This window comes from Myxocyprinus asiaticus, chromosome 31, assembly GCF_019703515.2.
Source record: "Myxocyprinus asiaticus isolate MX2 ecotype Aquarium Trade chromosome 31, UBuf_Myxa_2, whole genome shotgun sequence".
NCBI lineage: Eukaryota > Metazoa > Chordata > Actinopteri > Cypriniformes > Catostomidae > Myxocyprinus > Myxocyprinus asiaticus.
The window spans coordinates 8,547,376-8,661,504 of record NC_059374.1 but is presented as its reverse complement, the minus strand read 5'-3'; the positions used below and the strand labels follow the sequence as shown (position 1 = coordinate 8,661,504).

The 114,129-nt window shown below is 41.4% G+C and overlaps 2 protein-coding genes across 2 annotated transcripts; one reads left to right on the top strand and one right to left on the bottom strand.

The window, feature by feature from the left end:
* Nucleotides 1-38,327: 38,327 nt before the first annotated feature.
* On the bottom strand, nt 38,328-111,888 carry LOC127421801 (uncharacterized). The gene is made up of 7 exons (XM_051664926.1): nt 111,152-111,888; nt 110,642-110,908; nt 92,585-92,660; nt 92,224-92,339; nt 63,130-63,259; nt 62,657-62,780; nt 38,328-38,427 (listed from the first exon to the last, which is right to left on the bottom strand). The coding sequence occupies exons 2-7, from the start codon at nt 110,762-110,764 to the stop codon at nt 38,328-38,330; spliced, it is 669 nt and encodes a 222-aa protein (XP_051520886.1). The 5' UTR covers nt 110,765-110,908; nt 111,152-111,888.
* Nucleotides 111,889-112,064: 176 nt separating this feature from the next.
* On the top strand, nt 112,065-113,768 carry LOC127421929 (NADH dehydrogenase [ubiquinone] 1 subunit C2-like). Its single transcript, XM_051665157.1, has 3 exons — nt 112,065-112,352; nt 113,249-113,392; nt 113,581-113,768. The coding sequence occupies exons 1-3, from the start codon at nt 112,214-112,216 to the stop codon at nt 113,628-113,630; spliced, it is 333 nt and encodes a 110-aa protein (XP_051521117.1). The 5' UTR covers nt 112,065-112,213; the 3' UTR covers nt 113,631-113,768.
* Nucleotides 113,769-114,129: the final 361 nt, after the last annotated feature.

Here is a 114,129-nt window from a genome sequence, read left to right as displayed (position 1 = left end):
AAACTAAAAGAAAATAGTCAAAATCTGACACAATAATATGTTTTAACATGTAGATGTACTTTGGACTCGAAACAAATTTAACATGAGCACTGAATTTATTGGTAATACTAGCAATTTAAAACTATCCAGAAATTTGTCACAGATCTTAGTGGGTTCTGCTTGTTTTTTTTTTTTTGGTTACATATTATAGACATATTTAGATAAGAAACAAAAAACATCCTGCAATAGTGGCTATCACGACAATCTGTCTACATTCTTCTTTTGAGAACCGTCTGTTCATCTATAGCTTAATGTTTGTTGTTTGGTGTGTACACATCTTTAATAATGACTTGCAATTCTCTTAAGTCAAAGTTTTTTAAGGAATTTACTTCACCTAAAGTTCAGTGAGGTTGAAATTTTTGGTACTCTGGAGTACTGTAAGCTATACTTTCATAAAGAATAAAGTGCCCTAAACAAAGGTTTTAAAGAATACGGATGTAAAAAAAAAAAATTAATATACAAATCTTTCATGATCATTTCCATCATAAAATGGAACAAAACATAAATGCAGCATTAGGAAGGGAATTATACAATGTTTTTGTAACACTATGGCCTTATGTTGGTTTATGGTAGAAAATTACATTAGCTATCAGACATTTCCAAATGCAATGGAAAGCAACAAACAATAAAAATAAATCACTCTAATGAATACCTTTATACTTAGCTGTAGTCTTAAATTGAATTTTATGTTGGAGGTATCCACCAAGAGTGAAACTGTGTTTGTAATTTATGTGCTAAAATTAGCTCTTACTCTTCACATTATTGGCAGTACTGAATCAAATGGTGTGAACCATACTATATATATATATATATATATATATATATATATATATATATATTTTTTTTTTTTTTTTTTTTGAGGAACTGATACTTTATATCTGTTTCTGGTAATGAATTTGATACAGATGCCCTCAATGAAAGTTCGGTTCATTCGTAAAGTAAAAAGACAAAATAAAACTGGTCTTTTTATCAATTACAGAGATGATCTTGTTTTTAAACAATGTCAGTGATATTTTACTCTGCGTGTGTTGATCAGTGGACCATTCCATGTAGAACAAAACTGAAAACCCATCGCATTAAAAAAAAGAAAAGAAAACAAAAAAAGGATACGGATGTACTGTAGGTGTATCCACTTCAAATGGTAAGGAACAATGGAAGCCAATGAGGGATAAAAGGGTGTAACCCTTTTCTTAAGTTATGGCGCCCTCTGTTCACCAATAGAGGTTTTATCAGAGCTTGTCTGGAGAGGAGCCTACAAGGTTAGCAAAGAATAGCATAATGCAGCGGTCCCATAGACTTTCTATGGGCGGTACACTGCCGAGGAGACAAGAGGCCATTCTTTTTTAATGCTATCTGATGCTGAATAAACTGCTTTTGTGAGGAAATAGTTCATAAATTAATGAATTGACTGCCTGTCCAATCTTCAACATGTTTTACACTACCCTTTTGGAGTTAACTATGTGTGGAGTGTACTACGATAAAAATTGCTGTTTTAGAAGGGAAGTCACAGACGACTTTGTGACAGGTAGGTGTCAGTTTATGGCTCTCCCCATTCATTTGTATGGCATTCACAAATGGTGGCTTACTGTTGTAACATGCTAGTTGACCTATGGTAAAAGCGCAGAGGTTGTTATTTCGGGTTTTATCCTCTGGGTTTCACATAGTATGTTAAGCTGGCAGCATATAGCTTACATGTAAAACACTCAGAGTCACTGGCGTAGCTACACCCAATCATTGTTTATGCTCCCATTTCACCAAGTTACCCTGATAGCACACATACATCACCTAGATGTCTATTTGATGTGTGTGTTTACATCTGGAAGATGTTTTTTTTTTGTTGTTGTTTTTTTAACGTTGTTTGCTCATCTGCAATACATCTAAAAGACATTTCCTCTTGGATGTCAATAAGACATTCAGTAGATGTCTTTGAGACATTTATGATTAAGAATGTTTGTAAATATGATCTTTATAAGATATTTAGCAGATGCTATTTAGAATGTGATGCTTTTCAGATGAAAAGATCTAAAACAGACATCTTGAAGATGTACGTGTGCTATCTGAGCATCAGAAAAATGAAGGTGTGCTCTTTTAATTAACACATCATTTACTGACTGTATTGTTTCCTAATCTTAATTAGTGTTATATTTTCTGCAATTTGTTGATTACATATCATCTTGTGGAACGTTTCAATTGGTTGTTTCAGTTGAGTGTTACAGAAAATTTAGTTGCAAACACATTTTGACTGCATATGTTATTCGAAGCAATTAGCCTAATATTCTGCTAAAACTGGCTATTGCCCACTTCGTATGTGTAAATTAAGCTTCCTGGTTTCCGATTAATTGTCTGCTTGATTTCAAACTGAAATGGCTGTTGTCACCGTGCCCTCCAAACGAGATAGATGCAATGCATTTCTGTCAGTCAAAGCACTTTTTCTGTATGGCGTTCCTTTAGGCTCAATAACATGACTTTGCTATGGTGGGAACTCCTAAGCATCTGACAGACCGACCTAACATCTGACTGAACGTCTTGTGCTTTGATCGTCTTACAGAGTGGGAGACCCACGTGTCGACCTCACGTGATATCAAAGTCTTGAAATTAGGCTCATCTGCGAAATCTGCAAAAGCAAAATCTGTGCAGCACCAATCACCAGTGATCACCGCGAGGTGCACACCGGTTAGAAATGTGTCCGAGTGGTCTGACTTGCTCTGATGTCATGCTGACGTATGCAAAAAAACTCTCATGATGGTGAGGCAGCCATGCCAGGCGGTGTAGTATGGCGCAGTTGCTCTCCCCCGACTGACTAAAGGCATGATGGGAAACGACTTACTGATGAAACAGCTTAATGCTCATTGGTTTAAACAATTGTGATGTTTCATTCTCTTATAAAATATTTGATTTTTATCTCTAATATCATGTTTTTATGTGTATAAATTAGCCTAAATGTGAATATTTCCAACATTCTAGCAGTGCGATCCCTGTATGGGATATGGGATTGTTATCATATTTCTGAAATATCTAAAATATTTGTCTTCATTAAACTAAAAATGGATGAAAAGATACATCTTATGGCGGAAATTAAATAACATGCACTTTTGACAGTGTTTTTTCATCATATTTATTTTCATTTTTAAGAAACAGAATTTAAACTAAATAAGTAAAGTTCATCAGGACAAACTTTAGGTTGGCTTGAAAAAGCCTAGTCTGAAAGTTGATAGACAGATAGATAGATAGATAGATTTGTTTTTCTACTTGGTTGCAGTGTGTGAGTTCATTTGGTTGCTAGGCAGTTACCAGGGTGATACTCAAAAGGCTTCTTACTAGCCGGAGTGAATGACCTAACCATGAAGTCTCTACGATATTCTGGTTCAGAGATATACGATTTTTTTACTTGGTTGCTAGGGTAACCCCATCTGGTTGCTAGTCAGTCACCAAGGTGATACTAAAAAGGCTCCTTGCTACCCTGAGTCAAATGAATGAGAACGGAAGTCTCTATGATGTTCTGCTGCAGAGGTTTGTGATTTGTTACTTGGTTGATAAGGTAACCCCATCTGGTTGCTAGTCAGTCACCAAGGTGATACTAAAAAGGCTCCTTGCTACCCTGAGTCAAATGAATGAAAACGGAAGTCTCTATGATGTTCTGCTGCAGAGAATTGTGATTTGTTACTTGGTTGATAAGGTAACCCCATCTGGTTGCTAGGCAATTACCAAGGTGATTCTGAAAAGGCTCCTTGCTACCCTGAGTCAGATGAATGAAAACGGAAGTCTCTATGATGTTCTGCTGCAGAGAATTGTGATTTGTTACTTGGTTGATAAGGTAACCCCATCTGGTTGCTAGGCAATTACCAAGGTGATTCTGAAAAGGCTCCTTGCTACCCTAAATCAAATGAACAAAACTGGAAGTCTCTATGATGTTCTGGTGCAGAGACATATGTTTTGTTACTTGGTTGCTTGGGTGACCCCATCTGATTGCTGGGCAGATACCAAGGTGACACTCAATAGACTCCTTGCTACCCTGAGACAAATGAACGAAACCGGAAGTCTCTACGATGTTCTGGTGCAGAGATATGTGATTTGTTACATGGTTGATAGGGTAACCCCATCTGGTTGCTAGGCAGTTTCAAGGTGATACTGAAAAGCTCCTTGCTACCCTAAATCAAATGAACAAAACAGGAAATCTGAGTGATGTTATGGTGAGGAGATATATGTTCTGTTACTTTGTTGCTAGGATTAAGCCATATGGTTGCTAGGCAGTTACCAAGGTGATACTCAATAGGCTCCTTGCTACCCTGAGTCAAATGAAGGAAGTCGGAAGTCTCTACGATGTTCTGGTACAGAGATATTTGATTTGTTACTTGGTTGCTAGGGTAACTGCACCTGGTTGCTAGGCAGTTACCAAGGTGATACTCAAAAGGCTCCTTGCTATCTTGAGTCAAATAAACAAAACCGGAAGTCACTACGTTATTCTGGTGCAGAGAAATGTGATCTGTTACTTGGTAGCTAGGGTAACCCCATCTGGTTGCTAGGCAGTTAGCAAGGTGATACTCAAAAAGGCTCCTTGCTACCCTGAGTCCAGTGAATGAAACCAGTAGTCTCTATGACATTATGATCCTGAGATCCCCATCTAAGCATTTTAAATAGAAGTCAATGTGGTTTGGTTACTAGGGTGCTCTAAATGGTTGCTAGGGTGTGGCTAAGTAGTTTCCATGATGATACTTGAAGAATGATTGCTCACCCAAGTAAAACAAGCAAACTGTCATTTCACTAGGACATTCTGATCCAAAGATATCACTCTCAGCCATTTTGAATGAAGTCAATGGGGTTTGGTTGCTAGGGTGCTATAAATGGTTGCTAGGGCGTGGCTACATAGTTTCTATGATGATACCTGAAGTCTGATTGCTCACCCAAGTAAAACAAGCCAATTCTCATTTCTCTAGGACATTCTGATCCAAAGATATCACACTTAGCTGTTTTAAATGGAAGTCAGTGGGGCTTGTTGCTAGGGTGCTCTAAATGGTTGCTAGGGTGTGGCTAAGTAGTTTTTCAAGTGGATACATGAAGGCTGATTGCTCACCCAAGTGAAACAAGCCAACTGTCATGTCTCTAGTACATCCTGATCCAAAGATATCCCTCTCAGCCATTTTTAATGGAAGTCAATAGGGCTGGTTGCTGGGGTGCTCTAAATGGTTGCTGGGGCATGGCTAGAGTGACCAGAGAGATTCTTATTGGCTGATTACTAACCTGATTCAAAAGATCCAGTCCCAAAGTGTCTACAACATTCTGTTCTTTAGATATCATTCTGAGCCATTTTGAGTGTAAGTCAATGAAGGCAGTTGCTAGGGTGCTGTAAATGGTTGCTAGGGCATGGCTACACCATTTCCAAGATGATATTTAAAGACTGATTGGTATTCCGAGTGAAATGAGCCTGCCCCTATGTCTCTACGACATTCTGATTGGGAGATATGATCCCACAAAATTAATTGTCTTGTCATATTAGGAAATAAACAATTGTTCTGATCGGCCTTATTTAACCCTATATAAAAGCTGCTGAAAGCTGATTGGTCGATGTCGGCCATGTTTTTAAAGATATGTGACTGTGCTCATAGACCTTGATGGCACCTTGGACAAAGACAGTGCTAACCTTGGGTTAAACGTAAGTATTGGGTTTCAACTCAAATATCTAATGATACAAATGTAAAAAAAATAAAAATAAACTTTAAAGTGGTTCAAATGTTGACTTATATCTTACTAAGATGCGATTATATATAGTTTATACTCTTTATTATATACAGAAATGGACCATGGTGAAAATATTTAGAAATTTTTTGAAACCTGTTTTGTTTTCAGACAGTTTAATATAACTTTCAAAAAAGTCAAGTACAAACGTTACTGTCACTCGGCAGCTGTCACAGTTGGCTAGACTGTCACAATTAACAATGCTCAGTCTGACCTTCGCGGCATTCAAAGGTGTGGCCTTTGAAGTCCGAGTCCTTCGAAGGATGTAGCCTTTGAATTAGGGCACAGCCATTGTGTGTATGTGTGAAACACCACGTGATTACAGAGGCGTAAATCTCGTTAGCGCCATCCATTGACCGATTTCTATCAAATTTCTCACAGACCTCTACGGCCAGGAGTCGAACAGGCCCACCGAGTTTTGTGCCGATCGGCCTCCGATAACCTTGTCTAATAGGTGCTTAAATTTCATTGGCGGATGGCGGCCATGTTTTTTGAGATACGCCAATGTCCTCATAGACATTCATGGCACCTTGGACAAAGACACTGCATGCCGATTTTCAACTTAATTAGACTAACGGTTGCATAGTTAGAGCTGTTTTCATGTTTTTTTTCCTGTTATAGAGCCACCAGGTTTTTTTACTGTGACCTCAGATTGAGCTCATACACATGTGTGCCGAGTTTGGTGAAAATATCTCATTTTGTTCGGGCATTATAGCCATTTTAGTAAAAATGAGCCACGCCCTTTTCGAACATTTTGGCACCCCTTAGCAACCCTGAGTCGAAATTTCTCTTTTTTTTTTTTGATAATTATAGATAATCAGACTCCAGATTATATCTCTGCACTGGTTTGGTTCCGATTGGGCGAAAAACCTAGGACTAGTTCGCAAAAGTATGTTTTTAACATTATCTGAAATATTTACCGAACGGTTTGACATACCAATGCTTCTTGAGGCACAGTTGTTTAGAATGAGAAGAGCTATATTACTTGTGTTTTTTCACAACACTGCATTATATACAACCATTAACACAGAAATCATGATAGCACCACCTAGTGGCCGATTTTGCACAACCCTCTCAGACCAAGAGTCAAATAGGTCCTCCAAGTTTCATTCCGATCGGTCATTGTTAACCCTGTGTAATAGCTGCTGAAATGTATTGGCCGATGGCAGCCATGTTTTTCATCATACGTGAATGTCCATATAAATAATGATGGCAGCTGAGACAAAGACAATGTATGCAAATTTTGAAGTCAATAAGATTAACGGTTTCATAGTTACAGCCAATTTCATGTTTTTTTTTTGTATTATAGCGCCACCATGTGGCAAAACCACGCCAACATTTCTGGGCCACCAAAGATTGACCTCTTACATAAGCATGCCAAGTTTGGTGAAGATATCTAATTTCCTTCAAGAGTTATAGCCATTTATATCAAATTGGCCACTCCTACTTCCGATGTTTTCGCACACCGTAGCTAGCTCGAGTAGAAAGTTCAAACATTTTTTGATAACTTTTGATATTGAGACTCCATAGAATCATTTGGCACTGATTTCATCCCGATCGGATGAAAAACCTAGGACTAGTTCACAAAAGTATATTTCATGAAAAATCCAAGATGGCGGGAAATTTTTATAGGCGGAAATAAAATCGGAGATAAACGTTTTGTTTGGTGTGAGCCAAGGATTCCAATGGTATAAAGCACTTGAGCCTACGACAAACGGTCTAGAAGTAATAAGCAGTTTCGTGTTTTTGATCGCTGTAGCGCCCCCATTGACCGATTTGGTAGCGAGCAACACTACTACCATCTGACCAAGTTTCAAGTCTCTAGGCCATACGGTTTGCTATGCCCGATCAGTTTTATGGCAGAATAATAATAATAATAATAATAAAAATCTTAAGTTACAATAGGGTTTCAGCACTAAGCGCTTGAACCCCTAATAATAATAATAATTATTATTATAATAATAATAATCTTTACAATTACAATGGGGTTTCAGCGCTAAGCGCTTGAACCTCTAATAATAATTATAATAGTAATAAAAATCTTAACAATTACAATAGGGTTTCTGCGCTAAGTGCTTGAACCCCTAAAAATCGTAACAATTACAATAGGGTTTCAGCGCTAAATGCTTGAACCCCTAATAATAATAAAAATCTTAACAATTACAATAGGGTTTCAGCGCTAAATGCTTGAACCCCTTATAATAATAATAATAATAATAATAATATTAATAATGATAATAATAAAAATCTTAACAATTACAATAGGGTTTCAGCACTAAGCGCTTGAACCCCTAATAAGAATAATAATTATTATTATAATAATAATAATCTTTACAATTACAATGGGGTTTCAGCGCTAAGCGCTTGAACCTCTAATAATAATTATAATAGTAATAAAAATCTTAACAATTACAATAGGGTTTCTGCGCTAAGTGCTTGAACCCCTAAAAATCGTAACAATTACAATAGGGTTTCAGCGCTAAATGCTTGAACCCCTAATAATAATAAAAATCTTAACAATTACAATAGGGTTTCAGCGCTAAATGCTTGAACCCCTTATAATAATAATAATAATAATAATAATATTAATAATGATAATAATAAAAATCTTAACAATTACAATAGGGTTTCAGCGCTAAGCGCTTGAACCCCTAATAATAATAATAATAATAATAATAATAAAAATGTTAACAATTACAATAGGGTTTATGCGCTAAGCGTTTGAACCCCTAAAAATAAAAATCTTAACAATTACAATATGGTTTCAGCACTAAGTGCTTGAACCCCTAATAATAATAATAATTATAATAATAATCTTAATTACAATAGGGTTTCAGCACTAAGCGTTTGAACCCCTAATAATAAAAATCTTAACAATTACAATATGGTTTCAGCAGTAAGCGCTTGAACCCCTAATAATAATAATAATAATAATTATTATAATAATAATAATCTTTACAATTACAATAGGGTTTCAGCGCTAAGCACTTGAACCTCTAATAATAATTATAATAATAATAAAAATCTTAACAATTACAATAGGGTTTCAGCGCTAAACGCTTGAACCCCTAATAATAATAATAATAATAATCTTAACAATTACAATAGGGTTTCTGTGCTAAACGCTTGAACCCCTTATAATAATAATAATAATAATAATAATAATAATATTAATAATAATAATAATAATAAAAATCTTAACAATTACAATATGGTTTCAGCACTAAATGCTTGAACCCCTAATAATAATAATAAAAATCTTAACAATTACAATAGGGTTTCAGCGCTAAATGCTTGAACCCCTTATAATAATAATAATAATAATAATAAAAATCTTAACAAATACAATAGGGTTTCAGCGCTAAGCGCTTGAACCCCTAATAATTAAAACCTTAACAATTACAATATGGTTTCAGCACTAAGCGCTTGAACCCCTAATAATAATAATAATAATAATCTTAACAATTACAATAGGGTTTCTGCGCTAAGCGCTTGAACCCCTAATAATAATAATAAAAATCTTAACAAATACAACAGGGTTTCAACGCTAAGCACTTGAACCCCTAATAATAAAAATCGTAATAATTACAATAGGGTTTCAGCGCTAAGCGCTTGAACCCCTAAAAATCAAAACAATTACAATAGGGTTTCAGCGCTAAGCGTTTGAATCCCTAATAATAAAAATCTTAACAATTACAATATGGTTTCAGCACTAAGCGCTTGAACCCCTAATAATAATAATAATAATAATAATAATAATAATAATAATCTTAACAATTACAGTAGGGTTTCAGCGCTAAGCGTTGAACCCCTAATAATAATAATAATAAAAATCTTAACAATTACAATAGGGTTTCAGCGCTAAACACTTGAACCCCTAATAATAATAATAATAATAATAATAATAATAATAATAATAATCTTAACAATTACAATAGGGTTTCAGCCCTTCGGGCTTGAACCCCAAAATATAGCAGCAAGCGGCAATCTTCAGGATCCAAATGTGAAGAAATAACCAGATAATCAGAACTGACAGAAATGATCCAGTGGATGACAAATAATACAAATTGATGGAATAGATCCTGCCAAAAACTAAATTTGTTGAAAATTGGGGAAAAATGTGATTTGTTACTTGGTTGCTATGGTAACACCATCTGGTTGTTAGGTAGTTACCAAAGTGATCATCAAAAGGCTCCTTGCTACCCTGAGACAAATGAATGAAACCGGAAGTCTCTACAATGTTCTGGTGCAGAAATATGTGATTTGTTACTTGGTTGCAAGGGTAACCACACCTGGTTGCTTGGCAGTAACCAAGGTGATACTGAAAAGGCTCCTTGCTATTCTGAGACAAATTAACAAAATCGGAAGTCTCTACGATGTTCTATTGCAGAGGTATGTTATTTGTTAATTGGTTGCTAGGGTAACCCCATCTGGTTGCTAGGCAGTTACCAAGGTGATACTCAAAAGGTCCCTTTCTACCCTTAATCAAATGAAAGGAACCGGAATTGTCTATGATGTTCTGGTGCAGATATATATGTTTTGTTACTATGTTGCTAGGGTAACCCCATCTGGTTGCTAGGCAGTTATCAAGGTAATACTCAAAAGGCTCCTTGTTACCCTGAGTCCAATGGAGGAAACCAGAAATCTCTATGATGTTGTGGTGCAGAGATATGTGATTTGTTACTTGGTTGCTAGGATAACCCCATCTGGTTGCTGGGCAGTTACCGAGCTGATACTCAAAAGGCTCCTTGCTCTCTATGACATTCTGATCCTGAGATCCCCATATAAGCATTTTGAATGGAAGTCAAGGGGGTTTGGTTACTAGGTTGCTCTAAATGGTTGCTAGGGCGTGGCTAAGCAGTTTCTATGATAATACCTGAAGTCTGATTGCTCACCCAAGTAAAACAAGCAAATTGTCAATTCTCTAAAACAATCTGATCCAAAGATATCACTCTCAGCCATTTAGAATGGAATTCAATTTGGTTTGTTTGCTAGGGCGCTCTAAATGATTTCTAGGGCGTAGCTAAGTAGTTTCCATGATGATACTTGAAGTCCACTTGCTCACCCAAGTAATAGAATCCAACTGTCATTTCTCTAGGACTTTCTGATCCAAAGATATCACTCTCAGCCATTTTGAATGAAATTCAATGGGGTTTGCTTGTTAGGGTGCTCTAAATTGTTGCTAGGGCATGGCTATGTTGTATCTATGATGATACCTTAAGTCTGATTGCTCACCCAAGTAAAAAAAGCATACTGTCATTTCTCTAGGACATTCTAATCCAAAGATATAACTCTCAGCCAGTTTGAATGAAAGTCAATGGGGTTTGGTTGCTAGGGTGCTCTATATAGTTGCTAGGGCATGCATAAGCAGTTTTTCAAATGAATACATTAAATCTGATTGCTCACCCAAGTAAAACAAGCCAATTGTTATTTCTCTAGGACATTCTGATCCAAAGATATCACTCTCAGCCAGTTTGAATGGAAGTCAATGGGGTTTGGTTGCAAGGGTGCTCTAAATGGTTTCTAGCGTGTGGCTAAGTAGTTTCTATGATAATACCTGACGTCTGATTACTCACCCAAGTAAAACAAGCCAATTGTCATTTCTCTATGACATTCTGATCCAAAGATATCACTCTCAGCCATTTTGAATGGAAGTCAAAGGGGTTTGGATGCTAGGGTGCTCTAAATGGTTGCTAGGGCGTGGCTAGTAGTTTTTTAAGTAGATACATGAAGTCTGATTGCTCAACCATGTAAAAGAAGCCAACTGTCATTTTTCTAGGGCATTCTGATACAAGAAATCACTCTCAGCCATTTTGAATGGAAGTTAATGAGTTTTGGTTGCTAGGGTGCTCTAAATGGTTGCTATGGCATGGCTAAGTAGTATCTATGATGATACCTGAAGTCTGATTGCTCACCCAAGTAAAACAAGCAAACTGTCATTTCTCTAGGACATTCTGATCCAAAGATATCACTCTCAAACAGATTGAATGGAAGTTAATGGGGTTTGCATGCTATTTTGTTCTAAATGGTTGCTAGGGCATAGATAAGTAGTTTCTATGATAATACCTGACATCTGATTGCTCACTCAAGTAAAACAAGCCAATTGTCATTTCTCTAGGACATTCTGATCCAAAGATATCACTCACAACCATTTTGAATGGAAGTCAATGGGGTTTGGTTGCTAGGGTACTCTAAATGGTTGCTAGGGAATGGCTAAGTAGTTTCCATGATGATACTTTAAGAATGATTGGCCATCCAAGTAAATCAAGCCAATTGTCATTTCTCTAGGACATTCTGATCCAAAGATATCACTCACAGCCATTTTGAATGGAAGTCAATGGGGTTTGGTTGCTAGGGTGCTCTAAATGGTTGCTAAGGCATAAGTGAAGTCTGATTGCTCACCCAAGTAAAACAAACAAACTGTAAGTTCTCTAAAACATTCTGATCCAAAGATATCACTCTCAGCAATTTTGAATGGAATTCAATTAGGTTTGGTTGATAGGGTGCTCTAAATGGTTGCTAGGGCATGGCTAGTAGTTTTTCAAGTAGATACATGAAGTCTGATTGCTCAACCAAGTAAAACAAGCAATCTGTCATTTCTCTAGGACATTCTGATCCAAAGATATCACTTTCAGCCATTTTGTATGGAAGTCAATGGGGTTTGCATGCTAGGTTGCTCTAAATGGTTGCTAGGGCATGAATAAGTGGTTTCTTTGATACCTGAAGTCTGATTGCTCACCCAAGTAAAACAAGCCAACTGTCATTTCTCTAGATATTCTGATCCAAAGATATCACTCTCAGCCTTTTTCAATGAAAGTCAATGGGATTTGGTTGCTAGGGTGCTCTAATTGGTTGCTAGGGCATGGCAAAGTAGTTTCTATGATAGTACCTGAAGTCTGATTGCTCACCCATGTAAAACAAGCAAACTGTCAATTCTCTAAAACATTCTGATCCAAAGAAATCACTCTCAGCCTTTTTGAATGGAAGTCAATGGGGTTTGGTTGCTAGTGTGCTCTCAATAGTTGCTAGGGCGTGGATAATTAGTTTTTCAAATGGATACATTAAGTCTGATTGCTCACACAAGTAAAAGAATCCAACTGTCATTTCTCTAGGACTTTCTGATCCAAAGATATCACTCTCAGCCAGTTTGAATGGAAGTCAATTGGGTTTGGTTGCTAGTGTGCTCTAAATGGTTGCTAGGGAATGGCTAAGTAGTTTCTATGATGATACTTTAAGAATGATTGCCCATCCAAGTAAATCAAGCCAACTGTTATTTCTGTAGGACATTGTGATCCAAATATATCATTCTCAGCCATTTTGAATGGAATTCAATTTCTTTTGGTTGCTAGTGTGCTCTAAATAGTTGCTAGGGCATGGATAAGTAGTTTTCCAAGTGGATACATTAAGTCTGATTTCTCACACAAGTAAAAGAATCCAACTGTCATTTCTCTAGGACTTTCTAATCCAAAGATATCACTCTCAGTCATTTTATATGGAATTCAATTTGGTTTGGTTGCTAAGGTGCTCTAAATGGTTTCTAGGGTATGACTATGTTGTATCTATGATGATACCCGAAGTCTGATTGCTCACCGAAGTAAAACAAGCCAATATTTATTTATCTAGGACATTCTGATCCAAAGATATCACTCTCAGCCATTTTGAATGGAAGTCAAATGGGTTTGGTTGCTATTGTGCTCTAAATAGTTGCTAGGGCATGGATATGTAGTTTTTCAAGTGGATAAATTAAGTCTGATTGATCACACAAGTAAAAGAATCCAACTGTCATTTCTCTAGGACATTCTGATCCAAAGATATCACTCTCATCCAGTTTGAATGGAAGTCAATTGGGTTTGCAAGCTAGGTTGCTCTAAATGGTTGCTAGGGCATGGCTAAGTAGTTTCTTTGATGATACCTGAAGTCTGATTGCTCACCCAAGTAAAACAAGCCAACTGTCATTTCTCTAGACATTCTGATCCAAAGGTATCACTCTCAGCCTTTTTCAATGAAAGTCAATGGGATTTGGTTGCTAGGGTGCTCTAAATGGTTGCTAGGGCATGACTAAGTAGTTTCTATGATAATAACTGAAGTCTGATTGCTCACCCATGTAAAACAAGCAAACTGTCAATTCTCTAAAACATTCTGATCCAAAGATAACAATCTCAGACATTTTGAATGGAATTCAAATTGGTTTGGTTGCTAGGGTGCTCTAAATGGTTGCTAAGGCATGGAAAAGTAGTTTCTGTGATAGTACGTGAAATCTGATTGCTCACCAAAGTAAAACAAGCCAATTGTCATTTCTCTAGGACATTCTGATCCAAAGATATCACTCACAGCCCTTTTGAATGGAAGTCAATGGGGTTTGGTTGCTATTGTGCTCTAAAAAGTTGCTAGGGCATGGATAAGTAGTTTTTCAAGTGGATACATTAAGTCTGATTGATCACACAAGTAAAATAATCCAACTGTCATTTCTCTAGGACATTCTGATCCAAAGATATCAATCTCAGCCATTTTGAATGGAATTCAAATTTGTTTCATTGCAAGGGTGCTCTAAATGGTTGCTAGGGCATGGCAAAATAGTTTCTATGATAGTACCTGAAGTCTGATTGCTCACCCAAGTAAAACAAGCAAACTGTCATTTTTCTAGGGCATTCTGATCCAAAGAAATCCCTCTCAGACATTTTGAATGGAAGTTAATGGGGTTTGGTTGCTAGGGTGCTCTAAATTATTGCTAGTGCATGGCTATATAGTATCTATAATGATACTTGAAGTCTGATTGCTCAAACAAGCAAACTGTCATTTCTCTAGGACATTCTGATCCAAAGATATCATTCTCAGCCTTTTTCAATGAAAGTCAATGGGATTTGGCTGCTAGGGTGCTCTAATTGGTTGCTAGGGCATGGCAAAGTAGTTTCTATTATAGTACCTGAAGTCTGATTGCTCACCCATGTAAAACAAGCCAACTGTCAATTCTCTAAAAAATTCTGATCCAAAAAAAATCACTCTCAGCCATTTTGAATGGAATTCAATTTGGTTTGGTTGTTAGGGTGCTCTAAATGGTTGCTAGGGCGTGGCGAAGTAGTTTTTCAAGTAGATACATGAAGTCTGATTGCTCACCCAAGTAAAACAAGCCAATTGTCATTTCTCTAGGACATTCTAATCCAAAGATATCACTCTCAGCCATTTTGAATGGAATTCAATTTGGTTTGGTTGCTAGGATGTTCTAAATGGTTGCTAGGGCGTGGCTAGTAGTTTTTCAAGTATATACATGAAGTCTGATTGCTCACCCAAGTAAAAGAAACCAACTGTCATTTCTCTAGGACATTCTGATCCAAAGATATTACTCTCAGCCATTTTTAATGGAAGTCAATAGGGCTGGTTGCTAGGGTGCTCTAAATGTTTGCTAGGGCGTGGCTAAGTAGTTTCCATGATGATCATTAAGGGATGTAGAAATGAGATGTGAGGAATCTATTGTCTTGGTCTTGGTGATTCTGCTGGTTTGTTTTTGTTTGTCATCACATTCTCTGTTGAGTTCATGTCTCACTTACTGGTGTAATCTGCGTTGCCATAGAAACCGTGATTGTTTCCATAGTAATGCTGATCATACCAGCTTGCTGCCAACGAGCGGCACCTGATCGCCATTAGTTCCCTGGCTATATCTACCTCCCTCATATCAACATGGAATTAGTGCAAAATACAAAACAGCACTTAAAATGGACTCCAACTAATATTAATAATCTATAGGAACATGAATAAATTCTTGCAAAATACAAGAGCACTTGAACAGGCTACAAATACTTTTAATAACAATCCATATGAACATGAGATGCATTCATACAAATAATACAAACATTCATGTATTAATATAAATAGCTAAATGGAAGTGTATGTTTTTTTTTCAAATGTTTTTAAAATGAAATAAACACGAGCATGGATTTTACGCATGTGCAGCTACAAAACAATGAACAAATCACTCTCTGAGACTACTCGTTATTCAGAGTCATATAAAAGATTAGTTCAAAATGAATGAATCGTTCATGAACGACCCATCACTAGGAACACATTATAAATTAATATCACTTAAACATGAGGTAGTAATTTGACACTGACGGTACTCCACTACTTGTTGAAAAAGCTGCACAACTTTAAGAGTATAGACGTTTCACACTACTATTGTACCCACAGTATTAACTTAACTGCTCCGTATTCTTACCTGTTCTCTCGCAAGTGATGGATGTCCCACAAAGTCACGAATTGAAGATGATCCAACTTCATGTGGCTCTTCAGTGGCCTTCCCCATACTCGACAGCCCAAAGTCTCTTTTGCATAACTTACAACGAGCTCTATGTACATTGCTCATGTCTGGCAAGAGCCAACCATAATAAAGTGTCAATGTCCAGCTATGCTGGACACTGACCAGGCATGATAGTTATCTAAACCATGACCATTACTGAGGTTCAAATTAGCCGATTAACAAAAATGAGCACACAAAATCAACTGAATCTGAGCGTGAAAATATCACTAAACTTTAATCAAATTAATCCACCGCAGTGGTAGTTGTAAAAGAGTGAGGGAGGGGGACTCCACTGTTAACACTAATTCGCTATGTGCATGGAACGTTAATTACAACTTCCGGAATTTTATAAGCCAGCTCAAAAACTTCCGGTGAAACGTCACTTGCTGTAGCGGCATATTCAATTTTCTGATAGATACAGTGTAAATAGCCTGTAAGGTGATATCAGTATTTTTTTTTTTTTTTAATAGTTTGGCCTAACAGTTATTCACTTGTTCAAATAGATTCTAAAAATAAGTGAACGAAATGAAAAAGACATTTACATTTCAGCATTGTGAGTGGACGACAGCTGAGCATTGTTGCGTCCCTCAGTGTTCATCCTCAGCTAAATTCAATTCGGTTATTAATTTTCACACTTTCCCCTCCAACGACAAGCAACGAAAGAAATGGATCTCAAATATAAGAAGAGTCAACCTAACCATCTCTCACCATACCCGTGTGAGTAGTCGACACTTTGTGTCAGAAGAGGTCACAGAGCCGGCTGATCTAGGAGGTAGGCAGAGGCTGAAGCCTGGTGCCGTACCTGTGTTGTTCCCCTGGAACAATTACTCCTTGGAGTGAGAAGGCTTGGAGTTTGGGAACAGAGAGCGAGGCCAGAAATTGTGCAGAATGGGGAAGATGTTGGCCCTATATATGCCAACGACCATGATTACAGCACAGCTCCGGACTCCGCATTTGTTGACGCTGTTCTCAGCGAAAACGAAAGAATTCGTGATGAGATTGTACAGCTGAGGCAGCAGCTGGAGCAGTTGTCACTCAAACAGCATTTTGGGCTACAGCGTTTTTCAGGCTCTGACAGGGACATCTGTTTCTTCACAAGGTATTTAAGCCTACTTTTTTAATAGCCTAAGTGACTCCTCACTAATACCATAGTCTATTTTGTTATGTCACGTTTGTTCACTTCTTAAGTGCGATTGACTAATATTTCTTGTTCTGTTATTCAGACTTGTTGTTCAGGCTTTTTCTTTGTCCTTGTCTAACATAAAAAAACATAGAGCCAAATAAATTAAAGAGTTGTCCACAAACGTTATTTATGCCACTAAATGCGACTATAAATCCTGTAAATGTAATTTCCTCATTAACAGTCAGGCTTCAAGCAAATGCCCTCCAAGGCACAAAACGTTTTAGGAAAGTTTCTAAGAATGTGAACAGACAGTCATACAGACAGACGAATGCAAGTTACTTGAGATTCACCTCTGACTAACAAAGTAGTGAACACGCTATCAAAATAAGAACCTTGAATTTACTAAAATACTTTTCACTTTTAACTAGACTCAAGAAATGAAAAGAAATGCAAGAAATATATGCATACCATGACATTTCTATTTTTTCAGGTTCTCCTCTTATGACCACCTGATGCGGTTTTGGCAGCTCATTGAACCATCACTGCAATTCATGGTTCGAGTTTCCAGAGCAAGAACTACAAATGGTGACTCTGCAAAAAGTGCTGCCATGGTATATTATTACAATTACTTTTTACGATTTTATCATGTAACCATAAACATTAATGTCATATTAACAGTAATAACCTATTCTGCATTACAGCAAATGTAAGAATATTTTTAAATATATTTCATCTGACACAGTCTTTACAGCCAATAGATGAACTGTTCCTCTTCCTGAACTACCTTGCCCTTGCACTGAAGCAGAGGGACCTGGCTGATCGGTATGGGGTCCATCAATCTACCGTCAGCAGGATCATCCTTACATGGAGCAGTTTTTTGTTCTGTATTCTTGGCTTACAGTGAATTTGGATGCCCCAACACATAATTAATGAGCACTTGCCAGTAGAGTTCAGAGATTACGCAGACACTACCGTAATCCTGGACTGCACAGAGCTCAGATGCCAAACACCTACCTCTCCTTTGCTCCAAAGTGAAGTGTATTCAAACTATAAGTCCCACTGTACCCTGAAGGGAATGATTGGCATGGCCCCCCATGGTGCTATAACCTTTGTTTCTCCCCTCTTTGCTGGCTCAGTAAGTGATAAGCAGATCTTTGCAGAGTCAGGAATACTTACATTACTTAGGCAGGATATGGCAATAATGGTGGACAGAGGCTTTCTTGTGGATGACTGTGTGCCCTGTAAAGTGTACAGGCCTGCATTTCTTTCTGGGAGACCTCAGATGCCAGCACACGAGGTCAGGGAGACCCAGGCTATTGCACATCTGAGAGTGCATGCTGAGCGCCTTATTCGCCATTTAAAGGAACACAAATTCTTTGACACGGTCATCCCCCTAAATATGTTTGGTAACATTAACCAGCTCTATGTAGTTGCATGCCTTCTGTTAAATTACCAGAGTGGCCCAATTGTAAAAGCTTGGTCTAAATAGAGGCATCAAGACCAGTGCGCAGTTCTGTTTAGTATTTAAATTATTTTACTGTTGTTAGCTACTGCTATTGTTACATGGATTCAATGATAAAGAATGGATTTACATCTCTACAACTTCATACAGGGATTTGTATTTTTCCCTCATTTTCAGTTTCATGCTTCCAATGAATAAACCTACATTTGTTTGTAACTGCCTTTTTTTAAATGGCTCCCCAAAGCATTGTGTATTTTATTGTGCTTCAATACAAACAGCATTTAAACAATACTATTTTTAGGTACTAATGAGTTATAACCTCAAACACCCACATAAATAACATTTATAAGAAAATATGTAATTTAATAAATCAATGATGACATGTTCAACTACATAACATAATTTGTATGCATTGTATACTAGAATTCTATTCTATTAGAATATATTTGTGGCAGATGACAATAGTGAGCACATGAAAACTGCTCAGAAATGTAATGAAAACCAAACTATTTGAACTTTGTAAAGTTGTAAAGATTTGTAAAAATGAACAATAGACTCTCTACATTTGTAGAGATTTGTACCAATGAACAATACATATCAGTTCAAGTTTTGTATAGATTTGTAAAAATGAACAATAAAACCTGAACCAAAACATATGAAATGATTGAAAGTTAATAATGGAAATTTTCAAGCCAAAAGCATAGGTAGGTAAAAGTAAAAGTAATCAACCTTTTGTTTGACTGTTTTTATGACTCTTCCCATCTCTGAATATTCTTTGAATAAACATGTCATTGTAACACTGTTCAGTGGAAAGGAGAACAGGAAAGCGAGGTTTCCAGGTTCAGGTAAACATTTAATTTGGCCACCTTGATGCTTACAACTTCACAAACTCATTAGCTTCACATGCACATAGTAACTTAAACACTTTAACTTCACAAAACACAACAGCTTCTGTAGCAGCGTGGCCTTCCTTGTGCCAGTCTCTCTCCCGGTTGCTGGTGGCGTGGCTGTTTATATGCCGCTCTCCCCCTGCTCACTGGAATTAGAGACAGGTGTTAAACATAATCTAGCTCAGGTGCAAGTGCCCTTACCGCTTTCTCTCTCTCTGGACGGACGCTTGAACACGCCCCTGCTACCACAGTCATCTTCAGCATAAACAACAAAATCGCACCATTCTGAACCAGTTATGAGTAGTTGGCGCTGTATCTGCCAGTAGTATGCGTGAGATTGTTTGAGCTGTAGCACTCCATCGGAGACCCTAAGGTAGGCACAGTCTACATAGCTTCTCACATTTGGGCACTTCACTTCCAGCAGTCCAAACACAGGTTCAGCTTTAGGGTCATACACCAACCCATCTGGTGATGAGCCAAGCCAAGGTGCATCAGGGTGGATGATGAAACCACAAGGGTAGTGATTTACCTCTTTAACAAAGCAGTATTCCTCTACTGCTTTGGGCTCCATCTGAAGGCCCCTCTTCATTTCTCCACTCTGATAGCCTGGCTGCAAAATTCTCAGTGCCAGGCTCTCTGCTGAGGACTGTCCTCTCACATGGCAAACCTCTCTAGAAATACATTAATATATACAAACACCATAAGTTTTTAAATAACATGAAAAACAAAATGCTGACAGTTGTGTCACAAAGTTTACAATTACCTGAATCTAGAGGAAGTCACACGCAGCTTTCTTAATTGATGCCATTCCTTCAGCGTGCTTTGCTGTCTTTTGCTTTTCTCAATTTGGTGTGCCATGACCTCTGATGTTGCTAGAGAATTCATGTACAGCTGCTGATGGTAGCTTAACAAAATAGCACTCTGAGGGACCCAGACAGTAGCCATAAAGGGGTAAGGATGGTCGTGGTGGTGTGGTGGTATGTGGGCAAGTTTTTGGTGGCTTCATGCTGGAAGGTGATAGGAGAGAACACTCCCTTCTTGAACTTTTCCAAAGGCACTGTCCACCAATGGTACATCCCCTGCTATTCCCATTGTTGTTATGGGTGGAGCAGTTTCCCTTGGCAAATCTCATTCGCATGCAGAACTGACATGTCTGGAAGGTCACAGGCCCCTTTGTACAAGTTACTCCTGAAAATATACACGACTGAACAGTTAGACAAGTGTTTATGTACTGTTTGTTATTATCATAAATGAATGCTTTTCATGTCAAATTCTACTTCAGTGTTGTGTAGCTCTATGCTACAGGGATGTTGTGTGTGTATGTGTGTGTCTGTGTATGGACATTCAGTTCAATTAGAGGTTCATCTAATAAAGTCTAATAAAGACTAGTCTAAAAATACAAAGTACAATTTTACATTTCAAGTACATATTTTAATTCATGTAGCAGACATACTGCCCATTCCTACACATTACCTGATCCCTTCAGCCAATCTTCTCTCCTTGGGCCTAGCTGACAACACCACCATCTCATTTGTTGGACCAGGCTTAAAGCCCTGTCAAGAAATGTTGTACAAGAACTTATTTACTTTGTGTACATTTTTTTAGCTCATATGATCACATATTTTCATAAGGAAGAATGCTGTATGCAGCCTTGAAAGTTGATGCGATTTACATGACATAACCAGGAAGAAGTGAGATACATAATGTAACTCAATATGTTAATTGTGCTAGTGTAGAAAACATCACCTGGGTTCTAAGTTTGTGCCACTGCTGCTCAGACCCTGTGCAGCTGTGAGTAGGGGGGACAGACGTTGCTCCCTGCTGGCTGTAATATGAGGTCTGGTAGAGCAAATCTGCAACATGATTGCATAGTGCAAGCCCTGCCACACATGAGCAATGATAGGCCAACAGCTCAACAGGTTTAGAGTCTTTGAGAACAACCTGTAAAAAAAATAAAAAATTATCAATTGATAATGTAGCCTATGTGTTTTGAGGTTCAGGTAAATAATATTATGGAGAGTGGCTGAGATTACTGAAATACATATTTATTAACAGAACTACATGGAGTCACAGCTAGTGATGTGTTTTAACCATGCTCACTGTGTACAATGTCAAATGCTCGCAACCTACCTGCCTCTACTCTCTGGGAATTTTTACCTGTGTCCCCTATGTCAACTAAACAATAAACAGAGATAGTGTACTATGTACTGTTGAGTAAAATACTTTTTTAAATACACAGTGTAGGCCCTAGTTGGTGCACGGTTCTGTTGGTGCAACAGTAGGCTGTAGGTACAAACAGTATTACAGTCACTATCTATTCTCCAGCCTATTTTATACTGGCACATGGAATTCCCAGAAAGCAGAAAGTATTAACATTATTGAACCTGCTCTCATTCCCCTACACTCAAGTTGTGTGGTTTCTCTTTTTTCCTCTTTGACCTGAAGCAGCTTGCCCTCAACAGACACCTCTCCTGCCTCATTCTTGTCAGAAACTGAGAAACAGAGGCAACGAATTAAGCAAGGACCACATAGCAAGACAAAATTTTATGCTAGTTCCAAGCCTGGTTATGTCAAGGAGAGCAGCGGGAGACAGATCTATATATTTCAGTGCTGCCAATTTAGCGGTTATATTCTGTTTACCATTGCTAACGTTAAGCTATCGATGGTCTTTCAACTTAACAGTAGCTAAGTTAGCCGTCTATAGCTAGCTTACAGAACGAAAGAATTATAGCGTACTTTTGCTAACTTACCTTCGTAGTCATGGATATAGCTGGATATGTACAGCTTAAATCCCTTTTCACGTTTGCTTGATGAAGTCTTTGAATTTGACTGAATCAGGTGGTGTACATTATTTATGTTGACTCGAGGTAGATCCTGCAAGCAGCGAGTATAGAACATCTTTGACAACTTTTTCAGGAAAGACAGTTGACCGGAAATGCTCAAGCTGGCTTAACTAAACCAGGAAGTAACCGTGCATATTGCCAATTCAAGGTAGAAGGCAGCTGTACTGTCAGTCACACAGCCCTTCCAATCATGGGCGGTTTGTGTCCTGCCTGCGGATGCTAAATTTAAGCACTTTAAGGACCTTGTGCGAACCCTGTTATTACCTTTCTTCATTAATCAGATGCTTTTATCCAAAGCAACTGACAAACAGAAGCTATTCTTCCAAAGGAGAAATTAAGAATAAAAAAGCTGTAAATTTAATAATTTATTTGTCTGATTTACAAATTTACTGATTTACTGAGTGGCTGAATGGCAAAATATTTTAGTATTAACTGTTAGTACTCTTTGAAGACATTTCTTGTCGTGGGACTCCTTCTGGTGGACAAAAAGTACAACAGCCTATTTTGAATGGAAGTCAATGGGATTTGGTTGCTAGGGTGCTCTAAATGGTTGCTAGAGCATGGCTAAGTAGTTTCCATGATGATACCTGAAGTCTGATTGCTCACCAAAGTAAAACAAGCCAATTGTCATTTCTCTAGGATATTCTGATCCAAAGATTTCACACTCAACCATTTTGAATGGAAGTCAAAGGGGCTGGTTGTTAAGGTACTCTAAATGGTTGCTAGGGTGTTGCTAATTAGTTTTTCAAGTGGATACATGAAGACTGATTGCTCACCCAAGTGAAACTAGCCAACTGTCATGTCTGTAGTCCATTCTGATCCAAATATATCCCTCTCAGCCATTTTTAATGGAAGTCAATAGGGCTGGTTGGTTGCTAGGGTGTGGCTAGCCAGTGACCAGAGAGATTTTTATTGGCTGATTACTAACCTAACTCAAAAGATCCAATCGCCAAGTTTCTACAAAATTCTGTTCTGATGATACCCTTCTGAGCCATTTTGAATGGAAGTCTATGGGCGTGGTTGCTTGGGTGTGGCTACACCATTTCCAAGATGATACTTAAAGACTGATTGGTAGCCCAAGTGAAATGAGCCCGCCCCTTTGTCTCTATGACATTCTGATTGGGAGATATGATCCCACAAAATTCGTTGTCTTGTCATAGTAGGAAACAATTGTTTTCATGGGCAAGAGCCTTGCCATAGTATGCCTATGGGGCACTTTTGGGCTGGTTTTAAGGCAGCATTTTACAGATTTCGGAAGCAGCCATAGAGAAATAATGCAAGACAGAAATGGGGATCATGGAAAAATAAACACATACTATAATTTCCGACATATGTAAACATATCCCTAAAACAATGTGATAGTTAATCATGTCTGGCAACTTGACAAATATCTTTTCAATGTTTTTAGGATATGTAAAAATTAAGGTGATATTTGATTATCTATAATCATTTTCGAAATCACTGATTTATTTGCAAACTAATATTATAAAAGTCAGAAGACATTGTCAGTGTACCAGGTTTCTTCAAATAAATGTATATGGATTCATACACTCATGAAAGCCTTAGACTTAAAAGGATTCTTCAGTGACATCCCGAAGTCCTTTTTGCATAACTTACCATGAGCTCTATGTACATTGCTCGTGTCTGGCAAGAGCCAACCATAATAAAGTGTCAATGTCTAGCTATGCTGGATTGAATTTACACTGACCAGGCATGATAGTTATCTAAACCATGACCATTACTAAAGTACAAATTAGCCGATTAACAAAAACGAGCACACAAAATCAACTGAATCTGAGCGTGAAAATGTCACTAAAGTTTATCAAATTCAGCCACCGCAGTGGTAGTTGTAAAAGGGTGGGGGTGGGGGACTCCACTGTTAACACTAATTCAAGGTAGATGGCAGCTGTACTGTCAGTCACACAGCCCTTCCAATCAAGGGCAGTTTGTGTCCTGCCTGTGGGGAATATTACAAATATCATTATAGACTTTAATTACTTTTTTTATAATTTGTACAAATTGCATACATACTCTATCAAGCACTTTTAAGCACTTTTCCACAAAACAAGCCGATTTTCCAGGTTTTTGGAAGCACTTTAAGGACCTTGTGCGAACCCTGTTATTACCTTTCTTCATTAAGCAGACGCTTTTATCCAAAGCATCTGACAAACAGAAGCTATTCTTCCAAAGGAAAAATTAATAGTAAAAAAGCTGTTAATTTAATAATTTATTTGTCTGATTGAGTGGCTGAATGGCAAAATATTTCAGTATTAACTGTTCTTTGAAGACATTTCTTGTTGTGTGGCTCCCTCTGGTGGACAAAAAGTACAAACAGCCTATTTATGTACAATTACAGCATTATTACAGTTGTAAAAAAATAGCTATTTCTTATGTTATAGCTCTGCCAAATTTATGAAAATTAGCATGTTACCTCAGAATGTTCTCAGAAAGTTTTGATAAGTTTGAATTTTTCGCTCACAAGATACAGGCCAATTAGTAATTACAGGCCACACCCAAAAACGTATTCGCTTACATCTTTAAAACGATTTGACCCATAAAAATTATTTTGATAGCTTTTTGTCAGGAGGGTTTGCAGATGATGTATACCAAGTTTTGTGCAAATAGGACAAATGGCCTAGGACAAATTAGAAAAGAAATAACCAAGACCTTCTGGTGCAGAGATATATGTTGTGTTACTTGGTTGCTAGGGTAAACCCATTTTGTTGCTAGGCATTTACTAAGGTGATACTCAAAAGGCTCCTTTCTACCTTGAGTCAAATGAATGAAAACGGAAGTCTCTGCGATGTTCTGGTGAAGAGATATGTGATTTGTTACTTGGTTGATAAGGTAACCCCATCTGGTTGCTAGGCAGTTACCAAGATGAAACTGAAAAGGCTCCTTGCTACCCTAAATCAAATGAACAAAACCGGAAGTCTCTATGATGTTCTGGTGCAGAGACATATGTTTTGTTACTTGGTTGCTTGGGTGACCCCATCTGATTGCTGGGCAGATACCAAGGTGATACTCAATAGGCTCCTTGCTACCCTGAATCAAATGAATGAAACCGGAATTCTGTACGATTTTCTGGTGCAGAGATATGTGATTTGTTACATGGTTACTAGGGTAACAAAATAACAAAAAGGCTCCTTGCCAGGCTGAGTCAAATGAGCCAACCTGGAAATGTCTACTATGCTCTGGTGCAGAGATATGTGTGTGTTTTGTTACTATAGTAGATTTTTATATATCAAATGTAGAAAAATACTAATAAAGAATAGCTTTTTGAGACCCAGGAGAGGGCATATGAGGTTACTAGAAGTGTGGACTTTGTGTGACCCAGGAGAGGGCATATGAGGACTAAAAGTGATGTTACAAGAAACGCTCAGTGCACTAAGCTGTAGCAGAAATGTTGCAAGAAATACTCTTGTGTCCACAGCTGTAAGCACAGAACAATGGTACTGAGTCATGAGAAAGCTCTGGGAAAGTACAGCAAAGTTAAAAAATTAACACAACCAATAATCAAAGTAACTGAATGTATATTTTCATGATAGATGAATTTAAAATGTTATTTTTGAATTAAAAGCCAGGTTCGGAACCAGAATCCATTGGATACAAAAGATATTAAGATGGCGTAGGCATGAAGTAATGCTAGACAACAAACTGTACAAGAACTAAGGGTTTTGACAGAGAGAGTCAGATCTCAGCTGACATCTCGGGTTTGTTGGTGTGTTCAATAAACTCTAAAATTTGACACCTGGAACTCCTGACTTTGAGATTTTTCTTACAGAGAGGGAAAGAAATGTTTTCCACGCTCCACAACATAAAATTGGCGATCCACGAAGGGACTGGCACAGGGCCAAGGGAAGCTGCTGTGGGCTTACTTGCACTGATTGCACAAACTCACCGGCACCAAAAAACCTGAGGTAAGCAAATTTAGCTTAAATGGTGTTTTTGTGTGGTCTATTGCAAGGTTTGGTCCGGGTGGTAACTCTAAACAAGGCCTTTCCGGTCTCGAACTGAATTAAATGACTAATTGGATGAAATAGAGAACTGGGTTCCAGGTTTCAAACTTATGCATGCAAATGTAAATATGTCTTGTAAATAAGTTGAAGTGCACACAAACTCTGCGGATACCGCTCTCAGGGGAGCACCAGCAAAGAGGGGGAGCCTGCATAGATAGTGGCTCCTGAGCTGGTAGACAGGCCGTGAGCCCACAATTTGATGGTTGGCACTGCTTGTCAAAATAGCACCACTGAGAGGGCTGAATGGGCGAGTTTGAAAATCCTGTGATACCGCACTCCTTGGTAGGGGTGGGCTGCTTGGGCAGGTCCTGCGATACCGCACTCCTAGGTAGGGATGGGCTGCATGGGCAGGTGTGTTTTGAATTCTGCGAATAACGCTGAATGCAGTGCCACCAGTAAATGATAAGGAGTCTACATGGATGGTTGGCCTTTGACCTGGCTGAGAAATGGGGAGCCCACAGGGATTGCATTTAGGGCTGAATTGGCAGACACACAAGAGGTGTGTTCACGCGTGAAAACCCAAGAGGGGTCTGTTAGTTTTGTGTTGTTCGTCTTGTCTGTTCTGTGTTATCTGTGGAATTAATGTATATGTGTTGGTGGTGTTAAGCTGGTTGTGGAATTGAGTGCATTGCTTTTGTGTGACGGTTGTGTTGACTGTGCTGTGTTTATATTATTTGTGATGTGCTTATGCTGGCTGCCAAGTGTTATGCTGTGTGTTTGTGTGTGTGTGATCAGGCTGTGCATGTTTGGTTGAATGTACTGATATGTGTCCATGTAATTGTTTTTCTCATGAGAAATGTGCTGTAGAGAAACAGAGATATTAGGCCTAGTATTTGATAGTCATAAAATGAATGAGAAAAATTGTGAAAAGAAGTTAGAAAAATCATTCCAAGAACTACAAACGTTCCAAGATATGGGTTTTGCCGACTATTTGGACATCATCCAAATTGTAGTTGGTGTGATCCAGATAAAGAAACACAATTATTAATAAAGAAACTAAAAAAAAGTTAAGAAAAAGCACCTGTTTCTCTCTTCCACAGTGGGAGTAAATGTGTACAGGATTGAGAGTATGTGACTGAGAGAAGGAGAGTGAAAGGAGCGGCTGAACGAAGTCATAGTTTTGTTTTAGGATTTTATTGTATTTTTGGGAGCTCTGTGTTTACATAGGCCTTATGTTTGTAAAAGTGTGAGTGAAAGCAAAAAGTTAACTCTTAGCTGGCTGGATAAGATTCAGCCTTGGGCTGTTCTTTTCATGCCATGAAGGAAGCGGAATATGAGATTAACTAAACTGAGAAAGAGCAAGTGGTATACCTGTGCTTAGAGTTAAAGATCATATCACAATATTTGGACAAACAATAAAGTTTTGAGTCCAGTGTATTACTTTAAACTAAAGTCAACTAAATAATTGGATTTTAAACAAAAGTTTAAAGTATTGAAGATAAGTGTAATCACATTTCAATAAGGAATAATTATGGCAAACACTCCAGTGGAAATACTAACATCTGGAAATCCACTGTGTAAAAATTGATTAATAAAATCTTAAAGAAAAGGGAAAGAGGAAAAAGGTGAAGCTGACTAATAGGAATATTTTCTAAAACCAAAATCTATTTTGTGATTTGAATGTCAGAGGCAAACCTTAAAGGTGAAAACTGTCTGGTCCAGTTTATGAGAGAATAACATTTTATTCTCATACCTCTCAAGCTCCATCAGGTTGGATGGGGAGTGTTGGTGCATAGCCATTTTCAGATCTCTCCAGAGATGTTCAATCGGGTTCAAGTCTGGGCTCTGGCTGGGCCACTCAAGGACATTCACAGAGTTGTCCCGGAGCCACTCCTTTGTTATCTTGGCTGTGTGCTTAGGGTCGTTGTCCTGTTGGAAGATGAACCTTTGCCCCAGTCTGAGGTCCAGAGCGCTCTGGAACAGGTTTTCATCAAAGATGTCTCTGTACATTGCTGCATTCATCTTTCCCTCGATCCTGACTAGTCTCCCAGTTCCTGCCGCTGAAAAACATCCCCACAGCATGATGATGCCACCACCATTCTTCACTGTAGGGATGGTATTGGCCAGGTGATGAGCGGTGCCTGGTTTCCTCCAGACATGACGCTTGCCATTCAGGCCAAAGAGATCAATCTTTGTTTTTCATGGTCTGAGAGTCCTTCAGGTGCCTTTTGGCAAACTCCAGGTGGGCTGTCATGTGCCTTTTACTGAGGAGTGGCTACCGTCTGGCCACTCTACCATACAGGCCTGATTGGTGGAGTGCTGCAGAGATGGTTGTTCTTCTGGAAGGTTCTCCTCTCTCCACAGAGAAACGCTGGAGCTCTGTCAGAGTGACCATCGGGTTCTTGGTCACCTCCCTGACTAAGGCCCTTCTCCCCCGATCGCTCAGTTTGGCCAGGCGGCCAGCTCTAGGAAGAGTCCTGGTGGTTCCAAACTTCTTCCATTTATGGATGATGGAGGCCACTGTGCTCATTGGGACCTTCAATGCTGCAGAAATTTTTCTGTACCCTTCCCCAGATCTGTGCCTCGATACAATCCTGTCTCGGAGGTCTACAGACAATTCCTTGGACTTCATGGCTTGGTTTGTGCTCTGACATGCACTGTTAACTGTGGGACCTTATATAGACAGGTGTGTGCCTTTCCAAATCATGTCCAATCGACTGAATTTACCACAGGTGGACTCCAATCAAGTTGTAGAAACATCTCAAGGATGATCATTCTTATGTACAAGAATGATTTTTCTTATGTACATGTGATTTTTTTTGTTTTTTATTTTTAATAAATTTGCAAAGATTTCAAACAAACTTCTTTCACGTTGTCATTATGGGGTATTGTTTGTAGAATTATGAGGAAAATAATGAATTTAATCCATTTTGGAATAAGGCTGTAACATAACAAAATGTGGAAAAAGTGAAGCGCTGTGAATACTTTCCGGATGTACTGTATTACTATTATTTTTATTTGCCATAGTTAATCCATGAAAGTATCATTTTAGAGGCATACAGTTTCTGCACTGTGAATTTTGGTTCTGCTATTTAACTGAATAATTTGTTAAGAAATGCTGATAAGTATAAGAGAATAATAACTGAAAAATCTTATTGTTAAATGATGCTGAAATATTTAAATATAAAAAAAGAGTCATGAGAAATTAAAAGGACAGTATAATGAGTAATTATTTCAAAGCACAAGAAAAGAGATTTGTTTGAATTTCCTTTGTGCCTCTTTACTACTTTATCCTGTTTAAACTTTTACTTTTCTGTTAGTTTAAACTATGATTTATGTTATTTTATGAGATAGCATGGAAGTTCCTTCTCCTGAGAGAGTAAGGAAAGGGAGAAAGTAAACATAAGAGAGTTATTATTACTATTTTTCACTGTTGAAGAATAACTTAAATATATTATTGTAAGATATTAAAATGAAAAAATAAGGAATAGCTGTAATGAGATTAGAAACAGTGTGAGGGAGTGGAATGTTCCCCCTCCTAATTTCTCCCCCGCCCATCTCTCACTCTCACTCTCACTCTCAGTCTAAGTTTGATAAGTGTCTGCTTGAAACGGAAACACAAGAGCAGAGTTTGAAGGCACTAAGCTGTTTTATTTAATTTTTTTATGGAAAATGATGTGATTTGACAATAATGTTAGATACAGTGATATGAAGGAGAGGTTCAAATAGCTTTCCTCATCATGATTAAAGATTTTATATATTCATAGGGCAATCTAAAGTTAAGAGTTTATACTATAGACAAGAGATTCAAAGTTGATCTGACACTCTTAATGTAGGTATAAAACAATCTAGAGACTATTATTAAATATACAGGGGGCAGTGGTGGCTCAGCGGCTAAGGCTCTGGGTTACTGATCAGAAGGTCAGGGGTTCAAGCCCCAGCACTGCCAAGTTGCCACTGCTGGGCCCTTGAGCAAGGCCCTTGACCCTGTCTGCTCCAGGGGTGCCGCATCATGGCTGACCCTGCACTCTGACCCCAGCTTAGCTGGGATATGTGAAAAAAAGAGAATTTCACTGTATATGTGCAAATGTATAATGTGTGATAAATAAATTTAATTAATTAAAAAAAAAAATTAATTAAATTAAGTTGATGTTTTTGAATTAAACTTTCTAGAAGTTTGTTAGAGGCTACCTTTTGTTTTGTTCTGATGTTAGTCCCCACCATGACCACCATGACCCCACCATCTTTTGTGACGTTTGCTAAAGTAGCAGAAATACAACCAGAATGGAAATTAATGACCTGTAAATGAGTTCAATTTTAGCATTATTATTTCACTTTTAATATGGACAATTTTAATAGATTGTTGAATTTTGAATAATGCTTTTTGAATTTAACCATGTTTTGAACTGTCTCCATATTTAAGCAGTTGTAGATGGTTCCATTGGCTGTGATGGTTCTCAGGTGATACTCTCTGAAAAGAAAATATCTGTTTACTGATACCAAGTTATTAAGGATTGGCTAATAGGACTGAGCGGTATCGAGACCAGTGGCAAGAGGTGATGACCCAATGACGGGTAAGACTCTCCAATGGCAAAAAAGGGGGGCAACCTAGGGCAGGGCATCACCACCCTGGAAACCTACCCAAAAAAGTTTTTATATGGGTTTAAGGAAGTGGATGAATGCTCTTAGGTCAGAAGCATCAAAAGGGAGGTCTAGAAGAGACCTGCCCAAAAAATTGTGAGTTCCACTCAGCCTGACTGCATTTTAATAAACACTTTACTAAAACAACTTATCACAGTGTTAAATACCAAGCATTCTGTCACTGTGCCATCAGGGGATCATACCCTGTGTAGAAGATTATTTATAGATTGGGTTTTTGTGGTAAAGTTGCAGACAAGGGAGTGCCTGACTTACAAAAGAAGTAGGAAACAAACCTGGGAATGTTTGTATGATAATTAATTTAGATTGGAAGATGATTTATTACTTATGCTTTTATTGAACTCATGTACATTTTAATAGTAATGAAGAATGGAAAAAAACATGGTGACTAAAGATTAAGATTGCATGTTTTGTTTGTTTATAACAATCAAAATGGAACTGTTTAAGAAATAGGGGTGCATGGTTTGCTAGAATTGATATAATGATTGAAACAACAATTCTTGTGAGAGGAATACTACTATTCTGTTTTGCGTTACCATTGATCAAATCATTCTTGATCCGAGCTATAACGAAACAAATGACACTGATCAATGTCTAATGCAATACAATGACAATTACCCTGGATGGACAGAAAGACCAAATTGGGAGGAAACTGATTCCTCCAATGAAGATATGTATGAGGAGATGAATGATGTGTTACATATTTAATCATTATTTTATTGATTTAATACTCTGATTTACTCTGATGCAGTCTGATAGGGAAAACAGCTTAGCTTGCAGTTTCTCTCTGTGTAAGGCCTTTCTGTGTCAAGGGAAAATTAGTTGATGCGAAACAGACAGTGAGAGACCTTGGGAAAGAGGAGGAGACATTATCTAGATGCAGAACAATTCACATTGGTTAGGAGCAGAGGAAGTGCCTGTAAAACCATTAAACAGAAAACAAATAAATGCTATTCTGAAATATCTGAGAAAGACCAATAAAATATTTTAGGAACTGTGACAAGTCCTCAACCCAGCAAAAGCCCAGGAGAAGTCAAGGGTCAGATACTTTTAGTGATCCTCTTCTGACCAGCCTGGTGAAGACTAGTTAAGGATAAATACGAGCTGGGGTTAGAGAGGCACATTGAAATATAATGTACACTGCTGTAGGGCTTTACTGGTTGTTTAGAGCAGTGTTACTATCAGAAATAATTGGTAATTATTTCTTTAGTTATTAATTAATATTTAAATTAAATAATAGAATCTAATTAAAACCTCATATGGGGCTCCAGTAAATGTACAAGCAATAACCTTGATACACAAGAATAACACACTATAATATTCTATCTCTGCCCAGACGTAAACCTCTTACTTGAATCGCATGAGGATGCAGCTAGAATGTGTGTTCAACCATCGTTTGACTCTGACTCATTTCCTCGAGACTCGGGTGATGACAGGAGGCCGTTTCCTCGCTCTGTCGGCGGGCGGTATGGCTGCTGATTCTCGGCGGGCTGGTGGAGAAATCAGCAACATCAACTTGATTGAAGATGGAAGAGAAATCTTTTCTCTTCACTTCTGCAGGTAAACGGATGAAGATGCGGCTTGCTCGGCGGTCTCCTTCAGATCCGTTAGTGTTCGGTGGAACACAGAGTAATCTCAACTCGTCCAGCGAGATGGAGATTGTATGGCCACAGTTTCAAGTCGGACGTTACTTCCTTGTGCCACGAGGCTACACCTGAGAGCAGCGATGAGCTGCGTCTACGCACAGCGGGCAAAGTTGCTGGAAGCAAATCCCAGAAGCATCTCAGAGTTATTTCTGCTCCCGATGACGTCATGGTTGAGGGGCTTTCTGTTGTGTGCCTCATCCAATAGGAGTTGAGAGTTCGATCCTTTAGTGAGTAAGGCTTCATGGGATTTGTAGTCTGTTTTGGACTCCCTTTGTTTGATTTTGGCGTGGTTTTTATCAGTAAGATTTATGACGGAGTGTGTGGTCAGGCTTTTACAACTGTTAGGCCTGCCTTTGTCCTCTATCTGAATACATGAGGCCCAACACTGTGATAATAAAAGTTAAGCAACAATGACATCAACACCAGCAGAGCAGATGTGCTCAATATATCCAATATGTAAAGACACAATAAGGGAGCTATCTAAAAAATGGCAAAAAAGAACAAAGGGCTTAAACACAAAATGGCCAGCAGAGGGAACAATTGTTGTGGTTATATGTAGAGAAATGGAAGCATTGATCAAAAACCACAAAGCCAAAAACAACAGCAAAAAAAGGGAAGATAAGAGAGAAAAAGAACAAGTTGTTTAAAAATCATGGAATAAAATTAATAAAAGCTGAGAGACAGGCAAAAAGACCAGTAAATGGTAAAAGTGAAAAAACAGAGAGACCACCTCCCTATAACCTTATACGTGAGTAAGTGAAGTCAGGCAAAAGATCTAGGACCAATGATGAAAAGAGCGGAAAAGAAAAGTGGGAAGCCACAGAAAATCCTTTAATCTTTGAATCAGCAGATAAAACATACCTAAAAATTATGTGTTATACTGCTATTTGAGGCATTCCAAGGGTGGTGGTGACTAATAAAGAAAAAGAAAATATAGATTCAAAAACAGTTGAACTAATGTTAGAAATGGAAAAACATGTGCCTGCTAATCTGTGGTCTCAAAATGATACAGACGTAGGCTTAGTAACATCTACTAATCAAATTAGAATTAAATTTAAACCAGGAGTAAAACTACCAAGAAAACAACAATATCCTTTAAAACAGGATGCTGTAGAAGGAATTAAAAAAACAATTGAGGGATTGAATATGGCAGGGGTGTTAATTGAAACAGCAAGTTACTGCAACACACCCATATTGCCAGTTGCTAAGGCAGATAAATCACTTAGTGCATGATTTGAGAGCAGTTAATGAGGTAACGGAAGACTGGCCCACAGAAGTTCCAAATCCACATGCGCTGTTGACTAATGTTCCTCCTGCTGCCAATTATTTTACTGTTATTGACCTGTGCTCTGCTTGTTTCAGCATCCCTTTAGCAGAGGAAAGCAGACACCTTTTTGCATTCACCTATCAAGGTAAACAATATACATACACCAGAATGCCCCAGGGATTTAAACATTCACCACATAGGTTCAATCAAGTTTTGAAAGCTGATTTGGAAGATCTTAGATTGGCTAGCACATTGATACAATATGTAGACGATCTGTTGATTTGTTCAACAACATTAGAGTAATGTCACCAAGACTCTATTAAAGTGCTCACTAAATTAGCTGAAGGAGGTCACAAGGTCTCAAAGGAGAAACTACAATACTGCCTACCACAGGTTGAATACTTAGGATGAATCATTGCGCATAAAACTAAAGCTATATCACCAAGCCAATTGGAAGGTATAAGCAAAGCACCCCAACCATAAACAGTGGGGCAAATGATGACCTTTTGGGGCATGACAGGATTTAGTGCTGATTGGATAGAAAATTATGCTATTAAAACAGTTCCCTTAAGAGCACTGATGAAACAGACAGGGCATCAAAATCCCCGAGCTCGAATAACATGGGATATGGATGCATTGATTGCCTTCGAATCATTGAAGACAGAACTTCAGACAGATCCAGTGTTAGCAACCCCAGACTATACTAAACCATTCCATTTGTATGTAGCAGATAGAAAGATGGATATGCATCAGCAGTCTTAATGCAGGAGACCTGTAGTGGAAGAAAAAAGCAACCACTAGCTTATTATAGCACCAAGTTGGGCAATGTGGCACAAGGCTACCCGCCATGCTATCAAGGACTTGCAGCAGTGTATTTTGCATATGACAAAGCTTCCACTGTGACAATGGACTATCCAGTGATAATTTATACACATCACAGAGTTATTAGAGCAAGGTAGATTTGTTTTAACACAAGCCAGGTGTTTGACATATTCAACATTGTTAACTTACCCAGACATTACCATAAAACGATGTACAACAATAAATCCAGCCAATTTCATTCCTCTAGAAGGGGAGGGAACACCTCATGAATGTGTAATAGAATCTCTAGCTTTTACTCATTTAAGACCATATCTGGAATCAACACCAATCATAGAGGCAGAAGCAGACTTACATGCCAAAAAAGCTTCAGGATGCCAAGTAGCAGTGATGGCACCTGTATCAGTTTTGCTTCAGCCTCAACCACAATTAGATGACATTGCACAAATACAACAGCAAGCTGGCCCTTATGAACATACCATATGGCAACACAGAGGTGCGGGCAGAGATTTCAATGGTATATGGCGATCTCATGAGGGTCATATGATTGCGCCAATGGCACTCCTTACTATTTTAATCTCTGATGCACATGGTTTTGACCATTGCTCGAGGGGGGAGGTAATTAGGAAAATAAAAAAACAGGGATATTGGTCCCCATATCTACAGGCCATGGTAGATGAATGTTTGGCTGAATGTGAAATTTGTGCTCAAAACAATGTCAGAAAGGGTACATCGGCACCAATAGGTCACATACCAGTCCCAGAAGGACCAATTAAACATCTGGTAATGGACTATGTGGACATGGCAAAATCAATAATAGGAAAAAGATACATGTTGGTGATAATAGACAGATTCAGCAGATGAGTAGAGGCAGTACCATCAGCAGACCAGGGAGCTCAAACTGTGATAAAATGTTTGACCAGAGAGGTCATTCCAAGATTTGGCATACCATCTCGAATAGAAGCTACAAGGTGTGTGGGCAAACTCATGGGAAATTTACTTATAAATTGTGAGAACCAAACTCTAGTCTCCCCTGTAATAAAAATATATGAGGAACAAACATCAGCCATAAAAGATTACTTTTGGATTTGTGGAGGAAGCTATATTACCTAAAAATTGGAAAAAAAATATGTACTAGTGTAAGACTAGTGCAAGAAGTAACCATGTTAACATGGGGCCCCCAAGAATCTGAAACCCAGACTGAACCAAGAAAAATTGTCCCAAACAAATACAGAGTAAAGAGAGCATACAAACTAGACCCTAATGTTTATTTAGATGCAATGGTCAACCAAGAGGAATACCACAAGAATTTAAGGCCAGAGATTAAATAAAATCAGGCTTTGAGTCTATATTTGTATGAATAACACCCAATAAAAATGCAGAATGGATCAATTACATTTATTATAATCAGCATAGATTTATTAATTACACTGATGAAGCATTAGGTGACCAATTAGCTGCAACCAGCAAAATTACATGGCAAAAAAGACAGGCCCTAGACTGGCTATTGGCAGAAAAAGGAGGGGTTTGTGTAATGTTTGGAGCTGACTGTTGTACTTATATCCCAAACAATACAGTTCCTGATGGATCCTTTACCATAGCCATGCAAAAGCTAAAAAACTTACGAAAGGAAGTGACTGCCAATGCTGGAAGAGATCAACATATTGGCAAATGGTTTGACAACCTATTTGGATCCTGGGGAGAATGGCTTACTAAAGTGGGAGTAATAATAGCTATAGCTGTTGTTATTTTTGTGTTGTTGTTTTGTTGTGTTGTGCCTCTTCTCAGATCAAGGCTGGCAGAGCTGCAGTCAAACAGATGATCAATGTGACTGTAAAGCCATCTGGAATTGATATTGGGGCCACCGTACGTACCATAGGCCCTGGTCTGAATGAGCTGGATGAATTCTAGGAAAATCCTGGAAGTATACAAGAATGGTAGGGAAGGGGAGCCTTTTGTTTTGACTCTTTATTTTCAATTTTCTCTTGTTTTTGCATAACAAGGGAGTCAGTATACTCACTGTATTTTCTTTAATAATAAAATTAGGTAGTACTTTAGAATGGATGAGTAGGCAGGAAGTTAGAGGGTATTATGTTTGTTATTTTGGCATATACCCCTTCCTGAAGTGATTATTTTCTTTTAAAAGATGTTTGTTGTTTAAACAAACCATGTGAATGAAAGGGAATGATGAAGGTCTGAAGCAGATCATTATCCATGTTATGAGGTAATCTAACTAGGTAATGTAACCACAGTTTAAAATGAAAGAAGGTTTACTGTGATTATCTGTACTATATGCACTTATAAATGTTTTGTTTAACTCATCTTTGAAGGTACTAATTACCAAGTAAATTACTATAGAATGTGTCTTTATGAACTCTAAAATCACTGAAAGTGCCACTGGAGGTGCAGAGACTTAAACATCATAAAGATAGGATCGACGAGCACCTCAGTGCTTAGCAGCAAGAGCAAAAAGACTCTACTGGTGGTTTAAAAACCCGTTGTCTACTCCAACACCACCAGATAGCACTCCAGGCTCCTCTGGCACCGTGGGACATATCAGATGCTAATCTACTACTATTGTCTAATCACTGTAAAATGTTAACCTACTGAAAAAAGTTGAATCATTGCTGTATTCTACATAACGCAAGGCTACCTTTGCATGCACATGCTTTGTACAAGAATTTGATTACTGTTACCCTCCAGAAAAGAACTTAGCTAGGGCAAAGAGATCTTTTACTTCCTTCTATTCAAATGTGGAGGGAGATGTTTGGTCTCGTTGCTTCTCCGGAGTGCAGTTCCATAAGTATAGGCATTGTTAGAGGAATGTGTGACTTATATTGGTCACTTGAAAGAAATGATGGAGCTTGTCTTGTGAGGTTGCACTCTGGGAAAAGGGCGATAGAAGGTGAGACTTTTTATAAGTCTCAAAGGAGGGAATATATAGTAGATTTTTATATATCAAATGTAGAAAAATACTAATATAGAATAGCTTTGTGTGACCTAGGAGAGGGCATATGAGGTTACTAGAAGTGTGGACTTTGTGTGACCCAGGAGAGGGCATATGAGGACTAAAAGTGCTGATGTTACAAGAAACGCTCAGTGCACTAAGCTGTATCAGAAATGTTGCAAGAAATACTCTTGTGTCCTCAGCTGTAAGCACAGAACAATGGTACTGAGTCATGAGAAAGCTCTGGGAAAGTACAGCAAAGTTAAAAAATTAACACAACCAATAATCAAAGTAACTGAAAGTATATTTTCATGATAAATGAATTTAGAATGTTATTTTTGAATTAAAAGCCAGGTTCTCACCACTGAAAAGAGGTTAGAGGCTCTGTGAAATAATGGTGGGAAACAGAATCCATTGGATACAAAAGATATTAAGATGGCGTAGGCATGAGGTAATGCTAGATAACAAATTGTACAAGAACTAAGTGTGTTGACAGAGAGAGTCAGATCTCAGCTGACATCTCAGGTTTGTTGGTATGTTCAATAAACTCTAACATTTGACACCTGGATCTCCTGACTTTGAGAGTTTTCTTACAGAGAGGGGAAGAAACGTTTTCCACACTCCACAAAATTACTCAAAAGGCTCCGTGTCAGCCTAAGTCAAATGAGCCAACGCGGAAGTATCTACGATGTTCTGGCACAGAGATAGGTGATTTGTTACTCGGTTGATAGGGTAACCCCATCTGGTTGCTAGGAATATACCAGAGATATACACAAAACACTGCTTGCCAGAGTCAAATGAGCCAACAATGAAGTCTCTACGACATTCTGATCCTGAGATCCCCATCTAAGTGATTTTGAAAGGAAGTCAATGGGGTTTGGTTGCTAGGGTGCTCTAAATGGTTGCTAGGGCGTGGCTAAGTAGTTTCCATGATGATACCTGAAGTCTGATTGCTCACCCAAGTAAAAAAAGCCACCCGTCATTTCTCTAGGACATTCTGATCCAAAGATATCTCTCTCAGCCATTTTTAATGGAAGTCAATAGGACTGGTTGCTAGGGTGCTCTAAATGGTTGCTAGGCATTGCTAACCAGTGACCAGAGAGATTCGTATTGGCTGATTACTAACCTGACTCATAAGAGCCAGTCCCCAAGTGTCTACGACATTCTGTTCTGAAGATATCCTTCTGAGACATTTTGAATGGAAGTTAATGTGGGGTGGTTGCTAGGGTCCCAAAAATGGTTGATAGGGCATGGCTATGCCATTTCCAAGGTGATTCTTAAAGTGTGATTGGTATCCCGATTGAAATGAGCCCACCCACATATCTCTATGTCATTCTGATTGGGAGATATGATCTGACAACTTTCTTGCATTGACTGCCATAGTAGAAACAAAAATATCTTCCCATAGTACCCTATCGGACTTTATGGGACATTTGTTTGCCACCCTTTTTACCCCCTGGGGTACATTTTACCCCCAAACAAAGGGTATGTTCGAAGACGACTTGCCAGCCCGAATCAAATGAGACACCCACATGTGTCTACGTCATTCTGATCAGGAGATATGATCCAACAACATTTTTTCCAATGTTAAGTCAATGGGACTTTTTGTACAGTTTTTTGCCCCCCAGGGGTGTACCATACCCCTCTCCCCTTAGAAAAGTCATAGCACAGGTGTCCTCAATAGGCCTGTCGATTTGACACCTCATTTGTGGGTCTAAACCAAACAGTGTGGGATGAATTAGATGACGAAGTTTTGTATGGAAGAAGAAGTATATGAGATTACAATAGTGAACTTTGCAAGCACCACTAACTAGATAGGTACATATTCTGGAGAAAATGTGAGTGGTGCTTGCCGTGGCAAAATTTCTCACCGTGATGTCCCACCAACTGCCCCATGTTGAAAGAGGCCACCACCATGACAGTAGGTTGTTCTGTTCAGAGATACTGGTGTAGTTCCATGGTTGCTAGGGTGTTCCGTCTGGTTGCTAGGCAGTTACCAGGGTGATACTTAACAAGGCTCCTTGCTAAGACTGAGTCAAAAAAGCCAAACAGGAAATCTCTATGATTTTCTGGTGTAGAGATATGTGATTTGTTACTTGGTTGCTAGGGTAACCCCATCTGGTTGCTAGGCATTTACCACAGTGATACTTATCAAGGCTACTTGCCATCCTGAGTGAAATAAGTCAACCCGGATATCTCTACAATGTTCTGGTGCAGAGATATGTGATTTGTTACTTGGTTGCTAGGGTAACCCCATGTGGTTTCTAGGTAATTACCAGAGTGATACTTAATGAGGCTCCTTGCTATCCTGAGTGAAATAGGTCAATCCGGAAGTCTCTACAATTTTCTGGTGTAGAGATATGTGTTTTGTTACTTGGTTGCTAGGGTAAGCCCATGTGGTTGCTAGACAGTAACCAAGGTGATACTTAACATGGCTCCTTGCTATCCTGAGTGAAATAAGTCAACCCGGAAGTCTTTACCACATTCTGATCCTGACATACCCATCTTAGTGATTTTGAATGGAAGTCAACAGTGTTTGGTTGCTAGGGTGCTCTAAATGGTTAAGTAGTTCCTATGATGATACTTGAAGACTGATTGCTCACCCAATTAAAACAAGCCAACTCTCATGTCTCTAGGCCATTCTGATCCGAAGATATCACACTCTAATTGAAAGCAACATATGAAATATATGAGAGGGAGATATGATTTGACAACTTTTTTGCATTGACTGCCATAGTAAGGGGAAAAAAATGATTTAATGGGCAAGACCCTTGCCATAGTATGCCTATGGGAAATTTTTGGGACGTTTTTTGCCCCCCAGGGGTGCACCGTACCCCCAATCCCTTAGAAAAGTCATAGCACAGGTGTCGTCAATAGGCCGGTCGATTTGACACCAGTGCGGGATAAGTTAGGTGCCGAAGATTTGTTCGGAATAAGAATAATAATAATAAGTATGTGAGATTACAATAGTGATGCTTTGCTCCGCAAGCACCACTAATAATAATAATAATAATAATAATAATAATAATAATAATAATAATAATAATAAGTATGTGAGATTACAATGGTGATGCTTTGCTCCGCAAGCACCACTAATAATAATAATAATAATAATAAGTATGTGAGATTACAATGGTGATGCTTTGCTCCGCAAGCACCACTAATAATAATAATAATTAGTATGTGAGATTACAATAGTGATGCTTTGCTCCGCAAGCACAACTAACTAGATAGGTATATTTTCTGAAGAAAATGTGAGTGGTGCTTGCCGTGGTAAAATTTGTAACCACGATGTCCCACCAAATGCCCCAAGTTGAAAGAGGTCACCCCCATGACAGTAGGATGTCATTGTGCAGAGATATTGGTGTTGTTAATTGGTTGCTAGGGTAACCCCATCTGGTTGCTAGGCAGTTACCAGGGTGATACTCATCAAGTCTACTTGCCATCCTGAGTGAAATACCAAGTCAACCCAGAAGTCTCTACAATGTTCTGGGGCAGAGATATGTGATTTGTTACTTGGTTGCTAGGGTAACCCCATCTGGTTGCTAGGCAGTTACCACAGTGATACTTATCATGGCTACTTGCCATCCGAGTGAAATAAGTCAACCCAGAAGTCTCTACGATGTTCTGGTGAAGAGATATGCGATTTGTTACTTGGTTGCTAGGCTAACCCATGTGGTCGCTAGGCAATTACCAGAGTGATACTTAATGAGGCTCCTTGCTATCCTGAGTGAAATAAGTCAACCCAGATGTCTCTATGATGTTCTGGTACAGAGATATGTGATTTGTTACTTGGTTGCTAGGCTAACACCATCTGGTTACTAAGCAGTTACCAGGGTGATACTTTACAAGGCTCCTTGCCATCCTGAGTGAAATAAGTCAACCCGGAAATCTCTACGATGTTCTGGGGCAGAGATATGTGATTTGTTACTTGGTTGCTAAGGTAACTCCATCTGGTTGCAAGGCAGTTACCAGGGTGATACTCATCATGGCTACTTGCCATCCTGAGTGAAATAAGTCAACCCAGAAGTCTCTATGATGTTCTGGTGAAGAGATATGCGATCTGTTACTTGGTTGCTAGGATAACCCCATGTTGTTACTAGGCAGTTACCAAGGTGATACTTAAAATGGTTCCTTGCCATCCTGAGTGAAATAAGTCAACCCCGAAGTCTCTACGATGTTCTGGTGTAGAGATATGTGATTTGTTACTTGGTTGCTAGGGTAACCCCATCTGGTTGCTATTTAGTTACCAGGGTGATACTTAACAAGGCTCCTTGCCATTCTGAGTGAAATATGTCAACCCAGAAGTCTCTACGATGTTCTGGTACGGAGATATGTGATTTGTTACTTGGTTGCTAGGGTAACCCCATCTGGTTGCTAGGCAGTTACCAGGGTGAAATTTATCAAGGCTACTTACCATCCTGAGTGAAATAAGTAAACCCGGAAGTGTCTACGATATTTTGGTGAAAAGATATGCGATTTGTTACTTGGTTGCTAGGGTAATCCCATCTGGTTGCTATGCAGTTACCAGGGTGATGCTTAACAAGGCTCCTTGCCATACTGAGTGAAATAAGTCAACCCGGAAGTCTCTACGATGTTCTGGTGCAGAGCTATGTGATTTGTTACTTGGTTGCTAGGGTAACCCCAACTGGTTGCTATTTAGTTACCAGGGTGATACTTAACAAGGCTCCTTGCCATTCTGAGTGAAATATGTCAACCCAGAAGTCTCTACGATGTTCTGGTACGGAGATATGTGATTTGTTACTTGGTTGCTAGGGTAACCCCATCTGGTTGCTAGGCAGTTACCAGGGTGAAATTTATCAAGGCTACTTACCATCCTGAGTGAAATAAGTAAACACGGAAGTGTCTACGATATTTTGGTGAAAAGATATGCGATTTGTTACTTGGTTGCTAGGGTAATCCCATCTGGTTGCTATGCAGTTACCAGGGTGATGCTTAACAAGGCTCCTTGTCATCCTGAGTGAAATAAGTCAACCCGGAAGTCTCTACGATGTTCTTTTGCTGAGATATTTATTTGTTACTTAGTTGCTAGGGTAAACAAGCCAACTGTCATGTCTCTAGGACATTCTGATCCAAAGATATCACACTCTAAGTGAAAGCAATAGTGTTGGTTGCTAGGGTGCTCTAAATGGTTTCCAGGTCGTGGCTAGCCAATGAACAGAGAGATTCTTATTGGCTGCTTACGAATCTGACTCATAAGAGCCAATCCCCAATTGTTTACAACATTTTGTTCTGAAGATATCCTTCTGAGACATTTTGAATGGAAGTTAATGGGGGAGGTCGCTAGGATCCCATAAATAGTTGTTAGGGTGTGGCTATGCCATTTCCAAGGTGATACTTAAAGAGTGATTGGTATCCCGATTGAAATGAGCCTGCCCCCATGTATCTATGTCATTCTGATTGGGAGATATGTTCTGTCAACTTTCTTGTATTGACTGCCATAGTAAGAACAAAATTCTCTTCCCATAGTACCTTATGGGACTTTTTGGTGTGTTTTTTTGCCCCTCTTTATACCCCCTGGGGTACATTTTACCCCCAAACACAAGGTATGTTCAAACACGGCTTGCTAGCCCGAATCAAATGAGAGCATCCACATGTGTCTAGGACATTCTGATCAGAAGATATCACACTCAGCCATTTTGAATGGAAGTCAGTGGGGATGGTTGCTAGGGTGCTTTAAATGGTTGTTAGGGTGTGGCTAAGTAGTTTTTTAAATGGATACATGAAGACTGATTGCTCACCCGCATGAAATAAGCCAACTGCCATGTCTGTAGTATGTTCTGATCCAAAGATATCCCTCTCAGCCATTTTTAATGGAAGTCAATAGGGCTGGTTGCTAGGGTGCTCTAAATTGTTGCTAGGGTGTGGCTAGCCAGTGACCAGAGAGATTCTTATTGGCTGATTACTAATCTGACTGAAAAGAGCCAATCCCCAAGTGTCTATGACATTCTGTTCTGAAGATATCCTTCTGAGCCATTTTGAATGGAAGTGGGGGCGGTTGCTAGGGTGCCGTAAATGGTTGCTAAGGCGTGGCTATACCATTTCTAAGATGATCCTTAAAGACTGATTGGTAGCCCGATTGAAATGAGCCTGCCCCCATATCTCTATGTCATTCTGTTTGGGAGATATGATTTGACAACTTTTTTGCATTGACTGCCATAGTAAGGGGAAAAAAATGATTTCATGGGCAAGACCCTTGCCATAGTATGCCTATGGGAAATTTTTGGGACGTTTTTTGCCCCCCAGGGGTGCACCGTACCCCCAATCCCTTAGAAAAGTCATAGCACAGGTGTCGTCAATAGGCCGGTCGATTTGACACCAGTGCGGGATAAGTTAGGTGCCGAAGATTTGTTCGGAATAAGAATAATAATAATAAGTATGTGAGATTACAATAGTGATGCTTTGCTCCGCAAGCACCACTAATAATAATAATAATAATAATAATAATAATAATAATAAGTATGTGAGATTACAATGGTGATGCTTTGCTCCGCAAGCACCACTAATAATAATAATAATAATAATAAGTATGTGAGATTACAATGGTGATGCTTTGCTCCGCAAGCACCACTAATAATAATAATAATTAGTATGTGAGATTACAATAGTGATGCTTTGCTCCGCAAGCACAACTAACTAGATAGGTATATTTTCTGAAGAAAATGTGAGTGGTGCTTGCCGTGGCAAAATTTGTAGCCACGATGTCCCACCAAATGCCCCAAGTTGAAAGAGGTCACCCCCATGACAGTAGGATGTCATTGTGCAGAGATATTGGTGTTGTTCCATGGTTGCTAGGGTAACCCCATTTGGTTGCTAGGCAGTTACCAGGGTGATACTTATCAAGGCTACTTGCCATCCTGAGTGAAATAAGTCAACCCTGATGTCTCTACGATGTTCTGGTGTAGAGATATGTGTTTTGTTACTTGGTTGCTAGGGTAAGCCCATGTGGTTGCTAGGCAGTTACGAATGTGATACTTAACATGGCTCCTCATTATCCTGAGTGAAATGAGTAAACTCGGAAGTCTCTACGACATTCTGATCCTAAGATACCTATCTTAGTGATTTTGAATGGAAGTCAATGGTGTTTGGTTTCTAGGGTGCTCTAAATGGTTGCTAGGACATGGCTAAGTAGTTCCTATGATGATACTTGACTGATTGAGACTGAGACTGATTGCTCACCCAACTAAAACAAACCAACTCTCATGTCTCTAGGACATTCTGATCCAAAGATATTATACTCTGATTGAAAGCAATAGAGTTGGTTGCTAGGGTGCTCTAAATGGTTGCCAGGGCATGGCTAGCCAGTGAACAGAGCGATTCGTATTGGCTGCTTACTAACCTGACTCAAAGGAGCCAATCCGCAAGTCTCTAAGACATTCTGTTCTGAAGATATCCTTCTGAGCCATTTTGAATGGAAGTTAATGGGGGTGGTTGCTAGGGTCCCATAAATGGCTGTTAGGGCATGGCTATGCCATTTCCAAGGTTATACTTAAAGAGTGATAGGAAGCCCGATTAAAATGACCCCACCCCCATGTCTCTATGTCATTCTGATTGGGAGATATGATCTGACAACTTTCTTGCATTGACTGCCATAGTAGGAATAAAAATCCCTTAACATTACATAGCAAGTTAGCCGAGCACTACCGTGGATTGCAGATGTAAAATTACCATTTGTAAAAAAAATAAATCCATCTCCACACTTGATCACTATTCATGATAGTAAGAATGACAATCTGCATAATTCTACACAATTGTAGGTAAAAGTGGGCATGCAGCTGATTAGCAAAACTATTTCAACACAATAACATTAGCTAGCAGATTAGCAGAGGCCAACAGCAGGGCACCGGGTGTACACCATAGCCACAACACAAAACTCAGCTTTTGAACTCTCGGTAGCAGGTAAATCCACGAATAATCAAGCATACTTACAGGTTGTGATCCTGAAGTGCCAGATTGTCCCAACAAAGTGGGAACTGCACCATCTTTCAGGAGTAACCATCTTGAAAATCTGGCATTGGATGTGGTTGTACTGCAAAAAAATTTAAATAAATTGTAACCACTGATTCTTCAATTCATCTGCCTTTGGAAATCCAAACAGAGGTTTTACTTTTGCAGTGAAGAAAACAGCATCTTCTCAACATCGCGCCAACACTAACCCAGCTCATCCTGGCCCATGCTATAACTAAGTTTGTTTGAGGGCGGGCCAAAGTAGCCCTTAGGCGATTACATAGTGACATAGATACTTTACGGAAGAAATGGCTGGACTACAATCCAGCCATTTCATGTAGTTCTTGAGCAGTGTTGTCTGTGGGAGAGAAGAACTCCCTTTTGTGTGGACTTGTAACTTTGCAGACCTTTTACATGCACAAACAGCTATATTATACACTAAGGGAAAAGGAAAATCCCAAAAAGCATAATAGGGCCCCTTTAAAAGTTGTTGTTCCTTTGGCATAGTTCTTCCCTATTTTTAAATATTGAATGTCTGGACACAGAAACAGCACAAAGAAGTTAATTTGTAGCACTTTCTTCCCAGTTTGGAACCCTTTTTTATGGTCTGGGGCTGCCTCTACCTGTCTTGTTCTTGTCTGCAAAGTTTACTTCATTGTGGTTCTTGTGTACCTCCAATTTGATCCATAAAAAAAAGCATTGTCTGTTCTTCTAAATCCTGTTTTTATTGGATTTTATTTTATTTATTGTTTTAAAGCTTTACATTTATAAAATACATCTATATAACTTCCTGGTCTCCCTTGTCTTCTTCACAATATCAAATCAAATCACTTTATTGTCACACAACCATATACACAAGTGCAACAGTGGGTGAAAGTCTTGGGTGCAGTTCCGAGCAACATAGCAGTCATGACAGTAATAAGACATATACCAATTTACAATAAACATCAGATTTACACAACACAATTTACATATCTAATATACACAAAATTACACAACACAATATACAAATAATAATATACAATGTACAGTATACAATACACACAATATAGAATACACACACACAATATAGAATACACAGTATAAAATAAAAATAGAATATATAAAATATACAGTATGTTGTATTGTGCTGTATTGACATTCAGGGTGTCGGTTGATAGGCAGTTGCCAGTGTGTTGTTAAGAGAGAATATATTTATAACAGTCCAGTGTGAGATATAAGATTATAAGATTAATAAAGTGCAGTGCTGATGTAATTGATCATGAGAGATCAAGAGTTCAAAAGTCTGATTGCTTGGGGGAAGAAGCTGTCATGAATTCGGCTGGTGCGGGTCCTGATGCTGCGACCACCTGCCTGATGTTAGCAGTGAGAGCAGCCCAAGGCTCAGGTGGCTGGAGTCTCTGATGATCCTCCAAGCTTTTTTCACACACCGCCTGGTATATATGTCCTGGAGGGAGGGAAGCTCACCTCCAATGATGAGTCTGGCAGTTCGCACCACCGTTTGCAGGGCTTTGCAGTTGAGGGCGGTGCTGTTGCCGTACCAGGCAGTGATGCAGCCAGTCAGGATGCTCTCCACAGTGCTGGTGTTGAACCATGTGAGGATATGGTGGTTCATTCCAAACTTCCTCAGCCATCTCAGCAAGAAGAGGCGCTGGTGAGCCTTCTTCACAATGGCCACAATGTGGATGGACCATTTGAGTTCCTCTGTGATGTGGACACCGAGGAACTTGAAGCTGCTGACTCTCTCCACTGGTGCTCCATTGTTGGTGATGGGGCTGTGTTCTCTGTATTTTCTCCTGAAGTCCACCACAAGCTCCTTGGTCTTACTGACGTTGAGGGAGAGGTTGTGCTCCTGACACCAGTGTGTCAGAGTGTGCACTTCCTCTCTGTAGGCTGATTCATCATTGTCAGTGATCAGACCTACCACCGTTGTATCATCAGCAAACTTAATGATGGCATTGGAGCTATGTGTTGCCACACAGTCATATGTGTACATGGAATACAGGAGTGGGTTGAGAACACAGCCCTGTGGGGCTCCAGTGTTGAGTGTCAGTGATGAGGAGATGTTGCTGCCCATTCTAACCACCTGGCGTCTGCTTGACAGGAAGTCCAGGATCCAGCTGCACAGCGAGCTGTTTAAGCCCAGAGCCCAGAGTTTCTCATCAAACTTGGAGGGCACTATGGTGTTGAATGCTGAGCTGTAGTCTACAAACAGCATTCTCTCATATGTGTTCCTTTTTTCCAGGTGGGAGAGAGCAGTGTGTAGTGTTGATGCAATGGTATCATCAGTGGAGCGGTTGTTGCGGTATGCAAACTGCAGTGAGTCCAGTGAGGGAGGCAGTACAGAGCAGATGTAATCTCTGATTAGTCTCTCAAAGCATTTGCTGATGATGGGGGTCAGGGCAATAGGACACCAGTCATTTAAGCAAGTGATTTTGGATTGCTTTGGTACAGGCACAATGGTGGATGTTTTAAAGCATGTGGGGACCACAGACAAGGAGAGGGAAAGGCTGAAAATGTCCGTAAATACACCAGCCAATCGGTTCATGCACGCTCTGATGACGCGGACCGGAATGCCGTCTGCACCCCCGGCTTTACGGATATTCACCCATCGGAAGGATCGGGTTACATCCGCTACAGAGACGGAGAGTAAACTAACCTCTGTAGCTTCGGCTACGGGAGCTCTCTCTGTGAGGGTGGTGTTATTTCCCTCAAAACGAGCATAAAAATATTTAGCTCATCTGGCAGAGAGACAGTGGTGTTCACGGCTGAGTTTTTATTCCCTTTGAAGTCTGTGATGATATTAATTCCCTGCCACATGCTGGGTTGGTGGTGTTGAACTGTCCTTCAGTCTTGTCCCTGTACTGGCGTTTGGCTGCTCTGATAGTTTTGCGGAGGGCATAACTGGCTTGTTTATGCTCCTCCGCGTTCCCAGAATTAAAATGCGGAGGTCTGCGCATTAAGCTATTAATCCATGGTTTCTGGTTCGGGTAGATCCATATAGTTTTGGTCGGTACAATGTCCTCTATGCACTTACTGATGAAACACGTTACGCTATCAGCGTATACCCCGATGTCGTCATCAGAGGTGGACCGGAACATCTCCCAGTCCACATGATCAAAACAGTCTTGTAGCACAGAATCTGATTGGTCCGACCAGCACTGGATCATTCTGAGGGTAGGTGCTTCCTGTTTCAGTTTCTGCCTGTAAGCGGGAAAAAGCAGAACGGAAGAGTGGTCCGATTTGCCAATTGGTGGGCAGGGGAGGGATTTGTAGCATCCCGGAAGGGAGAGTAGCAATGGTCCAAAATCCGGTCCCCTCGTGTGTTGAAACTGACGTGTTGGAAATATTTTGGTGCGATTGATTTGAAACTGGCTTTGTTAAAGTCCCAATGAACGCAGCCTCAGGGTGCGCGGTTTCCTGTTCACTTATACTCCCATACAGTTCCTTGAGTGCCCGGTCTGTGTCGGCTTATGGCGGGATGTACACAGCTGTGATAATGACCACCGTGAATTCCTTCGGTAGCCAGAATGGCCAACACAGAAGCATGAGAAATTCCAGATCAAGAGTGCAGAAAGACTTGATAGAATGAACGTTCCTCTGATCACACCAGGATTTGTTGATCATAAAACATACACCACCACCTCTGCTGTTACCTGAGAGGTCTTTCGCTTTATCCGCTTGGTTCACAGAGAACCCTGCGGGTTCGATGGCTGAGTCTGGAATCTCCGCAGACATCCAAGTTTCTGTAAGGCAGATAATGCAGCAGTCTCTCATTGGAAAGAGATCCGCGCTCTCAGCTCGCAGAGCTTGTTGTCCAGAGACTGAACATTTGCTAGTAGAATACTACGTCTTAGTCTGATGAGAATGCCAGCTCTCCTTCTCCTTTTCCAGCTGCGTTTCCGCGGCCCGGCTGCCCAGACAAAGGGCTCCGCTGGTGTGTTTGTAAACAGCGGGTCAGCATTGAGGAATTTAAAGTCCAGTTTTCAGTATGCTATTGCCAAATGTCCAAAAGTGTTTGTCTATCGTAGACGATAAGGCAGACAACATCCAAGACAAAAAACATAAGAACTGTAGACAAAACAAACAAAAAACTGCAATGTTGGGTCGGAGCTTGCAATGCTGCAGCCATACTCGGCACCATCTTGAACACATACATACATTATGTGTAAACAAATTCACACATGTAAAAAGTTGTGTGTGTGTACTAGTGGATCATTGTGTTGATTTTCTACACACTGAACCTGCATGAGGGTGAAAGAGGGTGAAAATATAGTAGCTAAGTCATGATCATATTTAATGGCAGTCCTGACTTTGTGCAGTTTGCCATATCAACATAATGCCATCTAAATGTCACATATATACAAAATTTTGACATAGCACATTGCCAATGGTAATTAATTACAAAGCATATATTTAACTTGCTTAATTATACAATGTGTGATAGCATTTATAAGGGAAAGTTCCCCCAAAACAGATATTGTGACATAATTTATTCACCTTCTTATTATTTTAAAACTGAATGACTTTCTTCCGTGGAGTACAAAAGGAGATTTTAGACAGAAGGTTGAGAGTCAGTGGTGACTGGGACTGTCATTCTGCTGAACAACTCTTATTGTTCTCATCAAGACAAACCATGCAACCAGGTAATTACTTTTATGCTGCCATTTTGTACTTTTGGAGCTTCAAAATCTTGGCACCCATTCACGTGCATTGTAAAGATCTACAGAGCTGAAAAATTCTTCTAAACATTTTTCTTTGTGTTCTGCAGAAGAGAGAAAGCAATACACATCTGGAATGATATAAGGGTGAGTAAAAAAGAAGAGAACTTTCATTTTTTGCATGACCATTTACTTTAACTGTATTAAGTGCATTTTCACTGTTGTCCTGCAAGTGTCATCATAAGTCTATGGGCTTAAGATGCTCTTAGCACTGTATGATTACTCTAGAGCTCTACTCTATTACTCTCAGAGGTGAAATTTTAGGTAGGGATGATTGGGACATAATGTCCTGAACATTTGGGCAATATTACCACACAAAAAATATTTTAACTTTATACTATGTTTTTATTTTCATTTTAACAACTATTAAATGTCCTTAGTATAATTATTAATGCCCAACCTCTTCTGAAGAGGCGCATAAATGGTGTTGTCACGTGGCACCTGTTAATTTTCTCAGTGCTGTTCAGGATGCACCAATCACAGTCGTTTGTAAGGTGTTTTAAAACTCATTTTCTGGAGATTATGCTGGCATATTTCAATTGGTATTTTATGTCCAATCCTTGAAATTAGTAGATTTAAACAAGCATACTTTTCGTGTACAAAATGTTTCCTGTCAAAAAGTAGAAAATGTGCATGCAGCCCAATGGAGAATTCTTCTTTTTTGGCTAGTAAGCACCCTCTTGAGTAAAACACCTTAAAATTTGAGCAATTGTGTCAGAGGTGCAGGATTTTAAGATGCTGGTATAACTTCCAATAAATGTTTTTTTTTTTTTTGCACATTGGAGAAGAGCATCAGGATAGATTGGAAAATCATGTTGTCAATTAAAGGTGCACTAAGTAAGTTTTTGCTAATTCAAAAAGTTTTACACAAATACATGAATAGCATTTTTTTGAAATATGCTGAAAATGATACACTCAAGTGAGATGAAGACTCCAGTCACATCAGAAACTCTAATAAAGCTGTTTAATTTTACATGGAACGGGTCGCCCACTCATGTGCGCTGCCATGTTGACAAGACATTACTGTGTCATGCAATGGTCATCAATAGTACCAGTGATGGTATGGTATTGATAAACAGGAGTGTGATCCACCAGACAGCTCAAACAGAAGGAGTAAAAGTGGAAAGATAAAATGTCCAAACAAGAGGTCCCTGCTGGAGTGATGAAACAAACAGCTACAACCTGCAGCTCTCAAAGCGCGGATCAGGGATAAGCAGTGTGACATAAAATGCCAAGCGCAAGCACAAAGCGGTGTTCAGACGGCAGAGAGCCCACAAGTCGCGGCTGTCCAGTCACAGGCTTAGAATACCGGTCACAGTATGGCAAGCCTAAAGCCTACTTTGTTCAGGAGGCCTACCTTTTCAGATAAGAATGTAAATACATATAAATAAGAAGAAAAGTTTATGTGGGAGTGAGGGAAGTTGGAAAGCAAAAAGTGGGGAAAAGTGTCAATGTTCCATTCTCCTCATAATTGGTTTATTTTGTGATGCCATTTTGCACATGTAAATTGTTCATTTACCCTTTGTTTAGATTTCCATTACAGGATGTCACTTTATGTCCCTTGGATATTATTTTCTCGAGGTAACTCTACTTTTTGACACATTAAACTTAAGTTTATCGCATATCCCATTTCCTCCTAGTGGTCAATTCTTAATTTGTTTATTCTTTAGACATTCTTTTTTAAAAAGAGGCTAATATTTAATATGGTGGGGCAGAGAAATAAGAAATGAGACTTGTAATATGAGGGAATAATGTTATTTTGCCTATATTACCAGACTGACTTTCTCACATTTTCTTAATACCAATATTTTGAATATTATCCTTGCAATATGTCCCTACCAACTTTCAAACCAAACCTACGCCCTTGATTACTCTACTCTCGTTAATCTATGAGCATTTTGAAATGCTACTTAAGTTACGATGGCTTTGGGAAATGGGCGACAAAACTAAAATGAATCATAAGAAGGATTTTACGATCTACTTAGGCTTATACGATGCTTTCGGGAAACAAGGCCCTAGTTGCCATGTGCTGTTTTAACACACGTTGCCCCCTGTGTTTATGTCAGGACATGCCACTGTATTCATATGTATCAGTCATGGTCTATTCTAATTCAACAAAAATTGCAAAAACAATGTATGCTAAAGAAGACCTATGCAAAAATTACCCAGTCAATGATGTCTGTGTGTCAGGGTTGAATGTGTTTTTGTTCCATGCCATGTTAGTTCCTGTTTCCTTGTAATGTGATCTTGTCATGTGTTTCCCATGTTCTTGTGTCTTGCCCTCATCAGTTCATTGTTTTATTAGATTGTTAGCAGTCTTGTTATCTTGTTTAGAGTTCTAAGTGTTCACTGGTTTTCATTATCATGTGTTCTCCCTTGTCCAAGTATTTAACCCTCATGTTTGCCATTATCCATTGTCGAATATTGTTAATGTAATGTTGTTTGGTAGTCAAGTCAAGTCTCGTTTAGTCAAGTTTATGTTTTGTTTCACGTTTGAAAGCACTGTAAATAAACTGCACTTGGGATCATCGCACTTCATCATTGTCTCTTCGTTTACCTTGTTGCCAGCCCACGATACACTGTGCTTGTCCCCTTAGGGAGGTCTCTCAAAGCACAGAAAGAGCAGTAGTCTTCTTTTGATTCTAAAATGGAAATTTTTATGGAATAATTAACACAATTGTTTAACTCACATTAACTGATTTAAATGCCATGACACAACAAATTTTCATAGATTTTTGAGCAATTAACCCGATGCAAGCAATATTTCCTCTGCCATTTTCCTTCTCCGTTCTTTGATCTGCTCTTTACATGGATTGAAACTGAATGTACGTGGAATCTCAGGAAACTGTTCCACAGTTTCTTTTGCCATCTTTCAAAAAAAAAATTAATAGAGCTTATAAAAGAGACATGTGGTTAATTAGTCAATTAAAACACTTTTTGTCAGTGAGATCAATGTCTAAAGTGACCCAGTTTACTGGATTTCATCACAGTTTTGAAAGCTTAATCTTTTCATTAAAAGGTTACCTGTTAGACAAACACCCACCAACTCATTGCATCTTCTTGGACTGTGTGAAATGTGACCAGGCTTCCACTGAATATTCATCCGAAAGAAAACGGAACTTAACAAGTGTACATCTTTTTATAATTATTTATTGGTGTGTTCATGTGAGTCATTTAATGAAATGAAGACGGTCTTACTGAAATTTGTGGGATGCAGTTCTGAGGCTCTCCATGTCAGATTCAGCAACTGCAGGATCCACAACAAAAATTTGTTCTGAAGGAACATGAAGATACTAACAAAACACAATGAACTGTGTTAAATCAACATTTTTAAAATTGTAGAATCATGTCCATGTTTGCACAGTTTATCATAATAATATTTGTATTATTCCATAAACATTTAAAGGGATAGTCACCCTGATGCCATCCCAGATGTGTTTCACTTTCTTTCTTTGGCATGAGTGTGAGTAAATAATGAGAGATTTTTCAGTTTGGGGTGAACTATCACTTGAACAACAATTTGAGTTATGGTAATTGTAGGCAATCCAATTGTAGTGAACTGATTTGCAAATCATGCAAGTGACCGACTATGAATGTACTAAATCTTCCAGGAACAGGTCTCTTAAAAATAACCACATTCTTGTCACTCCTGTCATGTCTTGTAGGATTTTTTTTAAATTTTATTTATTTATTTATTTATTTTGCATAACATCTGTTTATTTTGGTCAAAGTTTGACTGAATTTTCTCTAACCCTGGCTCATTTCATGTGGACATCCACAATTTATGTTTGTTCTGTACATAGTGATATTAAACCGTCATAAATGTATTAAATGCCTAACATTTAAGACAGTTCCTCCTGCCAAGACAGTAGCTACATTGTAAAAAAAAAAAAAGAAAAGTCGCTGCAGAGGTAACGCAAGTAGCAGAGTTAAAGATTGCAAAATCCTGCAAACGCTCAATTCAGGACCGTTGACAGAAACCGAGCACAACGATTTAGCCATTCGTTGGTGGCGTCACACCAGGTGGACCTTAATCCAGCCCTGGGGCATCATTAGATCAAAACCAAATTTGGTCCAGCCCAGAATGTTTTTGTTCAGAATTGCATGTATTTGAGTGAAACTGAAGCATGTAGTGCTTTACTGGTTGTTTAATTCAGTGTTACTATCAGAAAAAATTCATAATTATTTCTTTAATTATTAATTAATATTTAAATTAATTAATTGAATCTAACTCATTAAAACCTCATATGGGGCTCTAGTAAATGTAGTGTGCTACGTTTAGGAGCAAGTTTGGTTATAAGCAATAATTAATAATTATCAAAGATAATTATTAATTATTAAAATCAATAGAACATTGATGAGAATCAATGTTAGGTTTTTTTAATCCTTTAAATCAACAATTATCAAAGATAATCGTTAATTGTTAACATCGATGAAACATTAATTAAAATTAACACTAGCTTATTGATCATTCAAATTCAACAATCATCAAAGATAATTATCAATTATCAAAAATCAACAGAATATTAAAAAGGATTAACATTGACGGGGCACCACCCTGGAATCAGGGACTAATAACCAGATAGTAAAACAGTCTCAATATTAGATTGTTTTCTTAGGAAAATCGACATCCGAAGAATATAGATTTTCGGGAAAAAAATCAATGAATGAAGGCTTGAATCCGAGCACTGACATCCCGTCAGCATGACACAGGCGTATGCAAAACAAACCAAAACACTTCTCTTTGTAATATAAACAAGGTTTATTTATGCAGTAATATCAATTAATAATTAATACAATGCAGTCAATAAACTTCCGACTTACAACTACAAACTAAACAGTGATATGATTAAATATGGAAACTAAAATAATCCTATAACACATAAGGTGTATGTGTGACAGTGTGTGTGTGTGTGTGTGTGTGTGTGTAAGGAGGGACACACACAAAATAGCAGACGTGACTCTCGTGGAGAGTATATGACAGGGAATATGACCGCGAATGGGGGCGGAGAGAAACCAGTCAATGGCGTCTACCAGTTACCGTGTGTATCCGCTTGTACGATAGCTTAGGGACAAAGCTGGGGTTTAGCATTAAGCTATCTACGAGACAAAAATGTGTGCCAGAATGTTTGTGAGGGGTCGCGTGCGTGTGTGTGTGTTTGTGTGTGTGGTTAGTACGAGAGAGAGAGAAGTGACGGCCCTAAAGCCAATTTCGCGATAGTGGGAGAGAAAGCAGCTGTTAGTTCATCGCTCAGAGACGCGGTGGACGGCTCCTAAACAGTCCCGCGTTCTTTGACTCTTTAATGGATGAACTCAGTTTACCTGTCTCACCCGCAATGGCGAAATTGCACAACAGTCCAATTTGGTTGGACCACAATACAGCAAAACAAATTTGTGATAATTAATACCCTGAGTATTAATAATGAGCGGACATGGCGGTCCGTAAACTGTACAAGCAAAAACCTTGAAACACAAGAATAACACACTATAATATTCTATCTCTGCCCAGATGTAAACCTCTTACTTGAATCACATGAGGACACAGGTAGAATGTGTTTTCCTCCGTCCTTTAACTCTGACCCGGTTCCTTGAGGCTCGGGTGATGATGGGAGGCCGTTTCCTCGCTCTGTTTGCGGGCACGGCTGTTGATTCTCGGCGGGCTGGCGGAGAACTCAGAAATGTCGACTTGACTGAAGGTGGAAGAGAAATCTTTAAACTCTTCACTTCTGTAGGTAAACGGGTGAAGATGCAGATTGCTCGACGGTCTCCTTCGGATCCGTTAGAGTGTTCGGTTGAACACAGAGTAATCTCAACTCGTCCAGCGAGATGGAGATTGTATGGCCACAGTTTCAAGTCGGACGTTACTTCATTGTGCCACGAGGTTGCACCTGAGAGCAGCGGTGAGCTACGTCTACACACTGCAAACAAAGTTGCTGGAAGCAAATCCCGGAAGCATTTCAGAGGTATTTCAGCTCCTGATGATGTCATGTTTGAGGGATGTTCTGTTGTGTGCCTCATCCAATAGGAGTTGAGAGTTCGATCCTTTAGTGAGCAAGGCTTCATGGGATTTGTAGTCTGTTTTGGGCTCCCTTTGTTTGATTTTGGCACGATTTTTATCAGTATAATTTACGACTTGGAATGTGGGGGCCTGAGTTAGGTTTTTACGACTGTGTTAGGCCTGCCTTTGTCTTCTATCTGAATACATGAGACCCAACATTCCCTCCTTTGTTCTGAAGAGTTGGTTGTTGTCCAGCATCTTTAGAGCAACTGAAGGGCCGAACAGTTCTTGTCGGTTCACAGTAACCTGTGTGTTACGCCATCCATGTATTCCTGATAGGAAAGAGAAATGGTTGCACAGTCCATACAGTTCATTAGAGTTCACAGAGGCTTTATTGTCTGGACAGAGATTGAGGCACATCTGGGCATAGAACTTCTAGCTAAAACTAAAACTACATTCATCACACATAAACATTTCAAGTTATTGGAAGGCACAGCATTAACTGTAACCCAATCCTTTCTTGTTCTTTGGTCATAACACAAAATCAAAGTAGAACCTGACATTGGTTACTAGGAACAAAATGTTAGAGGAAAGGAGGGTTAAAGGTTAAAAGGCTTATCCTTGGAAATGATGGGGTTAACCTGTGGGATGGGCTCAGACTGGTATGTAAAATGCGGCTGTATGAGAAGTGAGTCCAGTCTGGCCTGTAGGTGTTGAATGTACCTGTACATGGCTTGTGCAATAATTGCTATGATGATCCAACCACCATCTGTTTATGTGACTAGGAAATATAGTGGTCAAGCCAGTCGGTTTGAGACTGAACTTCACTAATTTCATCCCTTCAGCCTGAAACTGCTGTTGAAGGGTGTCATCAACGGTGAGGCTGTGACCTCTAAATGCGTCCATGATCTCAATTTCTGTGTCATGTTTGTTGACGTTGAGATGATGGAGGACAATATTGTCAATGTGCATGGTGGCTCCTTGGGGAACCGTTAAGAACACCGTTTGGTTTGGTAGTCTTAGATTAGTGGCTGACTCATGGCAGTCGTATGACATTGGGACTTCGGTGGCAGGTGTGTTAACGAGCCAGCGATTGCCTGCTCACTCTACCTTTGTCTCTGTTCCTTCATCTTTGATGGACATGCTACCATGACACTTGTTCAGGGAGATAGTTAGTCACCTCTCTAACAAAGGGGTTGCATTTTGACAAACCCAATGAATGTACTTTGTCTTGGTACACATGTTTAGGTTAGGGATAAGGTAGAGCGAGGGGTCCTCATCATGGTAGGCGAGTGCTGGTGGTGTTTTGAGGTGAATGTGTGCATTACCTCTCTGAAAACCAACATTAAATATGGACTTTAGTCTGTATATATTCTGCCTATGATGGTAGATTGAGGATAAATCCTATTTTGAGGTTCTGAGGATTTACATGGATTGGAATTTCAATGCCAAATCTATATGCCAAGTGTATCTGTGAAGGTTGCACAATGCAGATAGTAGCAGATCTAAGAATTTGTTTGACAAGGTCTAGAGAGACTAGGTAAGCTGGAATCCTTCCACCACTCAGACTGTTGACTGAGGAGCTAATTTCCCTGAGGAGGTCCTGCATTAGGTAGCGTTTCCATGAATGCATGGACACTCCTTAACGTTGGCTTCCATATAAGCTTGAGTTTTTCACGCGATGAAGCGTAAGGCAAATCAACCAGGCAGTGCTCAATTTCTCTAAGATAACTGTCAATGTTTGAATCTCTATTACTTGGGTCAAAGCGTTCTATGTCCCCTGCGAGGGACTCGAGTTGTCGGATGCGCAAGCGTTGGTGTCGGTATGACCACGGGTCGTCTGAGTCATCCGAAACACCATAGTCGCTTGGAATGCTATAGTGATGAGGATGACTTCCTCCCCTTCGTGGTGGGGAAGGAGTCCAGAATATGCGTGGGGGTGGACCCTGGCTAATGGGATCTTTCAGCCGCTTACCCCACTCTGGGCGTGAAAATAATTGTCCCCCCTCCGTGGTGTGGAATCAGTCGGTTTGAAACGCATGATGGTGTGACTGAAAACCGACTGAGGAGGGCAACTGTAAGGAGGGGCACCTGCATCCAACCAGCGGGCCGCTGGAGGAGCTTGAAAGGTGTCTTGGAGGACGAAGTCAGAGACTGTACCACTAGGGGCAGCTCAGCTCCTAGCGTGTGTCCCTGGGTTTCTCAGGGGCACATTTCTACGTGTAGCACTAAAAAGGGGGCCCTCTTCTATGTCAGATGTCGTGCTGTGCGTTTCAGCTGCACTTACCTGATCTGACTCTACTTTTAGCTGGGCAGCTTGAAGCTGCCTGCGCAGGGTTTTGTTTTCCTCCTGCATCCAGGCATTATCTTCCAGTGCCTGGACTTTCTCAGCTTGGGTGCACCTAATTTCTTGGTGCAGGCTGAGATTTTCCCTCTGCACCGCTTTGTAGCTGCTCTGCAGCTGGGCGAGCTGGGACTGGTGCTCTGTGGTTTGCAGTTGGGTTTTGCGGTGATGAAGAAGGAACATTTGGCCCACAAGGTCTAGGATTGTGCGCATTGGCTTCCCGACCGGGTTGACATAATCAACTAGTTCCTGCAATGCTTCATCACAACAACTAATATTGTAGCTGTTAAGGTTATCTCTCTCCTCTACGGAGAGACGGAGGACAGCAGCGACCACATCTTGCAGTGCTGGGTCGACTAACCTCTGTGGAGCTTCAGCTTCAGTCACGTGGGGCGACTGGTGACTCATTTTACTGGGGCCGTAAAAATTATTGTGACAGTGGCTCTGATAGCTTGTTGTTTTACAGTTGCTATAATGCTAACACGAAAGCACAGGTGAGAGGCTTCGACCACAGGTGAGAGGCTTCGACCTGTGGCTTACGGGCTACTGTTATGTAATGTGCAAATTTCACGGTGTTCTCTCTTTGGTGGATGTCAATGAAGTGACTTGGCACCTCTCTGTAACATTTAGATGAAAGCGTTAGGAGTTAAATAACAACAACAGCAGATTTTAAGCAGACTATAGTAAATTTACCAACCCCTAATTCATTCTTAAGAGCACTTTCACACCACACTGGCTTATGTTTGGCAAGTTGTGAGAAGTAAATTGTCAAACAGAACCAAACTTTGAAGTAATGATTCAAGTTATTACTTTGGATTCTTATGCATACACACTGTGACAGAACTGGCACGTAGGATGCCTCACACGGGGCACCAATTATTATGTAGGGCTTTACTGGTTGTTTAGATCAGTGTTACTATCAGAAATAATTAATAATTATTTCTTTAATTATTAATTAATATTTAAATTATTTAATTGAATCTAACTCATTAAAACCTCATATGGGGCTCTAGTAAATGTAGTGTGCTACGTTTAGGAGCAAGTTTGGTTATTAGCAATAATTAATAATTATCAAAGATAATTATTAATTATTAAAATCAATAGAACATTGATGAGAATTGTTGGGCCTCATGTATTCAGATAGAAGACAAAGGCAGGCCTAACACAGTCGTAAAAACCTAACTCAAGTCCCCACATTCCAAGTCGTAAATTATACTGATAAAAATCGCGCCAAAATCAAACAAAGGGAGTCCAAAAAAGACTACAAATCCCATGAAGCCTTGCTCACTAAAGGATCGAACTCTCAACTCCTATTGGATGAGGCACACAACAGAACGTCCCTCAAACATGACATCATCAGGAGTTGAAATACATCTGAAATGCTTTCGGGGTTTGATTCCAGCTACTTTATTTGCAGCGTGTGGACGCAGCTCTTCGCTGCTCTCCGGTGTAACCTCGTGGCACAAGGAAGTAACGTCCAACTTGAAACTGTGGCCATACAATCTCCATCTCGCTCGACGAGTTGAGATTACTCTGTGTTCAACGGAACACTCTAATGGATCCAAAGGAGACTGCCGAGCAATTCGCATCTTCATCCGTTTACCTACAGAAGTGAAGAGATTAAAGATTTCTCATCCATCTTCAATCAAGTCGACATTTCTGAGTTCTCCGCCAGCCCGCCGAGAATCAACAGCCGTACCGCCCGCCGACAGAGCGAGGAAATGGCCTCCCGTCATCACCCGAGCCTCAAGGAACCGGGTCAGAGTTAAAGGACGGAGTAAAACACATTCTACCTGTGTCCTCATGTGATTCAAGTAAGAGGAATATATAGTGTGTTATTCTTGTGTTTCAAGGGTTTTTTTTTTTTGCTTGTACAGTTTACGGACCGCCATGTCCGCTCATTATTAATACTCAGGGTATTAATTATCACGAATTTGTTTTGCTGTATTGTGGTCCAACCAAATTGGACTGTTGTGCAATTTTGCCATCGCGGGTGAGACAGCAACTGAGTTCATCCATTAAAGAGTCAAATAACGTGGGACTGTTTACGAGCCGTCCACCGCGTCTCTGAGCGATGAACTAACAGCTGTTTTCTCTCCCACAATCGCGAAATCGGCTTTAGGGCCGTCATCTCTCTCTCTCTCTCTCGTACTAACCACACACCCACACCCACACCCACACACACACACACACACACACCTTATGTGTTATAGAATTATTTTTATTTCCATACCTAATCATATCACTGTTTAGTTTTTAGTTGTAAGTCAGAAGTTTATTGACTGCACTGTATTAATTATTAATTGATATTACTGCATAATTAATACAATACAGTCAATAAACTTCCGACTTACAACTACAAACTAAACAGTGATATGATTAGATATGGAAACTAAAATAATCCTATAACACATAAGGTGTGTGTGTGACGGTGTGTGTGTGTGTGTGTGTAAGGAGGGACGCACACAAAATGGCGGACGTGACTCTCATGGAGAGTATGTCACGTGAGACTTCCGGCCAGGGAATATGACAGTGAATGGGGGCGGAGAGAAACCAGTCAATGGTGTCTACCAGTTACCACGTGTATCCGCTTGTACGATAGCTTATGTACAAAGCTGGGCTTTAGCATTAAACTATCTACGAGCCAAAAATGTGTGCCAGAATGTTTGTGAGGGGTCTCATGCGTGTGTGTGTGTGTGGTTAGTACGAGAGAGAGAGAAGTGACGGCCCTAAAGCCGATTTCACGATCGTGGGAGAGAAAGCAGCTGTTAGTTCATCGTTCAGAGACGCGGTGGACGGCTCGTAAACAGTCCCTCGTTCTTTGACTCTTTAATGGATTAATTCAGTTTACCTGTCTCACCCGCAATGGCGAAATTGCACAACAGTCCAATTTGGTTGGACCACAATACAGCAAAACAAATTTATGATAATTAATACCCTGAGTATTAATAATGAGCGGACATGGCGGTCCGTAAACTGTACAAGCAAAAACCTTGAAACACAAGAATAACACACTATAATATTCTATCTCTGCCCAGACGTAAACCTCTTACTTGAGTTGCATGAGGACACAGGTAGAATGTGTTTTCTTCCGTCCTTTAATTCTGACACGGTTCCTTGAGGCTCGGGTGATGACGGGAGGCCGTTTCCTCGCTCTGTTGGCGGGCACGGCTTTTGATTCTCGGCGAGCTGGCGAAGAACTCAGAAATGTGGACTTGATTGAAGATGGAAGAGAAATCTTTAAACTCTTCACTTCTGCAGGCAAACGGGTGAAGATGCGGATTGCTCAGCGGTCTCCTTCGGATCCGTTAGAGTGTTCGGTTGAACACAGAGTAATCTCAACTCATCCAGCGAGATGGAGATTGTATGGCCACAATTTCAAGTCGGACGTTACTTCCTTGTGCCACAAGGTTGCACCTGAGAGCAGCAGTGAGCTGCATCTACACACTGCAAACAAAGTTGCTGGAAGCAAATCCCGGAAGCATTTCAGAGATATTTCAACTCCTGATGATGTCATGTTTGAGGAATGTTCTGTTGTGTGCCTCATCCAATAGGAGTTGAGAGTTTGATCCTTTAGTGAGCAAGGCTTCATGGGATTTGTAGTCTGTTTTGGACTCCCTTTGTTTGATTTTGGCACGATTTTTATCAGTATAATTTACGACTTGGAATGTGGGGGCCTGAGTTAGGTTTTTACGACTGTTATTCCTTCACTTACCACTAACATTCAGTGGTTGTTTCTTATATTCACAAATGAAATGGCTCCATCAAAGGTTTCAAAATTAACCTGTGCAGTGTAATAAATGAGCATGATTTATATTATTAAATATTAAAATATTAAACATTTGCACTTTTATATAAATTTTTTATACATAGTTGCATTTATTGTTTTAAAGGTGTAGCCTACATTACACATGCATATCTCCATACTATACTTATGTCCTTCAAACCTTGTTGAGCGACTTGGTCTCTTTGTCCATACAAAATGACTCTGGTGGTGTAGTGATTTAGCTGGTGCAGTCTCCCAGGCTTGTCGTGTTTGTTTAGGATAGCACGAATGTAACTCTTCATAACCTGAATAATACAATTAGAAGATGCATAATTAAGCTACTGGCTGATTTTAATATCCTTGTATTACTATTATTATTATTATTATTATTATGAGTATTATTATTATTTCTTTATATTACCATTCCATGCCTCATTTACTTTTTATTTAGGCTTGGTCTCATTCATTAAAGTAATTACATGCATTACAATCAACAGAATCTGCTGTACATAATTGAAAAAAGGCATCTAAAATCAATAAATAATAGAAAAAAAAGAAAAGTCCATGAATGGGTTGGAATTTTATTCACGGCTTTATCTACTGTGTGTGGAGGCTGTGAGCTTAAGTTTATTATCAAAATCTGCACTTACTCACCATTTAACAACTCATGGGGTCGTAGAGTCAAGAAGTCTGCGTGCCTCAAAACAATAGTGAACTTGTAAGGCAGAGCTTTTATATGTGCCACAACCTGCTCATTCGCTTCACATCGCCACAGTGTTGCAACCTGTAAATATATTGTTCGACCTTATTCAGAGGAGAACGTCATGGTTACTTGTGTAACCTCCGTTCCCTGATGGAGGGAACGAGACGTTGTGTTGATGTAGTGACACTAGGGGTCACTCTTGGGAGCCCGAGACACCTCTGGTCTTTGATAAAAGGCCAATGAAAATTGGTGAGTGGAATTTGCATGCCACTCCCCCGGACATACAGGTATAAAAGGAGCTGGTATGCAACCACTCATTCAGGTTTTATGCTGAGGAACCGATATAAGGTCCGGCCAATTCAGCGGGTAGTTCAGCGTTGTGGCAGGATGGACACAACATCTCGTTCCCTCCATCAGGGAAAGGAGGTTACACAAGTAACCATGACATTCACTATCTGTCACTCACTCGACGTTGTGTCGATGTAGTGACACTAGGGGTCCTTATACGAAATGCCACAATTGGCTGAACTGTGTTACGTGAACTGGCAGTGTGTGGTGGGCAGACTACTATGTGCCTCATAGCCAGCACACCAGGTCGACACGTAACCTCCCCCAACATAGTTATGAGTGTCGAACGGCCCTTTGGGGACAAGTCAACTACTCAAGAGATAGAGACAGGCTTAACCCAGTCGTGGCCTCATTTCCCCTTCTCTTTTTCCACTCCCTAAAAAAGAAGGGGGATTATCCGACTGGGACACTAGGTCTAGTCAGGGGGTGTCCCTCCCAAGGGGAAGAAAACGCGGAGACCACACCTCGCCCAAAGAGAGGGGGGGATATTTAAGTGGAAGAATATGTCACATGGTCTTTCCAACCATGTGGGGAGTCTTCAAGGTAGATCCTACCCAACGGGAGGAGTTACTACAAACATGGAGACTGGGGCAGAGGGGCTCTGCCCAAGGAAGACGCAGTTTGCCAACAGGGAAGCGAATTAGCGGAAGATATATATCGCATGGGGTTAGCCTTACAGGGAACCGCCACATGCGGAGCACCTACCCCAGAACAGGACTCTTAGTTAGCACGTGTACTGGGCCGGCAGTGAGTCTCTCCGAAAACTCGACTGCCACAGGCAGGAGGAAGTCAACCAGGGAACAAAGTTTGTGAACACTACTGGGAATTAATGGCGCACATCTTCAGCTCAAAAGGAGGTGGAAGGTGCTATGTGCAAGCGATACACCCGGCCGGCTATCCCGGGCTTATCCGCTTGTACTGTGTGCCACTACCTGGGATGAAACCGGTTCCACCCGGAGGTTGTAGAAGCTTGCAAAGGTGTTGGGTGTTGCCCAGCCTGCTGCTCTGCAAATGTCTGTTAGAGAGGCACCCCTGGACAGGGCCCAGGAAGCCGCTACACCCCTGGTAGAATGGGCTCATAGCCCTACAGGGGGCGGCATGTCCTGGGCATGATATGCCATAGTTATGGCATCAATGAGCCAGTGGGCGATCCTCTGCTTGGAGACAGCGCTTCCTTTCCGCTGTGCACCAAAGCAGACAAAGAGCTGCTCAGAGATCCTAAAGCTCTGCGTGCGAGATAGATGAAATTGATGTGTAAAGCGCGCACCGGACACAGCAACAACAGGCTGAGTCTGCCTCCTCCCGGGGCAGCGCTTGCAGGCTCACCACCTGGTCCCTAAAAGGGGTTGTGGAAACCTTGGGAAAATAGCCCGGTCGGGGTCTCAGGATCACGTGAGAGTAACCCAGACCGAACTCCAGGCATGTTTCGCTGACAGAGAACACTTGCAGGTCTCCTACCCTCTTGATGGAAGTGAGCGCAGTCAGGAGGGCAGTCTTCAAGGAGAGTGCCTCAAGCTCGGCTGACTGCAAAGGCTCAAAGGGGGCTCTCTGTAGACCCTGAAGAACTACAGAGAGGTCCCATGAGGGAACGAGGTGCGGTCTGGAGGGATTCAGCCTCCTGGCGCCTCTTAGGAACCTGATGATCAGGCCGTGCTTCCCTAAGGACTTACCATCGACTGCGTCGTGGTGTGCTGCTATTGTATCCGCTGTAGTGTTGAGGTTGCCCAGGATGTGAGTGGCTCACAGCAACTTGAAGTGCTGCTGACTCCAGAGGACGAGATGGCAGGTGAGTTGTGACATACAACGAGAGTGCAGACCGCCAAACAGCACCCCAGCCTATTTTGGAGGCGTCTGTCATGACCACGACACGCCCGGAGACCAGTTCTAGAGTAACACCTGCTCGTAGAAACGAGAGGTCGGTCCAAGGGCTGAAAAGACGGTGACAGACCGGCGTGATGACCACGCGATGTGTCCCATGGTGCCATGCCCATCTCGGGACTCAAGTCTGAAGCCAGTGCTGAAGCGGTCTCATATGCATCAACCTGAGCGGAGTGGCTACCGCTGAGGATGCCATATGCCCCAAGAGCCTCTGAAAAAGTTTCAGTGGAACCGCTGTTTTCTGTTTGAACGCCTTCAAACAGGCCAGCACCGACTGGGTGTGCTCGTTCGTAAGGCGCGCCGTCAAAGAGATTGAGTCCAGCTCCAAACCGAGAAAAGAGATGCTCTGAACCGGGAGGAGCTTGCTCTTTTCCCAGTTGACCCGAAGCCCTAGTCGGCTGAGGTGTGAGAGCACCATGTCCCTGTGTGTGCACAACATGTCTCGAGAGTGAGCTAGGATTAGCCAGTTGTCGAGATAGTTGAGAATGCGAATGCCCACCTCCCTTAACGGGGCAAGGGCAGCCTCTGCGACCTTCGTGAAGACGCAAGGAGACAGGGACTGGCCGAAAGGGAGGACTTTGTACTGATACGCCTGACCCTCGAATGCAAACTGCAGGAAGGGTCTGTGTCGAGGAAGAATCGAGACGTGGAAGTGCGCGTCCTTCAGGTCTACCGCCGCGAACCAATCTCGATGCCGGACGCTTGCCAGAATGCATTTTTGCGTCAGCATCTTGAACGGGAGTCTGTGTAAGGCCCGGTTCAGTACTTGCAGGTCCAAGATTGGCCGCAACCCACTGCCTTTTTTTGGTACGATGAAGTAGGGGCTGTAAAACCCCTTCTTCATCTCGGCTGGAGGGACAGGTTCTATTGCGCTCTTCCGTAGGAGGGTAGTGATCTCCGCGCGCAAGGTAGCAGCATTTTCGTTCTTGACCAAGGTGAAGTGAATACCACTGAACCTGGGCGGGTGCCTGGCGAACTGAATCACTTAGCCGAGTTGGACAGTCCGGATCAGCCATCGCGACGGATTGGAAAGCGGAAGCCACGCATCCAAGTTCCGCGCAAGGGGGACCAAGGGGACAATGTTGTCGGACGTCCTGGCAGTTGGGGCCTCACAGCGGGGCGGAGCTCGAGGTGCCACACCATGTCGTGGCCGTGCTGAGTCTAGGGACATCGAAGCACTTACCTGGCTCCTTGTGACCACCCCCGGAACAGCCTGGGACGGGGGAGGAAGAGGCCTGTCCTCGTAACCCGTGGAGACTGCCACATCAGGGGCAGCTGTGTGCCACAGCTGGGTGCTCAGGGGCGGAAAGACCACTGCTGGAGCGCCAATCCTGCAAAGAAAAACCCTTGGACGTTGATCGTGATGATGACCGTGCACACCGGGTATGTGACCCAGGGAGGAAGGAAACCACTCTTTTGCTGAACTGTTGGGTACCGCAGCCACTTGGGCATGCGGTGAAATCAAACAAAAAGGCAACAAAAGTTTTTCCACCCGGCCCTCCACCGGGGGATGGAGTGGTCTTCTTACCAGCTCCAGGTGAGTGGGTTCCTTCGTTCTTGGGTCGCCCATCTCAGGAGCGCTTTGACAACCTCCGTGGGTTCTTAGGCAGCGACTGTGAGACGGGTGGCGTCTGCTTCCTGCGGTGGGCTCCACGCTGGGGCCGGGCCGAAGGGGCGGGCTGCGGCGGAGCCAGTGCAGTCACTGCAGGGGGACGCCCTTGGCGATTAGCAGACGGGGTGTGGGATCTTGAGCCGCGCCGGGGCAGGATGTGCCAGATAGCCTCCGTCTGCTGCTTCACCACCGAGAACTGCTGGGCAAAGTCCTCGATGGTGTCGCCGAACAGGCCAGCCTGGGAAATGGGGGCAGCAAGAAACCGTGTCTTGTCGGCCTCACCCATCTCGACCAGGTTGAGCCAAAGGAGGCGCTCCTGTACCACTAATGTGGCCATCATCCACCCGAGAGACTGCGCTTGGAGAGTGAGGTCGCCAAGTGCAGTTCCTGCATCAAATCTGGGGCAGAACTACCCTCGTGCAGTTCTTTCAATGCCTTGGCTTGGTGGACCTGCAGGAGAGCCATGGAATGCAGGGCAGAGGCGGCTTGTCCAGCAGCGCTGTAGGCTTTAGCCGTCAGGGACGACGTGAGCCTACAGGGCTTGGACGGGAGCTTAGGGCATCTGCGCCAGGTGTATATGTGCAAAATGTATAAAGTGTGATAAATAAATACAATTATTATATTATAGCTGAGGCTTCTGCATCCGACTGGACAAGCCCGCTCTCCAATGCTGCGCTCGAGAGCTCATCATCTTCGTGGGCTCCAAACAAGAAGCCAGACTCGCCGTGAGACGAGCCGACGAACTCATCCGGAAGCCCGACTGGGGCAGACGACCGTGCTGGGGAATGGGAGGTCCGTGGGGGGATACCCGGTGGAGGCGATCCCATTGGGGTCCCCAAATTGCCCCCAGTGCTAGCCGCGCTGGCCTCGTACCCTTAGGTAGAAGGACCGAGGCAGGGAGCTGTGACCGCAACGTTGCCATGGTCATGTTCTCGCAATGAGAACATGAACCATCCACAAATGCTGCCTCCATGTGGGTCGTGCCCAGGCACTAAAGACAGCGATCATGGCCATCCGAAGTTGAGCGATAACGACCGCAACCAGGAATAACACACAATCAGAAAGGCATCTTTAAAAAGACGCCTCTTTAAAAAGATGTTCCGTGTGTGTCGCTCTTTCAGAAAATATACTCTCTTTGTTTTCTGCCGAAGCGCCCAGGGGCATTCTCTGCAGTGAACTAGTGCAGAGGAGGGAGAAGCTGCTGAAATGCCCCGTCAGATCCAGCAGAGGTGAATGAACAGTAGAATTCAGCTCAGTGAGCATGACCGTTCGGCTCGAAGAGAAAATCTGAATGAGTGGTTGCATACCAGCTCCTTTTATACCCGTATGTCCGGGGGAGTGGCATGCAAATACCACTCTCCAATTTTTATTGGCCTTTTATCAAAGACCAGACGTGTCTCGGGCTCCCAAGAGTGACCCCTAGTGTCACTACATCAACACAATATCGAGTGAGTGACAGATAGGGAACCATATTTAATTTTTTACCACAATAAAAACAAGGCAGTGAGGTAGAGAATAACAGTCTCTTCACGGGCTGTATAAAAATGTGTAAAGATTAGATTGCATATCATTTTCACAACTGGTGTTTTAGAAAGTATTTTTGTTTTCCTATTTCGTCAACTAAACAATCAACTCCAATTTAAACAATAGTACAACCATTTGAAAGGACTATATCCCTCACAGCCTTTTTTTTTAATTCCTTGAAAAAATACATACGGCACTAAATAAGATTCATATGCACAGTCAAAAATATTATAAATGTCACAGATCTTATCTACCTCTTCTGCAACCCCTCCTTCTGGAACATCTCTTACACTGGTTGTGTCATTGCACTTGGTTAGTGGTGTTTTTTGTTTTTTTGTTTGTTTATGTTTTAACTTGGAAATGTCAGCTTGGTGATGGACTGTTGTTACTTGTAAAGAAAAAAAAAATTTTACACTCAAAAGAACGCTCAGAAGAATATTAAACATTTCCTAAACTAAGAAACTTCTTACTTCTTCAGCAACACTTTCTGTAACATAATTTTCTTTGGCTGCATCATTACACTTTCCTTGTGGTGTCATTTTTGGTTTATTTTTGAGTTTGTCAATATCTGCTTGTTGATAGACTGATGCAGCCTGTAAAAAAAAAATTCTCAATAGATACTTAAACACACTCAAAATTGATACTCAACTTCTCATTTACCTCTTTAGCAACAGCATCTTCTAGATTATCTTCTGGTACATCTTTTAGATCACTAATCCTTTGCCTTTTTGGTTTTGGTGTGGGCATGTTATGTGGCATGCTGTAAAAGTGGGATTTTCTTTGCCTCTTTTTTCTGCTCTCTTAGCCCACCTCTCTTCTGCAAATGCCACATTTCTAGATGGCTACCTTGGTCGGATAAGGATATCTTGGGGAAATTTGTTCCTCAAGATATATTCCCTGTATCTTCCTTTCAGATATACATACAGGTGCATCTCAATAAATTAGAATGTTGTGGAAAAGTTCATTTATTTCAGTAATTCAACTCAAATTGTGAAACTCGTGTGTTAAATAAATTCAGTGCACACAGACTGAAGTAGTTTAAGTCTTTGGTTCTTTTAATTGTGATGATTTTGGCTCACATTTAACAAAAACTCACCAATTCACTATCTCAAAAAATTAGAATACATCATAAGACCAATAAAAAAAACATTTTTAGTGAATTGTTGGCCTTCTGGAAAGTATGTTCATTTACTGTATATGTACTCAATACTTGGTAGGGGCTCCTTTTGCTTTAATTACTGCCTCAATTTGGTGTTGCATGGAGGTGATCAGTTTGTGGCACTGCCGAGGTGGTATGGAAGCCCAGGTTTCTTTGACAGTGGCCTTCAGCTCATCTGCATTTTTTGGTCTCTTGTTTCTCATTTTCCTCTTGACAATACCCAATAGATTCTCTATGGGGTTCAGGTCTGGTGAGTTTGCTGGCCAGTCAAGCACACCAACACCATGGTCATTTAACCAACTTTTGGTGCTTTTGGCAGTGTGGGCAGGTGCCAAATCCTGCTGGAAAATGAAATTAGCATCTTTAAAAAGCTGGTCAGCAGAAGGAAGCATGAAGTGCTCCAAAATTTCTTGGTAAACAGGTGCAGTGACTTTGGTTTTCAAAAAACACAATGGACCAACACCAGCAGATGACATTGCACCCCAAATCATCACAGACTGTGGAAACTTAACACTGGACTTCAAGCAACTTGGGCTATGAGCTTCTCCACCCTTCCTCCAGACTCTAGGACCTTGGTTTCCAAATGAAATACAAAACTTGCTCTCATCTGAAAACAGGACTTTGGACCACTGGGCAACAGTCCAGTTCTTCTTCTCCTTAGCCAAGGTAAGACGCCTCTGATGTTGTCTGTGGTTCAGGAGTGGTTTAACAAGAGGAATAAGACAACTGTAGCCAAATTCCTTGACACATCTGTGTGTGGTGGCTCTTGATGCCTTGACCCCAGCCTCAGGCCATTCCTTGTGAAGTTCACCCAAATTCTTGAATCGATTTTGCTTGACAATCCTCATAAGGCTGCGGTTCTCTCGGTTGGTTGTGCATCTTTTTCTTCCACACTTTTTCCTTCCACTCAACTTTCTGTTAACATGCGTGGATACAGCACTCTGTGAACAGCCAGCTTCTTTGGCAATGAATGTTTGTGGCTTACCCTCCTTGTGAAGGGTGTCAATGATTGTCTTCTGGACAACTGTCAGATCAGCAGTCTTCCCCATGACTGTGTAGCCTAGTGAACCAAACTGAGAGACCATTTTGAAGGCTCAGGAAATCTTTGCAGATGTTTTGAGTTGATTAGCTGATTGGCATGTCACCATATTCTAATTTTTTGAGATAGTGAATTGGTGGGTTTTTGTTAAATGTGAGCCAAAATCATCACAATTAAAAGAACCAAAGACTTAAACTACTTCAGTCTGTGTGCATTGAATTTATTTAATACACGAGTTTCACAATTTGAGTTGAATTACTGAAATAAATGAACTTTTCCACGACATTCTAATTTATTGAGATGCACCTGTACATATGGTGAATGAATTTGGCTGGCCTGATTTTTTTTAACAATTCCAAACCATTTTTCGATTTGACAGTTAGTGTCTCTTGTTGCGCAACTGTTAACCGAATGAAGTGTCACTGCCATGTCGACAGCATACTATTACAAAGCATACAGTACAAATAATGCCATGTTTTGCCATTTTCGTCTCCCCATTGCACGTACATGTTGGTAGGTGAACTGGAGTGTACAGCAAGGATTTCTTTTTGACATTTTTGGTATAGGTAGTGAGTCCATGGCTGTCTCAGTTTGTTTACCCATTTCAAGGGGCCATTTTGGCATCTTTCGAAATGTATTCTTTGGACCTTGTCCAACTTTTGTTTCGACACTTTGGAGGCTCAGCTCACTTGGTGGAGGCACATCAGTCTCACTCCCCGTCTTCTCAAAAGCCTCTGGTTCATTCTCTGTCTGAGCCCTCTCCTGATTCTCCAGAGTTTCTTTTTTGTCATTTGTCTTCTGGGAAGGCATTGCCATTTGAGAAGCAAATGCTATATCTTCCTTACTTTCTTGCTCCTCAGTTGTTGTTCTTATATCCCTTCTGTTGTATTTCCACACAACATATAGCCATTGTCTATTTTTTGTGTGTTGTGTCCAAATATTTTATTGGACAGTGTGTACCAGATCTGAGCATTTTGCTTGGTGTCTTGCTGAACTATGTTTTTTTGCCTAGAAGAACTTAACTAGAATGTCTTTACATCCAGCTGATGTCCACAAGTCTTGTCTGAGTGCTCCTTTTCCTCTTTTTGATTTTGCCATTGTAACAAGGTTAACAATGGGAAAGGAGGAGGTGGGAAACATTGTCCTTCTGGCTGCGCCTGCCAGCAGTCTTTTCCCCACCTCTCTAGGGCTGGGGAGGGGGACGAGGGGAGGGAAAAGCAAAAATAAAAAGGGGAGAGGGAAAGGGCAAGGCAGAGCGACAGTGAGAGAGAGAGAGTAGAGAGGAGAGAGAGAAATAAAAACTTGCTCGCCAGTTTCCCACCCTCTGGCAGACTATAGCTGCTCCTCTCCAGGTGGACCGGAGCCAGTCTTCCGACCCCTGGTGGATGGAACGCCCCTCTGCGTTTTGGAAGCCGGTAGGGAACTCCTCCACCTCTGGCAGCGGCTCCACCGCTCCAAGTGTCCGGCAGCGAGCCCCTTCACCCCTCATGGATGGAGGCCGTTCCTCCGCATCCAGGCGGTAGGCAGCAACTCCTCCGTCCCCCGGTGGATGGCCGCAGCTGCTCCTTTGGATGGATGGCAGTTGCGAGGACTCCATGACAGCACATCCCTCCTCCTTCCTGGGCTTCGGCATCAATGTAACAAGGTTAAGGTTGGGAAAGGAGGAGGCAGGAACTGGCTGAACAGTCAAAATAATATTTAATGAAACAAAAAGACACAAAACATAAACGCACACACTGCAGCTGCATATGGCTCTCTCTCCTGAACTGCCGCATTCCGCTGCATTTATCCCTCTCCTTGGCTGATTAGCCCAATTGGGGGCCAGGCATGCGTAGTCACTCCTCCTTGTCACAGCCATTATTATAGAAATTACAAAAATTACATGGTTTAGTGCCAGTCTTTCTCAGTTATGTAGTTACTGAAGCATTAGCAATGGCATCTTTTTAATCTAATTTTGATAAGGTTTGAAGCAGGTGCGCCAGGTATGTGTGTGTGTGGATTACAGGTGATGATTATTGTGATGTCAGCAATTCACATAATTAGGAAGAATGCCAATGGGTGGGAATACAAATACGTACATCCCGTCTACATTACGCGTCGAAGTGAATATTCTCAATAACTTCATACACTAATCAGCTGTGAGCTCAAGGTTACAGAGCAATGCTTCAGTGGTTCAGTAGCATTTATATTTTTTAACAGAAATCCACTGTCATACACAATTACTTATTGTTGTCCATTATTACTATTATTATTATTGTTGTTGTTGTTGTTATTGTTATTATAATAATTATTATTATTATTATTCAGTTACAAGTCAGTTAAAACTGTGTATATGTAGTCAGAGGTTAGAAGCAAGAGATCTTTTGAATTACTAGACCAGAAACAGGCACGAGCCGGATTTAACTCTCAGAAATTAACTTAAACATTTAACAAATAAAATTAATGGTTAATACATTCACACATACATTTGATGTGTTTATTTCAGACGGACTGGATACAAAGGTGAATTGAGAAGCTCTGCAATGTGTCAACAATAGCACGGGGAGTTCATCCGTGCTACGTGACACAACACTCCTTATAACAGGAATGATGTGAAGCGTCTCAGCACGCCCCTCGCGTCCAGTTTAGACAGGGTACACTGATACACATAGGCCTACTTATTCCATTACAATATCTCTGAATCTTTACAACTAATCCATAAAATCAAACAAAGTTAAAACTAGCCAGAGAGCAAGATACAAGATACCGAACTGACGTTTGCATCTGATGTCAAGTATGGATGGGCATCAAAGGTTTGGCTAGTCATTATCTTTGAAACTTAATCATTATTCTATAATTGTTTTAACATTGCTTTAGCTTGTGGGGGAAAATCCTCATTTATTTATTCAATTTATATGTGTTTTGTATTACACATATAGTTAAAAAATATGTACATTTTATTTATTGCAATGCCAGAGGAGGAGTGTCCTCCCTGAATCTGGTTCCTGAGATGGTTTTCTATTCAATATCTTATGGAGTTTTTCTCCTTGCTATAGTCGACTTTGGCTGGCTCATAGGGAGCTTAAAGACATTAAGACATGTTTTCTTTAAAGCCGTTTGCTGGAGGCTTTAAAACATTTAATCCATTAATCATGTGTTAAAAATAATATGATTTGACAACTAGCACACAGTGTTTGGAGAGAGGATGTTTTGCTTTTATTAAAGTTTTTTCTGATTTCTGATCTTCCAAAGTGTCATTTGGCACAATATGGAGCACTGTGGCAAAAATGAAAGCAATTCCCAAAAGACGCAAAAGTGTAAAATTCATGGAAAAACAGCAGACAACACATTTTTGCATTGTTTATTTTTACCAAAGTAACTTTTGTGATATTTGATAAACAGATTTATGTGTGAAATATCCATTCACTTGGGTCTGCCAGGTCTTCTTGCAAACTGAGTGTACACATCGTGCAATGTGTATTTTGAATTAGATCTTCACATTACTTTGTTTGGACCTAGAAATTGTGCTCAATGCCGCTGTAAATCCAGAATGTGTAGTGTAGGCTACTTATTTATTGTTGAGTTCAACGAACAAACTGTAATACTAAGAAAAGTCTAAAATACATTGCAAAAACTTATAAGCTGCTTTAGGTAACATCAAAATGAACTAGTTTTATTTGAGTCAGAAATATTAAACGTAACCAAATCAACCTGACAAGCCATCAAGTTAGTCTATAGCATACAATGGAGAAAAGTATGGGGTAAAAGGCACCCACACCACTTTTTTTTTTTTTTAAATGAATTTTAATGAAAACGATCTTCTGTAATTATTTATTTTCACACAAATTATTTTCCTCTATCAATATTCTCTCAAAAGAATTGTATTGTTATAAATTAATGAATAAAGAAGCATAGCTACAGGTGACAACCGAACATGTGAAATCAGATGTGAGCTGGGTTTCCCAAAGCACTAAGAACGTTAATAACACTTAAGTAGAGTCGCGTGATGCAATGCGAGGGTCGGGCGTGTGAACAGCAAGCTCTGTTTGTGTCATAAACCGGTGAGATTTGATACACCCTGTTCCATAACTGTTCTCTGAGGTCAGTATGTCAAAGAATTCAAAATCCTCAGGCTCCGGAGACATTAAAAGACACTTACGTGCTCAAGCTGACACCCCTGACGGGCCTGCAGACCAGGGACTCTTATGCATTGACGGAGGGTTGCTTTGCACTGAAGTTCCCGGCCAGATTGAGAATAGATGCTAAGGATGGCCGTAGAGTGTTTACTTGTCCCCAACATGCCATATCCTTCATAAAGTCTATGGAATGAGTGAGTCATTGTGTGGTGCTCGCTTTACAGCCTAATGGACCTGACTCACTGAACATTCACTTGACCGTCCGAGGAAACTGGGCGCCTGTTTTGTTTCTTTTTGTGCTGGTTCCGCCTAGCGGCTGGAGTTTGTTTTGTGGAATAACACTCAATTGTGGATGAATCTGCACGTTCCTTGTGTTTATGCCTCCTATTGGCTGGAGTTTGTTTTGTGGAATATTTTTTGCAGGACATTGGAAGGATTAGGTCATCTGCTGCACTCATGAACAGCCGGCTCTCTGAGCATTCAATTGACTCTCCGAGGAAACTGAAGGCCTTTTTTTTTTTTTTTTTTGGCTGGTTCCGCTAGTGACTGGAGCTTGTTTTGTGGAGGAACACACCTTCGGGACAGTTTTGTGAGTAAATCTACACATTCTTTGTGTTTATTCTGCCTATTGGCTGGAGTTTGTTTTATAGATTATTTTCTATGTAATTCTGTCTCACAAAATTTTTATAGAAACACCAGACTTGAGCAATCCGACAGCAAATTGTCGTGGGGGCTCTTGTAGGCATACATGGACTGTTTGAGTTTAGAAGGATGGATGCCAGTTGGGGCTGTCGTGCGCGGGGTTAACATGCACGTTTTTCTTTTTTTTTTGGTTTGGGGGGAAGTTCGGGGTTTGACTGTTGCACTAATGTTGGAATGTGGTCTTTATCATTTTATTTTTTGACACACAATCAATTTTTTCTCATATGTCAAAATGTCAAATGTTAATATGAGTGGATTATCCCTCTCCACATGGAATGTGAATGGGTTGGGGCACCCCATAAAAAGAAGGAAGGTTATTTATTTTCTTAAATTAAAGAAATTTGATATACTGTTTCTTCAAAAAACACATCTGTGGAGCGGGACGTGGTCATGTGTCTATCACTGGGGAGAGAGGAAGTGGTAAGGGCCATCACCTGGTGATTAATGATATGTAACACCTGCGTCTCATTACAGTGACGATGGAGATGGGCTTGAAAAGGCCGCCGAGAATACTAGTAAGGGAGAGAGAGACGGGAACCAAGGAACACGCAGTAGTGAAGCTGAAGTGCATTTAGTAGTGAAGCTGAAGTGTATTTAGTTGTGGAGCTGAAGTGTATTGTGCTGTGAAGCTAAAGGTGCATGTACTGCATTCAAGCTAAAGACCATTAAAAGTTATCTTACCTGGACTGCCACCCCGCTTCCCACTTCCTTTTATTGGAGCTTTTACACTGGTGCCGAAACCCGGGAAAAGGAAGACTGGTCACCATGGACACCTCACCGCTAGACAAAGTCATCTGTACCTTGGCCAGCACCCAGGAGACCTACCAACAAGCCCTCCTTGCCCTGGAGCAATGTTTCCGGGAGCTCCTTCAAGCCCAGGTCGAGGTCAGCAGGCCTTACGGAGTCGGTTAGCTCCAGGCGGATCTTCCACCATGACCCCGGATGCAGCAAAGAGTCCGTACCTCCTGCTCACTAAGTTGGGTCCCCAAGACGAGCCGGAGGCAATCATAAGCCTTTTCAAAGAGTCAGCTACCGCCTCCAGCTGGCCGCGAGCTCAGTGGGCCCTTCACCTCCTGCCGCTGCCTTCCGGGGAGACCCAGCTCACAGCACAGCAACTGCCAGCGGAGGACCGCCTGGACTAACGTCAAGCTGAAGGTCGCTGCCCTGTAACGGGTTGGCCATAGCCCCAAACAACATCACCAGCGATTCCGCTCCCTCACCTTGAGCGACACTGGCTGCCTGTTCGCGTTCGCCCAGCAGCTCCGTGATGCCTGCCGAAGATGGGTACTGGCCGAGAAAGGGCGCGGTGTGGAGGAAATTATCGACCTGATGGTATTGGAGCAACTAACTGTTCGTCTGCCCCAAGGAACTGCGGAATGGGTCCAGTGACAATCACCCCACGTCGGTGGGATACGCCATCCAGCTGGCCGAAGCCCACATGGCGGCCTACTAGGAAGCCGATGAGCAGTCCAGTTCTCTCTCTCTCTCTCTCTCCCTCTCTTGCTTCTCCTCCTCCTCCTCTTGCCCCTCCCTCTCCTCCCTCTTGCCCTCTTGCCTTATACACTCTTCCCTCTCTGTCATCCTTCCCATGTTGATGTGTCTGCCACCACAGGTGCAGCCAGGAAGCCTGGGCCAGTCTGGCGGGGTTGCAGGGAGCCGGGTTGCATCCAAGACCGGCGTCCAGTGATGAGGTGGAGATGTGAATTTGAGTCCCCGAAGTCTGCCCCCGGTTGAGCAGGGACGTACAAGATTCCGGTAGAAATTAAATGCCGTTCATACCAAGCCCTGGTGGATTCAGTTTGTAATCAAACCGCAATCCACCACGGCTTAGTTCATGATGGGGTTTGGGTGCAAAACACAAGGTGATGGTGTGTGCATGGGGATGTTCACAAATATCCGGTAGTGACTACCGTTATTCAATTTCGGGGAGTAAGGCATAGAGTGGAGGCCACGGTGAATTCCCACCTCACCCATCCACTGATTCTGGGAACCAATTGGCCGGGGTTTAAAGAATTATTAAAAGCGTTGTGTGTGGATGGGTCCTGCAAACCAAAAACATGGTGTGTGATGTGTGACGCGATGGCTGGGGAGGTGGAGCTGGTGCTGTCCGCGTCTGCTCAGCATCAGAATTATGCAGGAGGGGAATCCTCCGGCATTCCCGCCCTCAGGGAATTCCTTGAGGGGGACTTCCCTCTGGAGCAGTCACGTGATGAAACCCTTAGGCACGCCACTGACCAAGTGAGAGTAATAGATGGCCAGCAGCTCCAGCCCGACGTCGCCCACACATATCCGTATTTTTTAATTATTAGGGACCGGTTGTACCGAGTGACGCAGGACACTCAAACTCATGAAAATACGACCCAGTTATTAGTCCCGAGGAGCCGTCGGGAATCACTTTTCCAGGCGGCTCACCACAATCCTATGGTGGGTCACTTAGGGCAAGAAAGAACGCTACACCGTTTAATGGCCCACATTTATTGGCCGGGCATTCACGGGGATGTATGCAGATGATGTGCGGCATGCCGTGAATGTCAGCTGGTGAATCCACCAGCCACTCCAAGAGCGCCATTGCACCCATTACCATTAATCGAGGCCCCCTTCGACAGAATTGGTATGGAACTCGTTGGGCCATTAGAATGGTCAGCAAGCGGATATTGGTTTGTATTAGTCCTAGTGGATTATGCAACACGATATCCGGAAGCAGTGCCTTTACACAACATCTCAGCACACAGTGTTGCGGAGGCACTCTTCAAAATTATCTCCTGGGTGGGGATTCTGAAATAAATCCTCACCAACCAAGGCGCAAACTTTATGAATTGCTGGGGATTAAATCGAATCGCACCAGTGAATATCACCCGCAAACTGACGGGCTGGTGGAAAGGTTTAATTGCACCCTGAAAAACATGATTCGTAAGTTCGTACACGAGGACGCTAGAAATTGGGACAAATGGCTGGACCCCCTATTATTTGCAGTCATGGAGGTCCCGCAAGCCTCCAAGGGGTTTTCCCCCTTCAAGTTCCTGTATGGACACCGGCCCTGCGGGGTGCTTGATGGCAAGCTGGACTCAAGATGGCACCGAGTATGGCTGCTGCGTTGCGAGCTCCGACACAACATAGTAATGTTTTGTTTGTTTTGTTCACAATTCTTATGTTTTTTGTCTTGGATGTTGTCTGCCTTATTGTCTATGACAGACAAACACTTTTGGACATTGGTTCAGCAATCTCACACCATAAACTGGACTTCACATTCCTCAATGCCGACCCGCTGTTTACAAACACGCCAGCGGAGCCCTTTGTCTGGGCAGCACGGCCGCGGAAACGCAGGAGGAAAAGGGGAAACAGAGCCGGCATTCTCATCAGAGTAAGACGCCGCGCAAATCGACCCCCGCTACCTACTATTCTACTGGCAAATGTTCAGTCTCTGGATAACAAGCTCTGCGAGCTGAAAGCGCGGATCTCTTTCCAACGAGATACAAGGGACTGTTGCATTATCTGCCTAACAGAAACTTGGATGTCTGTGGAGATTCCAGATTCAGCCATTGAACCCACGGGGTTCTCCGTGCACCGAGCGGACAGAGTGAAAGACCTCTCAGGTAAAAGCAGAGGTGGTGGTGTATGTTTTATGATCAACAAATCCTGGTGTGATCAGAGGAACGTACATTCTATCAAGTCTTTCTGCTCTCCTGATCTGGAATTTCTTATGCTTCTGTGTCGACCATTCTGGCTACCGAGGGAATTCAAAGCGGTCATTATCACTGCTGTGTACATCCCCCCACAAGCCGACACAGACCGGGCACTCAAGGAACTGTACGGGATTATAAGCAAGCAGGAAACCGCGCACCCTGAGGCCGCGTTCATTGTGACCGGGGACTTTAATAAAGCCAGTTTAAAATCAGTCGCACCAAAATATCACCAGCACATTAGTTTCAACACACGAGGGGACCGGGTTTTGGACCATTGCTACTCTCCGTTCCGGGATGGCTACAGATCCCTCCCCCGCCCACCATTTGGCAAATCGGACCACTCTTCCATTCTGCTTCTGCCCGCTTACAGGCAGAAATTGAAACAGGTAGCACCCACCCTCAGAACGATCCAGTGCTGGTCGGACCAATCAGACTCTACGCTACAAGACTGTTTTGATCACACGGACTGGGAAATGTTCCGGTCTGCCTCTGATGATGACATTGAGCTTTACGCTGATAGCGTAATGTTTTTCATCAGAACGTGCGTAGAGGACGTCATTCCGACCAGAACTGTACGAATCTATCCGAATCAGAAACCATGGATCAATAGCGATTTTTGCGTGGCACTTAATGTGCGGACCTCCGCTTTTAATTCCGGGAACGTGGAGGAGCATAAACAAGCCAGTTATGCCCTCCGAAAACTATCAGAACCGCAAAACGCCAGTACAGGAGTAAGATTGAAGGACAGTTTAACACCACCAACTCTAGAAGCATGTGGCAGGGAATTAACATCATCACAGACTTTAAAGGGAATAAAAACTCTGCCATGAACACTGCTGCCTCTCTACCGGATAAGCTAAATACTTTTTATGCTCGTTTCGAGGGAAATAACACCGCCCTCGCGGAGAGAGCTCTCGCGGCTGAAGCTACAGAGGTTAGTTCACTCTCCGTCTCTGTAGCGGATGTAACCCGATCCTTCCGACGGGTGAATATCCGTAAAGCCGCTGGCCCAGACGGCATTCCGGGCTGCGTCATCAGAGCGTGCGCGAACCAGCTGGCTGGTGTTTTTACGGATATTTTCATCCTTTCCCTCTCTTTGTCTGTAGTCCCCACATGCTTTAAAACATCCACCATTGTGCCTGTTCCAAAACAATCAAAAATAACTTGTATAAATGACTGGCGTCCTGTTGCTCTGACCCCCATCATCAGCAAATGTTTTGAGAGACTAATCAGAGATTACATCTGCTCTGTATTGCCACTCTCTCTTGACCCGCTGCAGTTTGCTTACCGCAACAACCGCGCCACTGATGATGCCATTGCATCTACAATACACACTGTTCTCTCCCACCTGGAAAAAAAGAACACTTATGTGAGAATGCTGTTTGTAGACTACAGCTCAGCATTCAACACCATAGTGCCCTCCAAGCTAGATGAGAAACTCCGGGCTCTGGGCTTAAACAGCTCGCTGTGCAGCTGGATCCTGGACTTCCTGTCAAGCAGACGCCAGGTGGTTAGAATAGGCAGCAACATCTCCTCATCATTGACCCTCAACACTGGAGCCCCACAGGGCTGTGTTCTCAGCCCACTACTGTTGTAGGTGCTACTGGTTGTTTAAATCAGTTTTACTATCAGAAATAATCAATAATTAATTGTTATTAATTATGGAATAATCAAATAACAATTAAATAACTAAATAGAATTTAACAAACTATTCTCCAGAAATGATCAATAATTAATTGTTATTAATTATGGAATAATCAAATTGCTAAATAGTAATTAAATAGAATTTAATTCATTAAACTCTATTCTCGGGGCACCACTCTTTGAAAAGAGAAAAATGATAGCAAGTTACTGACTGAGTCTCATAGAATAAAATCTACCCTTTAGGTTGAGTATCTTAATTGTTAATCAAAATAATCAACAAAGGGGAAAACTAGTTCAATTATTGGTACACAAATCCAACAGTAATCTAGTTACAGTTAGTTTCTAATACCAACAACATAATAGTACTCTGAGGTAACTTGGGAGTTCTTCACGTGGCAGAGGTTGGCTTCAACACAACATTCAAACAAAAACAAACAGGAGTACTTATAATATAACAAGATTTATTATAATCAAGCAGTAGTGAACACAGCCAATACTATCCGAATATAATCCAGTTAAAATCAATGATATCCTAAGCTAACAGTGGAGCTATATGCTAGTGTGTGTGTGTGTGTCCCGGTGTGGTAACAAAGGAATCAAAATGGAGGATCAGGTTCAAAATGGAGGGTTAAATCCAAAATGGAGCTAATACCACGTGCGGGTGAAAATGAGCGGACACACTAAGGGACTGATGGAACAGGCGGGAGAATTTGGTTGCCAGCCAGTGAACACAGCCAATACTATCTGAATATAATCCAAAAATAAAATCAATGATATCCCAAGCTAACAGTGGAGCTATATGCTAGAGTGTGTGTGTGTGTGTGTGTCCAGGTGTGGTAACAAAGGAATCAAAAAATGGAGGATCAGGTTCAGAATGGAGGGTTAAGTCCAAAATGGAGCTGATCCCATGTGCGAATGGAAATGAGTGGACACACAAAGGAACTGACGAAACAGGCGGGAGAATTTGGTTCACCAGCCTGAGTCGAACACGAACCGAGGCGCCGCTCACTCAATGAATATCAATGAGAGAGAGAGAGAGAGAATGAGAGCGAGCGGGAGCGAGGAAAAATGCATGCAGTTTAGTTAAGGGTAACCGCTCATAACAGCAGGACTGAATTACTAGTTCAAATCACTCAACAAAACAAACGTAACCCCAAAAGAAACTAAAACAAAGATCCCCACTTGAAACAGCGAACAGAGTTTAATATACAAATATATATATTCAAAACATCAGCATTTAGAATCAAAAATACGATTTAGTTTCACAAGAAAAATCACAGTTTCTAAACTAAATCTGCCCAGATATCAAGCCTTACTTGGGAAATCCTGTGTGATTTCAGTAGGTTTGTCCATTGGAATTCCTGTTGCATTGAGTGGTCAGGAGAAACGGTCTGGATGGTTCCTTGTCTTACGCTCGTCAGCGGAAAGACGCGTCTCTGCTTTATTCTTCGGATCCAGCGATGGGGAATAATGCAGATAGTCAATGTTGAATGAAAAAGATGGAGAAGGGAAACTGGTTGCCTTTCCGTTTTTCAAAATAAATTCACTGTTGCTTTACAGTGAAACTGAACCGGTTGATATAAGTATACTATAAGACTTGAACAAAGCTAAGTTAATCTTACTCTACCGTGGCCAAATGGCGAGGTTAGAAAAACGTGGTCTCTTTGTTCTCAGTCCAAAAGGAGGGAAAACTCCTTCAGTACGTGCACAGTACAGATGTCCCTTTAGAGCCAGGCAGAGCTTAGCACAGAGAGCGAAATTCATCTGTCCGCGGGTTTTGTTGACGAGATGACGTCATCGGTCGTAGGCCACTCGACCAATGGCGTTTAAGCCTGGGTCCATGGGCGGGACTTCGCATCCAGTTGTGAATTTGTGAAGGATCTTGGGAAACTGAGTTCAATGTCTCTCCTTTTGACCATAGAACAAAGGGCCATGCGGTCTCTGCTGCCATTTTAAGTGGGCCAAGGCCCTACACTGTATTCCTTGTACACACATGACTGTGTGGCAACACATAGCTCCAATGCCATCATTAAGTTTGCTGATGACACGACGGTGGTAGGTCTGATCACTGACAATGATGAAACAGCCTACAGAGAGGAGGTACACACTGGTGTCAGGAGCACAACCTCTCCCTCAACGTCAGTAAGACAAAGGAGCTTGTGGTAGACTTCAGAAGAAAAGACAGAGAACACAGTCCCATCACCATCAATGGAGCACCAGTGGAGAGAGTCAGCAGCTTCAAGTTCCTGGGTGTCCACATCACTGAGGAACTCACATGGTCCATCCACACTGAAGTCGTTGTGAAGAAGGCTCATCAGTGCCTCTTCTTCCTGAGACAGCTGAGGAAGTTTGGAATGAACCACCACATCCTCACACGGTTCTACACCTGCACTGTAGGGAGCATCCTGACTGGCTGCATCTCCGCCTGGTACGGCAATAGCACCTCCCACAACCGCAAAGCACTGCAAAGGGTGGTGTGAACTGCCAGACACATCATCGGAGGTGAGCTTCCCTCCCTCCAGGAAATATATACAAGGCGGTGTGTGAAAAAAGCTCGGAGGATCATCAGAGACTCCAGCCACCTGAGCCATGGGCTGTTCTCACTGCTACCATCAGGCAGGCGTTATCGCAGCATCAGGACCCGCACCAGCTGACTCCATGATAGCTTCTTCCCCCAAGCAATCAGACTTTTGAACTCTTGATCTCCCACGATCAAAATACATCAGCACTGTACTTTATTACCCTTACTCTTATATCTCACACCGGACTGTCATAAATTATATTATTATTATTATATTATGTTCTCTCTTAACAACTGACTATCAACCGACAGCCTGAATGTCAATACAGTACAATACTGTACATTCTATATATATATATACTTTTTTATATATTTTTATTTTTTATTTTTATTGAATAATGTGTATCTATATAGTGCGTATTGTATACTGTACAGTGTATGTCATTATTTGTATACTGTTGAGTGTAATTATGTGTATAACAGATGTTTAAATTGTGTTGTGTTAATTTGATGTTATTGTAAATTGGTATATGTCTAATCACTGTCACGACTGCTATGTTGATCGGAACTGCACCCAAGAATTTCACACACCATTGCACTTGTGTATATGGCTGTGTGACAATAAAGTGATTTGATACAGGAGGCGGGGGAGGAAGGACCTTCCCAGAGCAAAAATGAAATTCACTATGCCCTTCGAGCAAAGCTACACACACTGGATCAGTTGTCACAACAGAATTTGCTCCAAGCTCAAGAGACACAAAGCCGGCTCTATAATAGGGGTGCCCAGCTACGGGAATTTGCACCAGAAGACAAAGTATTTGTATTACTCCCCACACCGAACTCGAAATTACTCGCCAAGTGGCAAGGAACCTTTGAGGTTACATGACGAGTCGGGGACCTCGATTATGAAGTTAAATGAACGGATAGAGGTGGGGCACATCAAATTTACCACCTCAACCTCCTTAAATTATGGAGAGAGGCGGTCCTTGTGTCCATGGTGATGGTAGTTCCAGAGAGGGCGGAGCTCGGGCCAGAGGTGAAGTTCAAAGTCGATCCATTCACCCAGGTCCCTTGTGGAGACCACCTCACACTGTCCCAGCTCATGGAGGTGGCCAGATTGCAAAAAGAGTTTGCGGACATTTTCTCTCCTCTTCCCGGTCAGACTAACCTCGTACAGCACCATATCGAGACCCCACTGGGAGTGGTAGTGCATAGTCGGCCATACCGCTTACCCGAGCACAAGAAAGAGGTGATTCAGGATGAATTAGAAGCAATGCTCGAAATGGGGGTAATAGAAGAATCGCACAGCGATTGGGCGAGCCTGTTTGTTCTTGTACCTAAGAGTGACTGGTCAGTCCAGTTCTGTGTTGATTACTGGAAAGCCAACGCGTTATCTAAATTTGACATGTACCCAATGCTCCGAATTGATGAACTGCTCGATCTGTTGGGTGCAGCTCAATTTTAATCGACACTGGATTTAACTAAGGGATATTGGCAGATCCCCTTAACTCCATTCTCCCGAGACAAAATGGCCTTTTCCACACCATTCGGATTACACCAATTCGTCACTCTTCCGTTTGGTTTGTTCAGGGCTCCGGCCATATTCCAGCACCTAATGGATAAGATCCTCCGGCCACACGCCGCATATGCCGCTGCCTACCTGGATGACATTATCATATACAGTAATGATTGGCAGAGGCATATGCAGCATCTAAGAGCCGTGCTGAGGTCGCTGAGACGGGTGGGACTCACGGCAAACCCGAAAAAGTGCGCAATTTGGCGGGTGGAAGTATGTATATTGGCTTCCACTTGGGTCATGGGCAGGTACAACCCCAAATTGATAAAACAGCAGCAATAGCAGCCTGCCCACATCCCAAGTCCAAAAAGGAGGTGAGACAGTTTATGGGGTTGGCTGGCTAACCCCTTTCGTACAGAAGGTTTGTGCCTAATTTTTCTGATGTCACCAGCCCCTTGACTGATCTCACTAAAAAGGGGGTGCCAGATCTGGTCCAGTGGACGAAGGCATGCCAACAGGCTGAGTCGGGCGGTGGGGGTATGTTGAGCGGGACATTGTCATGTGTCTGTCACTGGGGAGAGAGGAAGCGGTAAGGGCCATCACCTGGTGATTAATGATACGTAACACCTGTGTCTCGTTACAGTAACGATGGAGATGGGCTTGAAGAGGCCCCCGAGAACGCCGCACTACTGCGGGAACCAAGGAACCTGCAGTAGTGAAGCTGAAGTGCATTTAGTAGTGAAGCTGAAGTGTATTTAGTTGTGGAGCTGAAGTGTATTGTACTGTGAAGCTGAATGTGCATGTACTGCATTCAAGCTAAAGACCATTAAAAGTTATCTTACCTGGACTGCCACCCCGCTTCCTGCTTCCTTCCTTTTATTGGAACTTCTACAGCATATTTCCCTGTCTTGGAAGGTCTCCACCTTATGGTTATTCTGGGCAAGACAGTCATACTTTGAGTCAGGGGACAAAACAGGGAAGCTTTTGGCTAGATACATAAAGCAGAGAGTGTATTTTTCTACCATTCCCTCAGTGAAATCTGCTGGTGGTGAAATTTTTACCTCGGCCATTGCTGTTAATAATGCTTTTAAAGAATTCTATCTTGATCTCTATAGTTCCACATCTTCATCTACTGATGAGAATATTAGAAATTTTGTGGAACCATTAGAACTCCCTAAACTGACAACTGAGCAAAAAAAGTCTCTTGATTCTGAGATAACCTTGGTGGATCTGGGTGAGGTAATTAAGGCCTTGCCTACAGGCAAGGCTCCGGGGCCAGATGGCTTTGCCACTGAGTTTTTTTTTAGATCTTATGCTACAGAACTTTTGTTAGAAGTTTATATGGAATCATTAAATAATGGAAAGCTTACGCCAACCATGACACAAGCCTGGATCAGTCTGATTCTTATAAAAGACAAAGATTCAAGTCAGTGTAAAAGTTATCATCCAATTTCCCTGATCCAGCTAGACATTCAAATATTGTCAAAAATTTTGGCTAACCGATTAAGTAAAGTTATGACATCTCTTATACATATAGATCAGGTGATTCCGTGTATTTATGTTTTGCTCGTCTGTGTTTGAATAAAAAAGTTAATCTTAAAAAAAAACACTTAATTAGTACGCATTTCCCAAAAGCATTGTTATCCAAGTAGTTACATAAAAACTTTCGTAAATGAATGATAGTTTTGCTACTTAAACTTATATTTCTTGTATCTTTCAGTTTATCAGAGACAAATGGAAATGTAAAAAAAAAAATATATATATATATATATATATATATATATATATATATATATATATATAATTTTTTATTTTTTTATATAATGTTTTTTTATTATGCAAACAAAGAGCGTAACAGTATTTACATGAAACAAATACAAAATAACCAAGGGAAACAAACATAGATACCAACGGCCAACATGACAAGTCTATCTCCTGTATGTATATATATTTGTGGGTGTGTGTGTAAGTGTATCTGGGTGTTGGGGTGGAAGCATATAAACAAAAGAACATCTAGAAATGTATAACATATATAACAATAGTAAAAACAACAAATAATAATGACAATAATAATAATAATAATAAACTCAATTCATTAAGAATGGGGTGGGGGGGGGTTGGAGGATGAGGAAGAGGGCAAATAATAATAATAGTAGTAGTAATAATAACACTAATAATAATAATAATAATAATATAAAATTATTATAAGGCTGCCTCTGATCCCTCCGTGGCCACGTCATAAGTTAGTCACCCGCCCATGTCACACCACAACGGGCCATCAGGGAGAGATACCGCGGGGCACAGGGCCCAAGGCCCACACCCCCATCCCCAGGACACTCCCCACATGCCTGTGTTGTTTTCCCTCCTTGATGCATTCATTGTTAAACTCTTAATAGGTGTGTATGTGTGTCAACTAGTGTGTGATGCATTAAAAAAGCAAGGCGTGCAGCGTAGAACCAGCCCAGGGCAAAGCCCAGGCCTCCACACACATGCCACGCTTACCCTGTGTTGTTGTGTTCTCTTTTTCTTTTTTTTCTCTTTTTCTCCCTTCCCTTTTCTCCTTTTTCTGATGCATTCCTTGTTAAGCTCTTAATAGATGTGTATGTATCTCAGCTAATATGTGATGCACATAAAAAAAAAAAAGCAAGTCATGCAATGCAGAACCAGCCCAAGGCAAGAAATCCAGGGTGAATGAGTGCGGGGAGATGGCGGGAAGGTACAAGACCCAGGCCCCACACCACACCCACCCACAACTAATTCCCATTGCACCAGACATGGACTGGGATGCCACGGCCTACTGGGGTCCTGAAGCAGAGGAACATTTTTTTTTATCAATGAACTAATCTTTATATGTATTTAATTAGGTTCAATATTAATCAGTGTTGTTACCTCTTCCTAATTTTTTTACAGTATAGTGTCCCCATCACTAAACTGGGGCATTAGGACACACAGACTGCAGGCTGAGCACCCCCTGCTGGCCTCCCTAATACCTCTTCCAGCAGCAAACTTAGTATTCCCCAGGAGGTCTCCCACCCAGGTACTGGCCAGGCTGAACCCTGCTTTGCTTCAGTGGTCAACCGGTCTTGAGCTACAGGGTGATATGGCTGCTGATACAATGTCTTTCATTTATATTAACAAGAATTTTTGTGGGTGTCAGGTGACGCCATGCAAGGAGCACTTTGCTGAATTTTGATACACCCAGTTACACATTTGCCCTTTGTTGCAAAACATGGCAAAGAAGTCAAAATCCTCGGGCTCTGGAGACATTAAGAGACACTTACGTGTTCAAGATGAAAGCCCCGACAGGCCTACAGACAAGGGACTCGATTTGGATGGTGCGGCGGGAGAAGGAATCCAGCGTCAGTTGTCCAACATGTCGGTGATGTTGACGAAGATTCTTGCTGACTTGGAGGATCTCGCTGTAATACGTCAATCGATTACGGCAATGGAAATAAAATTCTCTGAGTTAGGTACAAGAGTGACTGATGTTGAAAAACGAATCGATTTTCTGGAATCTTCGGAGAGGGAATTAACCGCTAATCCACCCGTGACAAAAGTTGATTTGGAACATCTCCTTGAAAAGCTTGAAGATCTTGAGAATAGAAGCCACAGGAATAACATTCGAATTCTTGGAATTCCTGAGCATGAGGAGGGCAGATTTATGGTGAAATTCCTAGAAGAGTTTTTCCCAAGTCTGCTTGACATAACAGGCCACAAGCTGGAAATCGAGCGAGCTCACAGAGTCACACAAGTTGTGTTGGTGTTATAGTTCCACGCCTTCGTCTACTGATGAAGATATTAGAAACTTTGTGGAACAATTAGATCTTCCTAAACTGAAGATTGAGCAAAAAAACTCTCTTGATTCTGAGATAACCTTGGAGGAGCTTGACGAGGTAATTAAGTCCCTACCTACTGGCAAGGCTCCGGGGCCAGATGGTTTTGCTGCAGAATTTTTTAGATCCTATGCTACAGAACTGGCTCCACTTTTGTTAGAAGTTTATACTGAATCATTAAAGAAGGAAAACTTGCTCCAACCATGACACAAGCCCAGATCAGTCTGATTCTTAAAAAGGACAAAGATCCAAGCGAGTGTAAAAGTTACCGTCCAATTTCCCTGATCCAACTAGATGTAAAAATATTGTCAAAAATTTTGGCTAACTGATTAAGTAAAGTTATGACATCTCTTATACATATAGATCAGGTGGGGTTTATTCGGGGCCACAGCTCTTCTGATAACATCAGGCGTCTCATCAGTATCATGTGGTCAGTGGCGAATGAACTCCTGCCATCTCACTTAACACCGAAAAGGCGTTTGATATGGTAGAATGGGATTATCTTTTTAAGATTTTGGAAATGTATGGGTTCGGGAGTACATTTATTGGTTGGATTAAGTTACTTTATAAACACCCTGTAGCAGCGGTACAAACAAATGGATTAATTTCAGATTATTTTACTCTGAATAGGGGCACTCGACAGGGTTGCCCTCTTTCCCCATTATTGTTCTGTCTTGCCCTGGAACCATTAGCAGCAGCGATAACAAAGGAGGATGATTTTCCAGGGGTGACAGCGGGAGGTGTGGCACATAAGCTTCTGCTTTACGCAGATGATATTTTATTATTTGTCTCTGAACCTACTAGATCTATGCCTTGCCTCCACAGAATTATTAATTCCTTTTCCAAGTTCTCTGGATACAAAGTCAATTGGTCTAAATCTGAAGCTTTGGCGCTGACAGCATCCTGCCCAGAAACGGCGGGCATTAAGTGTTTGGGGATTTTATTCCCAGCAAATTTGTCTGATTTAGTTAGAGTTAATTTTGACCCTTTAATAAAAAGGTTTTCGAGCGATGTGGGCAGGTGGGCTTCATTACATTTATCGATGATTGGGAAGGTTAATGTTATTAAAATGAATTGTATTCCAAAATTCAACTACCTGCTTCAGTCTCTCCCTGTAGATGTCCCCCGCTCTTATTTCAAGCAATTTGATAGCATAGCGAAGTCCTTTATTTGGAATGGTAAGCGCCCCAGGTTAAATTTCAATAAGTTACATAGGCCAATTGACAAAGGTGGGCTAGGCCTACCCAAGATTTTGTTTTATTATTATGCATTCGGTCTTAGACATTTGGCTCATTGGTCGCTTCCACCTGAGAGAGCCCCTCCCTGGTTTTGTATTGAAAAGGAAGTTCTTGCCCCTATCTCGCCACTGCAAAGCCTTTTCATCAAACTAGCTGGAGAGGTTAAGTCGCACCCCGTTATTTTGCATTTGCACTCGGTATGGACAAAAGTGTCCAGAGTGTTTAATTCGGATATTTATTTAAACGCAGCCTCGAGCATATGGCTGAACCCTAAACTATGTATTAATAAGTCCCCTTTTTGTTGGTCAGATTGGATTGTGAGGGGGGTTAATGCACTTGGTGACCTATATGAGGGTGGAGTATTGAGACCTTTTGAAAATTTGGTTTAACATTTTGGCATTCCCAGATCTCAGTTTTATAAGTATTTACAGCTTTGCCACCTACTCTGCACTATTTTTGGGAGTGGCATGCACCCCCCTAAAGCGGCAGGTGCTTTGGGAGAGGTGATTGCTGCTTTTGGAAAAGGCCATGAAGCATCAGTGTATTACTCCCTACTAATTCAGAGTCTGGGGGATGAAGCCTTGACTTCTCTCAAGAGAGTATGGGAAAAAGATTTGAATTTGGTATTGGAGGATAGAGTGTGGACTAAGATTCTTAAAAATGTCAAGTCTGTATCTAGACATGCAATGGTTCGCCTTATGCAATTTAAGATTTTACATAGATTTTATTGGACCCCCTCTAGATTATATAGGCTTGGTCTTAAAGAAACACCCACTTGCTGGCAATGCCAGTCAGAAGTTGGAGACACTACCCATGTCTTTTGGGGGTGTGTTAAGATCCAGGAGTTTTGGTTGAGGGTTCAGAGGTATTTGTGTGATGTTTTGAACACTCAGGTTTTGCTTTGTCCCAGACTCTGTATTTTGGGTGATGGGGCGGTCATGCATTTAGGGGATAATCACATAAAAAATTGGGTTATGACCAGTCTCATGATCGGCAGGCAAGTAATTTTAAGGGGTTGGAAATCAAGTGGAGCACCCTCTTTTTCGGAGTGGTGTGTGGAAATGGGGAGGGTAGCTGCATTTGAAGAGGCGGTAAGTAGAAGGCTGGGGTTTAGGGACTTATTTGCTAAAAAATGGGGCAAATATTTAGTTTTTTTGGGGAACTCTCGGGGAGGGGATGTGGAGAGTGTAGTTTAGTTTAATCATGTATGTTTATTATTATTTTATTTATTTATTTGTGTATATATATATATATATATATATATATATATATATATATATATATATATATATATATTTTTTATTTTTTTGGATTGTGTGTGTGTTATGTGGGACCACAGGGGTGTTCGTTAGGGGTCAGGGTGGGACTGTATTAGTGGGGTTTAAATGTAAAATGTTGATCCTTTATATATGTGTTGAGTTTTTTCCACTGTCATATGCATATGAATCAATAAAAATGTTAATTACAAAAAAAAAAACAAGAATTTTTGTAGCAGTGTTTAAGCATTTGACACTACACCCTGTCTACTCATGTGCGTCAGTTCATGTGATGCGACGCACCATAACGGCTTGAGGCTGTCTTTAATGGACTTGTCGAAGTGAACATTCTAAACCATTTATTTGTCTTGTTGGCAGGATTAGCACCACCACATGCAGCGCAAAATGGAACAGGACAAATGGAACATGGAATAGGACACCTCTTTACTATTGGCGCGATGCAATGCACAGCAACAGACACTTCCTGTGTAAACAGCATCATTGATTATAATAAAATCTATTTGTTTTTGATGTGATGCAACACAAGTGTCCAGGGTAGACAGGGTGTTAGAGGTTTGTGCAAAACAACAAACTGTAATTTACAGTATACTAGCTTATAGAATGTAAAACAGTAAATTCTGCAAATGACAACAGGCTTTCAGTATGAATCACAGGGAACTTCTGCATTCTGGAAAAAGGTTGTTACAGAAAGTAAAGTGATTTCTGGGTTACTACATTAAGTATTTCCTTAAATAATGATCAGAAATTCTAAAAATAATTCTTGGGAGTGAGTTATTGAGAAGGTTTACAAACTTTATCGTTGAGAAATCTCATTCTACATGAGGAGGGGGAACCACTGTAACAGTCAAATGCCAATTAATCTACAAGAACAGAACCTAAACCCCAAAGTGTAGCTATAAACTCCTTAAAGAAATAGTTCATCAGAAAAAATGTAATCCTGTCATTTTTTTACTCACCATAATGTCGTTCGTTCCAAACTTGTATGACTTTCTTTCAGGGAACACAAAGGACAGGTAAGAAAAATTTTCACACAGCTTTTCATCATATAATGAAAGTGAATTGTGACTCCAAGCTGTGGGGGGAGTAAAAGATTTGGAATGACATGATAGAATTTCTATTTATTTCTTTTAATTTAATTACACAATATTAAACATAATAAGCTAGGGAAAGATTTGTAAAACTTTATTCAAATAAAATACAGTATGTTAAAAAGCTATGCATTAAGTATGTTGGAGTTTCATATTATTTTATACTATATTTTATGTGTAACTTTCTTTCATGCACAGTGTAATCATAGAATGAATTACTTTGTCTTGCCTATGTGGTTGAATTTTTGGAAGAATTTGCCTCTTATCCTGCTGACCTTCTTTGCAGTGACTGGTTTCCTGACACACTGTACATAAAAGAGAAAGAACAACAAATATAATCCATATTATCATTGCCACCGCATACATCAACAATCTAACCTACCTGTTTCTGGCACTGCCCCCTCCCTAATGCTCCATCCTTTCTCGGCCTTTTTCTGTTGGACTGGCTGTTCTCTATGCTATAAAGCTGTTTCAGCATTGCAGATCTACCTCCTGGTATTATTAAAAAAATTGTTCACCCAAAAATGATCAATCTCTCAACATTTTATCACCCTTATGCTGTCTCAAGTTCATATGACGTTCTTTCTTCCATGGAACATAACCAAAGATATTTTAACGGAGAGCTGTCTGTTTGTCCATACAATGCAAGTGAATGGTGACCAAACTCCGGTCATGATTTCAAACTCGATTACACTTCATAATGCTTGACGCGAGGGCAGAGCGCTCAATAGCACTATAGTAAGTGTAATCATCAGCTTGAAATCATTATCTCCAAAGAGACTGCTGATGTCAAGATTTATAGTGAAAAAATTAGTTACTTTTTTGTCTGTTCTCACCCAAAATCGATTGGAAACCCTTCAAAAGGCATGGATTAAACCACTGGAGTCATATGAATTACCTTTATGCTGTATTTATGTGCTTTGTGGAGCTTGAAAGTGTTGGGCACCATTTACTTGCATTGCAAGTCAAACAGACATAATATCTCCATCAAAAATATCTTCATTTTTGTTCTGCAGGAGAAAGAACGTTAAGTCAAGTCATTTTTATTTGTATAGCGACTTTCACAACACACATCGTTTCAAAGTAGCTTTACAGAAAATCATGCAGTAACAGAAAATAAAACTGTAGTATCTATACTGTCTTAGAGTCATCATTGTGTAGTTTGATAAAATACGATTGTGAATTGCATTTAAAAATAAGTAATTAAATAATAATTGTATTTAGAACCCCAGTGAGCAAGCTGAAGGCGACTGTGGCAAGAAACACAAAACTCCATAAGATGTTGGTTAATGGAGAAAAATAACCTTGGGAGAAACCAGGCTCACTGTGGGGGCCAGTTCTCCTCTGGCTAACATCATGTATATAATGCCAATATTACTTATGTATAGTGCAAGTTATGGTTTAAAAATATTAAACTAAGTAAGTGTTATGGGTCAGTGTTTAAACAAAGATTTTGTATGAACTGTAAGATTAATGACTAATGTCTTTGAAGTCCATCATAGATTAACTACAGAAGTTCACATAGATGCATTGTCCTTGTTAGTTGGCTGATGAAGGGTTTTGTTGGCAATTAATTGATAGTCTATGTATTCCATTATAAGAGTGTAGTCTATCATTAGACCGAGGTGATGCAGGCAGAGATCAGTGAGGTGCATCGCAGTTCAACCGGCAGGTAATTTCGGTGAGGTCTATCCTAAGTCCAAGGTTCAGACAATGGCATATGATGTATCCCATGTCTTATGGTTGGAGTTGGCATCAGTTTATCCTCTGAAGTCCATCGTAATAGACTGAAGTGATGTTTGACTGGCACCGGCTGCTATTAGTCGTCATCACTCAGAGACACATAGCAGTGGAGTCCAACATGAAGCAGGAATGGAGCTGGATCCAGCCGGTTCTGGTGACCTCAGGATAGGAGTCCCAAGGTTGAGACAGGGAAACAAATAGAATAATATTAGCATAGATGCCATTCAATTTATTGCAGAGTTATAGATCATGATCAGTGTTTCTGGTTCTGGCAGACCTAACTAAAGCAGCCTAATTGTGAGTTGAAGGATAAATTAGATGTATGCCTGGCTAAATAGATGAGTCTTTAGTCTAGACTTAAACTGAGTGAGTGTGTCTGCATCTCGAACAGTGTTAGGGAGACTATTCCATAGTTTAGGAGCCAAATATGAAAAGGATCTACCTCCTTTTGTGGATTTTTATATTCTAGGAACTATTAACTGGCCAGAATTTTGTGATCGTAATGAACATGATGGAATATAGCATGGTAGAAGGTCACTTAAGTACTGCAGAGCTAGACCATTCAAAGCTTTGTACATAGTTAACAGAATTTTAAAATTAATACAAAATTTAACAGGTAGCCAGTGTAACGATGATAAAATGGGGCTAATATGATCATATTTCTTGGTTCTAGTCAGCACTCTGGCTGCTGCATTTTGAACCAATTTAAGTTTATTTATTGATCTTGCTGGACATCCTACCAGTAATGCATTACAATAATCTAGTCTTGAGGTCATGAATGAATGAATTAGTTTTTCAGCATCAGCAACAGAGAGCATGTGTCCTAATTTAGCAATATTTCTTAGTGGAAGAATGCTGTTCTACAAACATTGGTAATTTGATTTTCAAAGGACAGATTGGTATCAAATATAACACCTAAGTTTTTCGCTGTTGAAGATGATGTAACAGTACATTCATTGAGAGTCAATTTATATTTAGCGGCTTGTTTTTAGGGGTTTTTGGTCCAATAATTAGTACCTCTGTTTTGTCGGAATTGAGTAGAAGGAAATTTCTGGCCAGCCAATCTTTTATTTCATTGATACACTCTGCTAATTTGGAGAAATGTGAAACTTCGTCAGGTTTTGAAGATAGTATATAATGTTGGGTATAGTCGGCATAACAGTGGAAACTTATTCCACGATTCCTGTTAATATCTCCCAGGGGAAGCATATACAAGGAGAAAAGCAGAGGCCCTAAAACTGATCCCTGTGGCACTCCATACTTTACTTTTGTTTGGTTTGACAATTCCTCATTTACATAGACAAAGTGGTAGCGGTCTGCTAAATAGGACCCTAAACCATGCTAATGCAAGTCCACAAATGCCAACATAATTCTCTAGCCTATTCAAGAGAATGTCGTGATCTATCGTGTCAAATGCAGCACTAAGATCTAAAAGAACTAGAAGTGAAATACAGCCGAGATCAGATGATCACAGGGAATACCTCTTTTAAGAGCTTATTTGGTATTGGATCTAACATATATGTTGTGGCTTTTGATGTTTCCATACGTTTTGTTAGCACTTCATGACCTATGACAGTGAAGGATTGAAGTAGCACGTGAGAAAATTTATGAGACACTGTTTTCTGAGATACTGTGACAGATGATTGCGCAATTCCAATTTTATTTCTGATTATTTCAATTTTATCAGTAAAGAAATTCATGAAGTCATTACTCTTGTGCTGCGACGGAATATCTGGATCAGTTGAGGCTTTATTCTTAACCACTATCCTTCGATGCACCGCGAAATACCTCTAATTTTGTATTCTTCCACTCGCTCCATTTTTATTTACTTGCATTGTATGAATCTACAGAGCTCAGATTTCCATCTAAAAATCTTTGTTTATGTTCAGCAGAAAAAGAATGTCAAACACATCTAAGATGGTATGAGGGTGAGTAAATGATGAGAGAATTGTCATTTTTCATGGGTGAACACGTAATTGGGAAACACAGCCATGGACTGCAGGGTAAATGTCTCTTTGTGGAAGAACAAGCAAATGAAATATCCCATGGCTTAATATTTCAACTTAAGCTTTTATGGTCAAATTACTAATGTCACTCATTATTTTACAGTGGAGTAACACCTTTCCCAATTAACCAGCATGCTAATTGGTCCAGGGAAGTGTTACAACTGTACCCAGTACATGAGGTTGTAACAAATACATTCTTTGTCTTCACACTCTAATCATGGAAAACAGGAACAATGTATGCAGGTTTTTACATGTCATTTGTTGCTAAACGGCTAAAGATATCTCATGTGAAAAAAAAATTGCATGTGTACTCTGGTCAGTCTTTTGCAGTATAGCAAAAAGAAAAAAGGTAACACTTTATAATACTGTTCCTTCATTAATAGGCAGAGTTGGGGAGTAACAGAATACATGTAACGGGAATACGTATTTAAAATACAAAATATAAGTAACTGTATTCCACTACAGTTACAATTTAAATCATTGGTAATTAGAATACAGTTACATTCAACAAGTATTTTGATTACTGAAGAGATTACTTTGCATTTTATTGTCATTTGTTTCATTTAATATTTAGTCCTTTCAGTTGGAAAAATTTATACATATAAACGATGCGATCCAAAGAGCATTTGAGCAGTGGTGAAACACTTTCTTATGATGTGTAACATTCATACGAGCAGACAGAGAAGTAAGTTTGAAGTAAGTTTGGAGCAGAAGAAATAAAAATAAACCTTGTGTAAATTGTCAACTTTATGCTAAGCTAAAATGCTATGTCTAGCCATTTTACATGCACGTGTTGGGCCTCATGTATTCAGATAGAAGACAAACGCAGGCCTAACACAGTCGTAAAAACCTAACTAAAGCCCCCACATTCCAAGTCGTAAATTATACTGATAAAAATCGTGCCAAAATCAAAAAGGGAGTTCAAAACAGACTACAAATCCCATGAAGCCTTGCTCACTAAAGGATCGAACTCTCAACTCCTATTGGATGAGGCACACAACAGAACCTCCCTCAAACATGACATCATCAGGAGTTGAAATACCTCTGAAATGCTTCCAGGATTTGCTTCCAGCAACTTTGTTTGTAGCATGTAGACGCAGCTCATCGCTGCTCTCAGGTGCAACCTCGTGACACAAGGAAGTAACTTGAAACTGTGGCCATACAATCTCCATCTTGCTGGACGAGTTGAGATTTCTCTGTGTTCAACCGAACACTCTAACGGATCCGAAGGAGACCGCCGAGCAATCCGCAACTTTATCCATTTGCCTGCAGAAGTGAAGAGATTAAAGATTTCTCTTCCATCTTCAATCAAGTCGACATTTCTGAGTTCTCCGCTAGCCCGCTGAGAATCAACAGCCGTGCCCGCCAACAGAGCAAGGAAACGGCCTCCCGTCATCACCCGAGCCTCAAGGAACCGGGTCGGAGTTAAAGGACGGAGGAAAACACATTCTACCTGTGTCCTCATGCGATTCAAGTAAAAGGTTTACGTCTGGGCAGAGATAGAATATTATAGTGTGTTATTCTTGTGTTTCAAGGTTTTTTGCTTGTACAGTTTACGGACCGCCATGTCGCTCATTATTAATAATCAGGGTATTAATTATCACAAATTTGTTTTGCTGTATTGTGGTCCAACCAAATTGGACTGTTGTGAAATTTCGCCATCGCGTGTGAGACAGGTAAACTGAGTTCATCCATTAAAGAGTCAAAGTACGCGGGACTGTTTACGAGCCGTCCACCGCGTCTCTGAGCGATGAACTAACAGCTGCTTTCTTTCCCACGATCACGAAATCGGCTTTAGGGCCGTCACTTCTCTCTCTCTCGTACTAACCACACACACACACACACGCGCGCGCGCGCACGCACACGACCCCTCACAAACATTCTGGCACATACTTTTGGCTCCTAGATAGCTTAATGCTAAAGCCCAGCTTTGTCCCTAAGCTATCGTACAAGCGGATACATGCGGTAACTGGTAGACGCCATTGACTGGTTTCTCGCTGCCCCCATTCGCGGTCATATTCCCTGGCCGGAAGTCTCGCGTGACATACTCTCCACAAGAGTCACGTCCGCCATTTTGTGCGCGTCCCTCCTTACACACACACACTGTTACACACACACCTTATGTGTTAAAGGATTATTTTTATTTCCATATCTAATCATATCACTGTTTAGTTTGTAGTTGTAAGTCGGAAGTTTATTGACTGCATTGTATTAATTATTAATTGATATTACTGCATAAATAAACTTTGTTTATATTACAAAGAGAAGTGTTTTGGTTTGTTTTGCATACGCCTGTGTCATGCTGACGGGATGTCAGTGCTCGGATTCAAACCTTCATTCATTGTTTTTTTTCCCGAAAATCGATATTCTTCGGATGTCGATTTTCCTAAGAAAACAATCTAATATTGAGACTGTTTTATTATCTGGTTATTAGTCCCTGATTCCAGGGTGGTGCCCAGTCAATGTTAATCCTTATTAATATTCTATTGATTTTTGATAATTGATAATTATCTTTGATGATTGTTGAATTTTAATGATCAATAAGCTAGTGTTAATTTTAATTAATGTTTCATCGATGTTAACAATTAACGATTATCTTTGATAATTGTTGATTTAAAGGATTAAAAATGCTAACAATGATTCTCATCAATGTTCTATTGATTTTAATAATTAATAATTATCTTTGATAATTATTAATTATTGCTAATAACCAAACCCGCTCCTAAACGTAGCGCACTACATTTACTGGAGCCCCATATGAGGTTTTAATGAGTTAGATTAAATTAATTAATTTAAATATTAATTAATAACTACAGAAATAATTATTAATTATTTCTGATAGTAACACTGATCTAAACAACCAGTAAAGCCCTACACACGTTACCAGGCATGCTCATAGTTTTTTTATCAAGAAACTTCACATTGGATCATAATTTCTTTTTTTCTAGTAAGACCTTTGATATTAGGGCAAAAATCTTATTCTTGATAATAATTTTTGTATTGTTTTCCTGTAAAAATCCTTAAAACAAGATCAATTTAATTTATCTTGTTTTAGAAACAACACTGCATAAGATATTTAGGTTTTTCAGAGAATGTATTTTTAACATGTGTATTTTGTCTTACTGTACTGGCAGAGTTTTTATAGTCAAAACAAGTGAAAAATCAACCAGCGCTGCAGAAGTAATCCAAAGTATTTAGAATACGTAACTGACCTTGAGTAATCTAACGAAATACGTTACAAATTACATTTTACAGCATGTATTCTGTAATCTGTAGTGGAATACATTTCAAAAGTAACCCTCCTAACCCTGTTAATAGGTAACTATGCAAAAATTAATACAGGACAAATGAGTAGTTAACTTAACTCACTTTATTGACACTAGACCATTACACAAGTGAAATGATGTGTGAAAAGCTTATGTGCGTGGTCCAGACATTGCCACCATACATTTAAATACAATAAGTATCAGTACACTTGACAGAATAACAATGTACGGAATAACAATATGACAATGTACAGAATAATGAATTACATTATAACACTACAGAATAACAATATAACACTATACAGAATAACATTACACAAATGTTTAACAGTTCGCATGCTACACAATACACATTACACAATATACAAACTGAACAGTTGCACTGAATTGAATTAAGCACAGTATACATAGTATACATAACATGCAGTGATGTGTGGCATATAATATTGTGTTTTTTAGGAAGAAGGTGCAACACTCACTCTACAGAAATAGGCCTTAGCTATATTTGTTTAAAAACAGTGATGTTTCAGCCATACTCAGGGCCTTCATCAGACATCAAGAACATCTAGGTCAAACACTACTATATGCACTCTTGTAATTAGCAACAGGTGTGTCTCTCTAATTGTGGGAGTCAATTAAAAAAACAAAAAGACAGTGCTAGACAGTGCAGAGGATACATTGAAAGCAGTCCATTGGGAACAGTTACTTAACCCTTCTAGTTCAAGCTATAATAAAAAAAAGTATTTCTATGCTGTTTGTTACTACATACGCACTCTCCAGAACTTTGCAGCACTATACAGAAACATTGGCATATTTTAAAATCAGATCCAGTCCTTTTGAAGACTTTTGAGCATTCTCCGATGATGTCATTCCATAGAGCAAAACATTTGAAGAACGTTCTAGTAAGGGCTAATGCATGTGTAATACCCCCTAAGCCTCAGTCGATCACAATCCCTCATGGTAACTATAAATGTGGAAATTGTACCCAATGTCAGTACACTAGGAGGCTGAAATACTTTTCACACCCCAGAACAGGCAAGAGTATACCTATTAGAAGTACCATCACCTGCAATACATAATGTGATTTATGCCATATGTTGTCCTTGTGGATTGTTTTATGTAGGTGAAACGTAAAGGGAATTGAGAACCCAATATGTGAACACGGTAGTGCCATACAATGTGGCGATATAAGTAACCCTGTAGCACAACATTTCAAAGATCATTCTCATTCTATTTGTGAGTTATTTTACTTTGGGATTAAACAGGTCAACTCTTCAAGCCGGGGAAGTCCAGAGAAACCTTTTGGATTTTCTTTTTAGATACATTGTTCCCTAAAGGGCTTAACCATGAAATAGATTAAGGTATGTTCTATTGAAAAGTGTGTTTTGTGATTGTAACTGTTTTTGTTTTTTTGTTTGTTTGTTTGTTTTTGTTTTATTCACTCCCACATTTAGAGGGACACACCTTTTGCTAATTACAAGAGTGCATATAGTAGTGTTAGACCTAGATGTTCTTGATGTCTGATAAAGGCCCTGAGGATGGCCGAAACATCACTGTTTTTAAACAAATAAAGCTAAGGCCTATTTCTGTAGAGTGAGTGTTGCACCTTCTTCCTAAAAAGCATGAACATTTGTGTGAGACAACTCAACAGCAGGAAGGAAGTAGACACAGGGAAGCGGGGTTTCTTCTGGCACAAGTAAGATTTTTAAACAGCCACTTCAAGTTTTTTCCAAGTTCACAAACTTGTCAGATTCACAGCAGGTAGTCAAACAAACACATCAGCTTCACAGGAACGTAATAACCTCAACACATCAGCTTCACACACATAACAGATTAAACTGCTTCAGCTTCGGGTACACCATCGCCTTTCTTGTGCCAGACTCTCTCACTCTGCTGCTGGTGGCGTGGCTGGTTATATGCCACTCTCCCCATGCTCACTGGAATTAGAGACAGGTGTTAAACATAATCTAGCTCAGGTGCCCGACTCAGGCCAGGGAGGCATCCGGCCTGCCTACCACTCCCCATTTCTGGAGAGGAAGTCGGCAACAGCCATCTGTGTTCCCGGTCTGTGGACCACCTTGAACTTAAATGGCTAAAGAGCCAGATACCAACGGGTGATCCGCACATTGGTATCTTTCATGCGGTGGAGCCATTAGAGTGGGACGTGATCCGAGCAGAGGGTGAAGGCCCGCCCCAACAGGTAGTACCAGAGAGTGAGGACCGCCCACTTGATGGCGAGACACTTCTTTTCCACGGTGCTGTACATAGTCTCCCTCAGTGAGAGCTTGCGGCTAATGTACAGCACCGGGCGCTCCTCCTCCTCCACCCCCAGCCCTCTGTCTGAAGAGTCCGTCTGTAACACAAAAGGGAGAGAGAAATCGGATGAATGTAAAAGCGGCCCCCCGCAAAGTGCAGCTTTAACCTGCATGAACGCCTGTTGACACTGCTCCGTCCACTGCACCGGGTCTGGAGCTCCCTTTTTAGTGAGATCTGTCAGTGGACTGGTGACATCTGAATAATTAGGCACAAACCTCCTATAATAGCCAGCCAGCCCCTGGAACTGTCTCACCCCCTTTTTGGTCTTGAGCCTCAGGCAGGTCGCAATCACCGCAGTCTTGTCAATTTGGGGACACACCTGCCCGTGGCCCAAGTGGAACCCCAGATACCATACCTCCACCCGCCCAATCGCGCACTTCTTCAGGTTTGCTGTGAGTCCCGCTCGTCGCAGCGATCTCAGATCCGCCCTCAGATGCTGCATGTGACTGCCGAATGCGGTCTGAGGATTCGGTCCATGAGACGCTGAAACGTGGCCAGGGCTCCAAACAAACCGAATGGAAGCGTCACAAATTGGTGTAATCCAAACGGCATGGAGAAGGCTGTTTTTTCACGAGAAATTGGTGTCAAGGGGATCTGCCAATAACCCTTTGACATATCCAGTCTCACATAAAATCGAGCAGTGCCAAACCAATCGAGCAACTCATCAACTCGGGGCATTGGGTATGTGTCAAATTTAGACACCGCGTTGACTTTTCTGTAATCCACACAGAACCGTACAGACCCGTTGCTCTTAGGAACTAGAACAACCGGGCTGGACCAATCGCTGTGGGATTCCTCTATTACCCCCATATCAAATCAAATCACTTTATTGTCACACAGCCATATACACAAGTGCAATGGTGTGTGAAATTCTTGGGTGCAGTTCCGATCAACATAACAGTCGTGACAGTGATGAGACATATACCAATTTACAATAACATCAAATTAACACAGCACAATTTAAACGTCTGATATACACATAATTACACACAACAATATACAAATAATAACATACACTGTACAGTATACAATACGCGCTATATAGATACACATTATTCAATAAAAATAAAAAATAAAAATATATAAAAAAGTATATATAGTAGTATATATAGAATGTACAGTATTGTACTGTATTGACATTCAGGCTGTCGGTTGATAGTCAGTTGTTAAGAGAGAAAATAATATAATAATAATATAATTTATGACAGTCCGGTGTGAGACATAAGAGTGAGGGTAATAAAGTGCCGTGCTGATGTATTTTGATCGTGGGAAATCAAGAGTTCAAAAGTCTGATTGCTTGGGGGAAGAAGCTGTCATGGAGATGGCTGGTGCGGGTCCTGATGCTGCGATACTGCCTGCCTGATGGTAGCAGTGAGAACAGCCCATGGCTCGGGTGGCTGGAGTCTCTGATAATCCTCCGAGCTTTTTTCACACACCACCTTGTATATATTTCCTTGAGGGAGGGAAGCTCACCTCCGATGACGTGTCTGGCAGTTCGCACCACCCTTTGCAGTGCTTTGCGGTTGTGGGCGGTGCTATTGCCGTACCAGGCGGAGATGCAGCCAGTCAGGATGCTCTCTACAGTGCAGGTGTAGAACCGTGTGAGGATGTGGCGGTTCATTCCAAACTTCCTCAGCCGTCTCAGGCAGAAGAGGCGCTGATGAGCCTTCTTCACAACGACTTCAGTGTGGATGGACCATGTGAGTTCCTCAGTGATGTGGACACCCAGGAACTTGAAGCTGCTGACTCTCTCCACTGGTGCTCCATTGATGGTGATGGGACTGTGTTCTCTGTCCTTTCTTCTGAAGTCCACCACAAGCTCCTTTGTCTTACTGACGTTGAGGGAGAGGTTGTGCTCCTGACATCAGTGTGTCAGAGTGTGCATCTCCTCTCTGTAGGCTGCTTCATCATTGTTAGTGATCAGACCTACCACCGTCGTGTCATCAGCAAACTTAATGATGGCATTGGAGCTATGTGTTGCCACACAGTCATGTGTGTACAGGGAATACAGTAGTGGGCTGAGAACACAGCCCTGTGGGGCTCCAGTGTTGAGGGTTAGTGATGAGGAGATGTTGCTGCCTATTCTAACCACCTGGCATCTGCTTGACAGGAAGTCCAGGATCCAGCTGCACAGCGAGCTGTTTTAAGCCCAGAGTCCAGAGTTTCTCATCTAGCTTGGAGGGCACTATGGTGTTGAATGCTGAGCTGTAGTCTACAAACAGCATTCTCACATAAGTGTTCTTTTTTTCCAGGTGGGAGAGAGCAGTGTGTATTGTAGATGCAATGGCATCATCAGTGGGGCGGTTGTTGTGGTAAGCAAACTGCAATGGGTCAAGAGAGAGAGGCAGCACAGAGCAGATGTAATCTCTGATTAGTCTCTCAAAGCATTTGCTGATTATGGGGGTCAGAGCAACAGGACGCCAGTCATTTAAGCAAGTTATTTTTGATTGCTTTGGAACAGGCACAATGGTGGATGTTTAAAGCATGTGGGGACTACAGACAAAGAGAGGGAAAGGTTGAAAATGTCTGTAAAAACACCAGCCAGCTGGTTCGCGCACGCTCTGATGACGCGGCCCGGAATGCCGTCTGGGCCCGCGGCTTTGCGGATATTCACCCGTCAGAAGGATCGGGTTACATCCGCTACAGAGACGGAGAGTGAACTAACCTCTGTAGCTTCGGCCGCGAGAGCTCTCTCCATGAGAGTGGTGTTATTTCCCTCAAAACGAGCATAAAAAGTATTTAGCTCATCCAGGAGAGAGGCAGCGGTGTTCATGGTGGAGATTTTATTCCCTTTAAAGTCCATGATGATGTTAATTCCCTGCCACATGCTTCTAGAGTTGGTAGTGTTAAACTGTCCTTCAATCTTGCTCCTGTACTGGCGTTTTGCTGTTCTGATTTTTCGGAGGGCACAACTGGCTTGTTTACGCTCCTCCGCGTTCCCGGAATTAAAAGCGGAGGTCCGCACATTAAGTGCCGCACTAACATCGTTATTTATCCATGGTTTCTGGTTCAGATAGATCCGTATTGTTCTGGTCGGAACCACGTCCTCCACGCACTTTTTGATGAAACACATTACGCTATCAGCGTAAAGCTCGATGTCGTCATCAGAGGCGGACCGTAACATTTCCCAGTCCATGTGATCAAAGCAGTCTTGTAGCGTAGAATCTGATTGGTCCGACCAGCACTGGATCGTTCTGAGGGTGGGTGCTTCCTGTTTCAGTTTCTGTCTGTAAGCGGGCAGAAGCAGAATGGAAGAGTGATCCGATTTGCCAAATGGTGGGCAGGGGAGGGATTTGTAGCCATCCCGGAAGGGAGAGTAGCAGTGGTCCAAAGCCCGGTCCCCTCGTGTGTTGAAACTAATGTGCTGGTGGTATTTTGGTGCGACTGATTTTAAACTGGCTTTATTAAAGTCCCCGGTCACAATGAACGCGGCCTCAGGGTGCATAGTTTCCTGCTCACTTATACTCCCATACAGATCCTTGAGTGCCCGGTCTGTGTCGGCTTGTGGGGGGATGTACACATTGCATTGGGGGATGCAGTGCTACATATTGAGCATTGCATCCAATTCTTCCCAGACAATTTTCTTTTTGTGCTCGGGCAAATGGTAGGGATGGCTCCATACCACCACCCCCGGCTCGGTCTCGATGTGGTGCTGGATGAGGTTCGTATGACCCAGCAGAGGGGAAAATACGTCTGCAAACTCCTGCTGCAACTTGGCAACCTCGCGAGCTGACACGGTGAGAGGTGGTTTCTGCAAATGACCGGGGTAAAATGATTTTGCTTTGTATTCACCTCCGGCCTGAGCTCCGCCATATCCGGAACTACCGTAGCCAACGTCACAGGGACTGCCTCCCTCCACAATTTCAGGAGGTTGAGGTGATATATTTGATGTGTGCCCCCTCTATCGGTTCACTTTATCTCATAATCGAAATCCGCCACTCGTCGTGTGACCTCAAAGGGTCCTTGCCACTTGGCGAGTAATTTAGAGCTTGATGTGGGGAATAATATGAGTACCTTATCTCCCGGTTCAAATTCCTGCAGCCGGGTTCCCCTGTCGTACAGTCGGCTCTGTCGTTCTTGAGCTGGGAGCAAATTAGTTGCCCCAAAGTGTGGAGTTTTGCTCTAAGATCAAGAACGTATTGAATTTCGTTTTTACTTGTTGAAGGTCCCTCCTCCCAAGCTTCGCGTATGACATTAAGCACGTTGCGCGGGTGCCGCCCATACAGCAGCTCAAATGGTGAAAACCCCGTGGAGGCTTGCGGGACCTCTCGTACTGCAAATAACAGGGGATCGAGCCATTTGTCCCAATTTCTAGCATCGTCGTGCATGAACTTACGAATCATATTTTTAAAGGTTTTATTAAATCGCTCCACCAGGCCATCTGTTTGTGGATGGTAAACGCTGGTGCGGATTGATTTAATGCCCAATAATTCGTAAAGCTCGCGTAGTGTCCGTGACATAAAGGTTGTGCCCTGATCGGTGAGGATTTCTTTCAGAATCCCCACCTGGGAGATTATATTGAAGAGTGCCTCCGCAACACTGTGTGCTGAGATGTTGCGTAGAGGCACCTCTTCTGGATATCGCGTTGCATAGTCCACTAGGACCAGTACAAAGCGGTGTCCACATGCTGACCGCTCTAATGGCCTGACGAGGTACATTCCAATTCTCTCGAAGGGACCTCGATCAGTGGAAGGGGGCACAATGGCGCTTTTGGTGTGGCCGGTGGATTCACCAGCTGACATTCGTGGCATGCCGCACAGCACCTGCGGACATCGCCACCAATGCCTGGCCAATAGAAACGGGCTATTAGGCGGTTCAGTGTTTTTCTTTCCCCTAGATGACCCGCCATGGGATTATAATGAGCCACCTGGAACACCATTTCCCGATGGCTCCGCGGGTATTAAGAGCTGGGTTGTATCTTCCTTTGTTTGAGCGTCCTGCATCACTCTATACAACTGCTCATTTATAATTGCAAAATACGGATATGTAAGGGCGATATTCGGCTGGAGTTGTTGACCATCGATCACTCTCACTTGGTCAAAGGCGTGCTTGAGGGTTTCGTCTCATGACTGCTCCAAAGGCAAATCCCCTTCGGGAAATCCCCTGAGGATGGGAGGGGCTGTAGCCTCTCCCTTCCTCAATTCATTCTGACATGGAGCAGATGAAGACAGCCCCGGCTCCTCCTCCCCTGCCAGCGCATCACACATTTCACATCTCACCGCTTTTGTGCAGGACCCATCCGCGCATATTCCCTTTAATAGATTTCTAAATTCAGGCCAATTACTCCCCAGTATCAGCGGATGGGTGAGGTGGGAACTAACCGCAGCCTCCACTCTGTGTTTGTTCCCCAGAATTTAATCATAAGGATCACCACAGGGTAGTTGTGAATATCCCCATGCACACACTTCACCCTTACCGTTTTAGCTGTGCCCAAAGCATTGTTTTGAATCAAGTGTAGGTGGATAGTGGTTTGATTACAACCCGTGTCCACCAATGCTTGGTGAGTACCCCCCTTGACACTTACCGGTATCCGGTACGCTCCGGCCCGATCAGGGGCAGCCTGCGGAATGTCGGGGATCCGGACCACCGTTCCCAGCTCCATCACAGAGCACTGATCCCGGAAGTGTCCCGGATCCCCGCAACTACAACAGACCGGCCCAGGCACCATGCCCGCACCCGCGTCGGCGGACACTTCCACCTGAGGGGGAGAGCGGCGGGGCACTGTCGAGGCTGAGGGTGATGCAAAAACCCGCGTGCGGGAAACGGGCTTCGGTGGTGGGACTCCTCACCTCCGTGGAGCAGGAACGGGCTCTGGGGAGAGAGCAGAGTGAGAGCGAAGAGGGGTGGAGGAAGAGAGTGCGGAAAACACAGGGGGAGGGGAGAGAGAGTGGGAGGGCTCTTCCGCCCTCGGGTACACCGCTATATGGTCCTCTGCCAGTCGGACAGCTTCCTCCAGCGACGCTGGGCGGTGGCACTGGACCCACTCCACCATTCCTCTTGGCAGTCGATGGATTAGCTGCTCCAGCACCACCTGGTCGACAACTCCCACGTCGTCGCGATCCCCCACCAGCAGCCATTTCCGGCAGGTGTCTCGGAGCCGCTGGGTGAAGGCAAACGGGCGGTCACTCTTCTCCAGCTTCATGGTTCGGAAGAGCTGGCGGTACTGCTCTGGACTGCGGCCAACCCGCTGCAAGATGGACTTTTTGAGGTCTTCACAGGCCAGGAGATTAGCCGCCGGCAGTTGTTGGGCAGGAAGCTGGGCTTCCCTGGACAGCAACGGGAGGAGCCTGGCCGCCCACTGATCACGCAGCCAGCTCCAGATCTCAGCGGTGCGCTCGAATAAATCGAGGAAGGCTTCCGGGTCATCATCCGCCCCCATCTTCAAGAGCGTGGGTGGGGGCAGGGGGCTGTGGCTGTCCGGGAATGTGGCCGGGGTTCTTTCCTGGCTGAGGAGGCTCCGAATCGCATTCCGGTCCTCTACCCGAGCTCTGAGGATCTCAAAGAACCGATGATCCTGGTCTTGATGTAGCTCAAGCAGAGACTGTTGGTGTGACTGGTGTAGGCCGGCGAGGGACTTGAGGATCTCGGCCAACTGCGAGGACTCCATGGGACGTACTTCATGATCAACTCAACAGCAGGAAGGAAGTAGACACAGGGAAGTGGGGTTTCTTCTGGCACAGGTAAGATTTTTAATCGGCCACCTTCAAGGTTTTTCAAGTTCACAAACTCGTCAGATTCACAGCAGGTAGTCAAACAAACACATCAGCTTCACAGGAACGTAATAACCTCAACACATCAGCTTCACACACATAACAGATTAAACCGCTTCAGCTTCGGGTACACCATCGCCTTTCTTGTGCCAAACTCTCTCACTCTGCTGCTGGTGGCGTGGCTAGTTATATGCCGCTCTCCCCATGCTCACTGGAATTATAGATAGGTGTTAAACATAATCTAGCTCAGGTGCAAGTGCCCTTACAGCTTTCTCTCTCTCCGGGCGGACGCTTGACCACGCCCCCACTGCCACAATTTGAATTTTGGTTGCGCCTCCTCTTCAGTTGGTTGAGCACCTTTTTTTCAACTCTTTATACTATTGTGTTGCCATTAATTCTCAGATGTGCGTGAAGGGGCAGATATTAAAGAGGCCCTATTATGCTTTTTTGGATTTTACCTTTCCTTTAGTGTGTAATATAGCTGTTTGTGCATGTAAAAGGTCTGCAGTGTTATTCTCTCCCACAGACAACACTGCTCAAGAACTACAAGAAATGCCTGGTTTGTAGTCCAGCCATTTCTTCCGTAAAGTATCTACATCACTATGTAACACATTTGCATAATGCCCTTCTAAGGGCTACTTTGGCCCGCCCTCAAACAAAGGTAGTTATAGCCAAGGCCAGGATGAGTTGGGTTAGTGTTGTCGCTATGTCGAGAAGACGCTGTTTTCTTCACTGTGAAAGAAAAACCTCTTTGTTTGTACTTCCAAAGGCAGACGAATTGAAGAATCAGTGATTAAAATGTATTTTTACCACTATTCCTCAGCAGTACAACCACAGCCAATGCCGGATTTTCAAGATGGTTACTCCTGAAAGATGGTGCAGTTCCAACTTTATTGGGACAATCTGGCACTTCAGGATCACAACCTGTAAGTATGCTTGATTATTTGTGGATTTATCTGCTACCGAGAGTTCAAATGCAGAGCTTTTTGTTGTAGCTACGATGTACACCCAGTGCACAACTGTAGGCCTCTGCTAACCTGCTAGCTAATGTTATTGTGTTGAAATAATTTTGCTTATCAGCTGCGGGTCCACTTTTACCTACAATTGTGTAGAATTATGCAGATTGTTTGTTGTTCTTACTATCATGAATAGTGAATAAGTGTGGTTATGGATTTCTTTTTACAAATGGGAATTTTACATCTGCAGTCAACGGTAGTGCTCGGCTAACTTGCTGTATAATGTTATTGTTTTGGTAAAGGTTTACTATTCAGCTGTGGGCTGGCTTTTACCTAAAACTGTGTAACAAAATGGTTGATCTCAAGAGTCTTATATAATTATATAATTACAAGCTGTAATGTTACAGCCACTGTCCACGGTAGTCCATGGCTAACTTGCTCACTAACTCTGTAATACCTCCGGTAATGTCCAAGCGGGAGTAAGCCTCTGTTCTCCATTCATATCTCTGGTGACAAAAGTTCGGCTACACCCATTCCAGCAAAAGATGACTAACTTAGATGCATTATGTGTCTTTTACTTGAAGCTTTGTTAGGTACACAGTAATCAACAGTGTACTTGTAAAAAGCTACAAAATAAAAACTTAACACTGTGAAACGTCCTGCTGAAGTCGTGCTTGTGAATGTGGTTTGGGTTGATCAGCTTGTTCTTCCAAACTTTCATTAATGGACTCAGACTCAAAGTGGTATGGCAAAAACTGACGCCACTGTTCCCATAGTTACAATAGTGTTTACCAGTGGCGAATTCTCAGGGCCAGCAAAGCCTTCTCTGCTGGCCTAACATGTCTTATTCATTGTGAAACTGTGTTTTCTTAATGGCATGAATCACACTGAAGGCCTAGATTTTAAATGCACGGCCCACCACTGGTGTTTACAGCTGTTAAGGAAGCCTGAAACTCAGTTATGGTAAGGGATGTTACATTTACGACATGTGGTTGACCAGTCACAACAGACTGGGCCAGCTGACTAATCAGAGCAGACTGGGCTTTTCGGAAAGGGAGGCTTTAAAGAGACAAGAGCTAAATCAGAGCGTTTCACAGCAGATGATGAAAATAGGTGTTCCAGAAATGTACAGTATGAGAAAAATTATGTGTTTTTTGAACATTAAAGCATGTAAACCTATTCTAGTTGACCCCCAAAATAAAATCATGAACATGTAAATTAGCATAATATGGGCTTTTTAATAATAATAGATGTGCGCTTTGCGGTTGAGAGCAGTACTGTTCCCGTACCAGACGGTGATGCAACCAGTCAGAATGCTCTCCACAGTGCACGTCCCAAACTTCCTCAGTCGTCTCAAGAAGAAAAGCAGCTGGTGCGCCTTCTTCACTACGGCCTCTGCATGGCTGGACCATGTGAAGTCGTCAGAGATGTGAACTCTCCACCGGTGCTCCGTCGATAGTGATGGGGCTGTGTTCTTTGTCCAGTCTCCTGTAGTCCACCACAAGCTTCTTGGTCTTGTTGACATTGAGAGAGAGGTTGTTCTGCTGGTTGTTCTCCTTTGGGGTTGGGTGGAATAATAGGGTTCAAATCAGTGTTACTATGAATGCAAACTTTAATACAGTGAAAAAGACACTCTATTTGCATAACATAAGTATATATAAATAAATAAAAATTTCCAACATTCTTTTGAATGTCCATGTACTAAAATACTATATTTGATGCCATGAGTGTAACTTCATTTACTATTACTATTATTTTGAATGGCCATGGAAAATGAAGCAATGTGATAACAATTTTACCTGGTCACAAAAAGTAGTCCGTTAATTTATCTGATGAACTTTCACCTTTTGCTGACCCTTTATGCTTGCAGAGCTAATGTGTGCTTCTAAATCACTTGCACCTTTATTAGCAACTGACACATAAGTGCCAGCTTTACATGTCATACATTCTGCTTCCCACGGATCTCGACCTGGATGAAAGCATGGGAATTTTTTGTGCAAATCTTCTGTAAATTTGCACTTTCGTTTGGGCATTGTTTCCACTCAGCTGTCATTTGCTGCTACTGTCAAGCAGCTGTTTGATGCCGAACACAACAGCACTTTGCGCATTTGCGGAGAGATTGACAGGCAGGAATTTGGCCAATAGTTGCTGCAAGCCTCTTATAATCGACCAATTGGTGTGCGAGAAGGCGGGATTTACAAAGAGGGGTTAATATGCGCGCACACACAATTAAGTATTAGACCAGATGCACATCATAATGCAACTAAAACTGAATCCCGGACATTTTCGCAAATTTAGAAATCCCGGCCGGACACTTTTTTAAGGTCCGAAAAAGAGGACATGTCCGGGAAAAAGAGGACGTATGATCAATATCTCTCTCTCTCTCTCTCTCTCTCTCTCTCTCTCTCTCTCTCTCGTCAACATCATAATGTATGTCTAATGATTGATGCCTGTCAAGCAAAACATGAGCTCATTGATGTCATAAAATATCAGTCTGCTGTTTTATTCCATCCGTAATTACGCCTGGTCGGAGGCTTCCATAAATATTTAGTTTATACGTAGGGTTACGTTCTACCTAAGTTTAATGGTGCAACGCTCAAATATTTAGTAGTGCGTAAATTGTGACTTAGTGTCCATTTACGCCACAACTAGGCTAAGTTTGAACTTACACACAGCTGATGCAACCGCCCCAAAGAAGTGCTGTTCGGAACGTTTGTGGGTAATTCATCTGTTCTCCGCCGGAGCGGCGAGCTGTTTGTATTTCCGGCTAAACATTGCCCTTGGTTTACCTCAGGGGGTGATATGGAAAAATAACTGGCTGTAAATTATCCCGACGTTGGAAGAGTTTGTTATATGTGAACATGGGGCTTCTAAGAGACGAAGCGAAAGTTCTGCCTCCACCGAGGATTGTAAACAGAAATTCAGTGTGGCTCGGCCTCTGCGGCTGGGCGACGGCGATGCTGCACAACAGCTTGAACCGCAAGCCTGCACTCAAAGCAGGTGAGAGCTCCACTGGACCAGTAACCTTTCCGTGCAATTAATAAAAGTAATATTTGTAACATAAACACATATTGTGATTACATAATTATACTCTTATGCTTTCTTGGCAGAGTTGTCTTGCAGCCCTTAGGTGCTTTAATGTAATATGTTACTGAATGAGTAACATATTCAAATACCATGGTATTTACTTACATGGTACTTCAGAATGAATGCCACAGAATGAAGATGCTACATTTCTGAAAAAAGACAAAAGCAAGCAAACAAACAAACAAACAAACAAACATCATATTATCATAGTACATGTGCAAAACAACATGTTATTACAATGTTACTGTCTGAGACCCATGGTGTTGCAATGGTACATGTTCACAAATGTGTTACTGTCATGTTACATGTCTGAAAAACTATGGTATTACCGTGGTTACATACTTTTTGTAAATCTGTTACTGAGAAAAGCTAAATTGCTATTGTACTTATTCAGTGCTAATGTAGTCACTCAGTGCTATTGGTATTGCTCCATATAATTTGCACTATATTAACAATATTGTCAATAAAGTGCACATATTGAACTGACTGTTTATTGTTACTGGCCCAAATGTCAAAACTTTTTGTCAAATTAGTGTAGCACCCATACCAGCTTCTCTAAGAGCAATCCACATAATGCAAAATTTTAAGTTTGTTCCTGATATATTTTGTAAATAATAATAATAATAATAATTTACAAATTAAATGAGTAAAGGTAATATAAATGTAATAAACAACATAAAAATGTATAACATATACCCTAAAACATCAAGCATGCATAAAACCCATACATTATAGTTTAGCTTCATCTATCATACATTATCCAAATAAAACTTGTGCAGTGCCATGAGTTGTTGATGTTTATTTTACAGGTTTCCACCGCCAAGCATTGTTTGTGACCATTGGATGGTTCATTGGCTACCATTTAACAAAATATGAGAATTACACATATGCTAAACTGGACAGAGACATGAATGAGTATGTCCGGCTGCACCCTGACCAGTTTCAGGAGAAAGGTAAAAGCATATGGAAATCCAGTCTCAGTAATATGTTTCTTTCTAACATGATGTTTTCTTGATATTATCTTAAAATGTGATTGTGTATGTTGGCCCAATTCTTTTGTGTCACTGTGCATTGCTTTTTAAATAAGAGTGGAATAAAGTGTGTCTCCTAACTGCATGTCCATTTCAATTTCTTAAACCAGAAAGGAAGACATTTGCTGAAATCGTGGAGCCGTTTCATCCGATCCATTGAATGGATGTAGTCATCACAAGAAATATGAAGACTAGTTGAATTTCTGGTTCAACGGGCTTTACAACAACTGTTATAAATACTCTTATATTGATTTAAGTTTTGTCCTTGATATTGCATTAAACTATTTAAAAGAAATCAGATTTCTTCATTCATTTTGATAATTCTAATAATCTTATAAGCATTTATTATCCAGGGTTTCCACAGGCCTTAAAAAGGTCTTAAATTTGAGCAACAAGTCTTAAATTCATAAGGTCATGGCATTAAATGTTATAAGGGATTGTTTTCTAATTCTGTTTAAGTAGGGTGACCAGACATCCCATTTTTAAGAGGTGAGTCCCGGTGTCCTGACAATTCTCTTAACAATGTAATTAAGTCCCGGTTTCAGCTGGTAGGCAAATTGATTTTTTTCTAATTACATTTAATATACTAATTTTCCTTCTCACTGTTGTCTTTGGTATCGTTTGGAGAGAAGAGAAGAAATTTCTATGCGTCGCACGTT

What these genes read in the sequence shown, in the direction of transcription:
- LOC127421929 (XM_051665157.1), top strand. Translation starts at nt 112,214, where the DNA reads ATGGGGCTTCTAAGAGACGAAGCGAAAGTTCTGCCTCCACCGAGGATT. An exon ending in CAAGCCTGCACTCAAAGCAG is followed by an intron (nt 112,353 to 113,248) that starts GTGAGAGCTCCA and finishes TTTATTTTACAG; the next exon opens with GTTTCCACCGCCAAGCATTG. An exon ending in TGACCAGTTTCAGGAGAAAG is followed by an intron (nt 113,393 to 113,580) that starts GTAAAAGCATAT and finishes TTCTTAAACCAG; the next exon opens with AAAGGAAGACATTTGCTGAA.
- LOC127421801 (XM_051664926.1), bottom strand. Translation starts at nt 110,764, where the DNA reads ATGGTCCAGCCATGCAGAGGCCGTAGTGAAGAAGGCGCACCAGCTGCT. An exon ending in TTGGAACGAACGACATTATG is followed by an intron (nt 63,260 to 92,223) that starts GTGAGTAAAAAA and finishes ATATATTTACAG; the next exon opens with GTTGCAACACTGTGGCGATG. An exon ending in AGACCAAGTCGCTCAACAAG is followed by an intron (nt 38,428 to 62,656) that starts GTTTGAAGGACA and finishes GTATATTCCTAG; the next exon opens with CAACCAGATGGGGTTACCCT.